At 46.0% G+C, this 141,207-nt stretch overlaps 8 protein-coding genes and 2 long non-coding RNA genes across 16 annotated transcripts in view; 3 read left to right on the top strand and 7 right to left on the bottom strand.

Moving 5' to 3' along the window:
* Positions 1-600, bottom strand: part of LOC112900064 (sec-independent protein translocase protein TATB, chloroplastic-like) — a 2,901-nt gene extending 2,301 nt beyond the window's left edge. Inside the window, exons 1-2 of the mRNA XM_025968792.1 lie at positions 363-600; positions 93-214 (exon numbers count right to left, since the gene is read on the bottom strand). Of these exons, the coding sequence (XP_025824577.1) occupies positions 93-214; positions 363-531 (291 nt within the window). The 5' untranslated portion in view covers positions 532-600. The remainder of the gene's footprint in view (positions 1-92; positions 215-362) is intronic.
* The window catches only part of LOC112900063, an 8,893-nt gene extending 4,112 nt beyond the window's left edge, over positions 1-4,781 (top strand). The window contains exon 3 of one of the 2 annotated variants that reach the window (XM_025968791.1): positions 3,616-4,781. In XM_025968791.1, coding sequence (XP_025824576.1) covers positions 3,616-4,625 — 1,010 coding nt within the window. In that variant the 3' untranslated portion in view covers positions 4,626-4,781. Of the gene's footprint in view, positions 1-3,513 lie in introns of both variants that reach the window. The other variant, XM_025968790.1, reaches the window with a different exon arrangement.
* Positions 4,782-6,382: 1,601 nt separating this feature from the next.
* LOC112900066 lies at positions 6,383-7,152 on the bottom strand. Its single transcript, XR_003230149.1, has 2 exons — positions 6,896-7,152; positions 6,383-6,785 (listed from the first exon to the last, which is right to left on the bottom strand). It is a non-coding gene; the product is annotated as an uncharacterized LOC112900066 (long non-coding RNA).
* A 44,543-nt stretch (positions 7,153-51,695) lies between these two features.
* LOC112900202 (uncharacterized protein At2g33490-like) lies at positions 51,696-57,932 on the bottom strand. The gene is made up of 11 exons (XM_025968979.1): positions 57,623-57,932; positions 56,463-56,535; positions 56,281-56,358; positions 55,775-55,836; positions 55,569-55,637; positions 55,351-55,379; positions 55,069-55,276; positions 54,746-54,976; positions 54,100-54,153; positions 52,551-53,511; positions 51,696-51,923 (listed from the first exon to the last, which is right to left on the bottom strand). Exons 1-11 carry the CDS (start codon positions 57,728-57,730, stop codon positions 51,913-51,915), a joined length of 1,884 nt encoding a protein of 627 aa, XP_025824764.1. The 5' UTR covers positions 57,731-57,932; the 3' UTR covers positions 51,696-51,912.
* Positions 57,933-61,781: 3,849 nt separating this feature from the next.
* On the top strand, positions 61,782-65,150 carry LOC112900237 (DNA-directed RNA polymerase III subunit RPC4-like). 2 transcript variants are annotated; one of them, XM_025969024.1, is made up of 11 exons: positions 61,782-61,960; positions 62,341-62,433; positions 62,510-62,571; positions 62,682-62,751; positions 62,848-62,890; positions 63,540-63,620; positions 63,834-63,871; positions 63,950-64,013; positions 64,094-64,182; positions 64,357-64,569; positions 64,653-65,150. In XM_025969024.1, the coding sequence occupies exons 2-11, from the start codon at positions 62,371-62,373 to the stop codon at positions 64,806-64,808; spliced, it is 879 nt and encodes a 292-aa protein (XP_025824809.1). In that variant the 5' UTR covers positions 61,782-61,960; positions 62,341-62,370; the 3' UTR covers positions 64,809-65,150. The 2 variants fall into 2 exon arrangements, with proteins under 2 accessions (XP_025824809.1, XP_025824808.1); XM_025969023.1 differs by having other exon boundaries at positions 63,834-64,013.
* Positions 65,151-67,378: 2,228 nt separating this feature from the next.
* LOC112899476 (zinc finger CCCH domain-containing protein 27) lies at positions 67,379-75,619 on the top strand. 3 transcript variants are annotated; one of them, XM_025967961.1, is made up of 6 exons: positions 67,379-67,572; positions 69,035-69,846; positions 70,451-71,602; positions 71,786-72,103; positions 72,742-73,273; positions 75,094-75,619. In XM_025967961.1, the coding sequence occupies exons 2-5, from the start codon at positions 69,070-69,072 to the stop codon at positions 73,270-73,272; spliced, it is 2,778 nt and encodes a 925-aa protein (XP_025823746.1). In that variant the 5' UTR covers positions 67,379-67,572; positions 69,035-69,069; the 3' UTR covers position 73,273; positions 75,094-75,619. The 3 variants fall into 3 exon arrangements, with proteins under 3 accessions (XP_025823746.1, XP_025823745.1, XP_025823744.1); XM_025967960.1 differs by having other exon boundaries at positions 67,380-67,572; positions 68,982-69,846; XM_025967959.1 differs by having other exon boundaries at positions 67,381-67,572; positions 68,965-69,846.
* A 588-nt stretch (positions 75,620-76,207) lies between these two features.
* On the bottom strand, positions 76,208-82,120 carry LOC112899756 (dihydrolipoyllysine-residue succinyltransferase component of 2-oxoglutarate dehydrogenase complex 1, mitochondrial-like). Of its 2 annotated transcripts, none has more exons than XM_025968354.1 (13): positions 81,886-82,120; positions 79,492-79,549; positions 79,378-79,417; positions 79,191-79,258; positions 79,027-79,101; positions 78,856-78,911; positions 78,725-78,769; positions 78,286-78,549; positions 78,115-78,209; positions 77,559-77,649; positions 77,301-77,411; positions 76,946-77,140; positions 76,208-76,853 (listed from the first exon to the last, which is right to left on the bottom strand). In XM_025968354.1, the coding sequence occupies exons 1-13, from the start codon at positions 81,931-81,933 to the stop codon at positions 76,662-76,664; spliced, it is 1,338 nt and encodes a 445-aa protein (XP_025824139.1). In that variant the 5' UTR covers positions 81,934-82,120; the 3' UTR covers positions 76,208-76,661. The 2 variants fall into 2 exon arrangements, with proteins under 2 accessions (XP_025824139.1, XP_025824140.1); XM_025968355.1 differs by having other exon boundaries at positions 79,191-79,255.
* A 27,927-nt stretch (positions 82,121-110,047) lies between these two features.
* LOC112898730 (glycerophosphodiester phosphodiesterase GDPD2-like) lies at positions 110,048-113,248 on the bottom strand. 2 transcript variants are annotated; one of them, XM_025967007.1, is made up of 7 exons: positions 112,277-113,119; positions 111,585-111,644; positions 111,389-111,469; positions 111,086-111,286; positions 110,901-110,996; positions 110,586-110,782; positions 110,048-110,484 (listed from the first exon to the last, which is right to left on the bottom strand). In XM_025967007.1, exons 1-7 carry the CDS (start codon positions 112,580-112,582, stop codon positions 110,241-110,243), a joined length of 1,185 nt encoding a protein of 394 aa, XP_025822792.1. In that variant the 5' UTR covers positions 112,583-113,119; the 3' UTR covers positions 110,048-110,240. The 2 variants fall into 2 exon arrangements, with proteins under 2 accessions (XP_025822792.1, XP_025822793.1); XM_025967008.1 differs by lacking the exon at positions 110,048-110,484 and having other exon boundaries at positions 110,582-110,782; positions 112,277-113,248.
* A 617-nt stretch (positions 113,249-113,865) lies between these two features.
* LOC112898732 lies at positions 113,866-114,539 on the bottom strand. The gene is made up of 2 exons (XR_003229922.1): positions 114,180-114,539; positions 113,866-114,069 (listed from the first exon to the last, which is right to left on the bottom strand). It is a non-coding gene; the product is annotated as an uncharacterized LOC112898732 (long non-coding RNA).
* Positions 114,540-128,123: 13,584 nt separating this feature from the next.
* On the bottom strand, positions 128,124-132,699 carry LOC112899930 (serine/threonine-protein kinase PBS1-like). Its single transcript, XM_025968589.1, has 5 exons — positions 132,265-132,699; positions 131,625-131,830; positions 131,043-131,232; positions 129,402-129,793; positions 128,124-128,868 (listed from the first exon to the last, which is right to left on the bottom strand). Exons 1-5 carry the CDS (start codon positions 132,434-132,436, stop codon positions 128,392-128,394), a joined length of 1,437 nt encoding a protein of 478 aa, XP_025824374.1. The 5' UTR covers positions 132,437-132,699; the 3' UTR covers positions 128,124-128,391.
* Between the last annotated feature and the right edge of the window lie 8,508 nt (positions 132,700-141,207).

Raw genomic sequence — 141,207 nt, 5'->3', positions numbered from 1 at the left:
GATTCTACGATAATTCTATGAAGTGATTCTCTGAAATGAACTAACGGGCTGAGAGCTGGAAAAAGTTGGCAAAGTCGTATACACAGATTTACCTCTGCTAGACCCTTGGGGCCGAACACCAACAAGGCGACCACTCCAATGACCAGTGCTTCGGGAGCTCCAACTCCAAACAGGGAAGCGCAGATAACGCTTCTGCGGCTCGATCTTCTGCTCCCTACATTTACACGCCAAAGAAAGATAAGATCGGCACGGCGCTCCGACAAGAGCAATGAAGGGGAGAAAGATTTGAAGCAGCAAAGAACGAAAGAACCCCACAACCAGAGCAATCCATTCAAAGGTAGGGTTTCCCCCCTTGCTCTTACCGACGAAAGAAGACAGCATCTGGGTCCGCACAGGCACAGAACCCCACTCCGCGCCGCTCCAGCAGAGGAGAGGCCGGCGGCGGCCGCGCGGGAGGAACTGGAGGCGGCGCACATCGGAGATGGAGACAAAGGGGGGAGCCGGGAGGAGGAGGCTCGCCGTCGGCGTCATTTGGTTGGGGTTCACAGGTTGGAGATAGGATTGCTGGCGGCGGCTTTCTCCGTTAGCTTAGCTGCAGCCGGCAGGGTGCTCTTAGCCCAGCTGATTCGTGGAATCCCAGACGTCCGTTCCGGATCCAACCGTCAAGCTGACGTGCAACCACTCACTGACTAACTGCAGCTGGTCCGTTTTCAGCGTACTGGTTGGCCTTTGGCCGGCTTTTTATAGCGGGGAAATTACTTTATAGCACCAAAAAAATCGCCAATTTTGAAAATAACATTGAAACATAATCGTTAAGAAAAATAACACCGAAAGCGGCGAATGTTCTATCATTGAATGATCAATCGTAAATATTTTATCTATCGTGTTAACTAAGTAAAAGATTTATGCAAAATTTGCCGAGGGATACTCGGACTTTGTGGCTATTGACCACACAGGAAAAGAAAAGAAAAGTTGTATTCACTATCGATTACGGTTGAGAAAGTGATTATTTGTTAGAAAAACCACCCTTGCTAAAATAATTATGACACTTTTCTATAGGTGCTGGCAATGAAATATAGCCAGAGTCCAATATATTTTTTAGAAATCTATCATACTGTATGTACTCTCTAGTTCTTATAATAGGGGCGGGCCTGATATGTATTCATGGACATTCAGTTGAATACTCAAAAAATTTTGGCAAAAAAATTATATACATAGTATATAACATGTATATGTATAAAAAAATAGAAAATAAAAGCATCTCTAAACGAATTCTTAAATACTGGTCTCTCTATATCCTTATGTAGAGGGTCATCCTAATTAAATATCACTTATCCTTGTATTCTCGTGTCCCCATGACAGTTCCCTTATACCAGATATCCTATTGTTTGAATCTTGACATGTTAGGAAACATGACCCACGAATATGAAGGATGAAGATCTAAGATCCGGGTCTAAAATGGCAAGTATTTGGGATAGGGTGTAGATTTTTATTCTCAGATCTGAGAAGGGAGAGAGATGATTTAGGATGTTACTACTAGTCCTGGGCATTCGGTTCTAACCGAACCGAACGGTTCGGTTCCTCGGTTCTTTTGAAAATTCGGTTCCCGGGAAATAGGAACCGATCGGTTCTTTTCAGATGCAGGAACCGATGAATTTTGGTTTTGGTTTGGTTCAGGTTTTAAATGAGGGAACCAAAATTTTCTAGGATGCAAAAAATAGACCATTCAATAGCAAATTTCTGGAGCATTTTAATTGAATTTGCATGTAGTCAACAGGGATAATTCAAACAACAATGGAGCATAAACAATAGTTCAACACATAGATGTATAGTTCTCTCAAATTCAAAGGAAAACAAGCTAATAATCACCAACAGTTAGGCAAGGAAGCAACATCCGTCAGTGTTTTACCGCCACGCTCACCGAGGGATACCTTCGAAGTGGTGAGTTTGTAGGTAGGGTGTCGCCGAGATCAGGAACTCGAAGGTGCAAGGAACACAAAGTTTAGACAGGTTCGGACCGCCGAGAGCGTAATACTCTACGTCCTGTGTGGTTTGTATTGCCTTAGGTGGTGATCGGGTGATCTGCTATTTGGAGGGCGTTCCTGTCCACCCTTATATAGTCTGGGGGGACAGGTTATATGGAGGTCCTAGTAAGATACGAGCCTTGAAATACTACCCGAGTACTTCTTGGGTAGTTTCCTACTGTCTCCGACTAGTTTTACTACTGTATGAGTAGTTCTACTACGCTACTTGTAGTTACAACTGGTGTAGGACGTGGGCCATATACCACCCCTTATCCTGTAAGATGTAGGTTATGTGCACAGTTCCGTAGGCCCGGGTCTGACACATGCAAATCCCCACATCTAAATTGATATAATATCATTCACAAAATACAGTCAGTTGTAGTCTCATAGATGAGTAGCACTTACACTTGATGACGCAAATTGATGTATCCGTTGTGGACAAGATGAGAAGGGGAGAAGGAGAAGTGGCCGTGGGCGCCTGTATCGGTCGGCTGCGCAGTAACCGTGCAGGGGCACGAGGCAGTCGAGGTCGCGGACTCAGGGGCGCTGGCCGCATGGCCGACCGTGCGGCGGCGACTGGCGGCCGGCGGGGTGGATGGCGCTGGCTCTTGGCGGGATGCTGACGGTAGGAGAGATAGGGGTGGCTGGGACTGGGAACGGTGGGATAGGGGCAGGGGTTGTGGCCCGTGTGGGTTCACCCTTAGGGTTTGGGCATGTGGCCAGTGCCCAGTTGGTCCGATGCTCTATTGGGTTTAGTGAGTTAATGGGCTGAATGTTTATTAACTGAATTAACTGTCCGGTGCTCCATTGTTCGGTTCTCTCCGTTAACCAAGAACCAACTGAATTAACTGAGTAAATTCGGTTCCTGATAAATAGGAACCGAACATGATCCGAATTTCTCAGTTCCGGTTCTCAGTCCTTTCAGTTCGATTCTCGGTTAAATTTGCCCAGCCCAAATTAGAATAGCCTTTAGGGTGTCTCTTGAAGATGATCTGACGTCACAAAACAGACTTCCCAATCTCATATTGCCTTTTGGGCTCAAATGGCCCACTTCCCCTCCTCTAGGTCCAGCCACGACGGCTCAGGCGCGACTCCCACTAGCACTGACCCCAGGTTCCTAGACCCATCCATTCCAATTCCACTTCCCTCTTCCTGCGTGGCCATGTCCTATCCGCTTCCGACCGGCGGTCTACGGCTCTAGGGACTGCGCAGCATATGGCGGCGGTCAAAATTTTTTTCTTCATCCTTTGGAAATGTTGAATACCCAGACCCCAAATTCTGGGCCCACCGCTGCAACTTGTAACTTAGTCCAAATATTATCTTTTTTTAAAATTTCGCATCATAATTACTTCCTAAAATTTGAAGGCTAATTCTGCTGCCCGAAGCCAAATGAACAGATTCAAACTGATGCACCACCTTTTTTTTATAGAAAATTTTCTTATGTTATCGAGAAAAATCATAATTCCTCATATATATACCATCGATGCAGGATGCATTTATAATGTGTGGGATCCACCACAGTCACTAACAGTGAGTTTGGGATTTGACTGGGCATGTCACGGATTCTCTTTTCTTCTGGTATCCCACGTAGTAGCACGTTATCCTTCCGACGGCGCGAGTTGCGCGGAACAGTGGGCGGTCGTGAATCTGACATCTGCAAGGAAACAAACAGCCGGGCATGCACGCGCTTCCGCAACAGAACTGATTCGGAGACGGAGCGGTGTGGCAACCGAACGGGGGTCTGCCTCTTTAAATCCATGGCCGCGTGCGGGCGCCAGGGCCCCGGCGCGCACCCGCGTCTCCCCCCTCATCTCTCCCTCCGCCGAGAGCCGAGCGCGCCGATCCGCGGCGAGCTCGATCTCGCCGAGAGATCGAGCGATGGCGGCGACCGAACGGGTGGACGACGAGGCCGACCGGCGGCGGCGCGCCAGGGAGCTGCTGGACGCCACCACCCCGGGCCGCAGCATCGCCGTGCGCCGGTGCACGCTGGCGCTCGAGACGTTCCGGGGCGGCGGCGGCGGCGGCGGAGGCCTGGCGGAGGCGCGTGCTCTCCTCCGCGACGCGCTCGACTGCAGCAACGTGCACCACCCCACCATCTACCGCGCCTGGATCTCCATGGAGGAGCAGGCCGGCAGCGACGCCGTCGGCATAAGGAAGCTCTTCGGGGGCTGGCACTGCTGGTATCGCAAGAAGCGCGAGGGCGGCGGGAGCCAGAACGAGGAAGAAACGCGAAGCCAGGACGAGGGCGGCTTCTGGTGCCACTACATCGACTTCGAGCTCCGCCGCGGGACCGCCGCGAGCGCGCGGGGCGTCGGGGAGCGCGCCGTGGCGGCGTGCCCGCGCGACCCAGCCGTGCACGCCAAGTACGCCAAGGCGGAGCTGCGCCTGGGGTGTCCCGACCGCGCCCGCGCCGTGCTCCTGAGCGCCCTCGACGCCTTCGCCGCGGACGCCGAGACACGGGAGCGGCTGGAGCGCGAGGTGACGGCGTACGGCGACACCATGCGCCGCGGGAGCTGGAGGAGGCTTCGCGGCTTCTTGCCCTTCTGCTCCCGCCGGTGGACTCGGCCGGCACAGGGCTACGATCTGCTAGCCGTAGCGTGATGCTAGGTGATTGCCATCCAGCAGTAGCCATGTCCTCCTATTAGCTAAAAATGTGTAGATTAGATGCATGTTGGAGCCATGTAGTATTGTGATGGATGTTGTCGTAATTTCCACGCACATCTTCTTCGATAATCTGCACGATTACAACGCAAGAAAGTTTGGTGTCACCACAATGACTCGCTGGAAAATGAAAACCATCATTCTGCTACATTTTTTCTGTTAATTAATTGGCATTCTTTATTACCACAAGTTGATAGTACGAGGCCATTGTGTTACTGTTAGTTAAGTAGAGATCAATTGGTGAATGATTATATCGTGATGCAAGTGATATGGTATATGCAATTAACTAAACATAACTATATGTATTATAATTTTTGCTATCAATTTTAATTTCGCGTACAAAGGTCTGAAATTATCTAGTCAAGTGTATGGATCGGACTATCAACGCTTATGACAGATTCTATGGCACTTCAACTATTATCAAAAGTAATACAAACTGTTCTTGAAATAATAACCACACGATCTTTACATGCACACAATCTAGTAAGATTTGGCTAATCATCCACCTCTAGTGATGATTTTCATGCATTCAAACGCACGGTTTATAATTTTTAAGGCAGATGTAGGCGCTGACCATCTTTTCTGCACATGGATGGTAAACCTTGCATATGGTCACCCGTCCGCTAATAACTTCTTTTTTAACCGTGTGTATTGACTTTCTTTTTTAACCGTGTGTATTGACTCTTTTTTATGACATACTCCAGTGTTGTGTGACTGCTTTGTCCCCCATTGGCAATGCAAAACCATCAAGAATGATAGAAGTTCTTCCCTTAAGAAAATGCATCCCATTAAGTGAGAGATGGGTTCTGTCAACCTTCCAAATATATGACAAATCACTTGCTTATGTTACACATAGTAGATGACCGTAAAACCTAAGGTTTCATGAATACTAGCATACTACTACCACTACTAATGTGTTATCCATATGCATCTTTATAACAGAATTGGGCATTCAATTCTGAGCTTTACCACCATGTTCTTCCAAAACAGGAGGGTATCTTATCACCGCTAGCAATAAGTTCTGATTAATTTGCTGACACTTTATTTCTCAGTATGTGTTATCAGAACACCTACACATCCAAGTTCTTATATATGCTTTTATATGTGGCAATGGCAAGGCCATCCAAGTTCGTATCACACTTACTCTTAATTAAGTGTTAATGTGTCGCACTTATTACCTGCTCGCCTCCTTCTCTTATTCCACTCATGGTTTGAGGAACCGGCTCATCCTGGTATAGTAAGCTGCTCCCATGAAAACTTTGATGGGATGACTCTATATATATCCCTCAGGTTTAAGTTAATCATGTCTGTATGAGACATGGGGAGTTGATTGATCAACTTATATTCATCAATTCTCTAAACAAAACAAAAATGTGAGGACTCAGAGTAAAGGTGATGTACCAGCAGAATAACTCCATTCATCAAACCAAATACCCTATAGGCTATAGCTGCCCTTGTGGCCGCAGTCCTATGCCCTTGTGCCCTTGTGTAATGTAGCTCCAGGCATGTAAATCTGTTGAGTTTATTAGCTGTACTTCCATGTGATTTGTGTGTGTTGTTCTTCATTTCTTCATCAGAGTGTGTCGTGCTCTTAGCTAGTACTACGTGTGTACGTGCATGCGGATCAGATTCGTCCATCCTTATTATCCATGTCGTCTGGCTGAGAATGCCTGCTGCCACAATTTGAGAGGAACAACGAATTGAAACTGGGAGATAATATATATACGTGTGGATATACATAACTTTGTAGTATATGATGCAAAACATGACATGGAGCTGTCCAATCCAAGTCAAGAACCCCATCAGTTATTAGCTAGGATTTGTCTAGCGAATATATATGGAGTCTCCTCTTTGGAAGACAAACACATCCCCAAAGCACAGTTCAGGGATTTGCAGGCATTGGCCTCGTTTCCTTGAATCCCTGTCATAGTTAGCTGCTTTCGCTATACACAAAGGAGGCACACGTACAGAGTTCCAAATCCTAAGGTCCACATGTACGTTGCAGTCTACTCCACAGCCGCTGATCAATGCTCATTTACAAGACTTGGAGATTCTATAGCTTTGCAAGTAATTAAATCCACACATGTATTTCTGAACAATCTGCAATCAGGCATACATAGCAGCAAATTTGAATATAGTAGTATTAACATTATTTACCCATTACATTATGTATGAATCAGAAACTCAGAATCGCCATTGAACTGCCATACCTGACAAAGCAAACATAATGAAGCACCTGGCAATATATATAATGAGTAACAGAGAAGAAGAGGCCTTCCATGAGAGGCAAAAGCCACTCAGACTAGCCAAGGTGACCGCCCAGAGACCTAGCTGAACCGGCTATTCAACCGGAACTAACAAGGCCATGTAGGCAAGTCATCCTTGGCTACCAGAGGCAGGCTCTGGCCCTCATGAAAGACCCCTCTTCTTCCTTCGTCCTACAACTGATCTGCAAGGTAGCCACTTTGATGGCTCGGTATTTATAGCAGGAAAGGGAATACATAGGATGAACCGGACCGCCCCACCGATGCTGACTCAATGCATATCGGTTCACCCCATCCACAGCTTTCCAGATACTGATCACCAATTGCTGATACCAATTATTCGTTGGTACTGGAATATATTCATCTACGGCGCCGACCGAGGTTTCGGCTTCAGGCCTTGCACATTTTTGAAAGAGATGAAAGGGCAATCAGTTGTAGAATAACACCAGTAGGCTTTCTGCATTTGCCATTATGAGAAAACAAAAAGGTCCTCCTGGTACAGCCACCCTCCATCTCCATATATGCAAACGATTCGCGCAATCCAAGGCAAATCTCCATATTCTCTTTGGATAGTATCACCGGAAGGGAAATCATCTCCCTGAGTCACTAAGTCTTTTGCGAGGAGTCAGTGTCATGCACCACCCTTTAAAGTTATTTGTTCCCTGCAATTTGAGTTTGACCTGCATTATTGATAATACTGGGTTAGGTTCTCTCACATGGTGGTGAACGGTAGGTCTAAGCATACAAGAATCACCTCTCACAAGAAAGTTACTTTGAATTAGAAAAACATCATTGCATCAATTTCTTTGCTAATGGATGATCGCACTGAAATGCAATTCACGTGTCATGGTAATAAGTATCAATTATGTTGATTTGTATTCTTCCTGACAAAGCTTCATTTGTGTTGTTCTTGGCTTCTTGCTACTGAAGATTTGTGACCATCCAGGTGTTAGCGCGTACTTCTCACTTCTCTGCAACCTTTTCCCTCCTTTTATAAGAGCATCTTGGCCTTATCAGCCTACTAAGGGTTAGTTGACTTTTTTTTATGACTTTCTGCTAGATTCACTACTTTTCTGTATGTCAATCCATAATGGAGAGTGTCCTATTTCTGCAGTAGGAAAGGAGACAGAAACCGAAGTCTTTGGAAGGGGAATCACTTAAACTTTTGATGATGGGAATGCATGGTTTAATTGAATACTTTACCTCCATGCTTAGAAAATGTGGACCATGTTTCTTCTGAAAATTTGCTAACATAATAAAGATTGGTTTTATAAATCTACCATGCGAGAACAACTTTGAAACTACTAAATCCTAAAATAAATGAATTGAAATGGTTGAGAATTTTGCTGAGTGTTAGTTCATCTATACTTACGATGTTCACCAGGAATGACGAAAATCAATGGCTATCACCATTTCAGCCCTGGAGTTTCTATTATGATGCAAAAGATATAGTGGTGGTCTGGATCTCAAACCCTTTATGATTAGTACCTATTTTCTTTCTGAAATGCTGTTGTAGGAACTTGGATTTGTTTTGAAGTTTCGGGTTCTATTTTTCTATTCCTGGATAGCTCCACTGAAGCTGTTGGGAATTGTATTGGTATTCAGCAAGTGTGCTGGATTATGAGGCACTAATTGGATGTGAGATATGGGCCATGGGAGCAATCAACAAAGTTAAAAGATTCTTGGAAAGGAAAATTGATTGTGATCTCATTTTGTGTGTTGGAAGCACAGCATCCAAAGAAAAAGAAAATGAGGTGGTTTATCTTTTTAAAAAAATACAATTTAGTGTGTTTTAGCCATATGAAGTTTAAGGGCCCTTTTGGAATGGAAGAAAAGTATGGGAATTTTGGAGGATTCAAATCCTATAGAAAATTTTCCTTTGGGAGCCTTTGGAACAGAGGATTGAATCCTATGAATTCCTTGGAAATTACTATGGAATGGACTCTTCCATGTGAGTTTTGGAGGAAAACAATCATGAAGTTCAACCTCATGTTTTCTTTCCTTTATGTCTTAGTAATCCAGTGTTCTTCCTGTGTAGGATCCAAACCCATGTTTTGAAAATTTCCTATGTTTTGGATTCCCATAGGATTTCAATTGCATATCCGTTTCAATCATGTGTTTTTCCTATTCCTATGTTTTACGAATCCTGCATTCCAAAGGGATCCTAAGTTGTTATTTTATTAGAATGCCATTGTGATACTATAGTTTTTCAAGATTTATGAATTTTTCCATAGAATTAATAATTTTATTGTTGGGAAAAAAAAGAAAAACTGATTTAAATTTATGAATTTTTTCTTGGATAGTCAAACATAGTTTTAGGTTAGTTAGGTTTTAAAACTAGTTTCATAAATCTAGTTTTGAAAACTCTAGATCCAAACAACCTGTTAATATGTGTTGTAGGCTGTTGCACTCTGGCACTAATACTATGCTTATTTTTAGTAATAACTAATAAACATATATTAAGTGGCAGATACTGATGTATACGAAAAGGTATTTTGATAGCACGACTACATTTTTGCAAGAACAATAAAAAACCATATGTTCCACTGAAATTTCAAAGGTAACCACTTTTTTTGTTTGGGCATGGTGACAAAGTTGAGAACATTCTAGTCCGCAACAATGAAAAGGGAAATTACTTGAACTAGTAAAGACCCCAATTACCAACTAAACAGGATAAAACCATAAACTAGCCTGTTGTGTATGTGTTTCATATTGGGAAAAAAAATCCGCGCTTGATGTGGTAGATGCATTTTGTTAGAGCTTTTAGACGATCATAGTTGACACGGCACAAAAAGAAGCTTGGAAACATACTTGAACTTCTAATGCAACCAAAGCTAAAGAAGCAGCAGATAAACCAAAAGTGGAAAAATGTCAAGTGAAAACCACACATTCGATAGAATGGTGGAAATCACCTTCATAAAATATGTGTCAAAGTTTTAAGAATTCTATGAAGAAAGGACATATGGAATAATTTTGAGATCGAACTTTCTTTCCTTTGTAACATATAAATCTGACACAGTTACCTTTTTTTAAAAAAAACTCAACCCCAACCAAGGATAGATCGTCCCAACGGTTCCTTGAGAGATTAAGAAAAGGTTGTGGAGGCTGACAGTAACCAAAGGCAGCCTTCCTAGCTGACCAATTGAGGGTGTATTTGGTTGGACCGTAGCTTTTGCAAAATCTATTGTGAGCTGTGGGCTATGGAAAAGCTGTTGTGAAAAAACTGCTGTAGAAAAAACAGAAAACCGTATGGTTAGAGCAGCTGTAAGTTGCGGAAAACTGTGTACTGTGGGTGAAATACCTGTAATATCCCTTAAGGTTTGTGGTACTGTTTATATATCAAAATACTCGTACAAACTTAATATGTTCACTATTTTGCATGTAAATATATATTTTGGAAAAAAAAAATTAAATTTTCTAAATTTTTCATCTATATGGTCCACATAAATAGAATTGTAGCAATTACACAAGATAAATGGCTCATAAAATTATGATATATATCAACATAAGCTTAGTGTTTGGCAATATTGATTATTTTCGGTCGATTCTCTAGGGTGAGTGGTAAGATGTCTGAAGTGCCCCCGAGACTGACAATATCCCATTTTTTTGACTAAATACAAGGATATGTCAAATTTCTTTTATTTTTTTTATCTTAAATAGATATGCAATACATTTACAAGAAATTAAAATAATAATTAGCAGCCAATCCATACATTAACTTTGCACTAATGGTCCATTAACATATCTAAAATCTAATGAATCTTCACCGCACCAATAAAATGCAATAATCGCATCATAATATTGCTTGTATTGTCTGTTCTGTTCAGGGAGAAGCAACCAAGATGTGTCGGTGTTCAGCGGATGAGCGGGCACAGCAAGGCTGGGAGAGAGCATCCGGGCGGGGCGGCGACGCTGGGGCAGGGCGGTGCCAAGGCGGGGCGGTGCGGGGCTGGCGGGGCGGCGCTGGGCAGGGTGGGTCCGCGACGGACCGGGGCGGGACGGGGCGGGGTGGCGTCGAGGCGGCGGGGCGACGCCGGGGCGGGGCGGGGCGACGCCGGGGCAGGGTGGTGCCTGGGCGGGGCGGAGCAGGGCCGCGCTGGGGCTGGCGGGGCGGGGCGGGGAGGCGACGGATCGGGGACGGGGCGGTGGGCGGGGTGGGGTGGAAGGAGCGGGTGGGATAGGGATGGGAGTCGGACGGGCGAGAGAATAGAAGCGAACCGGTTTTTTCATATAGGTGGGTAATTTTTTACCCCAAAAGCCACTGAAAGGGGAATGTGTTTTTATATTTGTACTACGGTAAAAGCTGCTTTTAGACAAAAGCACATAGAGTATTTAAATTGTTTGGTTGATTTTTTGCTTTTGCAAAAGTAAAAGCAGGTTGGAAAGCCCAACCAAAATATGCCCTAAGCCTTTTGCCTAGGATCAGCTTGCACCACAACTGGGTACCCAACCACTAAGCTATCAGTTGTTCATATCGTTGTTGTTTATCAATCTCATATTTTATAATAATTTGAGTTTGATCTTAATATCTTGCATAGTTCTAAATACCATCTCCCCCACACGTGACCTGTTTTAAGATTTTGAAACTTCTACACACGGTTTGTGTGGATAAGAATGGGTGATTTCCACCTGGTATTCGCCAAATGGGTGAGGCCACTTCGTTCGACTGTACAGTCATCATTAACCAGTGATTCAGGTCCAAATCAAACAGGATGAGTAGGGGGCTTCAAATTGGCCCTCCACATCTAGACGGAGTTGTGAAGTTTGTATAGATTATTGTGTAGACTATTTCATAAATATAGTCTCCAATTGAGGCAACGCAATCTTCAACTTGGAAGAAGGATTAATCGCATCCGCTTTGCAACTCTTCCAGATCAGGAACACCTTCTAGTCGTGTGAGGACGACATAAAGTATCTAGCTCCTAAGGCTCCGTTTGGCACATCTTCATTTCCAAGATTCTTAGGTATTCCTAGCTCCAAAAATGTCCATCGGAGTTGTTTGATTGAGTTATTTTCTTTCTAGTATAGACTAAAAATAGTGCCTCAAGGCTCTTGATTTCAACATACAAACTTCAAATCTGGGGTGGACCTTAAAAGCTCCAGATGTGCCAAGCGGGGCCTAACTTATGTTAGAGAAGAAGCAACAACAATGGTTAAAAAATCTTTGACCTGGCATTACCACAAAATGACTACACGATCAAAATGCTCTTCGATGGCAACTTTATGCATGTAACCAGTCATGTGCAGAGTTCGGTAAAAGAGTTACGATCTCCCGTTCATGAGGAAACTTTGGCCACTTCGTTTTTCTGTTTTTCACTCTAACAAAAGGGATTCAAAAGCTCAGTACGGACTATCGCGCCTTTCAGGTCAAGGAAATAATTGAGAATCCACACGGATCGTCAATGGTTGGACTACGCCTGCCGTTGTTACAATGCTTCTTTCAAGGGTCAACCCTATCGGTGTTTAACCTCCAAACCCACCGAGAGGTACCCCTAAGGTGGTAGATTGTAAATAGGGTGTCGCCAAAATTAGGAATTCAAAGGTGTAAAGAACACGAAACTTTAGACAGATTCAGACCGCCGAGAGTGTAATACCCTATTTCCTGTGCGGTGGTTTGTATTGCCTTAGACGATGTGATGTTTGGAGGGGGTTCCTGCCCGCCCTTATATAGTCTGGGGGATAGGGTTACATGGAAGTGCTAGCTAAATACAGAGCTTAGAAATCCTACCTGAGTAGATTAGTCCTATTCCTATATAAGTAGTTACAACTGGTATAGGGTGGGGTCATGTCCTATCCCTTATCCTAAAATATGTACGCTATATGTGCAGTCCCGTAGCTCCGGGTCTGACAAACCTCCGAGCTCTTTATAACCGAGTAGTGCAGACTTCCGAGTACTTCTGAAGGCGTCTTCGAGTTCTTCCGAACTTCGTTTTGAAGGTGTCTTCCGAATATTTTCTTGGCTGCATCGAGACTGTGAGGTGCTCATGCCTCGAATAGTTTTCAAGTCTTCTTTTATATAGGGTGCGATGAAACTCGCACTCCATATGGAGTAGCCCTCGAGCCTTAGGTTGAATCAAAGAATCAGGCTGAGAGTCAAATTAGTCTTAAATCTTCTGTCCTTATCTTTCAAAAATTTAAAAAATAAGCTGTCGATGACACGTGTTCCGTAGCCCTCGAGTCTTGAGTCCAAATTCTAAGGTTTGGAAAAAGGATCCAAAGAATTATGGCATGGGTTGTGTAAACTATTAAAAATTTAAATTGATGGTTAAAATGGGTAAGTTAGTTCAGAGATTCAAAAACCCCTTTTTTTGGGAATGGAATTTCTGAAAAATTGGTTAAGCAAATAACTTCCAAAATTTTTCCAAAATTACCGCTCAAAATAAATCTTATCCCGATATAAACTCTTCGCATTCCGCACAGTAAATTTGGGCCCGCCACTGGTTATTTAACCGCGCGGTGACCTAGGATTTTACTCACCCTTTCACTCATACCTTTTACTACTCGCCCCTTCGTCTTCCTCTGTCTTGCGGCCGCTACCACTTCCAAAATTATATCTAGTTCATTCTTAGTGTGAGAAGAAGTCGCACAATCCTTTATCCTCCCCAAGAACCTTGCTCCGCCGCGTCTCTCATTGCAGCCCCCGAGTGCATGCAAGTAAAGCATCTTGTGACCACAAGGATGGCCAGCAACGAGTGTGGGGCGTCCAAGGGGAAAGAGAAGGATAAGGTCGTCACCACAGCAAGAGACGGGTGGAAACCAAGTAAGTGCTCTGAAGCCGATCTTTAAGCGCTGGTTGACGAGGGTCTTCTTCAAGACAAAACCATCATCCAGTGGCGCGCTGCCACTGGGATAAGTGGCTGTATGAGGGGGCCGATGAATTGGTCCTTTTCCAATACTTTGTTGAGCGAGGGTTGGCCCTGCCGACCTCTAATTGTTTCCGTGGTCTTCTTTTCTACTATGGAATCTAACTCCATCATCTGAATCCTAACTCCATTCTCCATATTGCTATCTTGTACAGTTTTGTGAAGTCTTCTTAGGAATAGAGTCACATTTCGATCTCTTTTGCTATGTTTTCCACCTTAGAGCTTAGCCTAGTGAAAAAGACCTTTATGAAGTTGGAGGTGCTAGCCTCCTGCTGAGGCAGGGGATGGAAAATAAATACATCTCCTACAAGTTCGTGACTAGCTTGTCAAGATGGAGGGAGAGGTGGTTCTACATCGGAAACATGAACCTTTCCTACTTGAAAGAACCGCCGGGGCGCTTAAGATCACAACCGAGTGGAGCAAACCCTGCCGGGACCCAGCCTTGGAGTCTTAGACCCTTCTCGATTTTCTGCAGACCCCATTCGGAAATCTGATGCCATTCTAAGAGTAAGCCGAGTACTCTTGGGCGTTGAAACCATGCCATATGTTCCAAAGATGTACTCTTCCAAGGAGCCTCCAAAACATGTATGGATAAGTATCTGTATTCTTCTGTTGAAGCTTTTAAATTGAATAGTACTAACATGTCTTTCAATCTTGTCGCAGCAGGATGTGAATGTGTATAGGAGTATGCCACCAATGCCGGACATTGAACGTCCGCACCATCTTCTGTCGTCGGTGTTCTAGAAGCCGATCTCTCGCACTGACATCAACCCAACTTGCATAGAGGAGGATCAAGATAGCGATGACAGTCGCCCACTGGCCGAGTGATGTAGGGCAAGGGAAAGAAAACCATCCAGGAGAGTGCAAATTCTCTTCGTGGCGATCTTTTGCAGGACCACCCTCGGGGACCAAGAGCCGCCGCCCGGAAGAGCAAGGCCAGCGGCTCACCAGGCGAAGGTGATATTGGGACATCCAGGTGAGTGCCTCCCAGTGCATTCCGAGTACTTTTGACCGCTTTAGGTTGAAATCTACCCTTCCTCTTGATTCCTGTTTATCAGCTCCCCGAACCCTAAGCACGCTAAGGTTACGATTGAGGAGGAGGTCGGGGATGACACTACGAAGGGATAGAGTGAGCCCACCATTGCAGTTGACACGTCAAGTGGTACTGCTGAGGCCACGCGGGAACAATCTCCCTCGGCTGGCCAGAGTTCAATGGTAACCGTCGCAGTTGCCTCGCCGGGGCAGACTCCGCCCTCGACTGGCAAACTAGTGTCAGCAAGTGCTTTGGGTACTGTTCCAGAGCCCAAAGTACTTAAGAAGAAAAAACTGGCTATAAGAAAATCCGCGATGTAAGTAACCGAATGCTTCTTCCTTGTGGATTGTAGGTTCACATCTATTTGGCAACAACTCGTAAAGTTGTTCTTGTATGCAGACCGTCCTCTGCTCTGGGCTTGGAGCAGCCTGGCAATGCCACGGATGCCCCAGCCCCCGAGCCAGAGAAAGTAGTCGATGCAACGCCAACAACCGTGACGGTTGTTGAGCCGTTGGTACAACCTAAGACTCATGTCCCCTCGCCCACTAGAGCCAAAGATGCCAGTGTGAGGGATGTGCCGGTCGCTGAAGCAGAGCCAAAAAATGCAAAAGAGATCCCAGAAAACCCTATGGGTAAGTTAAGTTGATCACCCTTTCATACGAGTTCTTTACTTGCATGCCTACTTATGAAGTAACAACGTGGCAGAGAGCCCGCAACAGCAACATGCTTCTGTCGAGCACGGCGCTGCAGGTGGTTCAATAGTTGGAGTCCTGATGCAGCCACTGAGTTGGGAAAGTGACATCCTGCTGGAGCTGATTGACAACCTGATGCTGATATCGGAGCGCATGCAGGAGTTCCAAGATTTTTCAAGGACTTGTATCGATTCTCGACGGTTAGTACCTTGAACTTTCCACATTTGCTTTTGTTGAGTAGTCTTCTTTCTCAAACTTTTTCCCAATGTCGAGCAGACCATGGCCAATCGGTCACGCAACAAGTCTGAAAAATTGCGGGTCGTGAAGAATAAGCTCCAGTAGTTGCAGTCCAGGTAGCAAGAGGCTGAAATGCAAGCAGCAGAGAATGCTAAAGTAAGGTACAAACTAGATACCTTGAAGCTGGAGCACACCCGAGAGGTCTAGATGGTGACGAAGGAGATTGAAAATCTCAAAGACAAGAATAGACTGCAGGCAAAATCTCACCAAGGTAAATCTCTGTCGATTACTTTATCGTGTGTGCCATACATGGAAAGTAGTATCTTAACTAGCACAAGTACTTTGATGTCTCCTTTGCTTGCATAACTTAATAATATCATAAGAAATAAGAATGACGAGGTCACTGACTTGAAGAATCTTGTGTACCGTCATTCAGATGACGCGGAGAAGTTGATTAAGGCACTCCAAGATGCAGATTTACAACTCATAGACTGCATGATGCAAATCAAGGATATGGCCACTGAGTAGGAGTTGAAAAAGAAAGAACTTGAAGTGCTCAAGAATGCTGCCCAAGTAGTGGTCGACATGGTGGATCCACCAGAAGAAGGGGTGGTGAGCGATAAGATGTTGTTGGAGCAACTTCACGAAACTCCCCTAAAGATTACCAGCTACATCTCGGAAACCACCAGGATCTATGTGGAGCATGTCCTTGGACTTGTAAAGTCCTACTGGCCCAAAGCCAACCTAGAGCCACTGGCGAGTGGAATGTCTGCCAACTGCATAGAAGACAAGCTTAGAGAACTTGTTGAAGAGGTGAAGGCAGTGGCCCAGAAGCTAGTCGATAGCTTAGATCAGGAGTAGATCCGGATGTAGAAACATTGGAACACTCTGTCTTGACTATGCATATCTTGTAAAGATGCTTTTAGTTGTTTGCCTGTTGATGCGTTCGTGGTGCTGACTCGTAGGGATCGAAAATCGTAGGACTTAGAACAATGTATTGGGAATGCCCATGTAGAGCTACCCAGAGGGCAATGCCTCTGGAGGTAGTCGATGGTTGTGCGCTCAATAATTAGATCCAATCATGGATGCAGATGAACTAGGGTGAAATCACATCGTGCGATATCCTAGACTTTGTAGGCGTAGAAGCCTCTTCGATAGTATCGTAGTGACTTGGGTTGTTAGTTCTAGTGAACTGTGTAGGCTAGTACATGAGGTAGTCGGTATGTTTGCAAATACTCACTGCGGTGTGACCCGTGGGGCCATTGTGGAGTAGTCATGCAAAAAAGTACTCGTGGTGTAGCCTTCGAGCATATTTGAAGACTTAGCGTGGTTAGCGAATTGTTAGTACTCGTGGCCACAGCCCTCGAGTTCTTGCAATGTAGCTAAAACAAAAGTAGTCATTTGGAGACTAGATCAACTCTTTATTGATAACAGATGTTGTACTGCGGCTGACAACTTTGGATACAAGTTATCTAAGGATGGAAACGCCGTAAAAGTTCAATATTCCAGGAGTTTGGGACCTCCTGGCCATCAGGGTATAGTAGTCAATACAACTCTGGTCTTGTAACTTTGGCGATGATGAAGGATCCTTCCCACCTCGAGTTGAGCTTGTGAAGCCCAGTCTCGTCTTGGATGCGACGGAGGACTAAATCACCAGTGTTGAATGACCTCTCCTGTACATTGTGGTCCTGGTAGCGTCGGATGCCTTGTAATAGCGAGCTGACTGTAGCAGGGCATTGCATCTGACCTCTTTTGCTGAGTCAAGCTCAAGATATCTTGCCTGATTAGCTTTGCCTTCTTCATACATCTCCAGCCTTGGAGATTTCCACATGATGTCTGTACGGAAGATAGCTTCTGACCCATAGATGAGAAAGAACGGCAATTGGCCCGTGGCTTTGCTTGGTTGAGTGCAAAGCTCCCAGACAAGTGAAGAGAGCTCTTGAATCCACTTGCCCACCTTTTGTTATTCTCGTCATAGAGTTTTTTCTTCAGCCCATCGAGGATTAAGCTATTGGCATGCTCAACCTAGTCATTGGCCTGTAGGTGAGCAACCTACACATACTTTACCTCAGTGGAGCTTGGAAATTAGATCCTAGATTTGTGATGATAGTGTTGGGGAAGCCAAAGTGATGGAGGATGTCATAGATGAAGCTGACTACTCGATCCACGAAGATCTTTGTAATATGCTTGTAGTCGATCCACTTTGTAAACTTGTCGATGGCCACCAACACATGGGTAAATCCTCCTGGTGTTGTAGTCAAAGGCCCAATCATGTCCAGACCCCTATCGATGTTTTACCGCCAAGCCCACTGAGAGATACCCCCGAGATGGTGAGTCGTAGGTAGGGTGTCGCCGAGATCAGAAACTTGAAGGTGCAAGGAATATAAAGTTTAGACAGGTTCGGGCCGCTGATAGCGTAATACCCTACGTCTTGTGTGGTGGTTTGTATTGCATTAGATGTTGATCTGGTTGATCTTGGTTGGAGGGGATCCCTGCTCGCCCTTATATAGTTTGGGGGGGACAGGTTTACATGGAAATCCTAGCCAGATACGAGCTCAGGAGTCCTACACGAGTACTTTTTGGATAGTTTCCTTCTGTTCCGACTAGTTCTACTACGGTGTGAGTAGTTACAACTGATGCAGGGCATGGGCCATATCCCATCCCTTATCGTAGAATATGTACGCCATGTGCGCAGTCCCGTGGCCCCGGGTTTGACATCCCCAGCAAGCAAAAGGCTAGGATGGTGGTATGGTGATGAGGTTATGTGCCGGAACATGGGCGTGTCTGCTGAAGAACTAGCAATTAGTACATCGACGAACGAGGTCTTCGGCATCAGCCAAAGCTGTTGGCCAGTAATATTCAGACCTGAATACTTTCCCGACTAGCGTCCTTGACGCTGCATGATTGCCATAGACTCCTTCATGAATTTATTGTAGTATTTCTTTGCCTTCCTCGACTGGAACGCACTTCATAAGGATGCCTGATGCTGAACCACACGCTTGTTTAACTTGTTGCCAACCAGAACACAACCCTTGCCTCGCCTGATTATGCGTGTAGCCTCAACGCTTTTTGCGTCAACGCCTGGGGGTAGCTTCTGATCTTTATTGAAATCGATGAACGGTGTCCGCCAGTCAAACTCAATCATCATGACCTCTCAATCGGGCTTAGAAGAGCTCTGAACGATGGTGCTTTGATCTGATGCTTTCATGGATGGATGACATAACTCGTGAACGAATACTCCTAGTAGGACATTTGCTCGATCGGACCCCAGCTTCGAGAGCACATCTGCCCCAACGTTGTTGTCCCAAACCACATGATGGATCTCAAGTCTCAAGAACTTGTTCTCGAGCTTGCGTATTTTCGCGACATATGCGTCTATGGTGTCCTTGTTGATGTCCCACTCCTTGTTGCCTTGTTGGACCACCAGCAAGGAGTCACCGTAGAAAAGTAATCGCTTCATGCCAAGGGAGACAGCCAAGCATAGCCCGTGCAGTAACGCCTCGTACTCAGCTTCATTGTTGGAGACCTCAAATAATATCTAGAGCACATACTTGAGCTTTTCACCCTTAGATGAGATGAAAAAAACTCCTGCGCCACCGCCTCCGAGCTTGAGAGAACCGTCGAAATACATAACCCAATGTTCTGGCATATTGGCTAGAGCTCCGACTTGATTTTCTCACCACTCTGCCATGAAGTCATCTAGTGGTTATGACTTGATAGCGGTGTGCGGCTTGAAATCCATGCTGAGAGCCTCCAGTTCCATTGCCCTCTTGGAGATGCGTCCAGTGGCGTCCCGATTGTGGAGTATATCCGCCAATGGGAAATCAGTGACAACCGAGATCTTGTATTCATCGAAATGGTGATGAAGCTTCCTCGAAGTGATGAGTATAGCGAGAAAAGTTTCTGAATTGATGGGTAACGAACCTTAGATTCAGAGAGGACTTCACTGACAAAATACATCAGCCGTTGCACACCAAATGCATGGCCTTCCTCCGGACACTCCACCATGATGGTTGTGCTAATGACGTGAGTAGTCGTGGTGATGTAGAGGAGCAGGTTCTCGCCCGGCATTAGGGCGGTGAGGATAGTGGGTGACCGGAGATGAACGCTATCTTGGTCTGATCCTCTTCCTTGAGGGTGATCTAATGGTAGCCCGAGTAGCAGTCAAGGAAAGAGAGCAGGACGCAGCCAGCCATTGAGTCAATGACTTGGTCGATGCATGGGAGCATAAAAGGATCTTTCGGGCAGTGTCTGTTGAGACTAGTATAATCCACGCACACCCCACAAATGCAATGATTTAGGGGGAGCTGTTTTAATATGTGCAAATGGTATTTGAGGCCATTTTTTATTCTATCTTGAAAAATGCACATATTAAGGGAGAGTTCAACTATATGATTGAATTCAAAATGGTTTATGGTATTACTTGTGGGACTTAATTGTGTTATCATCAATCACCAAAAAGGAGGAGACTGAAAGTGCATTTAGCTCCCTAAGTGGGTTTTGGTGTTGATAACATGCATAATTAAGGAGCTAATGTGTTTACCAAGTTATGGACAAGTTAAAATTCAATGAAATGAAATATTTTCATTAAAAGACGCCAATCTACTTGATAGACGGTGATGGAGCTCAAAAGAAGATCTTTTTTATTTTCTATTTTGAATTTGAGTATAGGAAACACCGTATTATTAAGAGATATGCGAATGGATAGTTTGAAGATGTCAAAGTGCTTAATTGAGATGCTGTTGTCGGTCAAAACCCGCCGGCGGGCAACGACAGGCAACACGAGGAGCCGGGAGGCTTCCGAGGCGGCTGGCGGGCCCCGGTCCCTCGGTCAACGGCCCAGCGATCCGGCACACGCCCTGGCTTGGAGTCGCTAGGCGTGCCACCTGATCCTGCACCCGATCAGGAGGGTGTGATGTGTCAAACTCCTGCGTGCACAGACATGTGTAATGATTAATCCGAGCCGTGATCGGCTCATCACCTCCTCCCCGGTATCGGCTATAAGGAGCCGATTGCATCAATACCGGATCGGATCTTTGGAACGGGCAATATAGAAACATATGCATATATTTAAATAGAACTTGCTCCATAAATATCAATCTAATCCAATCTACGACGACCTAGCTCTCACTGCATGATCGGAACATCCTACACGTGATTGAGCCTAACAAATACGCGAAGGCATCGGAATAACAATCCAAACAGAGATCGAAGAAACAACCGAAAAGCCGATTCCTGAAACAACCTCTATTCAAGCGACAAGCCGATACACAGCATATCATCGGATCATTCAACTCGTTTGCAAGGCCTAATCATGCACATATCAAACCAAGCTTCTAAATAAATAAAAACCAGCCATAACAGATTGGATCTAATGACAACTACGAAACAAGACAAAACCATCATATCCATGAATGAACACGACGATCAAACATGCGAGAGCAACATATAAAGCATGATTAAAGCACAAAAGGAAAAGATTACTCTACGCATGCTAAGATAAATAACGCTACTCGCCATCTACAAGGCTTCAGCACGAGCAACGTGTGAACGAACGAGCAAGGATAGTGCTACCCCGATCACGCAGAACGTGATCGGGGTCGCATGGCACTTACTCGATGAGAAACCCTAGAACAGGGAAGGCGATGCGCCGAGAGTTGATGATGAACGATTCTGTCTTTCTTGTTTATTCGTGATACATATTTATAGTCCGTAGACTTGTTCTCTTTAACTAACCCTAGCCTAACACGACACGAATCTTAACTGCTTATTCCTAACTTACACGGCCTTACTGGCCTCCATTATTCGCACAGGGCCCAATTCGCAAGCTTGTCACGACTGCCTTCTAAGCCCATCTTGCTCCATGGCCCACTTCTGGCCCGGTCAAAATACGGCGATAACACATGCCCCCCTGGTTTCGGTAATGGTAATTCCGAAATCATCACCGCCTTGACCCTTCGTCTTCCGATCCGTACCACCATGCCCTTTCGACTTCCGACGGACGTGACTGCTCTGCGCCGGCTTCCTAGGGAATCGTTATGGTGCCGATTCATTTCACCCACTCGTTGGCTTTTATAAACTTGACTCCGGCACCTTCCTTAACCACTTCCCCTCACGACCATTGCCAACTCCTCCTCCCTCTTTTTACCATGGCCTCTTCCTCTTCTGCCTCTTCCGTCATCTCTTATGAATCTGAAACCACACGAGAACCAACTCCAGAATATGACCCAATCTCCGCTTATAAGGTCCGTGCTCCCCTGCATTGGGATGCAGAGGAGTGGGACTTCCATTACCAGTCGGAGGACGACGCATCTTTGACTGATGGTGAGGATCTCACACTCCTCCTCGGAGCCGAGCTGGAGGAAGAGGAAGACGATGCCCTTTGGGGAGAAGACCTTTCTCTCTCAGAGGAAGAATCAGATTCCATCTCCTCCGAGGAAGATCCGATGGCAGGTACCTTTCTTTTTGACAGGTCATCGGACGATACTTCCGACGGCCGCGAAGGAGCCGACGATGATGACAGCTTCACCAGCAGCAGTGGCGAGGACGACGATGATGGCCACAATGGTAGCAGCAGCAGTGGCACTAGCGTTGCTCCACCATCCAAGCGCCGCAAGACCTCTGATGTGTACTGGTGGTAGACCGTAGTATCCCTGCTAGGTCATCTTTAGGAGTAGTTAGCTCCTCTTTTGTTTTACTGCCTTGCTGTGAATGGAATTCGCTTTCGTATTAACTCCTCTTCTTGTGCACAATAATTTGTTCAAGAGCCGATGGCAACGCATCGGCCTTAGGATATACCAATACGGATCTGAAACTGCCCTTCAATTTACTTTACCTTCTGCCGGCCTTTCAATCCAGCGCAAATCTCTGAAGGTTAACTCCGATCTCCTTTTCGCTCACAAACCCTAGCCGCAAGATCCCCCTTAGTCCTTGAGACACCCGTCCGACCTTGCGCCGCCGAGCCTAAATCCACTCTCCAGGGTCTCGATTCAAGATTCCTGATGGCGGAATCCTCGCGTACCGCCGCCGCCGCCTTTGGTCTGAAGGTAAACTCCGACCCCCATTAATTTAATGCAGCATCCGCAAATTTTCACTGTGTAGTTAAATGACTTTTCCCTCGGCAATCTTGATTTCTTGGGGTTTTTCAGGCCTCCGATATCTTCTTGCCACATCCTTCTTCCCCCAATTCCTTCTGCCTTGGACCTCGTTCCTACGAGAAACCCGTAGATCTGATCTCGTGTGAGGCCAACCGGATCCCCTTTGTGAGCCAGGATGTAGACCTAGAATCTTGGTCGGATAGCCTCCACGCCTGGCCAAACCCCCCTGAAGGCTGGACAGTTTGGTACAACAGGGTAGCGAACACTTACCAGCCCTTATGGGAATCAATCGGGATAGCCGATGCTCTGTCTTTGTCCCTCTCACCCCTTGAAAAAGATGAGAACCTTCTAAAGACCATCGACTATTTCTGGTCTGACGCCTTGAATTGCTTCCTCTTCGGGCATGGCCCATTGGCACCAACATTGTTAGATGTTGTGATGATCACCGGCCTAAACATATCTTCAGCTTGCCCTTCCGCCTATAGCCTCCATGTAGTCCCTTACAAACTGTCTTCAAAAACTGAATGCACCAACTGGAGCACATACCTGAGCCAACACCAGAAAAGCAAGGGCCCTGTATCGGAAAAGGAGCACACGGCCTTTCTGAACCTATGGCTTGAACACTTCCTCTTCTGTGGTCCTTCCCTTGCCCCGACCAAAAACTACCTCTCCTTGGCTTATGAACTGGCCAGGGGTCAACCTGTTGGCCTCGGTAAACTATTTCTGGGGGAAATTTACAGATATCTCCATTTGATGACTTCCAGCCTTCTTACTCAGAAGAAAATCAGAACTGGTGGCCCATGGTGGTTCATCCAATTGTGGGCTCGCCTTTATTTCCACAATTCTGACCCTGATTTCCCCTCCTTAGTCGGCAATTCCTTCCCTGATCTGAGTGGGAGACAGATTAGATGCACTAGTTTCGGGCAGGCCCTATACAGTCTCCCTGGTGGGAAATTGAATCCTCCAGATGCTTCCCGTTGGTTCAAGATTTTCTATAAAGGCCTTGATAACCCAGACTTTCTTCCTTATGCCGATTCTGAACTCTTCGAGAACCCGGCTACCTTCCGTTTGGCTGATATTGCCTATGATGCTGACACTAGGCACCTTTACTCCCTTATGGTTCGGCCCTGCCTTCTCCCAGTCGGCATGAGCACCTCTAACCGGATTCTTAAGCCCGGTTATGAGTTTTACCAACCGGTCGTAGCAGCCCGGCAATTTGGCCTTGCGCAGGTGCCTCCCCACTTCCTTCTCCACCTGCTGACATCCAACAGGGTAGATCTTCCTGACGCTCTGACCGCCCAAAGATGCTACAGCTTGTTTACGGACCTTTCCTTATCCGTTCCTGCCAATTTCACTCTTACCTCTTCGGCTGTCGACTTTGAGGGATGGTGGACGATGTGGCAAACTCACGTTTTTCGAAGAGCTCTGGGTCCGATGCTACAGCAGATCCACCCCGAATATGACATCCCCGATGGAGAGGTACCAACTTTTGGATTAATGTTCCTTCTTTAAACTTTGCTAGATCCCTCCTGAATTCACCTTATTCCGGCAGCAAGAAGATGGCCCAGAGCCGATGAACGAGGATGGATCGCCTTTTTATTTCCGGGCGGTCGCTCCTGTAGTCCTTTTTGGCAGGAACGCACCCCCTCCATCAAAGAGTGTAATGCAAATTCAGCCGAGCATCGCCAAGTTGACCCCCAAGCGAAAACGGCTTTCTGAGGCTGCTGCCCCCCGGGCCCGCACTAAGACGAGGAAGACTCTCGTCAGGAAGGTCCGGAAGGAAGCCGCACCATCTTCCCCTAATCCTCCATCTCCAGTCACCAACAAGGTTTGGCCCCTCCTCCTGCTTTGCAATCGGGTTTTTGTTTATATCCCTTTTAATGATACTTTCTTTTCTTGTAGCCTGCCGTTGTAGAAGTCTCCAGCGGGGAGGAGCCCCCGTGCCAGAAAGGTTCGTCTTCGGAGGCGCCAGAGGACGTGGATGCCCCCATCAGGGCCTTGATCACTCTCCGTGATCCTGGTACAACAAACTTGAAAGGCCCTTCTGCATCGGCTGCTGTCCCAGCTGCTTCGCCAGGTCTGCAGGTCGTCGGCCCCTGTCTGGAAGGACCCTCTCCTGCCCCAGCTATTGCTGATTCCCCTGCGCGAGAGGTACGCTCAGCGGAGCCGATCGCTATTTCATCGGCTGTTGCCTCCGTGGAGCCGGTTGCTGCCCCATCGGCTGTCGCTTCTCCCTCTGGAGGGGCAATCCATATGGCCTCTGCCGCCACCGTTCATTCCTCAGAAGGAACGCACTCCCGGGAGCCGATCGCCCCTACGTTGGCCATCGCCGCTTCCTTCTCAAGACAGGTTCGTCTTTTCTTTGTAGCCTTTTTGGTCTTTTCCCGTAATGCCTGTCTCACCCTCTTTTCCTTCAGAACCTGGACCTTTCGGAGCTCCTTGCGTTTGACCCTGCTTCGATCGGGTCAACCATATTGGAGGCCGATGACTCCTCCTCAGGCCTAACCAGCGCTGCCGATCAACTTCTCCGCATGAAGGATCTTCTGTCGGGTTCCATCTCCGCCTTGATTCAGGATTCCAGTGCAATCAAGCAGATCCTCGACGAGGTTAACTCCCAGCTCCCTGTAAGCCTCCAGGTCAAGCTCTTGCCAGCAGGGTACCTTTCTTCCTTTCAAGCGAAAGTGGCAGAAGCTCACCGCAGGATCGAGACTCGGCGTTCCCAATCGCTCTTAAAGACCATTATCGCTGAGATGTGTCAGTCGATCAACAAGAAGAAGGCCGCACTCGACGCTAAGATCGACACATCTGCTTCTGCCCATCGGCTTCACCTCTTGGAGAAAGAACTGGAAGACCTTGAAGCTAAGGTCCAGGCCACCAAGCAGCGCATCCAGGAGGAGAAGAATCTCATCGCGGGTTCCAAGCAGGAGGCAGAAGTCTTGACCACCGAGCTGAAGACGGACTTGGCCGAGCTGGACAGCTTAAACAAACAGGTGGTGCCGGGGGCAGACGAAGAGGACGAAGCAGTGCTTGCTGAGGTTGACCGCATCCGTCTTGATGCTATCGCTGCTATCGACGCCTTCCTTCTGCAGTCCTGTCCAAGATAAACTTTGCGTTTGTGTGGTGAACCTATGGTGTTTTTATGTAGCGAACCTAGAGTCGATGGTGGCACATTCGGCTGTTTGATAACCTGTTATGCTTGATTGCCATAAGCACACCTCTAAAGTCGATGGCACCGCATCGGCTGTTCTAATCTGATCGAGCCGATCAATACTTATTTGTCTTTTTTGTTTCCTGTATTGCCAACGCCGATCGTTGTCGACTCAGCCTTTGCCCCCCTACTTAGCTTGCTGGTTGCATCGGCTTGTAGCCTGATGGGTATCATCGGCTTCATTGTTCATTAGCCCACATACTTGGGAAGTATTTCTTAAGGTGTTGGCCATTGACTGCTACCGGGAACTTAGCGCCGTCCAATTCTTCAAGCATGTATGCGTTCCCAGGTAGGACCTGGTCGACCCTGTACGGCCCGTGCCAATTTGGGGACCACTTGCCATATGCCGCGTCTTTAGTTCCCAATGGTAATACTGCTTCCCAAACCAAGTCTCCTTCTTGGAACTCCTTTGGCTTAACCTTTTTATTATATGCACGGGCCACTTTAGCCTTATTCTCCTTGATCTTCTCTAGTGACCATAGCCTGAGTTCTGTGAGGTCTTCCACATTATCGCTCATCAGAGTAGCATATTCTTCAGCGGATAAGTCATTCTGGAATTCCACGCGCCTTGACCCGGCCATAACCTCCCATGGTAACACGGCCTCCTGCCCATAGACCAAGTGGTAAGGAGAAGTTTTTGTCGCCCCGTGACATGATATGCGGTATGCCCAAAGTGCTTCTGACAAGACCTCGTGCCAACGTCTAGGGTACTCATCGATCTTCCTTTTGATCAACTTGATAAGACTCTGGTTGGACGCTTTGGCCTGTCCATTTGCCTGAGCATAATATGGGGACGATCTAATCAGCTTGATTCCCATATCGGCAGCAAACTTCTTGAATTCTTCTGAAATAAAAACCGAGCCACCATCTGTTGTAATAGTCTGTGGAATCCCGAATCTGTGAATGACGTGCTCCTTGACGAACTGAATAACGTCCCTGGATGCCACCGACTTCATCGGGACCGCTTCCACCCATTTGGTAAAATAATCTGTGATAGCTAGAATGAACTGATGACCCTTGCTAGATGGAGGATTAATTTTGCCGATCATGTCCATACCCCAGCCTCTGAACGGCCATGGTTTAATGATGGGGTTCATAACGGACGCTGGCACCATCTGGATCTTTCCGAACCTCTGACATGCTTGACACCCTTTGTAATACTTAAAACAATCTTCCAGCATGGCGGGCCAGTAGTATCCTGATCGCCTAATTAGCCACTTCATCTTGTGGGCCGACTGATGGGTCCCACACGTTCCTTCATGAACTTCATGCAGGAGCCGATTGGATTCAACTGGCCCCAAACACTTAAGCAGTAACCCCTCCAAGGTCCTGTAAAACATATCATCCCCTATGAGGACATATTTCATAGCTTTGTATCGTATCCTCTTGGGTGCCCCCCGAACCGAATCCTTCAAGTAATTGAAGATATCGGCTCTCCAATCTCTCTGGTCCAGGAAATATGCCTGATGATGTGACCCATCGGCTTTATACCCTGAAGCCAGTTGCGCTAGATCATTGGCTTCGGCATTCCGAGCTCTAGGTATCCAATAAAAATTAATGTACCTGAACTGAGCTATTAGCTCCTGGCATTGGACCCACATTGGGAACAGCAGCTCGCTTTCGCACCTGTATTCTTCTGTAAGCTGGGAAATCACTAATTTTGAATCCCCAAAAACTTCCACTGCTTCGGCTCCAGCCTCTAGAAGCAATTCCATACCTTTTCGTACCGCCTCATATTCCGCAAGATTGTTGGTACAGGCAACAGGTAATCTGATCGAGAAAGAATACGTTGCCCCCCGAGGCGATACCAGTAAGACGCCAATGCCGCATCCATCTCCACAAACTGATCCGTCGAAGTACATAGCCCAGGCTCGTATAGAAAGTGCTGCAATACTGGTGTTAACCCTCTCGGCAATGAGATCTGCTAACGCCTGCCCTTTAACCGCTTTTGCAGGTTGATATCGGATATCAAATTCTGACAACGCGAACATCCATTTCCCCAATCGGCCTTTCAAGACAGGAGCCGATAGCATGTGTTTTATGACATCCGACTTGCAGATGACGACCACTTCAGCCGATAGCAGGATATGGCGAAGCTTGGTGCATGTAAAAAATAAACATAAACAAAGTTTTTCCATATCGGGGTACCTTGTTTCTGCATCCAACAACCTTCTGCTGAGATAAAAGACCACCCTCTCTTTGCCATCATATAATTGTACCACTACTGAAGCAATAGAAGTGTTGCCCACTGATAAATATATATAGAATGGTCTATCTTGTTGTGGTGGCACCAGCACAGGCGGTTTTGACAAATATTCTTTGATTTCTTCGAATGCCCGTTGCTGTTCTGCCCCCCAGTGGAACTCGTCAGTGGTTCTAGTCTTGACTAACTCCATAAAAGGCTCAATTCGTCCAGATAAATTAGAGATAAACCTCCTGACAAAGTTAATCTTACCAATGAGCTGCTGGAGCCCCTTCTTGGTGGTGGGTGGCGCCATGGTGCGTACGGCTTCCTGACTTTTTAGGCCAATTTCTATTCCTCTTTCATGAACCAGAAATCGCAGGAACTGCCCAGCCGACACACCAAAAGCACACTTCTTTGGGTTCATCCTGAGCCCGAACTTTCTAGTTCGTTCCAGAACCCGCCGCAGGTCGTCTAGATGTCCCTCGACCGATGCTGACTTTACCACGACGTCGTCGATATAGATTTCTACTAGGCTGCCGATCAAATCATGGAAGATGTGGTTCATCGCCCGCTGATATGTAGCACCAGCATTCTTCAAGCCGAAAGTCATAACCACGTACTCGAACAAACCCACCGCTCCAGGCACTCTAAACGCAGTTTTGTGTATATCTTCAGGGGCCATGAAGATTTGATTATATCCTGCATTACCATCTATGAAACTCAAAATCTTGTGGCCGGCGGCAGCATTGATCAATGTCTCTGCAATGGGCATCGGGTATTCATCCTTTGGAGTGGCCCTATTAAGATCCCTAAAGTCCACGCACACTCTCCATCGGCCGTCTTTCTTTTGTACGGGCACGACGCTCGAAATCCATTCAGCGTACCTGCAAGTCCTGATAAATCCGGCTTCCAACATCTTTTCTACTTCTTTCTTTACTTCAACCAGGACTTCGGCTTTCATCTGCCGTGCCCGCTGTTGGAACGGTCGAAAACCACTCTTAAGGGGAAGCCGATGCTCGACTATACTCCTATCCAGTCCCGGCATCTCTGTGTAATCCCAGGCGAAGCAATCGGCATATCCCTTCAGCAAAGCTATCATCGGCTCTCGTAGTGACGGGTGTAACTTCCTACTTATGAAGGTTGGTCGTGGCTTATCCCCAGGACCGATGTCTATCTCCTCAAGTTCATCAGCCGATGTGAAACCATATCCTAACTTCCCTTCTTCCGTTAGATAAACATTGCAGATGAAGAAAGGACACAGCATAAAAAAACTCGGCCGATCGTTAAGGTCGGCCGTTCCACACATCCCATTATTTTCTAAGTTTTTGTAAAAAGAACAAGGCTGGCTGCCAATGCTGTCCAGCTCATAACAACCATGTAAAATACTTGTCTTTACAACTTCGACTTTTCGGGGCCGATTGCAAGAATCGGCCTCTATGGCTTTGCTACAACGTGTCGCCCCTGGCGGCTCTTTTATTCTGTGAGGCCGGTGGATAAGACCAGCCTTACTCCGTTTTTTGTAGCCTCGATGCGGTCACACCCTTCTAGGCTAATCCTTGAAATCGGCTCTTGGTCCTCTGCATCCCAAATACTCATGGCAGCATGTGAAATTTCGATCGAGTCATCCGCCTGGACCACTTCCACCTCATCTCCATCCCATTGGATCAAACATTGATGCATCGTGGAAGGGATGCAACAGTTGGTGTGGATCCAATCCCTACCAAGTAAAACATTGTAGGTGCTCTTGCTGTTGACAACGAAGAACGAAGTTGGGACGGTTTTGTTTCCAATGGTGAGATCCACACTGAGGACACCTTGGGCTTCTGAAGTCTGCCCATTAAAATCACTTAAGGTGACATTGGTCTTGATTAAATCCACAGTGGACCGTCCCAAACGGCGCAGGACTGAGTACGGCATAATGTTGACCGCCGCTCCCGTATCCACCAACATCTTATTCACGGGCTGACCATTAATAAACCCCTTAAGATATAAGGCCTTCAGGTGTTTGTAATTCGTAGCTTGCGGCTTCTCGAATATCACCGGCCGAGGTCCCAAATCAAGTTGAGCTACCGATGGCTCCCCCTGAGGCCGAGCATGGAACTCTGCAGGAAGTACAAAAACCATATGTGCATCAGCCGATACCTTCTTATCGGCTTTTGTTGACTTGGGCCGCCATTCCTTCCTGGGCGGGCGCGACTCCTTTTCCTGCACATAATGAACTTGTTCTGCCAAATCCGGTCGCGCCTTCCTTAAAGTCTCGATGTACTTGGCTTCGGCCTCCTCCAAGCTACGCAGCCGCTGAACCCTGCGCTTCTGGGAACGATTAAGTCCATCGGGGCACCAACGAGGACGATGATACCTATCTTCTTCTTCATCTTCCTTTCGTGGTGACCGAACCCGCACTTGCCGGATTGGGGCAGGTCCTATCCGCTGGAAAACCGAATCCCTTGCTTCTGGTCTCCTTGTTCCACACTCTGGGCAATCCCTGATTGTAGGCAATCGGCTCATACCTGAATCCCAACAGTATCTGAAAAACGGGCAATGCCAATGATCGCGGGCATCTTCGTGCTTCCTCAAGCGCTTCCCAGTGCGGCGCTCATACTCCTCTTCCTCAGATTCCCGATGGAGGCGCTGCTGGCACTGGTATTCGTACTTCCTGAGAAGATCAGAAGAAGTTGGCCGTTGATTCCTTACGTACCTTACTTGTCTTTCTGTAACATATTCATTCTTTTCTTTTTGGGGCTGATTGCTCGAATCAGCCTCTCCATCCTTGCTCTGATGGCGTGATGCCACCCCCGCCATGTTGATGCCCAGCGCAAAGTCCAGTTGTCGCCTTGCCGTCCGATCGTTACTTTCCACCATATTGACACCAGGGAACGGCTGAGTGTCAACTTTCATGGCGGTCTGACCCAAGATCAATCGGCTTTGCTCAATAGCCGATTGGATCTGCCGACGAAGCTCCTTACAATCGCTTGTGCTATGGGTGAAAGAATCATGCCATTTGCAATATGATCTTCCTTTCAACTCTTACGCCGTAGGGGGTTTGTAACCTTCTGGAAACTTCAACTGTTTTTCTTTTAACAATAAGTCAAAAATTTGCTCTGCTTTGCTCACATCAAAATCAAACCCCTTTGCCGGTCCTGTTTGCTTTACCCACTTGCACGATACGGGATTTGCACCACGAGCCCATTCTGCAACCGATACTTCCACTTCTTCCCCGGAGTCATCGGCTTCTTCAGTGTCAGCTAGCGCTACTTGGCGCTTGAACTTTTCCTGGTACAGCTCAGGGTGACGCTGCTCATGCATTGTCAACTTCTGGACGAGATGTGCCAGTGAAGTGAATTCCAATTGAAAAGCCAGATCTCTAATCGGCTTCAATAACCCTATAGACGCCAATTCCACAGCTTCCTTTTCTGGGATCCGTGTTGAATAACACCTATTCTTCATCTCCCTGAAGCGTCGAATAAATTCCGCCACAGTTTCTCCGCGCTTCTGTCGCATTTGCGCCAGATCAGCAATCCCTGCTTCTGCAGCTTCTGAATGATATTGAATATGAAATTGTTCTTCCAACTACTTCCATGTACGGATGGAGTCAGGACCCAATGACGTATACCACCTGAAGGCCGATCCCATAAGCGATTGTGAGAAGAACCTTACTCGTAGCGGATCCGATACAGAAATCATACCTAACTGTGCCAAATATCGGCTCACGTGTTCGATAGAACTAGAACCTTCTGCCCCACTGAATTTGGTAAACTCAGGGAGCCGATACTTGGGTGGCAATGGAATTAGGTCATAATCGCTTGGATACGGCTTTGTATAGCCGATCGCTCTCCTTTTTGGCAAAATGCCGAACTGATCCCTTAGGATGGCACCAATTTGCTCCGCCGTTTGTAACCCGGGGGCCGAGTGCATACTATCATGACTCGGCCCTGTGGCATAAGTTGCTAGCCAAGCTTGTTTATCCGCGTCAGCTCCAGAAACCCCTCCAGCTACTTTCTGTGAGAGATGCATTGGGTTATTGCTATCCGGAATGTATGCGCACATGTAACCATGTGGGATTTCCTTGGGCGGCTCATTGAAGAACTGGTGGTCTGTAGGATCACCTCCCACTTTATAAACCACGTAAGCTGGAGCACCATGTGATTCCGCCGCTGCAAGCGCATAAGGCAAAGGAGGTCTGGTCTGGAATGGCAACTCTCCCTTATGGCTTCCCAGAGCAGGCCCAGTCGGAGAATGTTGATGCTTCATAATTTTTTGGACCACCCGTAAAGCTACACGCTCAAAAGCATTAACCAAACTTTCAAAATGTCGGTGCAAAGAATGAGCCACTGCATAATTCACTTCCTGCCGCAGAGCTCTGGTACGATCCTCAGACGGGGTAGACAGATCTACTCCATCAAGAGCACCTTCAGGTGAAAACCCTCTCCACCTGATACCGTGGCTGCGAGTCCTTTCAAAAGAGCCGATGAGATCGGCTTCAAACTGAGTCTTGATTTCATCGTACCTCTGCTTGTGTTCAGCAGAGAGCTCCTCGTAAGTGATCGGATCATCCCTTGCCATCTCGCTGACCACCACTAACGGAGTCGACAAAGATAACGGAGTCGATGAAGATGATGATGATGATGATGACGAAGTCGATGAAGAGTGTCCCACCTAAGGATGGCAACGGGTATGAAATACCCGCGTACCCGCGGATACTAAACCCGGTGGGCGCGGGTACGGGTTTAGATTTGTGCCCGCGGGTACGGGCGCGGGTACAGATCTAAACCCGACGGATAGTTGGTAACGGATTTGAAAAATCAATACCCGAACCCGCAAACCCGCCAGACCCGCTGACATGTGGGCCCCGCATGACTATATATATATACACACACATTTTAGGGTTTCATCCGGCCATCCCCGATTCCCAGGCTCCCAGCCGCCAGCCGCCCCCGTCCTCCACTCCTCCCTGAGACCCCGACCTCCCAAAATCCCAATTCCCAGCCTCCCGCCGCCCCCGTCCACCCCGCCGCCGGCCGCCCGCCCGCCCGGCCCCATCCGCCCCGCCGCCGGCCGCCCGCCCGGCCCCGCCCGCCCCGCCGCCGCCCGCCCGCCCGGCCCCGCCCGCCCCGCCGCCCGCCCGCCGCCCGCCCACGTCCGCCCCGCCGCCGCCGCCCGCCCGCCCCCGTCCGCCCCGCCGCCGGCCGCCCGCTTCCTTTAGTTGAGTGAAATGATGACTTCGCCAACTTCTCTGCAAAATGGACTGAAAGCTGAAGCTCTGTTATTGTACTTCTGATTCAATTGCTTGGACAGTGATCTTTTCTTTTTTGTTGTCACTCTTATGGAAATCCAGAATTCCTGATCCATTCAATGCAAACGATTTCAAAAATCAAGTTAAGGTTTTATTTTTAAGAATGCAATGGGCGCTTGATGTTCCATACATTATTCTGATTGTCAATTAAGTTGCATAAAATAGCTGCTTGCTCTATATACACTAGATGATCTCCATGTTCCTTCAGTTAATAGATGGTTGCTGTACATGTATCTTATTCCCTATAGACCTTTTTGCTTTAGCTTAGTTGTACCAAGTGACTACAGATCCCTAGGTTAATTCCGTGGCATACGGGTACCACTCTGGAAAACGAATTCTGGCTTATGTATACATGTACTTGTGAATTTCAGGTAGCGCAAGCTCTTGTGAAATATATGGCTTGGCTTGCAAAGGTCCAATAGTCACCCAAAGAAAGGCACGGCATCATCACTTGCAGGTTGGATCTTAAAGGCTGAAATATATACTATTGTCATATTTTGTTACTTATGTATTTTGTTACTTATGTATTTTGTTACTTATGCAAGGAATGTGAAACTTCTGTAATGCTTCAAGGCTGAAACCATAGCTGTAAATTAACTGTAAAGAGCATCATTCAGAATTATCCCATCAAAATGAGATCTCAAAGTAATGCTTTAATTACTTCTGTAACTATAGCTGTAAACTACTTCTGTACTTGTGTAATGCTTCAAACCTGAAACTATAGCTATTACTTTTGTAATGCTTCAAACCTGAAACTTCTGTAATTACTTCTGTACTTGTGTCTTTATTCTCTAGCTATTTAATTTAAGATCATGTACCTTTATTCTCTAGCTATTTAACTTAAGAACATGTTAATTGTTCTACAGTTGCAATGGCTAGTGCTCCTAGTAGCTCCCAAGTTCCAGGTTCCCAAGCATCAGGTGCTGAAGTGGCTGCGGCTGATACAACAACAGAAGATAATGTTGTGCACATTTCGGATGGGGAGGAAGAAGCTATTGCTGCTCCTGGTAAAAGGAGGAAACTTTATTCTAAAGTGTGGAATGACTTCGTCCAAGTTTGTGTTGATGGAGAATGGAAGGCCAAATGCAATCATTGTGGCAAGAAACTTTCAGCCGTATCAAGGAATGGTACAACCCATCTGAAAACCCATCTGAAATCTTGTCCTTTAAATAATAAGAAGCCAGGAGATAAAATTCAAAGTAATTTGCGGTTTGGAACCACTGAAAAAGGGGCAATTACTGTAGAAAACTATATGTTTGATCAAGAAGTAGCTAGGAAAGCTCTTTATTCCATGATCATATTGCATGAGTACCCACTGTCCATTGTTGACCACCATGGTTTTCGTAAGTTTGTTACTGCCCTGCAACCTTTGTTTAAAATGGGTACTAGAAATACTATTAGAAGGGACATAATACATTTCTATGAGGGTGAGAAAAGGAAAGCTAGAATATTCTTGCAAAGGACCAATTGCCGTGTTGCTGTTACAACTGATCTTTGGACAGCTGATAATCAAAAAAGGGGCTATATGGCTGTGACTGGACATTTTATTGATGACTCGTGGACGCTTAAAAGCTGCATTTTGAGGTGATTATCTTGTTTTTCATAAATTGTTGCTTGCTGTTCAGCTTTCAAATTTCTATAAATTATGAACTTTATATATGAACTATTGCTTTGTTATATGTAGGTTTATGTATGTGCCGTGCCCTCATACCGCTGAAGTTATTTGTGATGCATTACACAAGTGCCTCCAGAGCTGGGATATTGATCGGAGGGTATCAACCGTGACTCTTGACAATTGCAGCACCAATGATAGTATGATTGGCTTAATGGAGACAAGACTTGGTGCAGCTAATATGCTTTTGAGAGGTAAATGGCTGCATATGCGGTGTTGCGCACATATTCTCAACCTCATCGTTAAAGATGGCATGGACATCATTGGAAGTGCCGTTTCAAACATCCGAGACAGTATTGCTTATTGGGTTGCTACACCAAAGAGGTATGAAAAGTTTGAGAAAACAGCTTTAGATGAAAATGTTGAATTGGTCAAGAAGTTGCAACTAGATTGCAAAACTAGATGGAACTCAACTTATATCATGCTTAGAATTGCTATACCCTATAGGAAGATTTTTGAACGCTTGGATGAGCTTGATAGGAACTATGTTTGTCCGCCACCAAATGATTGGATATTTGCTAGTATAGTTTGTCAGAAATTAGAATTATTCTATGACCTCACTGAATTGTTTTCTGGGACTAAATATGTGACAACCAACCTTTTTTTCCCTAAAGTATGTGAGATTAAACTTAAGATCAAATCTTGGGAGCATGATGAGTATGAAACAATTAGGGAAATGTCTGCTGCCATGATAGAAAAGTATGACAAGTATTGGACTGATATACATGGTCTTATGGCTGTTGCTGTCATTCTTGATCCACGTCTTAAGATGACAATGTTACATGCTTGCTATATTGCCCTTTTTGGTGAAGAACATGCTGAAATTTATGTGACAGAGGCCCATGAATTGCTATCTGATTTGATGAAACAATACCATGTTAAAGAACAAGACTTTGTTAGTACATCATCTAGTGGTGCTAGTTCTTCAGTTGATGCAGCTGGTGTGTTGTCTATTTTTAAAATTCTTGCTGCAAATAAGAAGACTACTAGCTTTGTTAGAAGTAAGAATGAGCTAGATCGCTATTTGGATGAAGAAACTCTCCCTCATGATGAGAATGAATATTTTGATATCCTTGGTTGGTGGAAGTTGAAGGGGACTCGGTATCCCACTTTGAGGCAAATTGCTCGTGATATCTTAGCTATTCCAATCACAACAGTAGCTTCTGAATCTGCTTTTAGCACTAGTGGAAGGGTTTTGAGTGAGCATCGCAGTCGTCTTACTCCTAAAATGTTGGAGGCTTTGATGTGTGGTCAAAGTTGGCTTCGTCATACTCTTAAAGGTAGTACTCTAGAATGTATTTTTGATACAAGATGTGCAAACTGTAGCTACTAATATATGTGAAACTTGTTTGTAGATGACGGTGATGGAAGGGTCAACAGCTTCTGGTCATGTCTTGAAGACATTCAAGAAGAAATGAAGGCAGATTCTTGCATCAGCACTGGTGATTCCGACTAATGATTTCTAATATTTGCTTGGCTCAATTGGACTTTTATGTAATAATAATTTTGAACACGGACTCTTGTATGGTTGTATGCGTTTGTATGCGTTTGTTTCGGTTAATGTGTGATGTATCTGTATTTATGTATGACACTATGAGACTAGTTTATTTATTTGCTCAGATTTATTTATCCCGTTAAATAAATGATGTTTACTTGCTGTTGAAATATAACGTGTGCTTGATTTTCTAAAATTTGCGGGTACACGGGCGTGCCCGCGGGTACGCGGGTATCCGCGGATAGCGGATACGGGCGTCGTTTTGTGCCCGTGGCGGGTTGCGGGCGCGGGCGCGGGTACGGATTTCGGTACGCGGATACGGATATACAAAGTTAATATCCGCGCGGATTTTACCCGTTGCCATCTATAGTCCCACCGGGCGTGCCAGAATGTGTTGTCGGTCAAAACCCGCCGGCGGGCAACGACAGGCAACACGAGGAGCCGGGAGGCTTCCGGGGCGGCTGGCGGGCCCCGGTCCCTCGGTCAACGGCACAGCGATCCGGCACACGCCCTGGCTTGGAGTCGCTAGGCGTGCCACCTGATCCTGCACCCGATCAGGAGGGTGTGACGAGTCAAACTCCTGCGTGCACAGACATGTATAAAGATTAATCTGAGCCGTGATCGGCTCATCACCTCCTCCCCGGTATCGGCTATAAGGAGCCGATTGCATCAATACCGGATCGGATCTTTGGAACGGGCAATATAGAAACATATGCATATATTTAAATAGAACTTGCTCCATAAATATCAATCTAATCCAATCTACGACGACCTAGCTCTCACTGCATGATCGGAACATCCTACACGTGATTGAGCCTAACAAATACGCGAAGGCATCGGAATAACAATCCAAACAGAGATCGAAGAAACAACCGAAAAGCCGATTCCTGAAACAACCTCTATTCAAGCGACAAGCCGATACACAGCATATCATCGGATCATTCAACTCGTTTGCAAGGCCTAATCATGCACATATCAAACCAAGCTTCTAAATAAATAGAAACCAGCCATAACAGATTGGATCTACTGACAACTACGAAACAAGATAAAACCATCGTATCCATGAACGAACACGACGATCAAACATGCGAGAGCAACATATAAAGCATGATTAAAGCACAAAAGGAAAAGATTACTCTACGCATGCTAAGATAAATAACGCTACTCGCCATCTACAAGGCTTCAGCACGAGCAACGTGTGAACGAACGAGCAAGGATAGTGCTACCCCGATCACGCAGAACGTGATCGGGGTCGCATGGCACTTACTCGATGAGAAACCCTAGAACAGGGAAGGCGATGCGCCGAGAGTTGATGATGAACGATTCTGTCTTTCTTGTTTATTCGTGATACATATTTATAGTCCGTAGACTTGTTCTCTTTAACTAACCCTAGTCTAACACGACACGAATCTTAACTGCTTATTCCTAACTTACACGGCCTTACTGGCCTCCATTATTCGCACAGGGCCCAATTCGCAAGCTTGTCACGACTGCCTTCTAAGCCCATCTTGCTCCATGGCCCACTTCTGGCCCGGTCAAAATACGGCGATAACAGATGCTAACTACCCAAGAGAGATATAAAATCACACACTTGTGTACTTAGTTTTCTTACTGACTCAGTGTGTGTCGGAAGTTACGATCCCTGCCGGAAGTTGCTTGATGGTTCCGACGAGAGGTCCTCGGCCAGCTGTTTTTAATAGGGTCGGAAGTTCCGACAATCACTTAACCAGCCCACTAACGGCTAGTTTTTGAGGCTCGGGTATTTATACCCCCTCAGCCCCTCCTTCATTTGTTGCTGATCACCACGCAAAGAACACCTCTAAGAACACTCACTCCACTTCCCAAATCCCTCCAAGAGCTAATCCGAGTTGATTTGAGCTAGGGCTTTGGTGAAAACAAGATTGAGGTGTGAGACTTGAGCTTTTGAGAAGGCGGCTAAGTTCATCTCAAGAGCACTTGAAGCATCTTCATCCATCGATTCACATTTGTTACTCTTGAAGCTTGCTTCTAGACAGTTTGATATTGCCCTGTTGAGCATCCTCTCGAGTGTGTGCGCCTCGGGAAGTTCGTATTACCAATCCTTTATGGATTTCATAGTAAGTGACTCAATCCTCCTTTGTGGTTGATTGAGTGAGGTAAAGGGTTAGTGGAAGACCTGGCTCTTTATGAGATTCTCAACGGAGACGTAGCTTCCTTAGTAGGAGTGAACTTCGGGAACAAATCTCTTGTGTCTTGCGCTTATTGCATTTATTTAGTTCTTGTTGACCTAGAATTTGTTTAGTCTCGATCTACGTACTCAAGTTGTTGTGCTTGCAAAGATCACTTGCAGAAGTCTCCCAGTATCATTGCCCAACCTTTGATTCAGCCAAGTTCTTCAGTTTCAAATTTATTTTTAAATTTCGTTTAAGAACTTTCCTGTTTGTCGGAAGTTTTGGTCCATCGAAACTTTCTACACATTATCGAAAGTTCGGACAAGTTTAACCGCTGCGAAGATTTTTCAGGAATTTTCAGATACTCCTATTCACCCCTCCCCCCTCCCCCCGCCCTCTAGGCATCACCAAGATCCTTTCAGCCGCGGAAGGTGAGGACCCTTGTCTTACCTGGCATCTTGAGGAGTAGGTAGATGCAATGGGGTATGGCCATGAATTTGGCTAGAGAAGGTCTGCCGAGGATGGCGTGGTACGAGGACTCGAAGTTTTCCACCACGAACTTGATGTACTCCGTACGATAGTTTTCTTTTAACCCAAAGGTAACTGGCAGTGTTACCAAGCTGATCGGTGTAGCCGCGTTTCCTGGAACAATGCCATAGAATGGAGCCTTGCTTGGGGTGAGTGTGGCAGAACCGCCTTAATTATTCCGGCTCAAGTGCGCTAATGATCGCTGTACAACTGTAATCAGCTTAATGCACTTCAAACGGAACAATCCCTTGGTCTGTCGGGTCTCCGCTCGATACAACCACGGTTCAACAGGATCGAAGCAGGTTTACCTTGCACGAAGGCGAGTTCACATCACAGGATAGCTCATCAACTTTTAATTTACAGACATTCATCCATTATTACAAACCGTGTTCAAACATAAGTAAATTTATACAAATAGTGTTCAAACTGACAAGCATAACAGCTTGTCCAAACTCACAGCGGAAAGAAAAGTTTACGTGACTACACACGTCGCGAAGGCGGACACCAAGCTTAGCCCAGGGCCTGGTGTCACTCCGGAGGGTCATTGCCGGCCGGGGACGGGTCCCACTCCACGGACCAGCCAAAAGGAACGGACGTTGGCCACACAGGGTTGTCCGTGGGATTCTCGAAGGTCATACCTGAAACAGATATTGGCAAGGCTGAGTATTCTAATACTCAGCAAGGCTTACCCGGGTTTGGGTATACTTTAGCCCATAACTAGACTCATGAAGGCATTGCAAGAGTTCTGGTTTATTTTTAGCTGAAAAGCAACTAAGAGTATAATCTACTTTCAAATTTTAGCTTTCAGATTCTAGCTTGATTAGTTATCTAGGTAAGCACCTAAACTAAACAAGCAAGGTAGAGATTAACATCAATCATGATTATTCCGTCCATCATTACACTTTTTACTCTATGTGGCAGAAGGAATAAGCAGTCTCAATCCTCGTGAGAGGCGGACGATTTGAATCGGATTTAACCTTGCAAGGTAAACCTAACACACACGCTTGGAATACCAACAGGGCGTTCCGAAGCAACCGTTTCCCTCATATTCCGGGTTATGGATCGGGGCCACCACAAGCGACTGCAGGACCGTACGCACACCAATTGTGCAGGACATACGTCTGTAGCGCGACTACAAAACCCGTATTCCTGTCTGCCATGCAGAACGTACTCCCACACGTCGGTGCGTGTAAACATAAAATAAAAGTCGAGTGGTGGAGACGCGTCCATTTGCCGGGCCAATCGGGTACTAGGCTTACCGCTTACCATATTTCGCGGTATGTGGCTAGTACTTTCAAACGCTTAGCCACCACTACCACATGCTGCGACCTTAACCACTTTTAACAAAATAGACAGGGTAAACCTTCAGATCACGATACAACACATGACCCTGTCCATCATCCTTATAGTGGTTACAGGAATGTAAACATTACAATTCCTATATCGCGCGAGTGACAGGAAATCACCCGACTTTTACCGCTCCTATTTAGCAGAGCATCTATCCGATAAGGACTCAGGAGCATCACACTGGATTCCTAGTATCCATGCATCTAGGGTTTCATTACAACTTCTAGACTTAATGCATAAGTATAGATAGATAGACATAGATTGCAGTGTAAATAAAGTAGTGGAATATGTCCGGGGCTTGCCTTCTTGAGTGGGGTTGGGGGCAGGAGTGTCAGAGGCTTCCGAACTTGGGTTCGGGGCTTCAGTTAGTCCCTCGACGACTTGCGCTGGGTCTTCTGAGAAGCCTTGGTCTTGTCCTAAGACCAACTCGTAGTCCCCGTCGTCGAGCGTCGTTGATTCTATATGAGATGCAATAAATTAAGTAAGGTAAAGTTTAAATTTAAGATCTTATATTTCAAATGTTATAACTCACCAAGTTATCACACAACTCATAAAATAAAGAGGGTTTAGGTTTGAAACACTAGTTATAAAGGAATCATAAAGATATTGCTGAATTTGTTGCAAACAAGAACTGAAATATTTAAATCTGAATTTGAATTTAAACCCAAACTTAATTTCAAAACTTTAAGTAAAAGATCATAAGGTTTTGGAAATAAGGCACTAAATATTAACACCTTAGGGAAAGACAAGAGATCTTAACTAAAAAGGTTTACACAACATTTTTAGCTAGCATTTCAAATTTGAAATGCTCAAATTAAAGAGATCAAGCTACCAAGCAAGGTTGGGTTTGAAAATTTAATCTAATGGTTACACATAGCTCATAGAAATTACATGCCAAAAATTCATAAGCAACCAAAGCAAGAAATGCAAGAGTTAAGCACAAACCACTCCTTGACCTTAGGTTTAAAATAGAGGTAAAGGTATTTTGTTTCAAACTAAACTTCATTAGCAAAAGTTATAGGGTTTGGAATCTAGTTTCTAACAAAACTAATTTTGCCATTTTTGGATTTTTCTGTGAATTGCTACGAATTTTGCAAGACAGGGAATACACCCACATGAAATAACAACCATTCCTATTACAAATCAGCCCTTAGTTTTAACAGATAACCCCCTGGAAAGAAAAGAGTTCACGCAATTGGGTCCAAGGCCATGGCCGGCGGTGAGGGGCTCGGGTCCGGCCAAATTCCGGCCACGGGGTTCGCCGGCGGTGAGGGGCAGGGGGGAGAGCATGAGGGGATCTCAGGCTACCCACCGGTGGTCTTGGGCGGGCTTGAGGTGGCCGGGGGAGGGTTGTCCACGGGAGCCCGAGACGGCGGCCGAAGGGAAGCTGCGGCGGCGGCGCTCCGGCGTCCGGGGGAAGGAGGGGCCGGGCTGGAGAGGTGCAGTGGGGGCCGGGGAAGGTAGGGGTGCTGCCAATTTGGGGAGGGAGAGGGCGGAGGAGGAAATCCCGCGGTGGACCGAGCTCGACGGTGCTAATGGAAGGGCGGCGGGGTACTGAGCGCGCGCGAGCAGGACCGGACAGCCTTTCATAGGCCACGGGACGGACGAGGGAAGCATGGGCGAGCTGAGTCTCGGTTTGAGCCGCTACGGGGGAGGAGAAGGACCAGAGAAGCTCGGCGGCGGCAGAGGCGCCGGCGGGCGGCGCTTGCAGGACCGTAGCGGCGTGGCACTCGGGCGAGGCGCCAGCAGAGGGGGCTAGGGCGGTGGAGGGACAGTGAGATGACGCTTGGGCGAGGGAGGAGCAGGAGGTGGACGACGGCGGCCAGGGGCGGTGCACTGCGCTGGCGGCAGGGGCGCCAGACGAGCAGCGGCGCAGAGCAGAGGAGCAGGAGCTCAGGGAGGAAGAAGGGGGAAGAAAGGAGCCGAGGACCGACTTGCAAATCCAAAGAAATATAGGGACTTCACTGTAAAGAGCTTATAACTTTTAAACTAGTGCTCAAATGGAGATGGTCCAAAAAGCAAAAGTGCATAGTTTTTCAAACTCTACAACTTCTATTTAAGGTTCATCTGCAGTTGAGCAATAGTTTTAAAGATACTATAAACTTAATAATATTTTCAAACTTTATGTAAATCCTATAGATAAAACTACTTTTACACATATATCCAAGGGTAATTTCTCATATTTTTGCCATTTAACCACAAGTTACCATCTTTTGCAAAACAACCCTCATGCTTTTGAACTTTTCCCTCCATACCTACCCATTTTGCACAAAAGGACCTCTAGTTAAAAGTAATTATATAAACAACACTTTTTCCTTAACATTGCACATATTAAACACACCTTTGTCATAGTTTACACATAAAAACATACCAAAACTCTAGGGTGTGACCAAGCTATTTACCTGAGTGTCACAGTGAGCATCTTGGAGATGTCTAGCCCCATCTTCTTCAAAGTACTCCCGAAGAGCAGGTTGAGGCTGCTCCCGCCGTTGACGAGTACTCGGGTGAGCTGTAAACCGGCCACTACAGGATCCAAAACAAGCGGGAACTTTCTCAGCTCGGAGAAGCTGGTCCACTGATCCTCTCAAGAGAAAGAAATTGGGACCTCGCTATATCTCAAGGGCTGTTGTATGGTAGGCTCGACAGATAAGATCTCATGTAGAATAAGCTTCTGCGCTTGGTTGGGAAGCCGCCGTCGCAGCCGAAGATAACATTGATGACATTCTTGCGATCTTGATATCCCTGGGCTCCTGACTTGTCTCCCTCCTCCTCGTCCTTCCCCTTATCGTCCTGATCAGGGAGAGGTGCGTTGAGAGACTTGTGGAGGCTGATGCACTGGAAGAGTGTGTGTTTGGACTTCAGGTGCATCGGGTATTGCTTGTGCAAGGTCTTCTCAAACTGATCCTGCTGGTTCCCTAACTTCTTGCCACGCGAGTTGCGCTCTACAGCTATGACTTCATGGTCTGGGTTGCGCTTTCAGGAGAGTTCTGAGTAGTTCCGCTAGCTTTTGTCGGAGCGGTTGTCGTTGTTGCGCTTGTCATTGTCGCGCTTGGGGAAGCGCTCGTTCTCCTCGTCCTCCTGGTTGGCCCATCGCTGCATCATGTCATGGAGCTTTACGACAGTCTTGGGGCAGTTGCGACCGAAGTCGCGGTAGATGTTCTTTGAGCCGAGGCCATTTTGAAAGCAGTGGATGATGTCGTTGTCAGTGATGTTGGCGATGGTGGCACGTATCTCGATGAAGTGCCTGGTGTAGGACCTCGGGGTCTCACTCTCCTCCTGCTTGACCTGTGACAAGTCATGGCGAGTACCTGCGTGGAGCATGGAGCCCTGGAAGTTGTTGATGAATGTTTTCTTCAGGTCCCCCCAGAAGTCGATGAAGTCATGGCTTGAGGTCTACCGCCATCAGGAAGTAGATGACCTTGGTCATGTTGGAGCCATCTAACACTTCAATGGCGGTAGAGTAGCAGCGAGTCCACTGCCGTGAGTCTTGTTCGCCATCGTACTTGGTGATGCCGACTGGCTTGAACTCCCTTGGGCAGTCACGGGAGGTGATGTTGTGAGTGAAGGCTGGGAAGCGATCACTATCGTCGACGTCGTGTGGGTCACCGCCGCGCTCGTGGCGCCTTAAGTTGATGACATCTCGAGCGTCGTGGCCTTCGTTGATCTTCTGCCTTAGGTCAACTATAGGCAAGTCGCGGAGGTTTCCACGGTGGTCGTGGCCTCCCGCAAAGTGACCACCGGCTTGAGGCCTTGCGACCTGACGGTTGCCCGACTGTCGTGGAGGCTGTTGGACTTCTTGGTCGGCGTGGCCACGTGCAGATTGCTGGACACGCTGGTGTCTGTGGCCACTCTGATTATCTTGGTTGTGGTGGCGGCTAACATTCCCTCAAGGGTTGGGTCCTCCTCCTAGGGTACAACTAACCTGGGGGATGGAGCTCTCGTGATGCTCCGATCTTGAGCGGGTGCGCTGCAGCGAGGGCATGGGGTCTCGCTGGTCCAGTTGAATGATGGCGCGCTTGAGTCAGTTGCAGCAGCTTATCGGTCTCCAGGTTTTGGAGTAACCACTAAATTAACAAAGCTGCTTCAGTGATGTTCCCGGTTGACGTGTTGTACTAGTGATCATCGACCACAGTGAAGGCACTGTTGAGGTTTCTGCAGTGAGGTGGGTTCCGTGCCCGGGCTTCTGCGTTCCGCCTACGCTTGGCATGTTTAGCATTCTTGATCCTCCGGATCCTTCTGTGCTCCTCACCTTTGTCTTGAGGAGCGTCTGCCGTGCGCTCGTCAGCGGAGATGTCCACGAGTACTTCATCATCGTACTCTCTTCCTGGTTCATCATCGTCGTCATGCTCACGGAGAGAGGCCATGTAGACGTGACGTTGCGAGGAAAACTCTCCGCTGGAGCTGTAGTCGACGAATACTGTCCTGCCCTCTTCCTCCTCGATGATGGGAGAAAGGGGCTTGCCTTCCTGAAAAGGCAGTTCTTGTGTGAAGGCCACAAGGCGGGAGTCGTATTCAAGTAGCTCGGAGGGCTCCATGCCCTTCCAGTACATGAGATGGTCCTGTGGCGTTGAGGTTATGGTCGGTCCCAGATGACAACCCGGAAAGATTTCAAGGTCGTCATCCGAGTCAGAGTACTTGTCGAAAATAGGGGCCTCCCGACAGGCGGTGGCTCCCACATCCCTGAGCTTGAGTAGATTATTCAAGTCCTCTTCCAATACGGAGAGGTACTCGGATTGAGTGAGCTCCTGGTAGACAGAAGCCGTATTGCGTAGCCCGAATAGGAGTTGGGTACGCTCTTCCTCAGGTCGGATTGAATCCGACCTGAGAAGTCCTGGTGCAGCACGAGTCGAAGTCGCATCGACAATGGAATCCTCCTCAATCTCCCTGGCTAGGTCAGGGAGCAGCGTCTCATCGAGGTTATCGATGAACTCGTCGAGATAGCTGCATTGAGCTGTTGCAGATGCCTCTGGCTTCATGTCATCGACGAGGTGCCGATGAAAGTTGCCCGCACCGTCAACGATGCAGACCTATGAGCTGAAGATGAAGGTTGTGCCCACATCGAGCACGGCACTGGTGAAGTTGAAAGATACCATCGAGTTCAACGGTGGATGCTCAATGAACACCCCTACCTGGCGCACCAGCTGTTGGTGTTTAACCTCCAAGCCCACCGAGGGGTACCTGTCGGTGTTTTACCGGCTGCCCACCGAAGGGTATAACCAAGGTGGTAAGTTTAGGTGAGGATACACCGAGATCAGAAACTCGAAGGTGCAAGGAACACAAGATTTAGACAGGTTCGGGCCGCAAGGTGAGTAATACCCTACGTCCTGTGTGGTGGTTTGTATTCCCTTGGGTGTTGATGTTGCCTTTTGACTGAAGGTGATGCTTTAGGTCCTGTAAGGCCCACTCGGCCTCCTCCGTCCATTGGAATTTGTCTTGGCGCTTCAGGAGCTTGAAGAAGGGTAGTCCTCTCTCCCCGAGCCGAGAGATGAACCTGTTCAGGGCTGCCATACAACCTGTGAGCATCTGCACATCTTTGACTGAGGCCGGAGCCCCCATATCGATGATGGCCGAAATCTTCACAGGATTGGCTTTGATTCCCCGGTTGCTGACGATGAACCCGAGCAATTTCCCTGATGGTACTCTGAAGACGCATTTAGTTGGGTTGAGCTTCCACCGAAACCTGCGTAGGCTGCTGAACATTTCTTCCAGTCTACAATCAGACCGTCAGGATTTCTGGTCTTGATGACCACGTCATCCACGTAGGCTTCAACGTTTCGATGTAGCTGATCGGCAAAGCACATTTGAATAGCACGCTGATAAGTTGCTCCTGCATTTTTTAAACCAAAAGACATAGTTTTGTAGGCGTAAGTCCCGAACGAGGTGATGAACACCGTCTTGATTTGATCCTCCTCCTTGAGCGTAATCTGGTGATATCCTGAATAACAATCAAGGAAACAAAGGAGTACACAACCCGCCGTCGAGTCAACGACTTGATCAATACGCGGTAGCCCGAAGTGATCTTTTGGGCAATGCTTGTTGAGATCGGTGTAGTCAACACACATTCTCTATTCATTATTCTTTTTCCTTACAAGTACAGGATTAGCTACCCACTCTGGATGAATCACTTCTTTAATGAAGCCAGCCGCGAGGAGTTTAGCTATTTCCCGTTTAATTGCCTCACGCTTGTCGTGAGCAAATCTTCGAAGGTGTTGCTTTTTGGGCACGGCCTTTGGGTGTACATTCAGACTATGTTCGATCAGTTCCCTAGGCACCCCTAGCATATTCACTGGTTTTCACGCGAATATGTCTCGGTTAGCCCGAAAGAAACTGACGAGCGCGAATTCCTATTTTTCATCTAAGCCCGCACCGATGACGGCGGTCTTAGATGAGTCACCCTCCTGGAGTTGGATCGACTTGAGGGCCACGTCACCAGTCAACTGGAAGCTTGACTTGCTGGCCTTTCTTGAAGGGATCTCCAGCACAGCTTGGGAGAGCTGCTGCGCGGCCGCGAGTACTTCCCCTAAAGCATCTGACACACGCGTAGTCGAAGCATATTGGATCGCCTCCTGGTTGCAATCATATGACTTCTACAAGTCGCCTCGGAGAGTGAGTACCCCACTTTTTCCTAGCATCTTAAGAAGCAAATAAACATAATGCGGCACTGCCATGAATTTAGCGAGTGCCGGACGACCCAGTATAGCATGATAAGAAGATTCGAAGTTAGCAACTTCGAATTTAATGAACTCAGTGCGGTAATTCTCCCTCATGCCGAAAGTAACTGGAAGAACCACCATGCCAAGTGGGTACGCCGCATTACCTGGGACAATACCGTAGAAAGGAGACTTGCTTGGAACCAGCATATCCGTGAAGTCCAAACCCATTTTCCTCAAAGTGCTGGCGAAGATGAGGTTGAGACCACTCCCACAATCAATGAGCACCTTGGTGAGCCTGACTTCTACCACCACTGGGTCCAGAACCAGGGGGAACTTATCGGGCTCTGAAAAGCTGGTCCACTGGTCGTCGCGGGAGAACGAGATGGGCACCTCCGATCAGCAGAGTGGTCGTGGTGCTGCCGGCTCGACGGACATAATCTCCCGGAGAAGCAGTTTTTGTTCCCACCTGGAACCGAAGTCTCCATCCCCCCCGAAGATGACGTTGACGGTCTTCGAAGCATCTTGGAACTTCGGGTTGCGCCCTTGGTCCCCTTGGTCGTTGTCTTCGGGTTTCTTGTCCATTGGCTTCTTGTTCTTCTTGCCACCGCCGGAATTGCTGAAAGTCCTCCGGAGGTGGTAACAATCAATTGCCGCATGATTGGCACCGGGATGCCATGGGCATTTCTTCTACAGGAGCGTCTCGAACTCCTCCTGTGTTGTCAACTTTTTGCCTCGCGAGGGATGATCCACAGCTGTGATGAGATCATTTGGCTTGCGCTTTCGGGGTGGACCCGGATAGTCCCGCTGGCTCTTGTCGTTGCGGTTGTCATGAGGACGCCTCAGATTGCCATCTTGGCGCCTCGAGAACCGCTCCCGCATCTTCTCCTCCTGCTCGGACCAGTCGTGCATCATGTCACGCAGCCCCACAACAGTCTTCGGTCTGTTCCGCCCGAAGTCTCTGTAGATGCCTGGATCGGTGATGTCGTTGTAGAAGCAGTCAATGATGTCCTCCTCTAAGATATTCGCGATGGTGGTGCGGACATCAAAGAAACGGCATGTGTAGGATCATAGGAGCTCGTTACGTTCCTGTTTACACTAAGCAAGATCGTGATGAGTACCTGCGCGAGCGATCGCCCCCTGGAAGTTGTCGATGAAGACCTTCTTGAGCCGCTCCCAGGAGTCGATCGAATTGTTGCTGAGGCTCTCCAACCACGTGAGCGGCGCGGGGTCCAAAGCCATCGGGAAGTAGACGACCTTGGTGATGTTGGAGCCCCCTGCTACTTCAATAGCGGTGGAGTAGCAACATAGCCATTGCTGAGGAGCTTGCTTACCATCATACTTGGTGATGCCGATCGGCTTGAAGCCCTCAGGGTATTTGTAGCTGCTGAATCATGCGGAGAAAGCTGGGAAATGGTCGCTGCAATCAGTACCTTCCGTCTCGACTACTTCGCGCACTTTGCGCCTGGAATCGATCACGGACCGCGCATCGCGGCCTTCATTGATATGCTGGCGCAGGTCTTCTGGAGGAGGCCGATGATTGGCCTATCGCGGGTTACCTCCTGGAAGTAGCTGTTGCCTCCCGCCAGGAGCCTAACTCCCATGAACGTTGTTGTTGTTGCTACGCTGAGGTCGAGGATGGCCGCCTGCCGTTCGGCTGTGAGCTTGGCTTCGGCTTTCGCCCACGTGTTCCTCCCTGAGGGTAGACTTCGGGTTTTGCTGATCAAGCTGAATCCAAGCCCTCTGCGCGTAATGAAGTGCTTGACGCATGTTCAGATTGCTACTGCGCTCGAGTATGGCCGTAACCCTGGCGATGTTGGCCATCGGAGTCCGGAAGCCCCGCTCGCTTACGGCAGCGAATTCGGCGTCAAGCTCGCGATGCATGGATCGCATGCACTCATTGACCCTCCTTCGGCGAGCTGCGCGAGCCCTATTCCGGGTCCTTCGTGCCTCACGACCGGCGTCATCTTCATCGCCGGCGTTGGTTGTGGCTTCATCTTCGAAAACTGCATCAAATTCATCAATGGGCAAGTTGCCATCGTCCTCGCCTTCTTCTGCCATCAGCACCTGGTGGGAGATGAGCTCCTCAGAGCTCTCGTCGACTAGTTCAGTCGACTCCTCCACCATGGTGGCTAACGGCCTGCCCTCCTGAAAAGGCAAAGGCTCGAGGTGGGCCACAAGTCGATCCTCAGCCTCGAGTAGATCAGAAGGTTTCATGCCTTTCCAATGCACGAAATGCCCCTCCGGGGTGGAGGTGATCATCAGACCGTTGGCACCAAAACCACCCGAAGCCGCCCGACATGCGGTGGCTTCGGGCTTTCCGAGTTGGAGTAGAGAGTCCAAGTCCTTCTCCAATGTGGAGAGGGACTCGGAGATGTTGGCCTCCTGAAGATCAGTGGCCAAATTGCGTAGACCGAGTCGTGATCGGCTACGCGAATCCTTAGATTGAAACGAGTCCAACCCAAGGAAGGTTGCCGCAGCGCCGGATGAAGTCACACCGGAAGCAGACTCCACCTCGATTCTCGCGGCGGATGCATGGATTGACAAGTCGTCGAGATCATCAACGAACGTGTCAAGGTCGCTGCGAAGACCCACCCCGGGAGTTTTTGGCTTCATGTCGACGAGAAATCGATGGAAACTGCCTGCACCATCTGCGATGCAGACCCACGAGCCAAAAACAATATCGTGCCCTGAGAAGGAACTGACTTGGTGAATTGGAAAGATGGCATCGAGTTCGCCGGTGGATCTTCAATGCGCTCCCCTACCTGGCGCGCCAGCTGTCGGTGTTTTACCGGTTGCCCACCGAAGGGTATACCCAAGGTGGTAAGTTTAGGTGAGGAGACGCCGAGATCAGGAACTCGAAGGTGCAAGGAACACAAGATTTAGATAGGTTCGGGCCACAAGGTGCGTAATACCCTACGTCCTGTGTGGTGGTTTGTATTCCCTTGGGTGTTGATGTTGCCTTTTGAATGGGTTCCTGCCCCCCCTTATATATCCGGGAGGTCAGGGTTACAAGAATCCTAGTCCAATATTAGATAAGGAATCGTAACCGAATACAACTCGAGTAAATTCCTTCAGTACCGACTAGCTTTATCTCCTATTCATACGGGATAAATAAGAGATAAATGAGATAAATAAGAGATAAGACAGGCTTTATCTCTTAAGCCTATTTAAACTACGTTATGTACACAGTCCCATAGCCCCGTGTCTGATAGTACCCCCGAGGTGGTAGATTATAGGTAGGGTGTCGCCGAGATCAGGAACTCGAAGATGCAAGGAACACGAAACTTTAGACAGGTTCGGACCGCCGAGAGCGTAATAATCTACGTCATGTCTGGTGGTTTGTATTGCCTTAGATGATGTGATATTTGGAGGGGGTCTCTGTCCACCCTTATATAGTTTTGGAGGACAGGGTTACATGGAAGTGCTAGCCAAATACGAGTTTAGGAGTCCTACCCGAGTACTACTCGGTTAGTTTTCTTCTGTTCCGACTGGTCCTACTCCTATACGAGTAGTTATAACTGGTGTAGGATGTAGGGCATATTCCATCCCTTATCCTAAAATATGTACACCATATGCACAGTCCCGTGGTTTCAGATCTGACAAACCCGACAATGCCCCTCCCCCAAGGATTCAAATCTCCCCTGCTTGTGACCAAAATGCCCTCGGTCACTGCTTGTTCACGCCAAGGCCTAATTTGCAGAAAACCCAACTCAACTAGAAGCCCCAGATTTGATCCTAGGAGCTGAATTGCACAATAGCGCCTTCCTTTCCGACAACAGCAGTCATTGCAAGCATCCTCAACAAGGATCATATGATACTACAGTACATGAGATGGGAAGATCAAACACTACTCATCAGGTGAACATTTCTTGAGGTAAATACACTACCGACAGATAGCTCAGATAAGAGTTCACCTGTTAGTGATGGTAGATGAATACGCTACTGTTATGTGGGGCAAGACCTATCATCGCAGGCGTAAGCGTAACGGGGCTCCTACGGCGGCAACAGAAACAAACTAACGTGGCTAGGAAGTTGGGATATTCAGTTAGTTAAGAGAGAGTTTGGTTAGGTTAGGAGATTTGGTTTGTTAAGATAGCAGTTTGGTTTAATTAAGAGATTAGAGTTGTTACGAATAGGGGTTTGATTAGCCGGGTTTGTTTAGGAGTTGCAGGCTCGCGGAAGAAGAACGTGTAATCATAAGGCCATCGATTGTACCTGGGAAAGGAATGCAAGAGCGTATAGCAGTCGAGGCTTGACCTCGGTCCTCTGCTATCCAGTATATGGCCAAGAACCTTTAGCCATACTAACTATATTTTGGACGGAGGGAGTACATCCAAGAAATAGTTCAGACAAGCGTACAAAAGTAATAAAGGATATTAAACCATGCTATTTTTATTTACATTTTTTCTTCACAGTAAGAAACATAAAATATTATAGAGGGAATCCTATAATCCACAACTACTTACATTCAAAATTTCCTAAGATGATTAACAGGTTGTCTTGTAAACTCTCACAAGGATTCTGCAAGGACAGGAGAGAAAATAAGTCAGATATCAAATAAGAAATCATTTGTTACATTTATACAATCAATGTTGAATATGCATGAATGTTGGAAGCTTCTCATAATAAAGAGAGAATTGGATTCTATTCAAGTGCTTACAGAAATGTTTGAGAAATAGTCAATAATGGAATGAAGATGTTGAGAAGCACTGATATTTCAAAGAATACATGTGAAATTATTCATCAGAAATTCCCAGAATAAAGTATATAATCACTCAGATATTTTAATTTAGTTTGATTGTTTTGACTAATAAATAATCATGGAATTACTTAGTATTGAGCAGATACTGACTCTCGCAGCCAGAGTGATTGTAAATTCTACATAATTACTACAAGCATTATTTTTAGCCAACAAAACTTAAAGGGTCATCATTTCTCCAAGTAAATAACACATTGAGATACCAAGCCTATAATCATTATTAAACTTAAAGTTAATCATCAAAACCTTTGTATATAATTGATCATTCATTGTTTCAGGAGAAGTCTGTCATTATCAAAATGGGAAGACTACATGATGGAATTGTGGACATGATCATGTTTATAGACACATTTGTGATTACAATCAATTACACAGTAGTAAAAACTTACCCTTCGTCCTTTTGTTGTCTACAGTTATTTCTGCTGTTGATCTGCGGGAAACATCTGCCAGTGATATAGGTGTTAGTGGGGGCGAGGATACTTCACTGCTCTCCCTGCTATGCCTAGACTCCAACAATTTATTCACAGTAATAATAGGAGTCCGTTGACTATTTGAAGGTATCGAATAACTGCGGGTCATGGCAGCAGGTGGCCGTGGAAGTGGTGATGCTTTATGTGATGGCGGTGAGACACGGGTTGGTGCATTAGGCATCTGCCGCCTTGAAACCAAAGGACCAGAATATCCAACCAAACCAGGACGGATGCTGCCTACATTCGCCGGAGGCCTGGGCAGCTCATGCAGCTCACTTATTTTGGGTGTTGTTGTTGGGAGTGAAGTGACCCTAGGAGTAACTTTTGGAGGCAAAGATGACTGCCAACCTGGGCCATGTGATTTTGTTGACAACACACGAGAAGGATAATTCATTGACTGTCTGCGATCAGTTGCAGAAAACAAGGGATTGCTCGATCCTGTTTTGCTCAGAATTGGACCAGAAAAGGTTTCCCTGGTTTCCCTCTTCATTTTCTTAAAATCTGAAGTGGAGTAGGAATAAACTAGTGGTGCTGATATCCCCTCATTATTCAATGGCACCTTAACAGGTCCACTGTATATGGAACTCGGCTTAAAATCTTTCACCAGTGGAGAGGAGTGCCACAAATTTCCTGTCACATAAGATTTACTTGCAGGTGGATCTGAATGAGGTGATGTGTTGGTGACTACAGAAGCGGGGTTCTTTTCATCGGCCGGTGTCGGGAGTTTGTAGGAATGAACAATTCTTTTTGACAGGTCCATTTTCCGAAACCTCATAGATGGATCAGGCACATTCTCGGCAAAAATGGGTGCCGATTGGGTAACAATATCAGGCTTCACATGAGGAACCATGAAAATCGCCTTTATTTCTTCAGCATTTTCCTGTACAAACATTTGTTAGCTCAAAGAATTATATGACTCAAGATGCAGTGCCATCCAGATATAAATGATAGAAGAACTGAGGCATGAAATATCAACAAGGACTCAAAGAACTGAGGCATGAAATATCAACAAGGACTCAACCTATAAGGTGCGGACATTTAAATTTCTAGTTATAATTATCACATGTTATTTAAAACTAACACAGCAAGGATTTTTATATTAATGTGCTCCATCAGAAATGATATTATGCCAAAGAAAGTATGGACATTTTCAGTTGATTTCATTAGGCTAATCTGATTCTGTTTTATTTGACATTTAAATCTGCGACCTATGATTTAGACGACACTAAGTGTGACCTTAGTGACTGAATTTTAGTTCAACAAAAGTTTGAAGCCCAAACACATCTATATCTTATTAACCAAAAAGGCATTAGAAGACACATTAGAGAGTAGAGCACAACATAAATTCAGTCATTAGTTTGATACTCTCACCCTAGAGGATTCATGTCACTATGAACAAGAATAAACTCATTTATCAAGAACAATACCAGGAAAATGTACAGCACATAATTTGTGAGCTGAAGATTACCTGCTCTTGTTCCTTCATAGGTCTTGGGGAACTCGTCGGTTGAGCTTGATCCAACTATAACCAGAAACAAACAAATGTACCAAAGTTTTAGGAGGGTAAGAAAAGAAGGAGATAAACAAGCACTTTCAACAACAACAAAAAACAATAAAGCCTTTATTTCCAAGCAAGTTTAGGCAGGCTAGAGATGAAGCCGCGAACAGTAGCGGAAAAAAATTAAAAGGCAGGCATTTTCACATGCTTGAATTGAGACATTAAATTGAAAATTCCAGCTGAAACACAGTCACCTCATCCAAAACCCAGAGTTAGTGCATTTGGTACAAGGACAGTCACCTCACCCAAAACCCAGAGTTAGTGCATTTGGTACAAGGACTATCTACCCGGTACAAGGACTATCTACCCTCTGAACTTTCTGCATGGGTGTTCTCCTAACCACTACCTAACCAAACCAAGTTTTTCTTTGAACTGAAGAAAGCTAACTGACCACAAAAGATTGAAAACAAAAGTAATTATTACAAGGTTCTTGTATACTGAGATGCTGAGGAAATGATCTAACACAGTAAGATTAAGAACAGATAAAAGACATAGGTTAAAAAATGAAACATAGCTACATAAATCGATTGAATTGATCAATTGGATTAAAACTTACATCCATTGGACTTGTGGAGGAGGGAAGGTCTTTGTCCCTATCATTTATCTCGTAATCAAAACTTAACTCACTGCCGTCACTATGGTTATCCTGGTAAGAGCTGTAATCATCAATATCACTGTCATCGTCCAGTCCACTGAAGTGGTAGTCAATATGCTGCTTCTCAGCAACTGCTTTGACATAAGGCTCTAGAGCCTCTAGATGCTTAAGCCCTCTCCTGAAAAAACTGATCTGAAAGTCCAACCAATGGTAAGATAGTTGTAGTATTGCCACTTCATGTGCATCATCGTTAGTTGTAATTCTATGAAGACAAGTTAACCTACCTGAGCAGCATGATGGCGAGCAGCCTGTGTTAAAATGCTTAGAAATTGACCTTGCTTTAGCGACTTCAAACGAAATATAAACAATGCTGCCTCCTCTTGGTACTCAAGAAATGAAGCTTGCAGTTGTTCGGTTGAGAATGATTCGGATTTGGAGTGCCTTGATCGCCCTTTATCTTTATAGGCTGCTCGCATACCTTCATATTCCACTCTAAGGGGAAAAAACATTAGGAGGAAAAGTAAATGCCATCAAATGAATAAGATGACATTCAAGTAAATTTGTACCTTTTCTCATCACATTGATCTTTCATTTCCTGCATCAGTACGAAAGAAATGTAAGGACTATATGTGACATGATCACGTAAAGTATAAGGAACTAAGTCTGTCTTTTATTGGAAATGATGAGAAATGCACTATGGACAATAATTAACAAGATCGCAATATTTGAAGGTGAAAATTTACAATTGAATGAAGTTGACAGAAGCATATCAAGGAGATCCAACCTCTACAACTTGTAGTTCCTTCAGAAGTGACTCCGATGGGTTTGTGATTGTATTTATAATATTTGTACGCTATTAAAAAATGGAAAAACACTAGTTAGAATGTCTGCCAAAACAGAGTCAAAAGAATAAAAAATATATTAAACAGTATGATGAATTTGAAAAGGTATGTTGTGATACAATTTTACAATGATGTCAAAAGAATTTACATAGCTATCCACAAACTTCTGCAATTCAAACTGGGCCTTCCCTAGCATCATCAGCACTCTGCCTGCAGGCAAAAATAAATGAATAAAGAAAAGAAGACCAAACACTTTGAAATAAAGAACTTGCTCAGTCGAAAAAAACACAAAATTTTGTTTTCTATGTTCACTTAAAGCTAGAAGAAAAGTAGCATAATAGCAAGAGTTTTCAATGAAGGATTTGATAATTCTCCTAGCAACTAACAAGCGATAGTGTGAACTCTAGGATGGCAAAACCAGTACAGGGACAAGATGACCCATTTTAGAACTTGTGGAGGTTCAGAGGAGAAAAAATTATACTTTAGAGGGATAGACAAACACAATATTTTGGGGCGATAAACTGGACATTTTGAGAAATAGCACAGTGGGCTCTGAAGTACAAAATTGATTTTCTAAAAGGCACTTCCAAGAATAATCTCTGACCACAAAAGTGTATGTACAATACATGTCTAAATATTTAGACAACTACTCACCACTTTCGTCATCATCATAATTCAATGCAGCTTTTTCAAGCAAGCAAGTTCCCATTTCCTCCATGGCTTCTGCAAACTCTGCATAAATGGATCACATGTAATTATAAGAACAGTATGCAAACAATATACCTGGCTGTAGAAATTGAGGCGGTGTTGTTTCATTCAAAGTTAAAACATCATACCATATACACTATTTGTTGTTGCAGCTGCAGCTGAAAGCAAGCTATCATAGCAGTTCCTCATTTCACCCATTTCCTGCAAAGTTGCACTAAAGGTGGGTTACAAAATTCTTACTTGCACTAAAGGGTAGTTGTTGCACAGCCCGCAGTGAGGGCTTTATGCTTTTATATTAAAAGGGGTGGTTGTAGCGAAAATTGGAATGAATAAAACCAAACCCTCATATTATGTCATATGAAAGGGTGGTTATGCTTGTCTCTTTTTTTATTATCATTCGCATGAAAGTGACTGGCTTGTGATTTCGTCCAAACTTTCATCATATATGGTGTACAACTCTAACCATGAACCAAATCCTCAACCAGTAGTCGGTTCAAACTTTTATCATATATGGTCTCGAAAACTTAAATCACTTCCTCTAAATCAGCCTGACGCCTATAACTGAACAGCTTTGACCATCATGTCTTCAATAAGATGCACATAGCATCAGGCCATCAGCAGGGCAGGAACTGTAAACATTGTCTATGAGATGGAATATGCTGATATGACTGAGCTGTCTTGGAATTCAAAAACGTGTTTCGTCACCGATGTGAATATATGAACGCCCAGCAGCCAACGCCAGGTTAAACAAAGAATCTGTTACTGTCATAACGACTTTGAATTGCTGACTGCGAGACCAGTTCTAATAGCACCAAGCTTCGAGACGTAGACTTTGACCAGCACGAAACAAGGCACGAAATACCAAATGCTTCTGAACTCTAATGACCACAACATAACACATTAAAGCAATCGAACCCAGACATTTCACAGATTATATACAAATTACGGATCAACAATTACATACACATAAAAGCATAAACGGTTAAAAAATCCCCCAATGGAAAAGGAAAATGACAGAATAACAAATAAATAAGAAAAGGTATTCCCTAGCTCTCCTCATCGCTCAGCACAACGGTACGGCGTATCAGAGAGGAGCAGAGATCATTCGGTTCCAGACAATCGCTGCGACCCAGGAACAAAGTCACCGCGTTCCACACGGGCCGCGGAACCCGCGAACGCGGCAGAGTCGCGGCTCCCCGACGAGGACACGCGATCCGTTTTTGGCGCGCAATCGCGCCCCGGCCGAGGGGAGGATCAGGAGGAAGGAAAATCGGGCGGAGGCCGATACCTGGGCGGCGTGGACGAGCTCGTCGAGCTTGGCGGGCGGCGGGGCGTGGTCCTTCCGCTCCCTGTGGTGGTGGCCGAAGCCCCGGAACCTGCGCAATGGCGATTTCATCCCGTCCCTCCTCGAAGCCGAGCCCCCAGGCCGGAATCGCGGGCTCCGATCGGCGAGCGGCACCAGGAACGCGGGTGGGGAAGAGGGGCGAGGAGGGCGAGGCTTGGCTTGGCTTGGCTTTCTTCGTCGCTGCTGCTCAGGCTCTGGAATTTTGGGGACCAAAAATGGAGGGGGGAGAGAATAGTCGGTCGTCGGAGACGCAACAGCGGGAGGAGGGACGAGGCTTTATGGCGTGGTCTTTTTCGGAGAGATGCATTTTGGTCTATGTTTGACCAAACAAAATAAGCGTGACCCTAGAAAGGGCGAGAAATGGGCAAATTGCATAAACTAAGGGAGATTTATGGATAAACAATTTTTCAAACTTACATAATTAGATTCTTGAATATATCACACTGATTAAAGGTTGACTACTTTATTTTTTCCGTAATTAAATTGTTTTAAGCAACATATATTTAGAAATGGAGAGAGTGCCGTACTGGATGGTGTGACCATTATCTCCACTCGAAAAATGGATTCCGTTCAAGAATGCATGCGGTCTTGACACATTAACCATTTCTGTATACAACCTTGATTGTGTTTGTTGGGAAAAAAGAATTGAAACTAGATATCAACAACAACTCTTTAATGTTAAAGAAATCAAAAATATATACAATGCACAAATTGGTCTCATGGCTTTTTTTCGCACTTCATTGTTTCAATTTTAGCGAATGGATGGCACTCTCACGAGGCATGACCATTTTGGCAAAGCAAGCAACGTTTTTGAAAAATTTTCACTAAGCAGTGGCTTTAGTGAAACTAGTCAAAATGATGTGGCGCTGATGAAGGGTACTACCTCCACTGTTTAATATGTACGAAGAGGGAGTACAATATAAAATCAGAGATAACAAATAATCATGTCATGACAATAATTTTGGTAACATATGCTAAAAATCAGTACTATCAAAATATGGGCATTTGGAATTATATTAGTACCACCCTTGCCAAAGTGAGTCAAACTTTGAAGGGCAACATAACTCAAATTAATGGTTCAAATCGTTTGTTAGGTAAGTAACCCAGATTATCAGCTTGAATATATAAATCATACTATATATCAAGTAGTCGTATTAGCACAATGATGTAGAAATGCATTATAAGCAAACGAGCATCACAGAATTTTTATTAATTCGAGATAGGATTACAATCAGCGGCCACTAATCCCATTAGCCACTCAGGATATAGTCTAACCAAAACTCGGAGCATTCAGTGTCCGATCCCATACAAGCATAATTATGGGCAACTAAGTTTGCATCCGCGTCCAAACGATTTTAAAACCGCTAAAACTCCTGCCTAACTCTGTGATATCAAAGCAAAGACCGCTGATTGACGATCTCATCCCATCGCTTGATTGAGCAACTCCTTCAGCTCGCTGCAGTCCACTTCAAGGACAGCTCGACCGAGGCCACATTCAATCGCCAACTCCAGACCTTCTCTTGCCGCCAATGCCTCTGCTGTTAGCACATCCAGCACCGTGCCAAGCCATCTAGTCGTAGCTGCCAGCACCAGTCCGTCATGATCCCTTATCATCACACCAGCACTGTCTGTACTCATGGCGGGGTCGAAGGCTGCATCTATGTTCACTTTCACCCAGTCTTCATCTGGCCATCGCCATGCCGCTGAGGTACTCGGCCTGTTTGGCTTGAGCGCCACTTTCAGGGAGCCAGATCCTGCAGCAATGAAGAGATATATAGCGCACCGTAGCGCCTGGTCCCCATACCTTCCTGCCATGGCGCTGCGCGTTCCTCCCTGTCCACAATGACCAGGCACCACACACCACCATTGCCGTTGTGCTGGTGCATTTTTGGCAACTTGGTCCCGTGCCACCTTTTTTTCATTAGTTTCCCTTTCAGTTTTAGCAAATGGACGGCATGTTTTTTTTCTTTTTGAACAGTTTGTCACTGTTGAGAGAGAAATATAATCACTATGTAGAGAGAGAAATATAATCCAAGCTATCATAACACACCACTATGTAGAGCATATCATAGTTACAGAAAATATCTTTAGTTTTTAACATTTATATCAAAATGCTGGGGCACCGGTGAAAAGGATACTTAAAATTGTTGAGAGAGAAATATAATCCAAGCTATCATAACACACCACTATGTAGAGCATATCATAGTTACAGAAAATATCTTTAGTTTTTAACATTTGTCTCGGCCGTTGTTGGGCCCGAGACAAATGATGGTATTAGTCCCGGGTCTAACAGCAAGGGGTCGGAAGGGACCCTCCAATGGGAACTAAAGGTCCATCTTTAGTCCCGGTTAGTGTAGAGGTTAGTGTAGAGTTTACAGTCACTATTTAGTCATAGTTGATAGCACAGACTAAAGGGATTCTGCATATCGTTTTAAAAGAAAAGAATCTAAGTACAGTCACCACATATACTGTGTAGGTAGAGTGGTAAGGAAGTTATACGTGAGGCAAGAGATCTCAAGTTTGAGTCCTGAGTACGGAATAATTTTTTTGCCTTGCACATGCCTTTTAGTCCCGAGCGTGGGAATCAAAACTAATGATCATTTAACACAAGATACTCTATATGGACGTCCTTGTAATGGCATAAAGACCCCGGTACCTAAGTACCAACTTTTAGTGTATCTCTGGATATTACATTTTCAAGTACCGTTAGAAAAATTTATACAAATAATGAGTTTCCATTCTCCAAGATCGTTTCGGTGTAATTATCATCATAGTTAACGATGGTCATAGCTTTGTCAGTCTGTTATCTGAGTATTTTTTTAGAACGGTGTCTGTTATCTGAGTATTATCAAGTTAATCTTGATTCTGCTGATTTCATATCTTTACACCTGTTTAGCCGATGATATATAGGTTTAATACATGTACAAAGTAGTCGAATGCAACGAAAGCTTTCTTCACAATCAACTTCATACACTCAGGACTTGCATACACGGCTCGTTCACAATCCTTTTGTGGTGACCAAACTATGCACCGGAAAAATTCATGTAAGACCGAAGCGCACATTCCCATTCTCGTCAAGTGTCGTGTCGTGTCGTGGGGCATCGCATCTCGATCGTGAGAGATCATACCAGATCACACGATCAGCGCACGTAACTAATCCATTTGAGGACGATGCTGTTGTTTTCCCCGGCACTCCATCCTAACCACACCATCATCGTCGACTCGATCATCACGGTGCGCATTATACGTGGCAGCCACGATCAGGATTCAGGGGGAAGATGAGGTGCACGCGTTGCAATGGGTTGAGTTAGTGGATGTCTGGGTCTGGCTGCTGATGCGTTGGTCAAAGCATACCGCGTGGGTCAACGCCACCCGATGCGATTGTTGATAAAAAAAAAACCCCACAAGAAGTAGTGACCTTCACATTAGCATCGCCTTTTTCTAGCTTTTTAAATAATAAATGGCATTTTCTAGCTTTTGTTTTTATAAGTGCCTTTCTCTAGCTTGGGTGGCCCCTGGCCTAAACGTGCACGTACGTCCGGTCCGTTGCTAGGTGTGATCTGCACTCTGCAGGCTTATACCCGCCGTCTCTCTTTAGCTGCTTGTGTGGGCCTTAATCACTCTTTCTTGTGGGCTGTGTGAGCCCAGCCTACAACGGTGCAGCCCATCTGAGACTCCCGTAAGTTTTGTTTTTTAAACGTTGTTCTATCAGTTGAGACTTGAGCATCATCAACTCATCTAAAACAAAATGATGAGCACCATTCCGATGTTGCGGATTCCAATTCTTTCTTTCTTTCTTTTTTTCCACAAACAAGTGAGCAGATCTGCAGATCTGCCTCGGTTTGAGTTGTTTAGATGCACCTTCGTTTTTTTGTTTCTTCCACAAATCGAAATGCGTTTCCTCCCGGGGAAACGGAATGCAGGCTACCCTATGGCTGGTCTCGTGCTCTGAAAAAAAAAATAGGGCTGTCATGTTCATGATTCATAAAACGTCAGTCTTGCAACCATCCATAATTATAAAAGTATTCTTGTACTTTTTTGGAAAAAATACAATTGCTAAATGAAACCTAATCAGACTCGTTGCGCCCCACTGGTGCGCCGCCCTCGCGCTCCCTCTCCCCGAACCCTTGCTTACGCGCCGCCCTCCCAACCTTCTGTTGTCTGCGCCGCACCGCCCTCGCTCCCTCCCTCCGCTGCTTGCGCCGCCGCCGCCGCCCTCTTCTCTCGGCGCAGTAGCGCACCGCCGGTCCGCCACCCGCCCTCCGTCCCTCGCTCCCTCTGGTACTGCGATTTCAAAGTGTGCACTGCAATTTCTTGTGGTTTGTATGGTTAGACATGTAGTGTTCTCATGATCGTGCCCAGGCGTTTCAGCACTAAGCGCCACCTGGTCCTCTTCCTCTGGATGCCACTAGAATCGAGAGCATTTGGTTCCTCTTCCTCTTAACACCTTTTTCTTCTGATCAAGGGAAACAAGTTCCCTGACGTTAAAAACCGTCTGTTTATCTTGGTCAATGGATTGGGAGCGTTAATGTTTTCACTGTATGTCGTGGTTTTGACATCTAGAATAGAAGTTGACAAGCAATTTCGAGTTTCTAATTGTTGTGCAAATTGTAGTCAACTTCAATGCTGATATGTTGTAAGCTTAACACACCGGTTTTCAGTTCCACTCTTGTAGGTTTTGTGATTTTGTTATGGACGACAAGAGTAAAGTCAAGAAGGAAGTAAATGCCCCCCTTGGACCTCCTCCTCCAAAGGTTGATATTTCCTTGGCTGTTCACAATGTCGGTTTCTTCCAGTTTAGTGCCTAATATTGTTGTTTCTCAATGTAAGAGAGGACTAAAATTTGCACCCAAAGTACCCGTGAAGAAAGCCGCTAAGCTTGTCCCGAAAAAGTATGTGCTTGGGTCCACATTTACTTTCCTATAACTTTGATAGTTTCCATTTGAATTTTGCAAGATCGGCAATTTCGGTATGTGGAATGTGATTTACTGTAACTTGACAGGGAACCAGTTGAGGATAGCAAGGATGAAACCATCAATAAGGAATTGTTGATGAAACTTAAGGCATCACAGGTACTAATTGTTGTATTTGGTTCTTCATTTGTTGTATCTGCACGCTTCTCCCTCGATGCTTTGTTCATTTATACAGTTTTTTGTTTCATTTTGCAGATTACAGATCCCTTTGCAAGAAGAATTAAAACTGAGGAAAAACGTAAGGGTACTTATTTATGTTCATTCCATGCTTTATAGTCTAAATCTCATCAGTAGCTAGTAAATTTGTTATTCCTATCTATAAAAAAAGGTGTTATTCCTACAAGCTGAGTGTGCTTACAGCTACTTCCGTCAATGGCTATTGATATTCAGTTTGCTTTGTTGGCAGCCTAAAATATATATAGGTACAAATCTCTGAGGCTATTAATTAAACATGCTCGAATAGTTTCTTACCACTTTACAACATTTGCAGATAAAACTGCTACTTGTGCCTTGCACTTTTATGAACAGTCTCTGTTTACTAAGTTATGTGTATCTATTTCTTTACTTCATTTGAAAAGCATTGTTCTGCAAATAATTGTAAAAAATATATATGTTGCATCGTGTTGAATTGTCTTAGAAAATGCATTGTGTTGGGCATGCACCGAACTCTTTCTTTCCATGTCTTGAATTAGGTCCTAAAAATTAGTACATGTAATACAAGGTGACCAAGGATTGTTATAGAGAAAGTAATATATTCAATTATTACAATTATCAAACTAGTAGCTCATGAATGCTGATAAATATACATTTTTTTAGTATTGGTGTAGATTATTTATTTTTATTTCTGCTGCACATCTAGCTAATGATGTACTGTTCTGTTTGCATAGCAAAAAGCCGAACACAAGTTGCATTTGGACAAGGAAATTCTTCTTATGCAAGATCTTTTCTTATACCAAAAAGTTCTTCAGGTATGCATGGAAGATATTTATCTTCATTGTTCATAATATTATGAACCGTTCGCTATGCATTGTTGTTCTGAAAAATTGTATTAGTCTGCTGGCTGGGCTACATTTTTTTCCTTCTCTCTTTTAAAAGAACATAGAATATATGTAATACTTGTTTATGCGTACATATTGCTGTATTTAGACCTTAACTCCTCTTTGTTTCCATTTGATATTCAGATGAAGCAAAGTTACCAAAAGAATATGCAGAGCCTTGGGTGAGGAAAGATCAGATTACTAATGAGGATTGTTTCCTATTCAGATCTTATCCATTGGTTTCCTTTTTTTTATTACAGGACTATACCCATACTGATTATCCTGTTTCTCTCCCACTGAGGAGGCCCTACTCTGGAAATCCTGGTATGCTGTTGTCTTTCTAGTTGAAATTGCAAGAGCTTTTCTTCAACTGGCCTTACACCATTCCTACATCCCAAATGCAGAAATTCTTGACGAGGAAGAATTTGGAGAATCTTCTGCCAGCAGAGCTCAAGATGCTGAATTAACCGCAGCAGAAGAGCTTGGGTTAATGGTATATATCGTTGCAGATTCCAAAACTGTTTTAGTTCTGGTCATATGCATCAAAGCAAAATCACTTTGTGAGCTCCATTGTATACACTAAGAAATACCACTGAACTGCCTAAAACGCATATGGTTATACAGGCAATTGCCATTACTGTTCTCTTATACATTTCTTTGTTCACAGGATCGGTCAGATGAATCACAGTTGCTTTTGGTCCAGTTGCCATGCTCTCTCCCTTTACCAATGCAGCCACAATCAGTTTCTGAGCCTAATAAAGGCTCTAAGGAGACACGTGAGGGCATGAAACTCAAGGAGCTTCCTGCAGGTTATATGGGGAAGATACTTGTATATAGGAGTGGTAAAGTGAAAATGAAGATCGGGGACATACTCTTTGATGTGAGTTTCAAAACTGGAAGTATTTGTGTTTTCTGTATAGGTTTCGCATGCAGTACTCAGATCACAATCAACAAATTGTGCAGGTTTCTTCTGGCTCAGATTGCAAGTTTGTCCAGGAAGTTGCAGCAATTAACACCAGAGAAAAGCATTGCTGCACGGTGGGGGAGATCAGCAAGCGCGCTGTTATCACCCCCAATATTGGATGTCTGTTGGGTTCTGCTAACAAGATGGAAGAGTAGTTCATTCATTTCTTTTGCGATAACCATGGCCATATCCCGTATGCCACATCGCAAGGGAGTTTTGTTTCTTCAAGATAACAACTTGAGAGTTTACCATCCAGAGTTTAGATCTAGGAGAAAAGAGTCTCAGGAGATAACAATTTTGATGTTAAACAAAAAAAAATTGAAAAAACAATAAGGAGCCAGATACGAGGTCTCAGAACAAAGGAGCCAGTCGCAAATACAGTGCTGAGCTGAGGGGTAAGAAACTTTTATGGATCAAAGGTATCTGCCCGGCTTTATTGAAAGCGTATGCATGACCTCAAGTTGGGGACCCCAGCTGACATAAGCGCTTTCTGTCTACTCCCTCATTTCCTAAAAGAGTGTTCTTTTCGATTTACCATAAGTCAAACTATAGTATTATGATTATTAAGTTTTTGTGTCATATGAAATATACGTCATTCCCTAAAATAGATATACTATGAAAATATACGTCATATGAATCAAATGATATTTATTTTTGCACCATTAGTATTGATATTTTTTTGTAAATTTGGTTAAACTTAAAATAATTTGGTTTAGGACAAATCTTAAAGAACACTTATTTTAGGATGGGACAGAGAGAATATGAGATGTTGAGCTAAAAGGAAAAAAATAATATTATTATGATTATTAAGTTTTTGCTCTCCTGTTCCTTTACACAATTTTCGAAATGAAGTGAAGATTAATGTATTTGCATTTTGCAATAGTGTGTTTCTCGTTACATTTTTGTGCCGCATGTGGAAAGATGTAAGCTTGATGGTTGCGTGTATCGCGGAACGTGTTAATATTTGCTTGACAGTTCATATACAGGGTTCTGTAGGGGGTTTGAGATTTGAGACTGGTGGTTTGATCCCAGTTTTCTGATGACCGACGAACTCTTGTTTTGCAAGTATTTCCTTTGACGCTATTTCTATTCCTTTAAAGTAAAAAAAACACACACTTGTTTTTCCAGATCAGAGGCGTAGCGTAACACCTACAAGAAGATCATCACTGTTGTGAATTGCTGCTAATTGTTGATTTAGTGCTGTCCCAAAGGATGGCCCAATGAGCATCGTGGCAGGCGTAAAATTGCAATCATGCTCGAATGTTGTGTTTCTGTCCTGGTTTGGTGGGATGAAGTGGGTTGAATGCACTTCTTCTCCCATTTAGGTCCGGAGACATGATGCGTGGATGAATATGTCCATAAGAAACTCTTGAGATTTTGATGGAAAAATATTCTCCAACAGCTTCTCTAAGTGGTTATCCAAATATAACCATCATCCATTCCGCATTTATCGCTAGCCAAGAATAGATAACGAAAATACCTTTCTCGAGCGTACACAAGATATAGAAAAGCTGTTGGAAAGTGAAAATATATAGAAAGTGATTTTTATACAGAAGGCTCTCCAAATGATACCAAATGATAATTTAGAGAGTGAAATTTAGAAAGATGCTTTAAAAAATGAATGGATGAGTCAAAGTGAATGGATGAGCCATTCTGTGTGATACGTCAGTATGATGCGTGTGGGTTGTGGCCAAGCTATACTCGCATCGAAGCTTCGCACAAACATGATGATGCACTTCAGGGCAGGCGGACTCGAGTTGCTCATGTGGGTGAGATCCTTCGACACAGTGGGAGCAGCTTTGGCACTGGCAAGGTCCTCTAGCTCGAGCTGCTCTGGCATGTTAGGGTCATGGAGGAGGGGGCGGCATCAGGGCAGCGGGCGACGGTTGGCTACCCAAATGCAGGCGTCGCGAAGCATGAACGGGAAGATATGCACAAAGTTGATGTGTGGGGCTCGGATGGTGGCTAATAGCGTGGAAAACGACCGTGCATCGTATCTGGCTTAATTCCTTCTTAAAAAAATTATTACTCTCAACCCAACACGAAGTGGGACATCACATCCCATCCCCAAAATTACTGATTTTGGAACTAATTTATGTACACATGAAATTTAAAGTTCAAAACTCATTCAATTCCCACATCCGCAGACAAATTGCTTGAAAAGGATACCGAGGAAAAAAAACACAAAAGTTACTGTTCACATCAAATCTATTCATTTCCTTTTTTATTATGCTAGCTACGAATTTTCACTACAAATGTAAAAGGATGATATAAAATATTATTAATTCCATAACCACTTATCTCAAGAGTTTTTGCTGGGCCTACGTAATTTATGCATACATGCAATGATAATATTGATATGGATAATAAGTATGCATTTCCTTTTATAAAATTGTTGGCATGCCTGCAATAAAAAAATTAAGAATTAAAATAAATGCTAATGGGGCAGGGCAGCTACAACCATACACGCACATACTACAATTTAGGAATTCAAGTCTACATGTAGAAATAATTAAAAAAATGGAGCTTATTTTACCCTTTAATTAATATAAAAAACGTACCAAGGTGAACCTAGCCAATTACACATGACGAATGATTACTTCTCGGCCAATGAATTAGCCTGATGGATGAGAATTTTTTTGCGGGTACTCATGGAAGAATTGAAGCTTGAGATTCAGCGGCGTCGGCACGACAGCAGGCAGACCAGACCAGAGAAGGGAGGGCAAGAAAACAAGAGAGCAAGAACCCTAGCCTTGCTTCCCAATACGGCAGCCCAGGACAGAATTACCGAAGTGCCCCTCGCCATTTAACCATCTCATCTCCTCACCTCCCCGACGGCGACTCCCCTCGAGCTCGCCCTCCTCCCCCGCCTCGCTGCCGTCGCCTGCTCCTCTCCGGCCGGCGATCCCGATTCAACTGGTAAGCCCCCGATTCCGTGGCGCCCCTTGGTTCCCTTGCCCAGCAGCCCGCGCGGCCCTGGGTCTGCTGCTGAATCGGCGAGTCGTAGGAGCGAGGGTGGGAGGCGGCCGGCTTGCCGTGTGTGGTGTACTGCAGTACTGGTGCGATTGCCGCGGCGCTGCCTCGCGGTTTGTTCCTGGTTTAGGTTTTTGGGTCTGTATTGGTGATTGCTGTTGGCTGGGAGGCCCCGGATTGCAGTCCGTCGCAGGGGCCGTCGGGGCACGGGTGTGGGCAGCACAAAATCGCCCCCTGACTCGAGGACGAGCTCCATTTCGGTGTTGTCGAGCGGTCTGATTGGCGAAATTCTGTCATGAGAGGAGTGGACTTTTGAGGTCAATACTGACTATTATTTCTTTCAGAGGGGTATAGGGTTGTAAATCATTTTATTGTTTCCTATGATAGAGAGCTGTCGAGCAGGGCAAATTGGTAGATGCTTGATTTTAGCGTGCTAAATTTTACATTGGTCTTTAGTCTTTCTGACATTTGCTCGTCGCCATTTTATGGATAATGTGTACATGCTGCTCTCTATTTCTCCCTATCTGTTTGTGTTTATCTGGCATGCAACTGCTGTCTAGTCCAAACAAGTATCACTTTACGCATGATGTCTGCCAGCTTATATGCATATTGTTTGCTCTGATCAACATGAAATTGGATTGTATTGGGATTTGGGAATGGGTTAATCTGCATGAGAGGTCCAAGGAATATCAAGGTTTTTGTCCAATAGTTCAGATGCGGTATGTCTTTTTAATTGCAGTTTGTATTGGTGATTTTGCTGATATCCACTATCCGTCAACAATTCAGTGGTATTTTACTTATTGAAATTGCTAGGGAGTAACCTCAACCAGTATTTCTGCCCCCCATATTTTGAATGTTTCTAGGAGCTAAATAGCATTACTGGAGGGCAGAGAAATCTCTCACTATTTTCTTGTGCCAACTATTTGCATGTATGATGTTGGTCAAAATTAGGAAAGCTAACAGCATGCACCCTACTGTTACATTTCTTTACGTTGCTGGAAGCAGCATGAGAAAATCTATTAATATTGTTGATTTGAGTAACTGACTTGATATGTATGTTTCACCTTGACCCTTAACCGTAGACTGGGTTTTCTGTTCGCATAATCCCAATCCCACTAATAGTTCAAGTATGGTTTGGAAAGCTGAGTTAAACTGCCATCTGTGCATTTCCTGTTTTAAAAAGGAAAAGAGTTATATATGGCCTTCCCACTTTGCTGTAGTTCTGGACCTATTCAGTTTGTTGTTACTATGGTATTTTACAACCTACTTGTTACCATGATCATTCATCAGCTTCGTGTTCGATCACTCATTGCTGTTTCTGTGTTGTGCCTCATGTAGTGATATATTGACTATAGGACTAAATCGCTTCTTGGAGTTGAATATGATCAAGACAATGAATACATTGTAGATGTGAAGTTTGCTGCTAGCTTGGTAATCTTGAAGATGCTTGAAGAGTCATCATCTCCAGCATTGGATGCTGACAGGATAGAAGCTCCTTCGCCAAAGGAAGAAAATAATTCGACAAATTCTGAAGCTGCTACAGATACTGAAGACATTGAAATCAGTGATGATGATGATGATGACCGCAACCACAAGCACCGAAGACGGGAGGCTAGACCACAATCTGATGAGAATACAGAGGAGCAACATCCAGGGATATCTCTCAAAAAAAGGAGCAGGGTTTCTGGTAATGAGCAACCTTTCGACGGAGCTGGTTCTCAAGGAGAAGCACAGAAGGATTTTGTGCCAAAATTCAAGAGGTTTCCTGGAGCAGGAGCTCACAGTCGAGCGCCTAGAGTGAGCCAATCCTTCCGATCCGATTCATCAGCTTCTGGTGCTGCTCGCCCTCCTATGACACGAGGAAGAGGACGAAATGGTGCACCCTGGGCTCAGCATGATCCCAGATTTAACAACCTTGATATGATGGATTTTGCATCCCAGATGGCTTCACAAGGACCACCCGCACACCCTAGCTTATTTATGGGCACTGCATTGCCAAGTGGTCCATATGGATTTATGCCTGGAATGCCTCATGGGATTTTGGACCCAATCCACCCCCTTGGAATGCAAGGTCCTATTCAGCCTGCAGTATCTCCTTTGATTGATCTTGGCATGCCTCGTCAACGCTGTAGAGACTTTGAGGAACGTGGATTTTGCCTGAGAGGGGATATGTGCCCCATGGAGCATGGTGTAAATAGAATTGTTGTTGATGATATGCAGGTATGACTATTTCACACTTTTTTTAGAGCATCTAATTCACACTCTTTATAAATCATAATCTTCTGCATAGTATCCTTTAATCTTTTGCTTATCTGATGTGTTCCACCCTAACTTCCTAGGATATTCTTGTTAGATGTACATATTTTATGGATCCAGATTAGTTCCTTATATAGTTTTTTTTGGGTCAGTGTGATGGCTATGTTCTGCCAACATAACTGTAGCCTTGAAAGGCATGCCCTGAGCTCTGTTATCAGTTATCACTAGCCTGAGTTGTGACTCCTGTGATCAACGTTACTCACAAATGTCACAATACCCTATCCAAAATCCAAACTGAGAAATCCTGTTGAATTTTATACCATATCCAAAATCCAAACTGAGAATTGCTTTTAAGTTTTATATCTTACCACAATTAACTTTGGCATGCCTTAGATTTTTTCCTTCACTTTAGCATTTTACCTTCTGATTTTGCTTGAGTTAGTTTTTGTTTTAAAATATAAAAGATTAAACTTGTTATGGGTGACAAAGTTAGGCTGAAGTACTACTAGATAATCTTCTGTCCTGAGGTAAAGACATTGAATTTGATATAATCTTTATCACTTTGCAGAGTCTCTCGCAGTTCAATCTTCCAGTATCAGTTCCAAATGCTCAAGGACTGGGAATCCAAAATGAGGGAGGAAGTGGTTCTGTTAACTTATCAAGTCTTGGAGGCAGTAAAAGTGTTCCTGCAAAAGATGTCAAAGCTGGTGTGGCAAGTGATGCAGTAAAACCAAATGGAAGCACCAGTTCAGTTGTTGCTGATGCTGATGTATATGATCCTGATCAGCCTCTATGGAACAATGAACACCCAGAAGCATCATGTGCTGGTTTTGTACATAATGATGCTGGAATGTGGAATCCTGAATCCTCAGGCTATGAAATGCGGCAGGAGCATTCGAACCATGCTGTTGCTACTGATGGTTCACAGAGTTTGAAGTCTTCTGTTTGGGGCCGGATAGCATCAAAGAGAAAATCAGGGGGCAGTAACACAGCTAAAATTACACCAACAAGTAACACAGGAAACCAAAAAGGTGATTATGATGAGATGGCTCCCAGCACGGCCCAAGTAAAGTCTGCTGCTGCTAAGGATACTAATGGTCAATCCAATTCGAGAATATGTGCAGATGTGGGCCGGCAAAGTAATCGAGCTGCTCACAAAGCATCCCGTACACTTTATGTACATGGAATTCCCCAAGAAAGCAACAGATGGGAGGCCCTTCTCTCGCATTTTCAGAAGTTTGGTCAAGTAATAGATATTTATATTCCATCTAACAGTGAAAAAGCTTTTGTCCAGTTCTCAAAAAGAGAAGAAGCTGAAGCTGCCTTGAAAGCTCCAGATGCTGTTATGGGCAACCGCTTTATAAGGCTATGGTGGGCCAATAGAGATAGGATTCCTGATGAGGTAGAGGGTAGGATCCCTGCAAAATCTTCCCAATCATCTACTACGCTGGCCAATTCTGCCCCTCAGCCATCTTATCCCAACAGAGTCAAGGAAAATGCTCAATCTACAACTCCAAGGCCTAGTTCTGGATCTTCTGCTGAACCATTGAGTTCTGGTACAGGTTCTAAAATGCTGTCAGCAAGCAGTATAAAACCAATACCTCATGCTCCCAAAAGGCATGAAAGTCTAGAACTATTGGAAGAACTTCGCAAAAAACAGGAGATCTTAGCTCAGAAGCGTGATGAGTTCCGCCGCCAATTAGAGAAACTTGCAAAACAAGTACTTACTTTCCCCCTATCCTGGCTTGAACTTATATTGTTTACTCTGTAATTGTTTTTTGTTAGATGAATAGACTTTTCTTTATTAGGAACAGGCTGAGTGTTTATGCTAAACTTGTCCTATTAGTTGCCCTTTTAGCTGTCTCTGCTGCCGATTTCTAATAAGTAAACAACTATATTGCAGAAAGGTTCAGCTAATTCGGTTAAGCATGCAGAGGCCAGTGGAAAAGAAGGGTCTTCTAATGATGCATCAAAAGTAAAGGATGCAAGGTCCATCAGCGTGAGGGCTGAAGGGTCACAGGAGGTTTCTGGTTCATCGGAAAAGAAAAGTTCTGGAGAGTTGGCTTCATGCTCACAAAAATCTACTGCAATATCCACACAGAAATCAGCAGTGGTTACGAAGCAGACTACTCTGTTAGCACTTCCACAGAATAGGTTTAAGCTTGACAATCGAACCACATCATTCAGAATTCTTCCACCTTTGCCTTCTGATATTGCAAATGTAAGTTCAGCATCCAACCAAAAACTATTCCTCGACATTCTGAAAGTGTTAAGAATATGGTGCTTTTTTGTGAGAGTTTTGTCTGTGGAGCTCAACGTTTTCCTGTCAATATTGAAGATAAGCATATACTTCAACTTATGGGGATAGATGAGCACATACTATTTAAACTCCTTAGCTGAATTTTTGGCTAGGTATTAAAAGTTTTAAACTGCTGATAGTTGGTTTGAGTGGATGTAAGTACGCAATACGTTGGACCATGTATCTACTGCTATATGTATTATCTAGAATTCTCTAATGGTATTTGCTTCTTATTCTTAGGCTATAGGATTTGCATGCCTTGTGCAACTGCTTTACTGTTACATCTTTTGTTATGGATAATGACTAAGACTTTAACAATAGTTATGTACTACTGCCGTATGTGGTGAGCTGGAAGTTACAGTCTTGTATCTACATTTAGTGGCAAGAGGAGCTTATAAAAATCAGTCTTCCATCTGTGTTCAACTGATGGCAACAAATTCTTTTATTTTCAGAAAAGAACTCACCTTTCCCTTGATTTCTCATGATGCATTTTGTGTTGATGTGTTTGATTACAAGCTGTTCATTTTATTTCTGATATCTTTTACTATTTTTATTTACAGGAATCCATCTTGGCAGACCATTTCTCATCGTTTGGGGAGCTTTCATCTGTTGTTCTGGAAGATACTGAAGCCCATAACCCTGATGCAACTTTAAAACCATCTCTGAGTTGTTCAGCCTGTGTGACTTACACAACACGACAATCAGCTGAGAAGGCATTTATTGGTGGTAAATCTTGTAAAGGGCATGCACTACGATTTATGTGGTTAACAGCATCTCCTGGCTCAAATAATCATTCTAGACCTCAGAATACTTCAGTTCCTACCAGGGCCTCCAGTATTTCTGGCCATACGCAAAGCATGTCTTCTGAGTCCCCCAGCCCTGTTGGGAAAATCTCATCTACTGCCACATCTTATACGGCAGCCATTCCTCATAATAAAAAATCAACTTCAACTGCCGAAAGTGGAAAGACTTCTCCAGTTGGAATTTCCAAAGCTTCAGGTTCTAGTTCCTCTCTATCGTCAAATGATGAGTGTCCTCCTCAACATGGATCAACAAGGAATGTTATCTCAGATTCTGCGCTTCCACAATGAGGTACATTGCACCTGATCATGGAATTATCCTACAGTTCTTGAAATGGTTAGATTTGAATTTGTTGCTAATTACACAATAAGTGTTGTTTTTGAACATTGGCACGACCCCGAAACACAACTTCTTTACTAACATGAATATATCCTGAATTATGTTTCATGGTGTCCACTATTTTTCATGAATTCAATCAAAATATTCATGAAGATACCGATACCAATGTTTAAATACAGACTACACTTGTTCCAAAACTTTAGTTTTTATTGGAGGGAGTATGTTCTAGGTCATTGGCACTTTGTTACGTGCATGATTTCAGGATTGGTTTTTTCACTTGTCTACCTGCCAAATAATAGTTCATGCAAAGGGATTCACTGATGCTGGCAAAGTATGCCATAATGGCGTAGTGTTATGAGTATAACAGTCTGGTCGTATGCAGTGTTTTAAACATTATCTGATCTAGCCTGCTCCCTCCAGCTGCATATGCATGGAGCCCAGCAGTAGCACAGCAACTAGAGTAATTCAAATTTTAACCACCCACCCACCCCCGGTGACCCCCTTGTTTACAGGGAGCTCAATAAGTAGGTATGCTTATCTCAGATAGGTTGGCTGTGATATTTTCATAGTATGACAAGGAATGTTATATATTAAATCATATGCAGTTGAGACGGTAGTTGCTTCTTGTTCTTAATAATTAATTCCAGTAGCCTTATATTACTTTCATTGGTTCAGAATCCAGAATATATGTATGTGAAGCTTGCCAGAGGGGGCGTAACAGGCTTCATAAAGCATTATGCTTGGCTTGTCCAGTTTCCAATACCTCTGTCGTTCACCCAAGTTTTACCATGTTAGAAACTACACCGAGTCTATGATCTTCCCTTGTATCAGCATTGTTGTATGCATCTTCTATAGTTGTCTAGAATGGGGCTTAGTTATTTAAGCCCCAATGGTTAGTACACAGTGAGAAATTCTCTGAAGCAACTCGATTAAAACCTGTCTGCCTTCGCCTAGACTTTGATTGACACACAGCAACATTGGTTGCTGATTGCCCTTTTACTTTTTTGTGTGTTTTTACACATTTGTCTTCTATCATGTCGCACTTTGTTTTGCCTCCCTATTTTACTGCAAGCTGTTTCATGAAATATATTCCTTAGTTATTGCGGATTATTCCTCCTGCTGGTGTGTTGAATCATGTTACCTCCAATGCATAATGCAATAAATTATTGTATTATTTATTTATTTTTATGTACATGATAAGATCATCTGTGAGCTACTGAGCTTAGCCTACAACTGCCAAAATTTATTTGAGACACATTTTCCTATCCACTTTGGCGTATCAAAGAACTGCTAGTGTGCAAGACTCGCATAAAACCTGGTTGCATCCAACTTCCACATCTCCTCTAGTTCACAAGCAGTGAGACGCCTCAGCTGCTGACAGGTTGGCAAGGGGCATTATACATGTTTGCACTAATCTTGGCGGCTGAGGATCCCCATTGAACGTGTCTCGCTGCATGTTCCAGCCAAGACAACAGATAACAGAAGTTGGATGGAACCAGTTTTCTTTTGTGCATGATACTTTTTGTTGTTTGATACACTTGTGCACAATACTTTTTGTTCTTTTTTTTTGTTTGATACATGGCAGATGGCACATTGGCACAAGACTTGTAGTTTGTGCAATCCACTAAACCTCTTTGTTATTGACATGATTGTTTGCGTGTACCGATCCTAAAAAACCACCGTCTCTTCTTTAGTTTTTCTGTTTTCATTTGTTAGCATGTTAGTTTTCCCTCTCTAAAACAACTGGCATGCTAATGTGCTTTTTCCCACAGGTTGATGGTATTCAGACGACTTGGACGACTTGGTGTTCCGAAGCTTGGATTGGCTTGGTTGCTACATAAATCTTCATCTAGCCAAATTCCCGTGCACATTTGAAGTTATTGGGAGATCTTCTGAAGACCTTGGTATTAATTTTGGGGCAGCATGGGTAAAGACCCACAAAAGGGAAAATGGATGGTTAAGGATAGGAATTCAAATGTACACTGGGGCCTTTTACCCACACATCGGGAGTCACTGTTCAATCTTATCGTTCTCCATGAGAAATTATGGGGTGTGCTAGATCATCTGTGCACCTCATTTTGGGGTAGCATTATGCTGAAAGCAGTTGATATTATGCTAGTTCTGTAGTTTGTAGCTCCTTGCTGAAAGCAGCTCCGTGTGGATTCTGTTATGAGCTCATTGAACACTAAACTCGTAACTCCATCTAGGCCCGCATGTCCAAAACTTCTGTTGTGCATAGCAAACTAATAGGGCATACGTAACTGACCCATTCAATGCAAATTTTGTGTTTACCTAAAATCATCTGTGGTATTTAAGGATTCTTTAAAATAATCGATGCCGTTGCCCTTGTGGCCCCGTTCTTTCTCTGATTTCAAATTTAAAAGATTGCAGCTTACGGACATGCCAGTATCAGTATGCCACTGAAATAGTGACTGTTCTCTCATGCACTCGCTGTTTCGAAGTATAAAATGTTCAGTCCAAATCAAACTTCTCTGATGTTGACTTGGGTAAGTCGGGTTAAAGCAAAATATGATACTCCCTTCGTCCCATTAGAAATACAATTCTAATCTTTTTTTAGACAGATTAGTGGTGGCGTAAAAAAAACGCTTATACCTTCATTTGTTTGCCACATATTTGTAGAATTTTTTTTTCAAATACAGGATTGCACACTTCAGAGACGGAGGGAGTATATTTTAAAATAAAATCATAGATTTTGGAACCGGGTGTTTTTTTAGAGTAAAACGGCGGGGGGGGGGGGGGGGGGGGGGGAGGGGGGGAGTATTTAGGTGCTGCGCGCCGGCCCGGCTGCACCTGTTCCGACAATCTAACGAATGCACATATCATAACCGTAATATTTTGTCTTACAAAATTCAGCTTCCACGAGTGGATTAGAATCATCTTGGCAAGCATATTGAAGATAATAAAAATGTATTACATCCCGACAATTATTCGGCAGACCCATCGAGAACGATTGGAGCACCGATTTAACATCAACTGTATACAGTACGGTAATACAACCGCTGACCTCGAGTTGCAGACTATGGCGAGAATGTAAACCCAAAAAAATGCAGTAGCCTCTATTGCTTTTGCATGTGGTAAACAAACGACTGTTCGGGGAACTACATCCCGAAACAGAACATCTTCGATAGAATAAGTAAACAAGATCTCAGCGTTGAGTTTGTTGCTCTCTTCTACAATTATAGGAAAAAACCTCGCCATATCCTCGGCTCAGATTCTGCCTTTCGGTGGAAGCAATTCGTTTTCATTCAGTCAAAAAATTTGCATGGTATTATTTCCAGATAAGCACAAAACAGTTGACAGAGCAGTGCCAGGCCTCAACTTAAATGTCAAGCAGCAACCTCCTGGGGTCCTCGACCACATCCTTGATGCGGCGCAGGAAGAAGACAGCCTCTCTGCCATCGATCAGCCTGTGGTCGTATGTCAGGGCAAGGTACATCATCGGCCTTGCGAGGATGTCACCGTTCACAACAACAGGGCGTTGCACAATGGAATGCATCCCAAGAATCGCTGACTGCATTTCGGTGAGATCACATATCAGATGACTGTACAGAGCATGCTACAGAATGTGTTGAAGAAAACTTCAGATAGAAGAAGAGCAGTTACCTGTGGGGGGTTGATGATAGGTGTGCTAATAAGGCTTCCATAGACACCACCATTGGAGATGGTGAATGTTCCTCCTGCCATGTCATCAATTGACAGTGCCCCCTCATTTGCCTTCTTTGCAAGGTTGTTTATCCCTTTCTCTATGTCAGCAAAGTTCATGGTATCAGCATCTCGGATAACAGGCACCACAAGGCCCTGAAAAAGATTTAGATGACAGTGAGATAAATCAAAAATAAGAAGGAAACAGGCACAAGGCCCTGAAAAAGTTTAGATCGCAATGAGATACATCGTAAACAGAAAGGAAACAGGCACAAGTCCCTGAAAAAGATCTACGATCATCTGATAATGGTGGTACCTTGGAAGTGCCAACAGCAACACTGACGTCAACATAGTCTCGGTATATGATGTCATCACCATCAATGACGGCATTGACAATGGGTTGGTTTTGAAGTGCAGAAACAGCAGCCTGCCAAAATAAAATGAAATTAGCACAACTATGTAAATGTGTCATGCAAAAGCTTGGCAACACATAAGACTGGCAGGTTTTTTTTCCCACCATGGGCAGATCCCGAATTTCATTACTCAACAAACAAAACATAAGACTGGCAGGTACCTTGACAAAGCAAGACATAAGACCCAATTTGACACCATGCTTTGTGACGAATTCATCTTTATAATCAGAACGAAGCTTCATCAAATTGGTCCTGCATTATACATCGTTTTGGTGATGAGATAAACACAACACCTAGCCAGACTTCAAGATTTTTATTTTTCTTTTTTAAAAGAACAGACATCAGAAATGATAATGGTAAAACAAAGAAGGTGAACAGCATAGTGATACGCGAATTATTTGCAGTCTTGCACAACAAATGACTTGATTATTTTGGTCAGTGCTCCTCAAAGAAATTAATTTCTATCAGCATTCATACGTATTCGATAATCAGATAATGCAATACTTTCATAAGTGGAAGATGGGGAGCAGCAATCATATATTGCAGTGCACTCCGACAGACTACATTCTTTATTGCTTGGAAAGCCACATCTTTTAACAATTGGGATGATGATAGGAGAAGCGCAAAGATAAAATGATTAGATAGAAACCTACCGCAATAATTATTATGTGCATTACTGTTATTATGTAAGAAAAGGAAGGCTAAATTAACACTTACATGTCAACTTCATTAAATGTGGTCAGCATTGCAAAGGTGTTCTGAGAATCCTTCAAACGGTTTGCAATACGCTTTCTGAGCCTTGGCATCGGCACCTGCAACATCATGGTAAAATATGTGCATGTCCCTCAAATAAAATCTGGAACTATCATTGGTTAATATAGGCCATACCCGCCGCTCTCGTTCTTTTGGAGGTAGCTGTGGTTCTGAAGGGGATGTTTTTGATGGTGCAGTAGGCTTAGGTGCTTGTGTCTTCGGAGGTTCTACCTTTGGTGCTTTCTCTACTTTTGGTTTCTCTTCAACTTTTGGTGGAGAGGATTCTTTTGGAGTTGATTCCTCAGATGGAGCAACATGCGTTTCAGCAGGTTGAGCAGACTTTGATATGATTGCAACTTTGGTGCCTGGAGTAACTGTATCACCTTCACTAGCAATCAACTGGAACACAACAGCAGTCCGAAATAGCAATAATTAGTATCTGAGTAGCTGCTGATCTATAACATTAATAGATATAACCACTGATCTGCAACGTTAATGGATATTATGTATCCAGTACAGGTAAAGTATGGCCAAGAAAGCAGATTGGAAGCTAAAAAGGAGCAAATTCATTCACCTTTTCAATAACACCAGCTTCAGGACTAGCAACATCTATAGTAACCTGAAACAGAGGAAGGAAAAGCGATCTTTTTATGACTGTTCATAAATGTGGCACTCTACAAATATATAAACAGAAGGCACCAATACCTTATCAGTTTCAATCTGTGCTATGGGCTCATCAGCCTCGACTCTGTCACCGGGTTCTGTTTCAAAGAAGTGTTAGTGACAAAATAGAACCTCGTGTAGAAACGAGGGAGGGAGGGAGGGAGGGGCATAATCTTCAAAATGTTGAGAGAGAGAGAGAAAGAGAGAGCATACTCTTCAAAAAGTTGGCAAGAGTTCCATCAGTTACAGATTCACCCATGAAGGGCACAACAGCCTCAACCTTGTCTCCTATAGAAGGAAAAACAAGACTCCATAAGCACATAATGGGGAATGCATTTATGAACACTATTTCACCTCAAAAGGCTACTGTGGTTTACCATTATCTGAAGCAAATGACCGACTCCAAACTTGGTACGGAGAGGCATTCGGCATGTAATAACGTCTTCTCAAAAAGATTACAAGAATGTAAAAATTGCATTAATGGAAAAAATGTAAGAAAATTAAATGTGAGCTCATGAATAAGACAACCATATCCATAACTAATGCATGTAGTCTAATAATTACCTTGCCAGCTTCGAGCACTGGGACGTAGCTGGAATCAAAGCTGGAGAAAACAGACATGTATTATAGTCAATTTTTAAGATCGGTACTAAAAACAGGGCTAGTAAAACCAATTACCTGAAAGTGGGCTGCTGTAGTTTCTGACATGTGTATAACTCCTTAGGAGGCCTAGTGTCTGCAAGTAAATCAAAACAGTGAGAAAGAGAAAAATTAACTGTAAAGGAGTAACGTAACAATAGATGCAAACATATATATCTGTGCATCAGCACTGCTACAAATGTGAATATGCAAAATGGCAGAAAAATTGTAAGACCACTATAACCAAGAAAGATTGGTACACTACTTCCAAATGAAATGTAAATCAGCAGAGCAATTTACATAGGATAGGCGTAGTGGAAGAATCACAATTTTCACACTTTTCGAGCTTGTATAAAGGAATGTCTTGAAGGTTGTTCTAACTACACTTTGCTAGAATTTCATAAAGGCACCATTCAACTTAACATTGTCATATAAATGATTTCCACCAATGCTGACGCAGCTGCCATACTTTACAGCTGACTCAGAGGGCATGTTCTATTTCTTATTTACAAAAATATGGTCTGCAGTAACATAAAGCTTCAGGATATAAGGGCATTCCCAACCCTCCATGTAGGATGGTGTCCATAACATTAATTGCACTGCCACATAGGACTATTAGCTTATGTGGCACTGTAATAAATGAGAGAGAGAAGAGAGAGGGAAGAAACCAGGCCTCATGCAAGACTTGGTTTCAACACGAAATCCAATACACTAGACACTGTTAAGTTTGCATTGGGAGAAAATAGTGTCTTCGTGATAGATAGAGAACAAATACGATAGCTGGAGAGGAGAGAGAATAAATTCATTAGAGCCCACAATAAGAAAGCATGGGTTGTAGAGTGTAGTTTCCAAAGGAGATGTCTTGCTTATGTGGTAGCATAGACATCATCTATGAACACTACGTGTTGGGATTGCCCTAAAGTCATCCGCCGTCACAATCATGCAATGCATTCCTTTCCACCCCACACTCTTACTGCCTGCCACACCCCGGAACCAGCCAGCAGGCATCAAATCCCACTCCCTCTCCATTAACCATGAATCTATCATTTCTCACGGTGGAAGCAGATTTTTTGTGCGTGTGTTGTGGTGGTGGGGGGGGGGGGGGGGGGCTTGGACTACGCATACAACCTTCTCAGTTTTATTGATAGACAACATTCAAAAGTTCAACAGCAATAAAGAATACCATGGGTTGATCAAATAATCTCCAAAAGCTTCATATTTGAAGCAGTAGGTTTAGGAAGATCGATTGATCTGGGTGTGTTTGACCGACCTCCTTTTCCATTAAACATGACATATCTGGGTTTCAAATGGTGAACTGCGAGCTTTATCAATTTGTTGATTACCATGTATGCCACAACATTTTACACACTACTATGCATAAAACTGTATTCTTAGGTTGACATATCACACAGAAGGTCACATACCACACGAGCACGAGTATCAATATTGAGACCACTGCAACTGAGGGTCTATGTATTGTTAAATGCATGCCAAAATATGCTCAGCTAAGATTGTAATAGCTTATAGTGGTATATACAAATGGACGCATTCTTGGTTTAGTACAGAGCATAAAACTTCTATCAAGACAATCTACTCAATAAATATGGTCCCAAAAGTTTCATCAGAAGTCATAGCATGTAACCATGAACCAACAATGATCACAAGCAACATCAATCTACTCCTTAATTGATGGTATTTTTCAGTTGTATGCTAAACAGATTGTACTACACAATACCAAGAGGTTCCTCTTTGCAGGTAACAGCTAGACGTAAGGAAAATATCATAGCACAATCATTCAAGGCCCATTATTCTCTTTCTTAGATTCTTCTTGGTGACCAAGAGATCAGATAAACCACAGAAAAGGTAGCAAGGAAATCAATTGACTAGACTGCTTCAAACGTATGTAATCCCAGCGAGCACAAAACCTCATAAGGTGGGAAATTACAAGCTACATGCTTCCTCTGCATCCATTTGTTGCTCCTACATCATATTTCTTGGCCACTAGAAAGTTCCTGAGCTATGCAGAACAGTTAACGACAAGGTTAACCCATGGAATGGCCGGAAATAGCACGTTTGCAACCCTAATCTGTGTGACGCGCTCCCAAGTCATCACCACAGGGTCCTCGGACATGGGTAAAAGCGTAGGAAGCAGCAAGTAACGTCCCTCAATCATCAGCGCCCACCTGCAGCAGGCCCGGGGCGTCCCAGAAGCGTCAGCTTCAGCGCCACCCGATGCGCTCCCAAACCCAACCCGGGACCCGAATCCGAAGAGGAAAAAACACACGCATCGGACGGAGGCCGCCCACATCAGACCCCCACGCGAACCCTAAATCCGTCGGGTTCCCAACCCACAAAGGGGAACAAAAGCTAGCCGCCACGGAGACCGCGCGCGCACGAGGTAGGAGAGAGGGGGACCGGGGGGGGGGGCATTACCGCGCCGGCGCGGCGGCGGAGGAGGCCCGAGGCGACGCGGGACGCCATTCGCCGGAGTCCTCACGGCGGCGGCGGCGGCGGCGTGCGGGGGGAGGAAGGGGAGGGGCACCAGGGATTTGATTCGGGTCGGTCCCTTTCTATTCCCCCTCGGGAGATGCAAATCTCTCGTCTCGCCTCTCTGACTTGCGCGAGGGGGGTGGCCGCGTGCAATAATGAGATCTGGAAGCAGGAGATGGGGGAGAGCGGGCACCCCCTCTGGTCGCTTCGGGCCGCTCCTGGCCCCACCTGCCAGTGGCGGCCGCACCCTTTCTATGATTCCGTCCCTTTTTGTTTCGCTCGGCGACTTCATTTCGGTCGATGCCAGGTGTCTACTTTTCTTCTCATTTTTTTCTTCTTGTTCTGTAGCTGTAGCTGCCACGATGGTTCAACCTCTTTGACCATTGAATTCTCTTTCTTGACTGGTTGAAAAAGTAATTTGGGTACCGAGCTGATGATATTTTAGTCATGTTCGGATACCAGTACTACTTCTATTTTAAATTGTACATCGTTTTAATTTTTACCTAGCATTTGCTGTGCACCTAACTTTACATTATGTTTAGATCCATAATAAAAAATATATATTTTATGATGATCTACTATTTAGAGAGAATAGATTATAAAAGTTGTATTCCAAAAGCTGAGATGGGTGGAACTTTTTGGATTCCTAAATTGTATGCTCTACGGCATCAAATATCTATAAAACCCTTGCAATCCACGAGCTGAACATGGTGCAGCTGAAAAGATAAAGGGCATTATTGTCATTTCTAATCTACAAGCCGAATGAAGTATGTTTTCACCGGCTAATTACGAGATTTTACAATCCGGAGTAGTTCGATTATTGTGCAATCAAAAGTTCAGTCTAGCCAGATTCCACCGTCCAATAGGATACAAACAGGCTCTTAGTACCATGCATGATGTTTCATTTAGAAAAGGAAGGTATGATCTCATTAGTTGCACGACGGCGATACCATGGAATGATCGAGAGATAAAACACACGCGTCTCTCGTCACGCGCCTATATATATATATATATATATATATATATATATATATATATATATATATATATATATATATATATTACTCCATCCGATCCAGCACACGAGGTTTATTCCCAAAGGCAACGTGCATGTATAGGGTGCTATTATGCCATAAGTATGATGTGAGATGTTGAGGTGTCATATTAACAATAGCAAATAATAAAAATATAAATGAAAATAAAAGTGAAAAACAAGACAAAATAATTTTTATTGTGAGCAGCAGAACAGGCGCATGCAAATGGCAGCGCTTCTGTTACTAGCAAAAATAATTGTCAAAATACTGAACTAAATTTACTAAATTATTAAACAATGTTCAGTAATAGCTCGCCGGTCACTAAACTACTGAAAAATTGTTTTGTAATTCTGCCCAATTTGGCTATTGGTGTAGAATAAACTGTTACACCTAACGTGTAGAGTAGTACATGGGTGTGCGTGTGTATATATATATGACAAGACTAAAATGCAACAAGGTGCATTCTCTGTATAAAATGCACCTACCATACAGTTGCAACCGAGAGACTACATCGATTGCAACTGGACGGAGGTGATTGTAACTGGACGCGAACCAATTGCAACTCAAACCGATCCGGTTGCAGCTGGACACAATCCAATTGCAACTGAGATGGTGGGTGCATTCTCTATACAAAATGCATCCAGATGCATCACAATATATATATATATAGGGTGTGGAATATATGTCATAAGTATGATGTGGTATTGAGTGTTGACCTTCATTGTACTTGTTTTTAGGAAAGACATCGCAAGGGTTTTCTTTCTTCCACCGGCAGCAATGTCGACAGTTATATGGACCAACAAGTAGTGGTTATTGTCGTGGTATAGAAGAAAACACCCTCTACGCGCAGACACCCGGTGCTCCCTCTAGAGCTTCCGAGGAATGGGACGCTAGGACACGAGCCAAGTGCTTTCGATCCGGATCGCACGTGACTTGTATGCCCGTGAGACCGTTGTGCCGGTTCGCACGAGAGCTAGACGCTGCAGCTGGCATGGATAAGAAATTCTGCGGCGGTGACCGGCCGGCTAGCTGCCGCCGGCCTTCCGTCTTAACTTTAAAAATTGCCAAATTGGAGAACCACTAGCCTTCATTCTTCGCTTCTCAGAAGAAAAAGAAATCTAGTGTGTGTGTGTGTGTGTCTGGATTGGAATAGCATGGCCCTTAAAAATCGAGCGCGACGATGGACCCTCGAACGTGCGTGCGTGGTCGTCGTTACTTGGCGCGCATCCACCCAGCCGTCCTGGAGACCTGGACTAGCCGCCATAGCCAGCCGGGTCGTCACTCCCAAGTCCACGCCGGCCCGGCCGGTATCACTTGTCTCATCTCAGTTCACCGTACGTGGATCCATGGCAAAGGAGTAAGCTAGATCAGGACGGCGTGAATTGATCAATTGAAGGATGATGGCCTCCCCTCACATGATGCGGCTGTTCCTCATCGCAGCTCTACTAGCAGCCCTGCGGCCAACGAGCTCGTCATGGTCGTCGTCCGGCACCTCGCCGGAGCCTGTCCTGACCTTCTGCTCCGGACAGCCCCTTGACTCCAACTCCTCCCCCGCCGTCACGAGCGGGGGCGAGTTCACCAGCTTCCTCGACGCCGTGTGTGCGGGCGCCTACGGCGTCGCGCACATGTCCCACAACATGTCCTGGTACGCCGCCGGAACGAACCGGACGGGGTCGCGCAGTGCCGCCCCGACGTCCCCGTCTCCGACTACGCCGTCTGCCTCGCCGCGGCGTCCTCCCGTCTCATCGCCATCGGGAGGACGACGTGCGCCGCGTCCGCCGTCTGGCACGACGCCTGCTCCTCCGCTACTCCGACCGCGGCCCAAGCTTGTTCCGCGAGGACGAGTACACGGCGACCATGTTCAACGCGACCCGCGCACCACTGCCATACCGGGGCGGCAAGGCGGCGGTGAGGTGCCTTCTCGTCGCCGCCGGGAGCAGCACGACGAGCAGCCACATGTGCCGCGGCGGCGGCCTAATGTACGGGCTCACGCGGTGCACCGCTGGGACGTCGTGTGATGACTGACGTCGCCACTATCGCCGTGGTGTGGCTCCCGCGTGCGATGTTTCTTCCAGGCAACGAGAGCAGCCTGCAAGAGATCATAGATCTGGCGTTTTCACCCTGTGTTGCAGCGGCACTTCGACGATGGATCCCGCATGTCGGTGGCCTTTGCAGTCTGTTTTTCTCTAGGGTCCCTATTGATGTGGGGTCACGGCGGGAGATTTCGGCGGCAGCTCTATGAGAAGTGTGAACGCTAGTGGGCGCCGCGTTTAGACTTGGATCTTGCTACCGTTGTTAAGTGGATTGGCGTTGTCATGTGGAGTGGTACGGCCGTGTTGATATCTCAATCCAACCGGTTGGCGGTTTTTCAGAGTTAAGTTGGCGTGGGGCGGTGCGAGTTGGGGTTGTCGGTATTTTACCGGGTGCCCAACGAAGGGTATACCCAAGGTGGTAAATTTAGGTGAGGAGACGCCGAGATCAGGAACTCGAAGGTGCAAGAAACACAAGATTTAGACAGGTTCGGGCCGCTAGGTGCGTAATACCCTACGTCCTGTATGGTGGTTTGTATTGCCTTGGGTGTTGATGTTGTGTTTTGAATGGGTCCCTGCCCCCTTTATATATCCAGGAGGTCAGGGTTACATGAATCCTAGCCAATACTAGCCAAGGAATCGTACCCGGGTATAACTCGAGTAGTTTCCTTCTGTACCGACTAGCTTTATCTTCTACTCATACGAGTAGAGAACAACATAAATAAGAGATAAGACAGGCTTTATCTCTTAATCTTGTTTAAACTACGTTATGTACACAGCCCCGTAGCCTCGGGTCTGACAAGCCCCCGAGCTCTTCGTAACTAAGTACTGCAGGCTTCTCGAGTACTTTCGAAGTAGTCTTCGGCTTCATTTGAAGCTCCGCCTTAAAGTTCTTCTTCGAGTACTTTCTTGGCTGCATCGAAGCTATGAGGTGCTCATGCACCGAATTACTTCTTTGGTATGGTGTGAGATTGGAAAATCGCACTCCATATGGAGTAGCCCCCGAGCCTTAGGTTCAATCGGAGAATCAGACTGAGAGTCACATTAGTCTCGAATCTTCCTTACTTACTTTTCAAATAAATTCGAAAAAATAAGTAGTCGATGCCACGTATCCCGCAGCCCCCGAGCGTTGAATCCAAATCTCTCAGGTTTGGAAATAAGGATCCAAAAGTCGTGGCATGCAGTTAGAAAATGTTCCTATGGTGAATAACTGGTGTGATGGTAGAATGATGGAAGTTAGATCTGGAATTCGAAAAACCCCTTTTTTCAGGACAATTAACCCTGAAAAAAATGATTAATCGAATATTTTATCTAAACAATCCACCAAATGACCCCTCATCTTTCGAATATTCCCTGAAACGACTCTTCAACTTCGAAACAGTAAAACTGTACCTGGCCGCTGGTTATTTTACCCCGCGGTAACACCGAGTAAAATCTGTGCTTCTAATCTACAATCCGCCAAGAACTTTCCAAATCCCTCAAACAGAGCCGCACTCCACCTTCACCCTCTTGGAGAGCCCCAATCCAACCAAATCTCTCCGCCCCTTCCCCGCAGCCCCCGAGCAACTCGTGGTGAGCGGATCCAGAAATGGCGCCCAAGAGTTTTGAGAAGGATGGGAAGAAGAAGGAGGCGCAGTCGCCGTCTGGGGAGTGGACTCACAGTAAGTGCTCCAACAACGACCTCAAAAAACTTATTTTCGAGGGACTGCTCCAAGACAAGAGTCTTATCAACTGGCGCCCCTCTTTTCGTGAACCTTTTCCCATGGAAAATGTAGACGAAATCGTCACATTTTACCATTTTGCCGAACGGGGTCTGTCCCTCCTGTTATCGCCGTAATCTGGACAGGCCGAAAGTGGGCCATGGAGCAAGATGGGCTTGGAGGATAGTTATAATCGGCTTGCGAATCGGACCTTGTGTGGATGATCTGGGGCCAAAGAGACCGTGTAAATATAGATATAGGTAGTTAAGATTCGTGTCGTGATTGGTTAGGGTTGGTTAAGAAAGACAATTCTACGGACTATAAATATGTACCATGAATAAAATAAGAGGCAGAATCATTCATCGACAACTCTTGGCGCATCACCTCCCCTGTTCTAGGGTTTTTCTCGGGTAAGTGCCATGCGGCCCCGATCACGCTCTGCGTGATCGGGGTAGCATCGTCCTTGCCTGTTCGTTTATGTGCTACTCGTTCTGAAGCCTTGTAGATGGCGAGTAGCGCTGGTTATCTTAACACGCATAGAGTAACATTATCTTCTTCGTATTCCGATCATGCTTTGTTTGTTGCTCATGAGTGTTTGGTGGTCATCGCGTCCGATCCTGGATGCGATGGTCACGTCTTGCTTTGTCCTTATCAGTAGATCCAATCTGTTATGACTAGTTTCTATTTATTAGAGATTTAGCTCAATACGTGCATGATTAGGCCTTGCAAACGAGTTGAACGTTCCGGCAATATGATTAATATCGAATCGCGGCTCGAAAAGAGATTGCCTCAGGAATCGGCTCTTCGGCTGGTTTTTGGATTTCTGTTTAGGTTGATTGTTCCGATGCTTTTGGGTATTTGTTAGGCTCAATCACGTGTAGGACGTTCCGATCGTGCAGTGAGGGCTTAGTTGTCGTAGATTGGATTAGATTGATATTTATGAAGCAAGATTTATTTTGCTATCAGGTATATATATATTGCATGTTCCAAAGATCCGATCCGGTATTGATGCAATCGGCTCTTCATAGCCGATACCGGGGAGGAGTGATGAGCCGATCACGGCTCGGACTAACCTTTACATGTGTCTGTGCATACAGGAATTTAATACATCACAACTTCCTGATCAGGTGCAGGATCAGGTGGCATGCCTAGCGACTCCAAGCCAGGGTGTGCGCCAGATTACTGGGCCGTTGACCGAGGGACCGGGGCCCACGAGCAGTCCCGGAAGCCTCCCGGCTCCTCGTGTTGCCTGTCATTGCTCGCCGGCGAGTTTTGACCGACAACATATTCTGGCACGCCTAGTGGGACCATCTTCATCACCATCGTCATCACCATCCTCGTCATCTTTGTCATCTTCATCAACTTTGTCAGTTGCGGTCAACGGGATGGTAAGGGACGATCCGATCACCTACGAGGAGCTCTCTACTGAGCACAAGCAGAGATATGATGAAACCAAGGCTCAATTCAAAGCCGATTTCATCGGCTCTTTTGAAAGGACTCGCAACCACGGTGTCAGGTGGAAAGGGTTTTTCACTCGAAGGTGCTCTCGACGGAGTAGATCTGTCTGTCCCATCTGAAGACTGTACCAGAGCTCTGCGGCAGGAAGTAAATTATGCGGTGGCTCACTCATTGCACCGACATGCTGAGAGTTTGGTCAACGCTTTCGAGCGTGTGGCTTTGCGTGTGGTCCAAGAAATTATGAAGCATCAGCACTCTCCAACTGGGCCTACCTTGGGGAGTCATAAAGGAGAATTGCCATTCCAAACTAGGCCACCATTGCCTTATGTGCTCGCGGCTGCGGAGTCACATGGTTCTCCAGCTTATGTGGTTTATAAAGTGGGAGGTGACCCCATGGATCGCCAGTTCTTCAGCGAGCCACCCAAGGAGATCCCACATGGCTATGTGTGTGCGTATATACCGGACGGCAATAACCCGGTACATTCGGCACAGAAGACAATTGGAGGGGTTTCCGGAGTAGATGCAGACAAGCAAGCATGGTTAGCAACTTATGCTACCGGGCCGAGCTACGACAGTACGCACTCGGCCCCTAGATTACAAACAGTAGAGCAAATCAGCGCCATTCTAAGGGATCAGTTTGGCATATTACCAAAGAGGAGAGAGATCGGCTATACCAAGCCGTATCCAAGTGATTACGATCTAATCCCACTGCCGCCCAAGTATCGGCTTCCTGAGTTTACCAAATTCAGTGGGGCAGAAGGTTCTAGTTCTATTGAACACGTGAGCCGATACTTGGCGCAGTTGGGTATGATCTCCGTATCAGATCCGTTGCGAGTAAGATTTTTCTCGCAATCGCTCACAGGACCAGCCTTCGGATGGTATACGTCATTAGGTCCTGACTCTATCCGTACATGGAAGCAGCTGGAAGAACAATTCCACATTCAGTATCATTCAGAAGCTGTAGAAGTAGGAATTGCCGATTTAGCACAGGTACGACAGAAGTGTGGAGAGACCGTGGCGGAATTCATTCGACGCTTTAGGGAGGTGAAGAACAGATGCTACTCAACACGGATTTCAGAGAAAGAAGCAGTCGAATTGGCATCATTGGGATTATTGAAGCCGATCAGGGATCTGGCTTTTCAATTGGAATTCACCTCTTTGGCGCATCTGGTCCAGAAGCTGACGACGCATGAGCAGTATCATCCTGAGCTGTACCAAGAAAAATTCAAGCGTGTGGCGGTGGTTGATACAGAGGAGGCCGAAGACTCCGGGGAAGAGCTAGAAGTATCAGTCGCAGAATGGACTCGCGGCGCAAATCCTGTGCCCTGCAAGTGGGTGAAGCAAACTGGGCCTGCAAAGGGGTTTGACTTTGACGTGAGTAAAGTCGAACAAATTTTTGACCTATTGTTAAAAGAAAAATAGTTAAAGTTTTCAGAAGGATACAAGCCTCCTACGGCACAGGAGTTGAAGGGAAGATCGTATTGTAAGTGGCACGACTCCTTTACCCACAGCACAAGCGACTGCAAGGAGCTCCGTCGGCAAATCCAATCGGCTATTGAGCAGGGCTGATTGATCTTAGGCCAGACCGCCATGAAGGTCGACACTCAGCCTTTCCCTGGTGTAAACATGGTGGAAAGTTACGACCGCTCGGCAAGGCGGCAGCTAGATTTTGCGCTCGGCATTAACATGGCGGGGGTAACGTCACGCCACCAAGTCAAGAACAGAGAGGCTAATCCCAGCGATCGGCACCAAAAAGGAGGGAAAGGATATGTCACAGGAGAACAAGTAAGGTATGTAAGGAATCAACGACCAACTTCTTCTGATCTTCTCAGGAAGTATGAATACCAGTACCAGCAGCATCTTCAGCTGGAATCTGAGGAAGAAGAATATGAGCGTCGCACTGGGAAGTGCTTGAGGAAGCATGAAAACGCCCATGATCATTGGTACTGCCCGTTTTTCAGGTACTGTTGGGATTCCGGTATGAGTCGACTCCCTACTACTAGGGATTGCCCAGAATGCAGACCTGTGAAGCCAGACGCAGAAGGGGTCTCGGTTTTCCGACGATTAGGACCTGTTTCAACCCGACAAGAGTGGGTTCGGTCACCACGAAGGGAAGAGAACTTTGTTGAAGAAGAAGACAGATATCATCGTCCACGATGGTGCCCTGATGGACTCAATCGTTCTTAGAAGCGCAGGATCCAGCGGCTGCGGAGCTTGGAGGAAGCTGAGGCTAAGTACATAGAGTCATTAAGAAAAGCGCGACCGGATCTGGCAGAACAGGTTCATTATGTGCAGAAAAAAGAGTCATGCCCTTCCAGAAAGGAATGGTGGCCCAAGTTGGCAAGAGCCGATAAGAAGGTATCGGCTGATACACATATGGTCCTTGTACTCCCTGCAGAATTCCATGCTCGGACCCGCGAAGAGCCATCGGTAGCCCAGCTTGATTTGGGGTCACGGCCGGTGATATTCGAAAAGCCACAAGACAAGAATTACAAGCACCTGAAGGCTTTATATCTTAAAGCGTATATAAACAGTCAGCCCATTAACAAGATGCTGGTGGATATAGGAGCAGCAGTTAATATCATGCCATACTCGGTTCTGCGCCGTTTGGGGTGGTCCACCGGAGACCTGATCAAGACTAATGTCATGCTAAGTGACTTTAATGGGCAGACTTTAGAAGCTCAGGGCATCCTCAGTGTAGATCTCACCATCGGAAACAAGACTGTCCCGGCCTCCTTTTTCGTCGTCAGTAGCAAAAGCACCTACAATGTTCTACTTGGCAGGGATTGGATTCATACTAATTGTTGCATTCCTTCCACGATGCATCAGTGTTTAATCTAGTGGGACGGAGATGAGGTGGAAGTGGTCCAAGCAGATGATTCAATTGAAATTTCGCATGCTGCCATGAGCATCTGGGATGCGGAAGACCAAGAGCCGATTTCAGGGATGAGTCTAGAAGGGTGTGATCGCATCGAGGCTACAAAAAGTGGAGTGAGGCTGGTCTTATCCACTGGCCTTACAGAATAGAAGAGTTGCATGAAATAAGTTATCACAGCGCACCTATGGAGGCCGATTCCTGTAATCGGCCCCAAAAAATTAAATTTTTGATGTCAAGTGTTTTACATAGTCATTATGGGATGGCCTGCGCTGACAGCCGGCCTTATTCTTTTTGTAAAGACTTGAAAGATAATGGGATACATGGAGTGGCCGATCTCAACGATCGGCCGAAATTCTTTTTATCATCTTCTTTTCCAATCTACAGCATTGATTTAACGGAGGACGGGAAATTAGGATATGGTTTCATGTCGGCTAACGAACTCGAAGAAATAGATATTGGTCCTGGGGATAAGCCACGACCAACGTTCGTAAGTAAGAAATTGCATCCATCCCTGCGAGAGCCGATGATAACTTTATTAAAGGAATATGCCGATTGCTTCGCCTGGGATTATACAAAGATGCCAGGGCTGGATAGGAGTATAGTTGAGCATCGGCTCCCTCTTAAAAGTGGATTTCGTCCGTTCCAACAACGAGCACGCCAAATGAAAGCCGATGTCCTGATTGAAGTGAAAAAAAATGGAGAAAATGTTAGAAGCTGGATTCATCAGGACCTGCAGGTATGCCGAATGGATCTCAAGTGTTGTACCCGTACAGAAAAAGGATGGCCGATGGCGAGTTTGCATAGATTTTAGAGATCTCAATAGGGCCACTCTGAAGGATGAATACCTAATGCCTGTTGCAGAGACATTAATCAATGCGGCTGCCGGTCATAAAATTTTGAGTTTTATGGATGGTAATGCTGGTTACAATCAAATTTTCATGGCCCCTGAAGATATACACAAAACTGCATTCAGAGTTTCTGGAGCGGTGGGCCTATTCGAGTACATGGTTGTGACCTTCGGTCTGAAAAATGCTGGTGCTACGTATCAGCGTGCCATGAACCACATCTTCCATGATCTGATTGGCAATTTGGTGGAAATTTACATCGATGATATCATGGTGAAGTCAACATCGGTTGAAGGACATCTGGGTGATTTACGACAGGTTCTGGAACGAACTAGAAAGTTTGGGCTCAGGATGACCCAAAGAAGTGCGCTTTTGGCGTGTCAGCTGGGCAGTTTTTGGGTTTTCTGGTTCATGAAAGAGGAATCGAGATTGGCTTAAAAAGTCAGGAAGCCATGCGCACTATGGTGCCACCCACTACCAAGAAGGAGCTTCAGCAACTTATTGGCAAGATTAACTTCGTCCGGAGGTTTATTTCTAATCTGTCTGGGCGGATTGAACCTTTTATGGAGTTAGTGGAAATCAAAACCAATGAAGAATTCCGCTGGGGGGCAGAACAGCAACGGGCATTCGAAGAAATTAAAGAATATTTATCGAGACCGCCTGTGTTGGTTCCTCCACAACAAGATAGGCCATTTTATATATATTTGTCAGTCGGTGACACCTCTATTTGTGGGTGCAATGCCAGGAACTAATAGCCCAGTTCAGATACATAAATTTTTATTGGATACCTAGGACTCGGAATACAGAGGCCAATGATTTGGCACAACTGGCTTCGGGGTACAAAACCGATGGATCTAATCACCAGGTACACCTACTGGACCAGGGGGATTGGAGAGCCGATATCTTCAATTACTTGAAGCATTCGGCTCGGGGAGCACCCAAGAGGATACGATATAAAGCTATGAGGTATGTCCTGATAGGGGATGACATGTTTTATAGGACCTTGGAGGGGTTGTTGCTTAAATGCTTGGGGCCGATGGAGTCCAACCGGCTCTTACACGAAGTCCATGAAGGAACGTGCGGGACTCATCAATTGGCTCACAAAATGAAATGGCTGATTAGGCGGTCAGGGTACTATTGGCCCACCATGCTTGAGGATTGTTTTAAGTATTATAAAGGGTGTCAAGCATGTCAGAGGTTCGGGAAGATCCAGATGGTACCAGCATCCGTGATGAACCCCATTATTAAACCATGGCTGTTCAGAGGCTAGGGCATGGATATGATCAGCAAAATTAATCCTCCATCTAGCAAAGGTCATCAGTTCATTTTAGCTATCACAGATTATTTCACCAAATGGGTAGAAGCGGTTCCAATGAAATCGGTGGCATCTAGAGATGTTATTCAGTTCGTCAAGGAACACGTCATTCATAGATTCGGGATCTCTCAGACCATTACAACAGATGGTGGTTTGGTTTTTATTTCAGAGGAATTCAAGAAGTTTGCCGCCGATATGGGTATCAAGCTGATCAGATCATCTCCATATTATGCTCAGGCAAATGGATAAGCCGAAGCGTCCAATAAGAGCCTTATCAAGTTGATTAAGAGGAAGATTGATGAATACCCTAGACGCTGGCATGAGGTCTTGTTAGAGGCATTGTGGGCATACCGTATATCTTGTCATGGGGCGATGAAAACTTCCCCTCATCACTTGGTCTATGGGCAAGAAGCTGTGTTACCATGGGAAATTACGGCCGGGTCAAGGCGCGTAGAGTTCCAGAATGATTTAACAACTGAAGAATATGCTACTCTGATGAGCGACAATGTTGAGGACCTCACAGAACTCAGGCTTTGGTCACTAGAGAGGATCAAGGAAAATAAAGCCAAAGTGGCCCGTGCGTATAATAAGAAGGTCAAACCGAAGGAATTTCAAGTAGGAGACCTGGTCTGGGAAGCAGTATTACCGTTGGGAACTAAGGATGCGGTATATGGCAAGTGGTCCCCAAATTGGCATGGGCCGTACAGGGTTGACCAAGTTCTACCTGGGAATGCATACATGCTTGAAGAATTGGATGGCGTCAAGTTTCCAGTGGCAGTCAACGGTCAACATCTTAAGAGATACTTCCCAAGCATATGGGCCGACGAGCAGTAAAGCCGATGTCACCCATCAGGCTATAAGCCGATATGACCAGTGAGCTCAAACAAGGCGACGCTGGAGTTGTGCGCAAGGATGCGAACCAATGGAACTCGGTGACCCAAGTTTGCAAAGCCGATGATGTTTTGGCAAGACAAGAATGGAAAAGGAGGCCGATGCGCGTGATCGGCCCATACGTTAAAAATCATAAGTCATTAGAATAGCCGATGTAAAACCATCGACTTTAGAGTTTTAGAGCAAATAAACACGATGGGTTACTAAACAGCCGATGTATGACCATCGACTTTAGGGTCGCAACATGTAAATACAAAGTCAATCTTGAACAGGTTTTTTGGAGGAAATCATCAATGGCAGCAATGGCGTCGAGACGGACGCAATCAACTTCAGCAATCACCGCTTCATCTTCTTCGTCCACCCCTGGCATTACTTGTTTGCTCAGGCCACTCAGCTCGGCCAAGTCCACCTTCAGTTCGGCAGTCAAGACCGCTACCTCCTGCTTGGAGCCCACGATAATATCCTTTTCTTCTTGAATGCGCTGCTTGGCGGCCCGGACTTTAGCCTCGAGATCTTCTAGTTCTTTTTCCAGGAGATGAAGCCGCCGGGCGGAGGCAGACGTGTCAGCCTTGGCGTCGAGTGTAGCTTTCTTCTTGTTAACTGACTGGCACCTTTCGGCAATGATAGTCCTCAGGAGCGATTGAGAGCGCCGGGTCTCAATCCTATGGCGAGCCTCTGCCACCTTGGCCCGAAAGGAAGGGAGGTGCCCGGCCGGCAAAAGCTTGACCTGAAGACTCACGGGGAGCTGGGAGTTGATCTCGTCGAGGATCTATTTCACCGTGTTGGAATCATGGATCAAGACATCAGTCGGACCCAACAGAAGGCTCTTCATGTGGAGAAGTCGACTGGCAGTACTAGTCGAGTCCGGTTGAGGGTCATCGGCTTCTAGTATGGCTGACCCAATTGATGCAGGATCGAACGCAAGGAGTTCTGATAGATTCAGATTCTAGAGGAAAAGCGAGTGAGTAAGGCAGTGCAAAAGAAAGACTAAAGTAATTAGAAAATAAAGCATACCTGTCTTGAGAGGGAGGTGGCAATAGCCGATGAGGAAGCAGTCGGCTCCTGAGGGCGCGTCCCTTCTGAAAGTTGAACGTTGACAGTGGGAGAAAAGTCCGGAGGAGCCACTTCTTCAGAAGAGGGGGCAACAGCCGATGAGACAACGGTCAGCTCTGGTAGGTGCGCCTCTTGTACAGAAAGGTCGGCAGTGGCTAAGGCGATGGATGGTCCTGCCAGAGGGGAGTTGACAATCGACGCGGTCGCGACTGGCTCCTGCGAACCTGGCGAAGTAACCGGGACATCAACCAGTGCAGAGGAGCCCTCCAGGACTGTCGCATCAGGATCACGGAGAGTGATCTGAGCTCTAATGGGCGCGTCCACATCCTCTGGCGCTTCCGAAGCTAAGTCCTTTTGGCGTGAGGGTTCTTCCCCACTGGAGACATCCACGACGACAGGCTGCAGGGGAAAGAGCATAATTAAAGAAAATGGCCATGAACGGAAGGCTGATTATAAAAGAAGGAAGGTGATCCAAACTTGGTTAACGACTGGAACTTCTGGATTAGGAGAAGATGGCGCGACTTCCTTCCGGACCTTCCTGACAAGGACTTTCCTCATCTTAGCACGAGCTCGGGGGGCAACAGCCTCAAAAGATCGGTTTCGCTTGGGGGTCTGCTTCACAGTACTGGGCTGGATTTGCATGATGCTCTTCGAAGGAGGAGAAGCGTTTTTGCCGAAAAGAACCACAGGGGCAATTGGCAAGAAACAGAAGGGCGACCCATCATCATTCATCCCCTTCAGTAAAGTCAAAAGAGAAACACTAGTTAAGAAGCAATACTTCTCCGTCAGGGATTTCATATTCAGAGTAGATCTGCTGCAGCATTGGCCCCAGAGCTCTTCGAAAAACATGAGTTTTCCATATCGACCACCACCCCTCAAAGTCAACATTCGAAGAAGTAAAGACAAGATCGGCAGGGACAGATATGGGGAGGTCTGAAAATAGACTGTAACACCTTTGGGTGGTCACAGCATCAGGGAGATCCACCCTATTTGATGTCAGGAAGTGAAGAAGGAAATGAGGGGGCACCTGCCCAAGACCAAGCTGCCGGGCTGGTAAAACTCATACCCTGGCTTGATGATCCAATTGAAAGTACTCATGCCAACTGGAAGAAGACAGGGCCGAACCATAATGGAGTACAAGCACCTGGTATCGGCGTCATAGGCAAAATCGGCTAGCCGAAACGTGGCTGGGTTCTCAAAGAGCTCAGAATCGACATATGGGAGAAAGTTTGGGCTGTCTAGACCTCGGTAAAAAATCCTAAACCAACGTAAGGCGTATGGAGGATTTCGCTTCCCACCAGGAAGACTATATAAGGCCTGCCCGAAGCTAGTACACCTAATCTGCCTCCCACTCAGGTCTGGAAAAGAGTTGCCGACTAGAGAAGGGAAATTGGGGATGGAGCTTTGGAAATAAAGGTGAGCCCATAACTGGATGAACCACCAGGGACCGCCAGTTCTGAATTTTTTCTGTGAAAGAAGGCTCGAGGTCATCAGATGAAGGTACCTATAAATTTCCCCAAGGAATAATTTACCAAGGCCAATAGTGTTACCTTTGGCCAGCTCATAAGCCAGAGGGAGGTAATTTTTGGTTGGAGCGAGTGAAGGGCCACAGAAGAGAAAGTGTTCTAGCCATAAATTCAGGAAGGCCATGTGTTCTTTTTCTGTCACAGGACCCTTTGTTTTCTGATGCTGGCTTAGGTATGTGCTCCAGTTAGTGCACTCTGCTTAGGAGGATAGTTTGAAGGGTACTACAGAAAGCCTATAAGCAGAAGGACAAGTCGACGAGATATCTAAGCCAGTAATCATCATAACATCCATGAGAGTTGGGGTCATCGGACCATGCCCGAAAAGGAAGCAGTTCAAGGCATCGGACCAGAAGTAGCCGATGGTCTTCAGAAGGTTTTCATCCTTTTCAAGAGGAGAAAGGGATAAAGGCAGAGCATCGGCTATCCCGATAGATTCCCATAAAGGTTGATAAGCGTCTGCCATTCTGTTATACCAAATTATCCAACCCTCAGGAGGATTTGGCCAAGCGCGAAGGCTATCTGACCAAGACTCTAGATCTATATCCTGGCTCACGAAGGGGATTCGATTAGCTTCGGATGAAATTAGATCTATAGGCTTCTCGTAAGAACAAGGCCCGAGGCAGAAAGAATTGGGGGAAGAGGGGTGCGGTAAGAAGATGTCGGAAGCCTGAAAAAACCCCAAGGAAACAAAATAGTCGAAGAAGGAGTCATTTAACAACGCAGTAAATTTTGCGGCTACATCATTAAATTAACTGGGGTCAAAGTTTTACCTTCAAACCAAAGATGGCGGCGGCGGTATTCGAAGATTCCGCCATCGGGAGTCTCGAGTCGAGAACTTGGAGAACAGATCTAGGGTTGGCGGTGCAGGATCGAATGTGTGTTTCAAGGTTCGAAGGAAGATTCCACGGCTAGGGTTTATGAGCAAAGAGGTTTATGGAGTTAACCTGGATTTCCAGAACCTCCAGAGATCTATCTTGGATTTAAGGTCCGACGGAGAGTAAAACAAATTGGAAAGTTATTTTGGATCCGGATCAGTATATTCTAAGACCAATGCGTTGCCATCGGCTCTTGAGCAGGTTGCTGTGTGCAAAAAATCCATTGATGCAAAAGGGGATTTCATTCACAATAAGGAGGTGAGTACAAAAGAGAAGCCGATTGCTCCTAGAGCCGACCTAACAGCAGTACTACGATCTACCACCAGTATGCGCCAGAAATCTTGCGACGCTTGATCGGCGGGGCAATGCTAGCACCGCTATCACTGCTACTGCCATTGCTGCTGTCGTCGCTCCCGCTGCTGTTGCTGGTGAAGCCACCATCGTCTTCGGCTTCTTCGGTGTCATCGGAAGCTTCGTCTGATGACCTGCCAAAGAGGAAGTCACCTGCCATCGAATCTTCTTCGGAGGAAAAGGAATCGACTCTTTCCTCCGAGGAGGAGAAGTCTTCCCCCCAAGATGCATCATCTTCGTCGTCTTCCTCCAGCTCGGCTCCAAGAAGGTGTGTGAGATCCTCATCATCAGTTAGGGATTCATCATCCTCTGACTGAGATTGGAAGTCCCACTCCTCTGCATCCCAATGTAGGGGGGCACGGACCTCATAAGCAGCTATCGGATCGTACTCTAGAGTGGGCTCTCAGGAAGATTTGGATGCAAAAGAAATAACAGAAGAAGTAGAGGAAGAGGAAGCCATTGCAAAAGAAAGAAAGGGTGGTTCAGACGCGATTGCCAATGGCTATGAGAAAAAGACGATTGGGGGAGATACCGGGGGTAAGTTTATAAAGGTAAAGGGAGAAGTGAAGTGAATCGGCACCGTAACGGTTCCCTAGGAGACTGATGCAGAGCAGTCATATCCCTTGGAAGTTGAAGAGGCGTGACCATATAGATCGGAAGTCGAAGGGTCAAGGCGATTTTAAAAGGGTTGATTTCGGAATTATCATTGCCGAAACCAGGGAGGCATGTGTTATCGCCGTAATCTGGACAGGCCGAAAGTGGGCCATGGAGCAAGATGGGCTTGGAGGATAGTTATAATCGGCTTGCGAATCGGACCTTGTGTGGATGATCTGGGGCCAAAGAGACCGTGTAAATATAGATATAGGTAGTTAAGATTCGTGTCGTGATTGGTTAGGGTTGGTTAAGAAAGACAATTCTACGGACTATAAATATGTACCATGAATAAAATAAGAGGCAGAATCATTCATCGACAACTCTTGGCGCATCACCTCCCCTGTTCTAGGGTTTTTCTCGGGTAAGTGCCATGCGGCCCCGATCATGCTCTGCGTGATCGGGGTAGCATCGTCATTGCCTGTTCGTTTATGTGCTACTCGTTCTGAAGCCTTGTAGATGGCGAGTAGCGCTGGTTATCTTAACACGCATAGAGTAACATTATCTTCTTCGTATTCCGATCATGCTTTGTCTGTTGCTCATGAGTGTTTGGTGGTCATCACGTCCGATCCTGGATGCGATGGTCACGTCTTGCTTTGTCCTTATCAGTAGATCCAATCTGTTATGACTAGTTTCTATTTATTAGAGATTTAGCTCAATACGTGCATGATTAGTCCTTGCAAACGAGTTGAACGTTCCGACAATATGATTAATATCGAATCGCGGCTCGAAAAGAGATTGCCTCAGGAATCGGCTCTTCGGCTGGTTTTTGGATTTCTGTTTAGGTTGATTGTTCCGATGCTTTTGGGTATTTGTTAGGCTCAATCACGTGTAGGACGTTCCGATCGTGCAGTGAGGGCTTAGTTGTCATAGATTGGATTAGATTGATATTTATGAAGCAAGATTTATTTTGCTGTCAAGTATATATATATATATATTGTTTGTTCCAAAGAACCGATCCGGTATTGATGTAATCGGCTCTTCATAGCCGATACCGGGGAGGAGTGATAAGCCGATCACGTTTCGGACTAACCTTTCCATGTGTCTGTGCATACAGGAATTTAATACATCACACCTTCCTGATCAGGTGCAGGATCAGGTGGCACGCCTAGCGACTCCAGACCAGGGTGTGCGCCAGATTACTGGGCCGTTGACGGAGGGACCGGGGTCCACCAGTAGTCCCGGAAGCCTCCCGGATCCTCGAGTTGCCTGACATTGCTCGCCGGCAAGTTTTGACCGACAACACCTCCCCACTTGCTCTTTTTTCTATTGCCTTCTTTATTTCTACGGGCTTCAGCTCCATCATCTCAACCCGAATTCCATTTGCTATATTGTAATCTTCATCCATTTCTGTGAAGCTTTCCTCGGAATCGAATCCCATTGGAATCTTTTCCACTTCCTTTTCTGGGTAAAACCACAACCCACAGCCAAAAACCTATCCGTTGTAGCGGGCGCCGGCATCCAGCTTAGACAGCAAGCCGGCGATAGGTACCTTTCCTATAAATTCCCCTCCAACATTCCAGGATGGAAGAACCACTGGTTCTACATCGAAAACCATGCCCCCCAGCTTCCTGAAAAATCCGGCAAACCCCCTGTCGTGAGGCCAGAGTGGAACACCAAGCTCTACAGAGTAGAGCAGATCTGGACCAAGTCGATGAGTTGCTAGCCATCATAGCAGCTCATAAAGAAATAGGGGTGACCGGAGCATCCATAATGTTTTCTTTCTTCAAACACTAGATCCAGCAAATCCAACAACGCCACACTTTAGGCTTTGAGTACATAGGCACTGAAGATCCCTCTCGGATGTGCGCAGAAGAATTGACTGACGATGCCGTACTCATCCGGGTCAGGCGAGTGCTGCTGGACGTGGACGCCGTTCCCTACGTCCTGCAGTTGTTTTCTGCGCAAAATCCTCCGAAACCAGTAAGTATTCAACTACTTCTTTTTAGAACAAGTTATGCTGTTCTGCCACTGCTAACTGAAAATCTTCTGCAGGGACACATAGAGTTGTACTGGAGCTATCCTCCACAACCCGACATCCCTCGACCGGACTACCTTCTCCGCAGCGCCGCAGCCGAAGCGAAGAGAGCTCAAGCAACCGTGGCTCTGCTCGGCAGCGAAACCATGGAAAGCGGGAGCCCTCTGGCAGAAAGGGAAACCGAGGGGGAGGCGAGAAGGAACAACTCCCCCGAACCATCCGTGGAGTTGACCGAAGCTCTGCCTTCGGTCCCACAGGGTCATCGGTTATGTGCAAACGGAAAGCGCAAGTAGTCGAGTCCTCCAGGTATGAATTTCCTGCCTTGTTGAATTGTCAAATATCGGTATTGTTGCATGCTAACACTGTCCTTTTGCAGTCCATCTGCTTCTCCTCTCGACCCCAAGCGCCAAGAGGTGGTTACGGACCCATCGACTACCACGACAGGAGCGGTTACCATTACCGTGGCGGGCACCGCGCCACCAGCTGGTGTGACCCCGCCACCAGCAACAAGTACCGTGGTTGAAACACCACGGGCTCTAAGAGTAAAGAAAGTTATCATGAAGAAGTCTTCACTGTAAGTATAAATCTTTTCTTGCATAATAAACATCCTGTTCTTCTCGACTTGTGTAATAATATAACTGATTCTGCTTCATTAGGTCTGCAAGCGACACGAGGCACAAGCCGAAGCCTGCCGCAGTTACCCCAGCCCCCGAGCCACCAACCCCAGAGGAGCCCGCACCTAAGGAACCAGCCCTCGAGGCGGACACAATATTGCCCGACCTGCCACCCCCCGAGCCCCAGCAAGCCGAAGCTAGAGCTGGTGGTGAGAAACAAGTCGAGGCCCCTGATGCCGCTCCTGCAGATGATACAGGTAAGTGTCTGACCGCCCACGGCTAGCTACTTAGACCACAGACATTATGTACTGAATGCATCTTGACTTGCAGGTGCCCGACAACCATCTTCTGAAGAAGCCGCAGGGACCTCAAGGAGCCCTGGAGATCTGCTGGTGTCGGGGTGCGGATACCAAAATATCATCACCACAGATCTAGTAGATGATCCAATCCTGATGGACAACAATATCTGATACTTCAAGAAGATCTCCAAAGAGAGGTACAACTTTACCCTGGTAAGGAATGACTACTCTTCTGCCAGTATACGTTGTGGAGTTGCCTATTTTAATCTTCCCCCTTATGCAGGATATGATCAAGCACTCATAGAAGAAGACCGAAAAACTGAAAGCAGTCGTGAGTGGCCACCAGGAGCTCACTACCAAGGAAAAACGCATATCTGAAGAGCTGACGAAGAACATTTATCTTCAAAGAGAACTTGACAAACTGAAGCTGGAGCGGACGCGAGAGACGTGGCTCCTCAAGAACGATCTGCGGAATCTCGAGAAGGCCAACTCCGAGCTCCAGGAACAACTCAAGGAACAAAAGAAGGCGCACCAAGGCAAGCCCTTTCTTCCCTCGAGTACTTTCACTTAACACTTTATCTTGGATTCTGAAAATATCTTCACCGCAGAGCTTAGGAAAATCTTAATATATAAAGAAGAGCTGCTTACTGACGTGAATAATATGTTGTATCGCCGTACAGATGACGTCGAGAAGCTGCAGAAGGTAATCCCCGACACTAAACAACAATTCGCCGATTACCTTCAGCAGATCAAGACGCTGGGCGAGGAGAAGGAGCAGCGGCAAAAGGAGCTGGAGGACCTCAGGGGGGCCGCCAAGAAGCTTGTGGATATGGTGGACCCACAAGAAGATGGCGAAGCAGGCGAGCGGCCCTTGCTGGAGCGACTTCTCGAAACGCCGCAGAAGGTCGTCAGTTTCCTTACTGAAGCCCCGGTCGCATGTGTTAGCCACACTCTTTTCTTTGTAAAATCCTTTTGGCCGGAGGCTCGACTAGAGGCATTTGCGCAGGGTGTGGCTGCGGAGTGCTCTGAAGAAAAATTCAACAAATACGTCCAAGAAGCCCAACATGTAGCAGAACAGATAGTAAAGAGTGTACTGCAGGATTGAGATGTAAAAATAAGTACTCGTTTCCTTGTATATATATTTTTATTTGATGTCTCCACTTGTATGTGACTTAACTGAATTGTCATCCAAGTTTAAAGGCTAAGTAGTAGACACTACCCCGGATGTAGCGACCCTGGAAGTAGTCGTAGTAGCTCCGAGTAGGAACCCATCCAACAAGTTAGACATAACCCGATCGAACGGATCTAACAAGTTAGGAAAGAATGCGAGCATCATCGCGAGACTGCCGTGCTTATGGCAAGAAAATCGAAACTACCCCCAGTGCAACGACTCTGGGCGTAGTCGAAATTGCTCCTCATGTGAGCCTGTCCAACAAGTTAGGTATAAACCAATCGAATGGATTGAACTTGTTGGGAAAAATGCGATCATCATCGCAAACGACCATCAAAGGTCATGGCGAAAGTCGATTCATATAAAGCATGAACGTGGCCGTAGCCTCCGTCAATACTTATAACAAGAAGTCGATAAAACATGAACGTGGCCGTAGCCTCCGTCAAAACTCATGACAAGAAGTCGATTTATATAAAATATGAACGTGGCCGCAGCCACCGTCTATTAACAAAAAAATTTACATTTCGAATTTTGTAACACGTAGCCTCCAAATTGATTCGGAAGAAAAAGGCCGCCAAGGCGTCCGGAGAACACCTATCCCCGCACGCTTCCTCATGGGTAGAACTTGTGCAGGTTCGGAATGTTCCAAGAATTCAGGACATCTTGGCCCTCGGGGTATTGTTGTCGATATGACCTCGGTCTTGTAACCTGCTTAACGACGAACGGACCTTCCCACCTTGAGTTGAGCTTGTGTAAGCTGGACTCATCTTGGATGCGGCGTAGGACCAGATCACCTATACTGAATGACTGTTCCCTCATGTTGCGATCGTGATACCGCCGAATCCCTTGCAAGTATCGTGCTGACTGAATAAGAGCGGTGCAGCGAGCCTCTTCGACAGAGTCGAGCTCTAACTACCTTGCTTCGTCCACCTCGCCTTCATTATACATTTCAACCCTTGGGGATTTCCACATGATGTCGGCCGGTAAGATAGCTTCAGACCGTAGACAAGGAAGAACAGTGTTTGTCCTGTGGCTTTGGATGGCTGAGTCCTAAGCCCCCAGACGATATGTGGCAACTGGTGTATCCACTTTTCTCCTTTCTTGCTGTTTTCATTATAAAGTCTCTTCTTGAGACGATCAATTATCATGCTGTTCACCCTCTCGATTTGACCATTGGCCCTTGGGTGTGCAACAAAGACTTATTTGACCTCAATGCACGTATTTTCACAGAACTCACAGAACTGGTTGGCCATGAAGTTTGATCCCAGGTCCGTGATGATGGAATTCGGGAAGCCGAAGCGATGCAAGATATCAGAGATGAAATCGACAACTTGATCTGGTGTGAGCTTGGTATCGGTTTGTACTCGATCCACTTGGTAAACTTGTCGATAGCCACCAACACATGGGTGAAATTGCCTGGCGCTGTTGTGAAGGCCCAATCATATCAAGGCTCCAGCAAGCAAACGGCCAGGATGGCGGTATGGTGATGAGACTGTGAGCTAGGATGTGAGATTGCTTGCCAAAGAATTGGCAGTTTTGGCATCTCCGTACAAGGTCCTCAGCATCAGATACTGCGGTGGGCCACCAGAAACCAGCTTTGTATGCTTTCCCCACCAGCATTTTTAAAACTGCATGGTTGCCGTATGTCGTAGCCGTCTTCTTTCGTGACGCACTTGATGAGCACATCTGATCGTGCGCCACGCCGGTAGAGCTTACTGTCGACTAGGATGAACCCCTTACTTCTGCGCATGACACGAGCTGCATCTGCGCTTCTTGCATCCATCCCCGCTGGTAGTCTTTGATCCTGGATGAAATTGATATAAGCCTCTCTCCAGTCCTTTCCAAGCATCATAACCTCCCGATCAGGTTGTTGAAGACCCGTATAAGTGGTTACCTGAGGTGAGGACTTGATGGATGGCTGCTTTAACTACTGGATGAAGACTCCTGCTGGAACCTGTGCACGAGTAGACCCCAGCTTGGACAGTATATCTGCGCCAACATTATGCTCCCGTACAACATGATAAACCTCCAGACCAGAAAACTTGTTTTCCAGCTTGTGCACTTCTTGTACATAAGCATCCATCGTCTCTTTGTTGCAGTCCCACTCTTTGTTAACTTGCTGGATGACTAGAAGTGAAGCACCATATATAAGAAGTCGCTTGATATCTAGTGATATCGCCAAACGTAGCCTGTGAAGGAGTGCTTCATACTCGGCTTCATTATTGGATACCTCCCAAAGGATCTGGAGGACATAGTTCACTTGTTCGCCTCTTGGAGAAATAAATAGGACTCTAGCACCGCTGCCATCGAGCTTAAGAGACCCATCGAAGTATATGGTCCAGTGCTCTGGCTTGTTGACTGGAGTTGGAATTTGATTCTCTCTCCACTCAGCCATAAAATCGACTAGAGTTTGAGACTTGATTGCAGTGCGTGGCTTGAAGTCGATAGACAAAGCCCCCATTTCCATTGCCCACTTTGATATATGCCCCGTGGTATCTTGATTATGGAGAATATCCGCCAACGGAAAATCCGTAATCACAATAATCTTGTACTCGTCGAAGTAATGGCGCAACTTTCTCGATGTAGTCAGAATTGCATATAAGAGTTTCTGAACTGATAGGTATCGTACCTTGGATTCGGAGATTACCTCGCTAACAAAGTACACATGCCTCTGCACTCCAAACGCATGGCCTTCCTCGCTGTGCTCGACTACAATAGCACTGCTGACAATATAAGTTGTTGCCGCAATATAGAGTAGTAGATCTTCTCCCGGCAATGGTGCTGTAAGGACCGGAGGAGACTGAAGGTGATGTTTCAGATCTTGTAAGGCTTGCTCGGCCTCCTCCGTCCACTGGAATTTGTCTGGGTGTTTCAGGAGTTTGAAGAAGGGTAATCCTCTCTCCCCGAGCCGGGAGATGAACCTGTTCAGGGCTGCCATACATCCTGTTAGCTTCTGCACATTTTTTATTGTGGCCGGAGCCCCCATATCAGTGATGGCCGAAATCTTCACAGGGTTGGCTTCAATTCCCCGGTTGCTGACGATGAACCTGAGCAATTTCCCTGATGGTGCTCCAAAAACGCATTAAGTTGGGTAGAGCTTCCACCGAAACCTGCGTAGGCTGCTGAATGTCTCTTCCAAGTCTGCAATCAGGCCATCGGGATTCCTGGTCTTGATGACCATATCATCCACGTAGGCTTCAACGTTCTGATGCAGCTGATCAGCAAAGCACATCTGAATCGCGCGCTGATAGGTTGCTCCTGCATTTTTCAACCTGAAAGACATAGTTTTGTAAGCGTACGTCCCAAACGGGGTGATGAACGCGGTTTTGATTTGATCTTTCTCCTTGAGTGCAATCTGGTGACATCCTGAATAACAATCAAGGAAATAGAAGAGTACACAACCCGCCGTCGAGTCGACGGCTTGATCAATGCGCGGTAGCCCGAAGTGATCCTTTGGGCAATGCTTGTTGAGATCGGTGTAATCAACGCACATTCTCCATTCATTATTCTTTTTCCTTACAAGGACGGGATTAGCTACCCACTCTGAATGAATCACTTTTTTAGTGAAGCCAGCCGCGAGGAGTTTAGCTATTTTCCGTTTAATTGCTTCACGCTTGTCGTGAGCAAATCTTCGAAGGTGTTGCTTTTTGGGCGCAGCCTGTGGGTGTACATTCAAACTATGCTCGATCAGTTCCCTGGGCACCCCTGGCATATCCGCTGGTTTCCACGCGAATATGTTTCGGTTAGCCCAGAGGAAACTGACGAGCGCGAGTTCCTATTTCTCATCTAAACCCGCGCCGATGACGGCGGTCTTGGATGAGTCACCCTTCTGGAGCTGGATCGACTTGAGGGCCACGTCGCCAGTCGACTAGATGCTCGACTTGCTAACCTTTCTGAAGGGATCTCCAGTCCGGCTTGGGAGAGCTGCTGCGCAGCCACGAGTACTTCCCCTGAAGTATCTGGCACACGCGTACTCACCTCGGAGAGTTAGTACTCCACTTTTTCCTGGCATCTTGAAAAGCAGATGAACATAATACGGCACTGCCATGAATTTGGCGAGTGCCGGCCAGCCCAGTATGGCATGATAAGAAGATTCGAAGTTAGCAACTTTGAATTTAATGAACTCGGTGCGGTAGTTCTCCCTCGTGCCGAAGGTGACTGAAAGAACAACCGTGCCAAGTGGATGAGCCGCATTACTTGGGACAATACCGTAGAAAGGAGACTTGCTTTGAACCAGCATGTCCGTGAAGTCCAGACCCATCTTTCTCAAAGTGCTGGCGAAGATGAGGTTGAGTCCACTCCCACCGTCAATGAGCACCTTGGTGAGCCTGACTTCTGCCACCACCGGATCTAGGACCAGGGGGAACTTGGCAGGCTCCGAAAAGCTTGTCCACTGATCATCGCGGGAGAACGAGATGGACACCTCTGACCAGCGGAGTGGTCGCGGTGCCGCCAGCTCGACGAACATGATCTCCCGGAGAAGCAGTTTTTGTTCCCTCCTGGAATCGAAGTCACCATCTCCCCCAAAAATGACGTTGACGGTCTTTGAAGCATACTTGAACTTCGCGTTGTGCGCTTGGTCCCCTTGGTCGTCGTCTTCGAGTTCTTTGTCCACTGGCTTCTTGTTCTTCTTGCCACCACCGGAATTGCCGAATATCCTCCGGAGGTGGTAGCAATCGATTGCTACATGACTGGCATCTGGATGCTATGGGCATTTCTTCTGCAGGAGCTTCTCGATCTCTTCCTGCGTCGTTGACTTCTTGCCTCGTGAGGGACGATACACAGCCGCGATGAGATCATCTGGCTTGCGTTTTCGGGATGGACCCGAATAGTCCCACTGGCTCTTGTCGTTGCAGTTGTCATTTGGATGCCTCAGGTTGCTATCATTGCACCTCGGGAACCACTCCCGCATCTTCTCGTCCTGCTCGGACCAGTCGTGCATCATGTCACGAAGCCCGCAATAGTTTTCCGTCTGTTCCGCCCGAAGTCTCTGTAGATGCCTGGATCGGTGATACCGTTGTAGAAGCAGTCGATGATGTCTTCCTCCGAGATATTCGCAATGGTAGCGCGGACATCGAAGAAACGGCGTGTATAGGACCGTAGGAGCTCAGTACGTTCCTGTTTACATTGAGCAAGATCGTGACGAGTATCTGCGCGAGTGATCGCCCCCTGGAAGTTGTCGATGAAGACCTTCTTGAGCCGCTCGCAGGAGTCGATCGAGTTGTTGCTGAGGCTCTCCAACCACGTGAGCGGCGTAGGGTCCAAAGTCATCGGGAAGTAGATGATCTTGGTGATGTTGGAGCCCCCTACGACTTCAATGGCAGTGGAGTAGCAACGTAGCCATTGCTGAGGAGCTTGTTTGCCATCATACTTGGTTTTACCGATTGGCTTGAAGCCCTCAGGGTACTTGTAACTGTTAAACCGTGCAGAGAAAGCTGAGAAACGGTCGCTGTAGTCAGTGCCCTCTGTCTCGACTACTTCGCGCTCTTTGCGCCTGGAATCGATTACGAACCGCGCATCGCGTCCTTTATTGATTCGTCGCGCGCATCGCATCCTTTATTGATTCGTTGGCGCAGGTCTTCTGGAAGAGGCCGATGATTGGCCTGTCACGGGTTACCCCCTGGAGGTGGCTGCTGCCTCCCGCCAAGGGCCTGACTCCCGCGAGCATTGTCGTTGTTGTTGCTGCGCTGAGGTCGAGGACGGCTGCCTGCCGTTCGACTGTGAGCCTGGCTTTGGCTTTCGCCCACGCGCTCCTCCCTGAGGGTAGAAGCCGGGTTTTGCTGATCAAGCTGAATCCAAGCCCTCTGTGCGTAACGAAGTGCTTGACGCACGTTTGGATCGTTACTGCGCTTGAGTATGGCCGTAACCCTGGCGATGTTGGCCACTGGAGTCCTGAAGCCCCGCTCGCTTACGGCTGCGAATTCGGCGTCAAGCTCGCGATGCATGGATCGCATGCGCTCATTAACCCTCCTTCGGCGGGTTGCGCGAGCTCTGTTCCTGGTCCTCCGTGCCTCACGATCGGCGTCATTCTTATCGCCGGCGTTGGCTATGGCCTCATCTTCGGATACCGCATCAAATTCGACGATAGGCAAGTCGCCATCGTCCTCGCCTTCTTCCGCCATCAGCACCTAGCATGAGATGAGCTCATCAAAGCTCACGTCGACTAGCTCGGTCGACTCTTCCGCCATGTTGGCTAATGGCCTGCCCTCCTGAAAAGGCAAAGGCTTGAGGTGTGCCACAAGTCGGTCTTCGGCCTCGAGTAGATCAAAAAGTTTCATGCCCTTCCAATGCACAAAACACCCCCTCGAAGTGGAGGTGATCATCAGACTGTTGGCACCAAAACCACCCGAAGCCCCCCGATGTGCGGTGGCTTCGGGCTTTCCGAGTTGGAGTAGAGAGTCCAAGTCCTTCTCCAATGTGGAGAGGGACTCAGAGATGTTGGCTTCCTGAAGATCAGTGACCAAATTGCGTAGATCGAGTCGTGATCGGCTACGCGAATCCTTAGATTGGAACGAGTCCAACCCAAGGAAGGTTGTTGCAGCGCTGAACGAAGTCGCGCCGGAAGCATACTCCTCCTTGGTCCTCGTAGCGGATCCATGGATTGACAAGTCATCGAGATCATCAACAAACTTGTCGAGGTCGCTATGAGAACCCGCCGCGGGAATTTTCGGCTTCATGTCGATGAGGAATCGACGGAAACTGCCCGCGCCATCTGCGACGCAGACCCACGAGCCAACAACAAACGTCGTACCTTGAGAAGGTACTGACCTGGTGAACTGGAAAGATGCCATCGAGTTCGCTGGTGGATCTTCGATGCGCTCCCCTACCTGGCACGCCAGCTGTCGGTGTTTTACCGGCTGCCCACCGAAGGGTATACCCAAGGTGGTAAATTTAGGTGAGGAGACGCCGAGATCAGGAACTCGAAGGTGCAAGGAACACAAGATTTAGACAGGTTTGGGCTGCGAGGTGCGTAATACCCTACGTCCTGTATGGTGGTTTGTATTGCCTTGGGTGTTGATGTTGTGTTTTGAATGGGTCCCTGCCCCGCTTATATATCCGGGAGGTCAGGGTTACATAAATCCTAGCCAATACTAGTCAAGAAATTATATCCGGGTATAACTCAAGTAGTTTCCTTCTGTACCGACTAGATTTATCTCCTACTCATACGAGTAGAGAACAACGTAAATAAGAGATAAGACAGGCTTTATCTCTTAATCCTGTTTAAACACAGCCCCGTAGCCCCAGATCTGACAGGAATCCCAATCCAACCGGTCGGTGTATTATTTTTTATTGTTTGTCCAGTTTAACCGGTCGGTGTATTATTTTTTATTATTTGTCCAGTCTGAACTTATTTTCTTTTTATTATAATCAGTTATATAAACAGCAGCTCTTCTACCTGGTTCGTTTAAAAAAAATTTATCACAGCATAAAACCGCTAGTGCCCAGTCTTCTAAATCATGTAAAGATCGAGGGATTACAAATACAAACAGCCCAAGCGTCTGTCAATTCAGAATTCACAGACATGCCTGAACATCTGCCCCTTTAATTTGGGGCTGACTTCAGTTCCAAGCAGTCAACGAGTAATTAGTCTACAGCGAGTCAGAAAATTCACCCGGCCAGAGAGACGCCCTACTGCACTAGCTCGGGGATGAGCCTGAGCAGGAACGACATCTCCCGCGGGGAGAAGCTCGGCGTCCCCGCCGCCGTGGCCGCCGCCTCCATCCTCTCGCACCTGCCGCCGCCTTCGGAGGAGCCCGGCTCCCGCGCGGCGGCCGGGAACGCCGACACGGCCTCAGCTATCTCCCGCACCAGGTCGACGATCACGCCGTCCACCCCCATCAGGTGCTGCACGTACACCACCTCCGGCACGTTGCTGCAAGAGGCACAGAAACACGACAGCGACCACGCGTTCAGCTAGCCCCTAGGCAAAAATAGGCAAGAACTCTTGGGTGGACGAAAGGATCGGTCGCTCACTTGAGCTGGCCGTAGGTCATGAGCGAGAGCTTGGCCTCCTTGATCTCGGCCACCGCCGACGGCCGCCGGAGGATCGCCCGGACCTCCGACACTATCCCCTGCAGGCCGGAGGCGACGCACAGACTGACGGCCTCCTCCAGCGAGTTCCGCCTCGGGTCGGCGTAGATCTGCGTCCCGCCGTTCGTCAGGAAGTACACCTGGTCGATCGATCACACGTCGCAACAATTGAGCGGGTTCAGACATCAGCCACTGTTCATGGTCCGAAAACCTGTGTGCTCAAGCAACCACATGGTACGTGGTGGCTGCGAGGCTTACAGGGTACTTGTCCTGCAGCTTCCGGATGAGCTGCGCGGCGTCGGGCTGGAAGCTGGAGAAGATGATTGGCCGGCCGTCGGCGTGCTCAAAGACAACCTGCAGCGGAGCCGTCAGTTCTTCTGAAAATGTTACAGAAATACCAACCAACAGAGCAAATGGTTTGGTTCCGGCGCCCGCACACGTGCCTTGAGGACGGCTTGCAGGACGGCGGTGAGCGCCGCCTCCGTGTAGACGAGGTCGTCGTCGAACTTGAGCTCGACGTTGAAGCCGACGCGGCGGTCGACGCCCTCGAACGCCTCGCGCAGCGTGCACAGCGCGTCCTCCGACCGCACCTCCCACCTGAGGATCCTCCCGTCCTTGAGCTTCCGGAGCAGCGGCTTCCCAGCCTAATGAGAACAATTCGGCAAAGCCAATGCAGCACGGAGGTGAGCTCGAATGAACATTGCTGAATTTTGGCAACGCGTTTCGCGGCTCGTGGTGAACAGTACCTTGTCCTGGTTCCTCTGGGGCCCGTAGGAGAGGAACTCGTGCAGGTCGAGGTCGGTGACGCGCTTCCCTGAGATCTCGCCCTGAAATTTTTCAGTTTTGTCATGAGATCTTCGAGAGATGCTTAGATTGTGGTCGGCTTCGGCTTGGTAGACAATTGGAGTGCCGGATGCAGAACGCAAGCGGCACTGTACTTACGTTTTCTTCGGTGTAGATGAAGTTGTCGTGGAAGATGACAGGGCAACCGTCCTTGGTCACCTGCAAAAGTCACTGTCACGTTTAGCAACCACTACCAGCGTGCTTCATTCTCTGTTGCAGAGGAGGAAATTAGGACCATATATAGAACGTTAAGTTCTTCAGTTTGGTTTCCCAAGATAACAAGTTCCTACATTTTTTTCGTGTTCTTTTTTTTAAAAGTTTGTTATCAATGTAGATGCGATTCTTCTCTGGAATGATCGGATTGAATGAATTTTCTCTGTATATTTAGGGTTCTTCTTAGAATTTTTTGCAAGTTTCTGACCGAGGTGCAGAAGTTTTGATCATGGATGGAGGGGAAAATGGGGAATCACGGGAGGAGCTCAAGAACTCGAGAGCCGGACGGATCTTTCTAGACCGACGACACGACCGCTGTTCCCCGTCCCCCTACTGGTCATGCCCGGCCCAGCAGCATGGGCCGGACCCAACCGCCCGCACACGTGTCAACACCCCGGCCCGCCAAGGACCAGCACACGCGGCGCCCCGTCGCCCCGGTCGGTTGCCGTGGAGAGTGGACAAACCAAACCCACCGTTGGTTAAAAAAAAAAGGCGTGGTCAACGGCGGACGTTGACGGCCGCGGCGAGCGCGACGCGGGCGGGAACGGAATGGGGGCGGTCGATTCCCGGTCGCGTACCTGGACGTCGAACTCGACGTATGCGACGGCGGGGTGGCCGGCGGCGGCGGCGTCGTTGAAGGAGCGGAGCGTGTTCTCCCTGACGTCGCCCCGCGTCCGCGGGTCCGGCGACGCCAGCGCGTTCATCCCCTTGCCGCGGTGCCCGACCACCACCAGCGGCGGCCTCCCCTCGGCGGCGCCCGCGGTGCCGCGGGTAGGCGACGACGAAGAACGGGCTGCTAGGGCGTCGAGCTCCGCGGCGATGTCCGGCTCCGGCATCGCGGGCGCGACGACGTCGGCGGCGCGCGCGGCCTTGGGCTGAGCCATCGTCCGGACGTACGTCGCCGGCTACCGGCGGCGGTGCGCGGTTGACCCTGGTGACCTGGTCAGAGCAGACGAGCCGGTGAAGACAAGGATTAGCGCTAGCTAGATATACCGGCCAAAAATGCCCAAATTGTGTAGGGAGTATCGAGCTGTAATGCGCGGGCGTTGTTGCTAATTTGTGGAGGGCGAGGGCGCTGCTATTTATACACAGGACCTCTCTCTGTCTCTGTATATGGGATTCCGAAATCAGGTGTATCGAGTGTAAGAAAAAAAAAATGCGCGGGGAAAACGAGAAAGAAATCAACGGCGACTAAGGTTAGGACGGAGACAGGCGGCGGAGCAGCAGGCGGCGCGGGGAGCTCGGAAGGGGAAGACGGAAGAGGATTCGGCTGGAGAAGGAATATTCGCTGCGTCCCCGGCATATCCATTTATCCACCCGGTCCAAAGGTCCAGCGTCGCGGCTGGCGCCGCCGGGTGGGCGCGCCTCGCATCAGCTACCTTAGCTAGCTTCCAAGGAAGATCGATCGATCAGGAACCTTCCTCTTCCTCCTCCGAAAAATTGCCTTTTCTGATGTTCCAGAACCATACGGAGATGGGATATTCCTCGTGACCGATGCGACGGCGACTGCTGTCAGCCGGCGGCGGGCACGCGAGGTCCGGCGATTGGCTGCCGTAGCTTCAACTTCAAAAGTCGCCATTGCTTCATCGGCCACACCGATCAAAACGAGCAGGATACGAGCACGTACGCAGGGTCTCCGTCGAAGGCCACATTTCGATCGATACTACTCCAAGATATTTGGGCAGGCACTTATCTGTTCGGCCGATACGGATTCGCGGCTGGCCAGGGTGGAAGATTACAGCCTTCGGCATCTCTGGGACGGCTCCGCCCACTTTAGCGATGAAAAAACGGCTACGACTTCCTGCTACATTTGCTTGGGCAGCGGAAGGTGCAGCCAGAGCTGCGTTTCGTGGCTCCTCTGGCTCCACGCTATAGGGCGCTACAGGGCTGGAGCCGGAGCCGGAGCCGGAGCCGGAAGGAGCTATGCTAAACGGGCCAAAAGATTACTCTCCTAACTACGGATCTTATGCCGTCATCTGTTTTCTGCTCTCTATTTGTAGCCATACATATATTCTCTTTCTATTAAGTCATTTGTGTGCTTCGCCACGACCATAAGAGGCAGCAACCAGCCGCCAACTCGGATAATACATGCATTTTTACGATACAATACTTATATATTATTATGGAATAAAAATATACAGTACTACTGAATGCTAAATGCGTACGCTTGTGTACTGAACCAACCTTAGAACTAATCAGGGCAACAGGGGGTAAATCCTCGATGAGGCAAGCAGGATTCGACCCCAGGGACCGAACCCGCGAGCGGCTGCTCCCACAACCAGAAGCCAACCAACCGAGCTAGTGCTCGGTCCTCAGTACGGGTAGGTTATTGGGCTCTTCGTTGACAAAGCAAAGCAAGCAGTTTTAGACCCTGTTCGTTTAGAAAGACTAAACGTCATTAATACAGCTGTATAAAGATCATGTTACCCACTACCCCCTGTCCTTACTTTACTCACGTTACCCCGCCCTTGCTCTACTCACCTGAGCCCTTGTTCTTCATGACGACGCTATGCTCACCCTGTTCCCTTCGCCTCCTCAGCCCGGGGCGTCTCCGGCCGCTGTACCGCCACCCATGTGCCCGCAACCCGACGGTGGTGACCCAGCGGTGGATCCAGGTGTCGCCGGGCGCTAGGTTGAGAGGGAGGAGGGAGGGGGACGGACGGATGGGAGACGCTGGATGGCCGAGAGATGGAGTTGCCGATGGCGGCGCGCAGGAAGAAGAGAGAGGGTATAGGATAGGGCTGATGGGGAGGAGTATGGGTGGAAAAGTGAATTTTTAGTCTCTTTTAGCCATCCTTAGAGACTAATGGACTAAAACCTTTAGTCCCTGTGTTTGGCTTCCTAGGGACTGAAAATGGACTAAAATGAAGATACTAAACAGAGCCTTAATATAGCGGAATAGCGGAATAGTAATGGGCTAATGGTCCTACTGAAATAAATATGGGTCGAAATCGCCTCAGACGCGGATGCAGTTTTGACTTTTGAGGGCACAAAGCTTTATAAGTTTTGTACCTGTCATCCACACAGATCGATCGAGATCGTGCACTCCAAGACGAGTGACGTCATCCCGTGAGACTGAGAAACATTAGCCATCCAACCATCATTAATTCTTAAGCACTGCAACACTTAGTTGCTGAAACATCAGCACACATAGGATCACATTGTCAGGTGTATATATTGCTGCTCCTACGCTAATGCAGATTACAACATATATATGCTGAGGCGCCTGCAGAAGCCGCATTCTTAGCATAATTACCGAAATATACAGAGGCACTAGCAGTGGGTTAAGGCGAGGCAGCAGCTAACAGTAACAAGGCAAAAGTTACTGCCACCCACCAACTGTACAAAATGATCTAATTAAGCGCTACCGTCAGTCTTCTCTCCGAGAGTTGAGAATGAACGTCGTCTTCATCCGGACAACAGGCGAGAGGACACTCTCATGTTGCTGCGGGCACATCTACTGTAGTATTTCTTTGCTAGCCAGTTCACGGAACTTGTCCGGAAGTTTCCCCTCGTTACCGGAGAGCTTCATCGCGTCATATAGCAAGTACGCTGCTGCTCGCCCAACTGTTTCCTGATACAAAATAAAGCAATGCTTGTACTCGCTCCATCCTAAAAATATGCAACTCTCACTTCTTCCGAGGAGTCAACTAATTTTAAGTTGAACCAAATTTATATAAATAGTATTAACCTTTATGCTATAAAATAAGTATCATTAGATTAATCATATAATATATTTTATCTTAAATTTATTTGGAAATATAAATATTAGTAACTTTTTATATAAATTTGATCAAACTTGAAATCGTTTGACTTCTCGGAAAACGAGAGTTGCATTCTTTTTGGGATGGAGGGAGCAGCTAATAACAGTGGGTTCAGCGGAATCGTGTGTGATACGGCGTGGCATGGCATGGCAATGGAAAGGATGGATCATAAAGAGAAGAGCTTGTTTGCGTTGGTCTCACTCTCACCATGGTCAGCCCGGGGGTGATGCTCGATCCATTGAAGCATCTGCAGAAATGGGCCACAAATACACCCGAGCGGTTCCTGCGAAAACAGGGAGCGCATGAAGCTGCATGGCGTTGTTCGGTCAATTGTCTCACTCACAAAGACAGACAGATTATTAAGTAGTACCAGGGACCTACTTAGGAGATGGATCACCATACATACGAAGCTCCGGATCGGACCAAGATCGCGTAATGATGCGACATGCGACGCGGGGGCAAGTGAAGAAGACCGTACGTGGTCGATGTCGCCTGGCGAAGCAGGACAAAACTAAAGGGGCAAGTAATTTAGTTATGTTATTAATGGAAAATATCATTCTGAAAAAAATGATTTGCTGGAGATTCAGGAGCCAAGTACTCCCTCTATTTTTCTTTAGATGTCATACTTCATTTTTGTAAATAGTCGGAAAAGGATGTCGTCTGAGTGTCCGCATGCACAGTGTGCCTCGATTGCGCAGAGATACAATTTGCCATGCACGGTGGAGTAGTACTAGTTACTGCAGGGGCTGAGACTTAGTCTGCATGCAGGGTGTTACTAGCTACTGCAGAGCCCACAGACTTGCATGCTGTGGAGAATCGATGCAGGATTAACTCATGGGGGAGAAGAAGTACATACTTTTTACCATTTTCATGGTCTGTGTACCAAAGCAGAATGCATCGAATCCCGCATGGATTCAGCATCGCCACAGCGAACACCAGTTTGACCTCTCATCGATTTTGTCCATTTGAGCCGCTTTGGTTCCATCCATGGCGCAGTGGCGGCTCATGGCTTGAAAAGCTTCTGTTGTTCTCCCTATTCGCCCTTTGCTTTGGGCTAGTATTTTTCCTTCTCACAGTGGCTGCAAATCAATCCCTCTCTTTGCTGTTCGCTCGAGCTTTTCATGCAGATTTCTTTGAGATTTCTTCGTGCGGGTGGAGGGTGGGGGGGGGGGGGGTTGGGAGAGGAGTGCTCCCCTAGATCATCTTCCTCTTGTATAAAGAGTTTAGCATCAGGATCTTACTCGGGAGTCTCATCAGGAAAGACGGCTAACACATCTTCCATTGGCTCTTTTGGGGATAGCTTCGGCCAAAGAGTTCTTTGACGGATCGATTGGTACGGTGTAGGTCCTACCCCCAAGAGCTACGTTGAAGGTCCCTAGTATAGAGACATCTAGGAATATTTTCTCAACGGGATGCCCTATTAAAACGTCGAAGTCATGGACTTCAAAAACGTGAAAATCCAAGGCGATCTCGGCTTTTTCCGTACCAAACTAGTATGTCGTGCATGACCCCGGTCCCTTCTACGATGGAACGTGGTCCAGTTCTGAGTGTTCCAGTGGGCAAGGGGTACTCGCTTAAGTGGCTAAGCGCAAAGGATGAGGAAACGATGTTTGCTCCAACCGTGGGGTTATAGAGGGCTTAGACTGCAGTTTCCTGGACAAAGCATGGAATGGTTAAAGAGGGAGTTTGGATCTGAATTGTTTCGGATGAAAGTTCTCCTTCTTGTACCCGTTCGCTGCTCATAATAGAAGTTAACCCTTTGATAATATTTTTAAGGGAACCCTTATCTAGAGGGTTAGTTGGGTTTAGCGGAACTGGAGGTCTCTTTTCATGTGTATAATTCGAGGTGTTCTTATAATCTTTGAACAAATTCTCCTCGAATTCAAAGGGGAAATCCGGAGGTTGAATTTCTTCTTCCTCCGTGATTTTTGGTTCGAGGAAAGGCTCGGAAGATGAGTCTGGATAAGTTAGCAATAAAGGTGGACACTCAACTAACAGGACTTCCTCATGGGTTGACGGCTCATCAGCTGGAAGGGGTTCGGTGAAGGAGGTTGTCAGAGAAAATCTCCAGCCGGGTGGCGGAATGCACCCACCTAATCCTGGTTTAGGAAGAGTTTGGGGAAGACCTAGGAACGCTCGATCAAAGGGTAGATGAATACGAAAAAAGCACAGGGATTTTGAGTGGTTCGGGCAGCCGGAGCGTAATACCCTATGTCCACTTATATGTTGTATTGCTTGAGAAATCTTGGAAAATTGTTGGGCCTTGTGATCCTTATGGACTTGTTAACTTGTGTTCTAACGAGCGCACTCTCCCTTTTATAGACTAAGGGAGGTGCATAAACTGAGCGGGACCCCGACAGGTGGGCCCGGCGATTGGAGCCCGTAATATGAGAGATATGTGAACTTCTTCTCCAGCTCCTTCCTGTAGTCCTCTCGATAGGGAAGTTGACGTGCGTATCTACAGCTAGGATATGGTCATGTGCCGCTTTACCGGCAGTACCTGCTGTCAGTGTTCGCATAGTGGAAGACGTGCTGTCACTGTTGGGTCAGTACCCTCTAACAGGCGAAGGGGCAGCACTGACCCACCGCGCCATCGCCTCCGCGCACGCTGCCTCGACTCTTCTGTAACAGATCATCATCACTCCTTGCTCACGCGCGCGACGCTGTGAGTTGACTGTGCGGCGCCTGCCCGCGCACAGTGCACAGTGATGCGACACGCCGCCTTGAAAACAGGCAGGCTTACCGTGGCGTCAGCACACTTGCCCAGTGTGACAGTGGACAGGCCATGCCCTGTCTTGGGCGCGCGCAGCCCACCAACCCGTATTTAATGAGGTAGCTGGGCTGGCGTCCCACGGAAGACCTTCTGCCACAGGCACGTGGCAGGGTTGGTCCCGCAGTCGCCTCCTTGGCCGCTCGAGGTGGCACGTGGTGGCACCGGACCCCTTTCCTGGGGGGAAGGGAGGCCCAGGCCCCCGAGGCCAGTCCGGATGAACAGGCTCATGGGGGTTTGGCTCTCACGTGTGACGGCGCCGGACCCCGCGGGGGGGTCCAGGTCAGTGGAGGTCAGACCCGAGCACCCTGCCCTTGTGGGTACGTGGAGGCGCCGGACCTATAAGAGCACGGGGGAAGATCCGGAGACCATGATCCCAGCTGTCAGGTCCGGATCATACGCCTCTTCTCCCAAAGGGCAAGGGCGTGGTCACGGATAACCTTGCGCCCATCAGGTTGGGCACTCTGTCAGATGACTTACTGACAGACGTGATCCGCGGAGAGGTAGATCTCCTCACAGCGGACCACTACGACCTTCTGATCGTTGAGCAGCTCCTCAGCGATGATCGAGGAAAGGCGGCCGAGCATGTGGTGGCGCGCGTCCACCACGATGCGCTTGGCTCACACGCCGGAGCCAGACACCATCGCGCCCTTACCAGTGAGGCGGCAGCGGCTCTCTGAGGGTTTGGAGGTGATGGAGGCGGATCACGCGTCCACCACGATACGCTTGGCGTACACGCTAGGGCTGGACACCCTAGCAGGAGGTACCCCTGTCCGTATATACCGATAGAGGTGTTCTACAATACGGTCTAAAAGGGCTACTCCTTTAGCCGTGGTTTTGTGCGTGAAGGATCCTCCGGCTGTAATGTCAAGGTGTAGGGCAGATCCCTTGCTAAACCAAAAGTGTAAAACGGATAAGAGCAGCCGTGGTGAGTGAGGGGCAAAGATTTCCTTTGGATCCAAGTGGATGCTTTTTTTTGTCAAATGCACATGACTCACCCCCTTTCCTCTGGAATGGAAATTGATTTCATTTGTTCCAAACGCACTCAAGCAATTCCTTACCAGAGGAACCGCAAATCGTGAAATTCATGCAAAATTCCTTCAATCCAAACAGGCTTAAAAAATCGAAGGGAGTAGCTAGTATGGGGTCAATCTTGCTAGTATCTTACTATTACTAATTGGAGGTTTCTTTTGAAACCTCCACGTGGAGCCACCTAGGATCTTAGGTGGACACTTAAAAAATAGAGAATAAAGAGATCCTAGAAATTCTTATAAAAAATAGAAACATCCGACAATGAATCTAACAACTCTAATCATAATAGTCATTGAATATGTTATTTTTTTAAATAAATTACCTATTTATGCTATTATAAAAATAGGCTAAAGTAACCCCTAAACATGTATCTAAATTCCCCACATCTGCCATTATAAAAAATAATCTAAAGTGATCCCCTAATCTTCATGCGAATTACCCACATGCCATTATAAAAATAATATCAAATAACCCTCTAAGTTTGTATATAAATTATCTAATTATATCATTATGAAAATTTAAAGTAACTCCTAAATCTGAATCTAAGTTATGTAATTATATCAAAATCTTAAAGTGCACCAATATAAAATTCTAAATTACTATGTCTATCATTATTAATATATTATTTATATTATTGCTTATATAAAAATACTATGCATGGTGCATGTCATGTATGGGAAAGATATAAGAATACCAATTTTAATTTTATGTTGTTGACATAGCTTAACCATATGGTTCAGTTAAATACATATCAAAGACATATATATGGAGGTGTGATACAAAGTGAAAAATATTGTTACTAACTAAACGTATTACAACTAGATAATGATGAGTATGTATCTTTAGAGTATTGTATGATAGAATATTTAATAGATGAAAGAGAATATGAGATAGATAGTTATAATTATTGGCTACAAGTTTTATTTTTATATTAATTCTAATTAGCCCGTGGAGGAGTACGGGTTGATAAGCTAGTCTTGTCTAATAAGAAAGTTATACACCTTTGCATTTTTTAAGATGGAACTTTGAAACGGATGATACAATAACATTTCTATATCAATATATGGAGATAATATTGCGTTAATAACCTGGATGTATAAATTTGTAACTCTACTCTCTTTTATGATAAAACAGTGGTTATTCTTCCACTTTTTGTGATGCCTGTTTAAAGACTGATGGAATTTTTACATTATTCTGAACTCCTAAAACACCAAACCTTGTACAGCCTGATTGCTTTAATTTTGTGTCGTAATTTGTTAGGTTTATCGTTGGACAAGAAGATGCAGTAACAGTGATGGAAATCGATAATGTCAAGGAGGAGCCACAGTTAAGTACGAGAAAAGGAAGAGCCATGATTAAAGAGGTGAGATAACTCGATGACTTACAAAATGGAAGTGGCGTTTTGTCCACTAACATGAAAACAACAGAGTAAGAATTGAGGGTTTTTTAAACATACTTACACAGAAGAGAGGGTTAAGTGAACTTGGGTTTGTAATCACGGAAGATCCAAATCAAGAGGACTCTCAATTTTAGCTTAACGTGAGTGCCCTCCTGATTCTAGAATAGCCTTTTTTTAGAACATCACACCATCATTCACATCGTCAGCCTATCGAAGACAAGACTTATTGTGGAGCTTAGAGCAGTGGCGGACCCAGCATCTTTTTAGAGTATGGAGCAACTTATTGACTCTACCATGTCTACCTATTGGGCTGCAGCATTTTGTGTTGGGCTGCCAACGGCCCATGACATTTTTTCACTGGGCTGGAGATAAGGGAGCCTGGGCCGGTGCCCAGGCTCGCCGGGTCTTGGGCCCGCCCCTGGCAATAATGTACCCGCTCATCCCACGACGACTGAACTGTTTCAAAAAACCCGTCAAGTTTGGGCCAGAACTCTCAAAATGAAACCTCTTTTTTCCCAGAATACCTTCCTTGAGACCTAAAACCAAGGGGCAATGATCTGGCATTTGTGTGGCATGGGTCTGCAGCACACTTTCAGTGTATATCATATTGTCATTGTAAATCCTTTCATGTACAATGACTATTACAGGAAGGACCATTTCACCTTATCATAGGTCATTTTCAGAATCAAGTTTAAGGATGATACCATCTTTTTCTCTATGCATTTTATATATGTAGGTTTGTTGAGTATGACCACTCCTTCCATAATGTACTGACCTGACCTGAATGCAGTTTGTGTAGGTCTCATTACATTATTTTGCAACTTTTGGTTAACCTATTGCAACCGACCTTTGAAAAGATTTTAGAACTGATATTTCAAATAGCATATTGGCCGGAATTGATTAATATGTTTGGCTTCTTTTTCTTTGGGTGGAAGGGTGATAATACCAAAGTTAGGCTAAAGAGAGGAAAAGTTCCTTTACGAAATTCTTCAAGTAGTGGCATAACGTCCTCTTTAATAATTTCCCAAAAAGAAATTGTCAAATTCTCCTAGTAAACCATTTGGGATGACCAAGTGATTTATTATGTTCCATCTGAAAAATTGATTCTTTCACCTATTTTTTCGGCAAAGGGTTCTCCTATAAGCATTTGATTCTCTGCATCTTTTCAACCATAGCTATATGATTTTCCTCTGGTTTTCTAGACATCCCTTTACATATAATAGTAAGTAATGTCAGACTTTAGTGACTCATCACCCATAAAAGTTTGATCAACCTAGTTCAAATCTGAACACTTGCTGGTTATCACCATGAGTGGTATGCCCCTGTATTCAATAAAAGAGGACTTTGGTGACAGATTTCTGTAATAAGAACTTGTACAATTGTACAAAGAAATTTGAACTCTCAGCCCATCCTGACTAGGATTCCGTCGAGTTTCTCATATGTTGGTTCTTGACTAAGTATTCTTCTGAAGCGATCACTATTAGATATTCAACGAGATGTTAATTGCACAAGTTATTGTCTTGCAGGTAGTGCGAATACTCGCAGGCTCCCGCAACCAACTTGACGCCAGACCACAGGAACTCCTTTTTCCACTCCAGCCCAACAAGTCCAGTCGATGCATACTGAAGCTAAGTAACATCACAGGTGATGACGTAGTATGGAGGCTAGTGGAGGGGAGCAACGAGTCCTCGGAGTTCTTCCCATCTCTGCCAGAGTGCGGCGTCCTGCAGGCTAGAGACACCTGCTATCTGGTGGAAACGAGACAGCAAAAGGAGCGTCCAGAACAAACGGAGTTTGATCTGATCCTGCAGAGCACTATGCTTGCGGATGAGCAGCACGCGGCCGCGATGAAACACCAGTCTACTGGCGCGATGCTTTTTGACCAGCTTGAAATGACAGAGAGGAACGCTCCGCAGGAGATTCAACTGAAAGCTGTTATCACTTGGCAAGGCGAGACAACGCCTGCGGTGGGGTGGACCACGTGCTTGGCGGGATGGTTCAACGGCTGCTTCGGCTGCCTCTCTGAGCTTTTCGTTTGAGATGGTTTAACGGGTGCTTCGGTTAACTCACCGATTTTTTTTCTCTTAAAACAGTTGTTTTTTGTCATATTTCTTGGTGAGAAGTTATTTCAAAACAATTTTTTATGTAATAATGACGTACTGTACAGGATATATAAGTACATTTTGTGGTGTATTATAAGTTGACCTAATTAGACACTCAAATTGAGGCGTGTTTGAAAAGATAACATGGAATGCGCACTGATCCTTTTGGTGATTGGGAAAAGATCCATTTTACTTCCCCACCAATTCACTTTATCCGCTTAACCCTCTAGCAAAATTATACTCAATTTACTCTCCCGAACAATTCCAATTGCTCCAATCAACCCCCTAATAATATTTCTCTTTTTTATTTCTCCAAGTGCAAGTGAAATTTTAACTTCAAATTTTGCAAAATAACTTAAAATATGATGCTCTATGCTAAAAAATACATTATAATTTTTTTATAAATACTTTTCATGCAGAATTGTATCTGTGATCAATTTTGTATTATATTTTTCTAACCTACAAAAATAACCATAAAACATTCCTAATATATTTTTTAACATAATTCATCATGTTCTCTATCAACTCACAAAATTTGAACTTAAAATTCAATTTATACATAGTGAACCAAAAAAAAGAAATATCAATAGGGGTAGATTGGACCAATTGGAATTGTTCAGTGGAGTAAATTGAGCCTAAAATTTGCTCAGAAGGTTATGTCGACAAAGTGAATTTGTAAGGGAGAGTAAAATGAACTTTTTCCAAGAAGATTATATATGTCCCTTTCTGACTTAAAATATAGAAGCGAATTGAATTCCGATAAAAATGACGTAAACTAAACTGTTCGAGTGCAATCCACTGCACCAAACACTACTAAAAGATAATTTTTAGAGGCGGTTGAAACTGCATTTGCAGGGGCGGGGCGGGTGTGGTACCCGCTACTAATTTTCACAGCTACAACTAGCTATTTGCAGGAGCGGATAACGTGCCCGTCCCTATAAATGCATTTCTAAGGGCGGATCACGTCGTCACCCACATCTGAAAATACATTTTTAGGGACGGATGAACCCATCAACTGCCCGTAAAAATCAATTTTTAGAGGCAGATTAGACCATGACCTGCCCCTACCAATCAATTTCCAGAAAATGAAAAAATAGAAAAAAAAATCGAAAACAGAAAAATGAAAAAGAAAAAAATATCTTGGTCAACCAGCCACCACCACAAGCCCCTCTACCGCAGAGGTAGAATTTTTTGATGAAATATGAACATTTGCATTAACCGGAGTTCGAACCCTTACCTCAAGCCTCGTACATACCCTACTATCCACCACACTATGCAATAACTTATGACTCTATGATGTGTGTCATTCTTTTATATTAACTCTGAAATCGATTTGTAGGATCGGGGGACGCCATCATCTATCTCTGAAAATGAATTTTAGGGGACGGGAAGCCCATCACCCGCCCCTACAAATGGGTTTGTAGGGACGGGTTAGGACATAACCCGTCCCAACAAATCAATTTCCATAAAATAAAAAATAGAAAAATATCAAAAAGAAAATAAAAAGAAAAAATATCCCAGTCAACCGGCCACCACCACAAGCCCCTCCACTGTAGAGGAACAATTTTTTTAACGAAATATGCACACTTGCGTTAACCGAGGTTCGAACCCGCTTACCTCGAGTCTCGCACGTACCCTTCTCTCCACCATACTATACGGTCACTTGTATATCATTCTTTTCTATTAACTTTGAAATCGATTTGTAGGAGTGGATAACACCATCACCTGTTCCTGATATCATTTTTAGGAGCGGGTGATGCCATGACACCTACAGTTATTTATTTATTTTTATTATCTTTTTGAAAAATAAAAATATAAACATATATCTGTATATACTCACAGAAGATATATGTCACATATCTCAATGTTTTTTTCAAATGGTCAAAATATCACAATTGCAATACATTTATAATTAGATCTATTATAAAATATATTTTCATATTTTACTCTTTTAGAGTTACAGGGCCTCATCCCATCTTAATATCAAGATAACTAAATATTCAAGATACATAATAGCACCGATGTCAAAGGTATGAGCGAAATTGGTAAGGTAGTAAGTAATATATCTTGTGTCATAAAGATGAGACCATTTAGCATTTGTTTTTCCGAGTGCCATCTAGCTCGTATGGTTTGGATCGTCACACATGCGTTTTGTGGTATTCCGCAGCCTAGTAGTGTGTTAAATCTCACAGTGTATTAAATATGTTTGGACAGAGATAGATGGGGATTGAACCTTTAATTCTACTTGGAGCAACGGCTACATGTTGATCTTTGTGGATATGTTGTAATACTTTGATATCTGAAAATATTTTATGCAGGTTATTTTCATAATTTCACACTGGCTTCATGCATAGGCTGTCCTCCAGAAACCTACCACTTAAGATTTAGTTGTAGCAGCATTTCAGCAATTGGTGCTAATGGTTGTGGTCTTTTTTTATCTAGATGCATGGGTGGCGATCTAGTCTACGAATGTATAATTACAAGAGTGTGCTTGCTTGTCTTTTCATGAGTTAGGTTGCATATGTTTCGGTAGAGACCAGGAATCTTTCAAGTATGATTATATCACCATGATATAAAATTACTTGAAATTAATAAAATATTCATTTTCGGAAAAAACCTATTACACTGAGCCCAAAACAACACAGGATGCTCCAGACTATAGATGGATCGGAAGGCTCTTAGTTTACTTCTTTGGTATATGTTAATTTGCTTTTCTATATAAATTTGGTCATACTTAATTAAAGTAGTTCGATTTAGAATAAAGTTATGCTGTTAGGATCTCTTATATTTTATATTTTAGGATGGAGGAAATAGTCACTAGTCAATGATAATTGTGTTAACAATAATGCACCCTCACGATAAGAAAAATGAAGTAGGTTTCGGGCAACCATTGAAGTGCAAAAAAATTAGTTTAGTGCAGTCCGCAAGCGCAAGTGTTGCCATCACCTCTGATGAAGACGGGCCATGCATGCCGAGATGCACAAACGGGGGCCAGCCCAACCGCATGAAGTGCTGGGTTGTTTTCTTCGCAGCCAAACGGGCAATTCCCTGTTAATCTCTGCAAGCACAGGAAATTGCAAAAGACCACCAAACCCAATAGACTTCCCGCTCCTGCTTCGTGGACATTATCTACTCCACATGGTCGAGGCATGTAGGCCTCGCACCATCTCCTTTGCACTGAGCTGCTTCAAGGCCTCGAAGTGAAGGTGCCGGAAGCGCTCGTGCCACTGCCACGCCTCGTCTTCCCGAGAGCAGCGAGGCAGAGGGGTTGTGCCACCTGCATATTAAGGATGTAGAGTCGATTTGCACCTCTGGTTACCTTGGCAAGAAGGTGACGATGGCGATCCCAAATCCTTAGAACTCTATCCTTGATCTCCACACGTAAGCTGATGATAGAGTTCCTCAACACGGGGATGTAGTAGATTCCAGTGAGCAGCCTGTGCTCAACAGACTTGGCGGTGAAGATGACAGAGCTAACGCCCTTGATCTCCACGCCGGAGACGTCCTCAAACTTGACGGAGCGTCGGTAAAGGTCGGACGCTGAAGTCAAGCTCGGTGAAGAACTCCCGCCGACCGGTCATGTGATGGGTGGCACCCGTGTCGAGGCACCACCCGTCAGTCTTGTCGTTGTTGGAGGCATCGCTAAGAAAGGCGTGTGCCCTCGGCTTATCAACGAGACTAGAAGGGGCTTGCACAACAGAGAAATAGAATCCTGGATCACCTCATATATATCGACCCGAATCCCAACCCAGCAAACCCGCAGCGCAGCGGCATCCCTCTTGCTTCCACTAAACAAATAGATGACGGCTTGGCGTGCGTCCGCTAGACCTCGGCGCAGTTGGTGCCGTACCATAAGAGAAGCATTCTCACCTCCATATGTGGCAGCCGGAGTTGGCCGCCGCCGGCGCTCCGCTCTCACAGCCTCGTCGTAGCACGCCCGCAGGCCGCAGCGGCCAGCCCGCGATCGCCGGCGAAAACCCTCCCTCCCCAGTCCGCACTTCTCTCCGGCGCCGACTTCTCTCCCCTTCCGTGACTCGTGAGTGCGACCGGCGCCAGGAGAGACTGACCGGATTTGAACACGTGGCAATTGTTCAGCAGAGGTTGATTGACAGATGTCCACTACCGGCCTGGTAGCAAGTATGCGATCATGGTCATGGTGGCCCGGCCCGTTTGAACGGTCTTTTCCTCGCTGGCCCATCTGTCTGACCCGACCGAGCTCGGACAAGCCCACCAGCGCATTCTGTTGCTCGCTGGCCCATCAATCTGGAGCCCGCGTCTCCGAGCCGAGTACGGACAAGCACGAGAGTCCGACACGGCGAGAGGACGAGGTCGCGGCACGTAAATACTCCCCAAGCACACTGGGTTTTGGCGTCGCGATCGCGAGTCCCCGACCCCCGAAAGGTGAAGCCGCGTCCAGCTGAGCGGAAGCCGAGCGGATTCGAGAGTTCGAGAGCAGCAGCTAGCTCCGGCCACCGGCACACCCATCACCAGGAATCCAGCATGGCCGGGGCCTCAACGGCGGCGGAGGCGGTTGAGGAGCGCGCGCGGCAGCGAACGGCGAGCCGCGGTGGCCTCCTGGGGTGCATCGCCCGAGCCCTGGGCTTCGTTGCCGAGGCCGGCGACGCGGACGCCAGGGAGCGCAGCCGACGGACGTGCTGCCGCGCCCAGGGGTTCTGAATCTTTCGTCTGACTGACGACCACGGCACGGTGGATCACAACACACCAAATTGCTGTGGTATTACATTGTATAGGCACTCAATTCTGTTCAGTGAATAACAATGACAGTGTGTATGCTGTTTGTAAGTTGCATTGTGCTGGAATTACATATGATTATAGCGCATTGTGGTGTCTGCGATTAAAGAAAAATAGGTCCCTAAAACAACTTCCACGAACCCCAGGCACAGAACGAGTATTTTAGATAAACACGATGAGAACATGACGAGCCATCCCAGCATCCAAGAACGGAAAACAGTGTCCTTGAAGAAAAGAAAACACACTCCACGAATTCTCTCAATGAAAAAAAAAGGTCAGCTGTGAGCAAAAAGGCACTTTAGGATCAAAGTGATGCGTTTTTGGGAAAAAAGGATCATAGTGATGCGAAGCTGTCCCACTTTGATCATAGCGGGCTGTGCTTAGGGGTGGTACCAGATCATGGTGCTCTTTTCTTAGTCCTTATATAAATTTAGCTTAGAACCTGAATAAGATTAATGTAAATTTAGCTTAGAGCCCGAATAAGATTAGAGCCCAGCCCTTAGATTATTTAGATTAAAATTTAGGGCACTTTACCACCCCTAGCTGTGCCTACCAAAACTTTTCCAACAGAATCACAGAAACCACTGTGCGCATACAGTAGTAAGATGCGACAGAATGAGGTTCAAACTTGTCCTCCAAAGTTGCAAAATTTTCTGAATTTACAGGCACGACTCGACCACATGCAGAGCAAATCACCCAATGCTTCCCTGCTCCGCTTTTTAAATCACGTTTTTGTTTTGTTTTAACCCTACGAATGTACATCTAACAACACCGGAAACCCAATTCTGTCTTCTTCATACCCAACCAAACAAAGGCTAAAACACAGTCTGAGACAGAGACCACGCACAGGCAAAACAGCCCTTGGTGAGTGACGTTACCCACCTCCTTTCGGAGAATCCAGGCTACCCTGAGCGGCGCGCTGCTTCTCCCGCCAGTTCTCGCCCCACATCTTCGCCTCGGCCACCATCCGCTCCCTTTCCAGGCCCTTGTTCGCGGTCCCCGTGGCATGCTCCCTGGGGGAGTCGTCCCTGTCCTTGCTCGGCGACCTATGGCCAGAGCTGCCTGTGCCGTCGTTCCTGGAAACCGCCCTTTCGCTGTCGCCGACCCTGCTCCTTTGGTCACCGCCGCCCTTCTTGGTGATGTTGACTGGACTAGGATCATAAATCTGGTTCGCAAGATAGGAAAGAGCGGTCACAACGTCGGCAATGAGCGGGCGAGACGCAGCCTCAGACTGGATGCACATTGATGCCACCGCAAGTGCCTGGTAAAGTCCACGCGTAGGGAATCGCCCCTCTAGCCCTGGGTCAGCCATCTTTGGGAGCTTCCGCCTGTCATTGAAAAGAGGCCGTGCCTGCCAATGAACAAATAGTTAGCTTCATTACATGCAATTAATTAAACCAAATAAGCATATGGAAGATAACCATTGATCATTGTAGAATGATATGAAATGCTCATTCTCTTCATTGATGTACTATATACTTGTATGCATATACTTATCTAAGCATCCTAGCATGCACATTGCATCTGTATGTGTGCAATTTTTGAAAGAAAAAAAAACTGAAGAAGAATCTGACATAGTTTCTGTCACAATCAGATCCAACACTTCAAAATATCAATGAAGAGCATTATCACAGTCAAAGAACTATCATAATTTCTGCCTAAACATACAAACCAACTGAGTATTCTTATAACCCCCTAGATTCAGTCCCAGTTTCCCATCAAAATTAGATATCCATTTGTCAACCAAATCCTTAGAAGACACTGAGATATCAATATCAACAAAATACTGGTTACTCACTATCTTGACATTCAGAAAGTTCAGACACTGGATATCCTGGCCGAAAATATTGACAAATGGTTTATGAACAAATTGAACAAACTTACCCATGACACAAGGTTTTGCTCTGAGGCTGGTCTGGTGCTGTCAATGGCCTTCCGGCCAGTAATCAACTCAAGCAAGACAACTCCAAAGCTATAAACATCTGACTTAACTGTAAGTTGTCCTGTCATAGCATATTCTGGAGCACAATAACCATATGTTCCCATAACACGTGTTGAAACATGAGACTTATCACCAACAGGGCCCAACTTGGCAAGACCAAAGTCGGATAGCTTTGCATGGAAACCCTCTCCCAATAGAATATTTGATGACTTAAAGTCCCTGTATATAACTGGTGGCTGTGCCTTGTCATGAAGGTACTCCAGCCCTTTAGCAGCACCTGCCGCAATTTTCATCCTAGTGTTCCAATCCAAGGGCTCCTTGCCAGGAGGGAGATCTGCATTAAGTGCTAAGTTAATTCAGAAATGGAAAATATGCACTGCTGTCTGCTGATAGTATTAATATTGCTAGACGTTCACACTTATTTGATTGGAGTAAAGACAAACAAGTGTATATAATATGAATGAATTTCTCAGCAAATTATCTGCAAATTGCAAATTTGCACTTGTAATACTTAGAACATTGGAAGATCATTGGTTCCTGTTCCCTATATTGATCGACAAAGACATAAAGAAAAGTTAAAATGCTCCAAAGAAAATGTTCTTAGTGCAAAGTTGTATCACTCTACTATGTCACGTGATATAGTTCAAATGCCCTTTGAGGGAACAAAATTGCCAGAGCATAGCAAGTTCAGGAGAAATATTAAATTGGGATACTACTCGTGTCAGCAGTCTGCTTCTTAGCTAGGTTCCAATCACTGCTATGACTGACTAGGTGGAAATGGTTACTCTTTTGTCACATAAGGCACATTCTATTTGTCAACTCAGTAACATACATGATCCTTTTATTCGAATAATTAAATTAATTATAACATAATTGTTACATAACAGTATTTGCATTCCAATGCAAGGAATTATAAAGTGGGGAAATTAAATAGGCTATACCTTAGCAACAAAAATGAACCTAAACTAAGATCATTTTCTTTTCAGTCACACAAACAATAAGGATGTGCCACCAATACTATAATCACATAAGTGAACAACTAAAGTTTCGTCTCCAAATCTGTACAGAAATTCGAAAAAAATAGATATAGCTGAATTATTTACTCTGTAGAGAGATTTCGCCAGAGTAGTAGTACAATAAAGTCATATGTCTGGTTGATGTAAATTAGACTTAATTGTACTTCACCCAGAATAAAGATGTAAATATGAAAAGTCCATCCTACTTTAATTAGGCAACACTGGGAAATAGAAAGGCAGAACCGTGATTGACTATTGGAAAAAACCTATAAGCTACTGTGCACATATGTACTGCTGCATGGACAAAAGGACATGGATGAGAAAAATGTCTCACAATCATGGAAATATGCATTAATGCACATGGACAAAATGAAACGCATTGGCAGATAGATGGGGGCAGACAGCATGGCAGATCGACAGCATGTACTCCAACAAGCATGTGAAAAGCCAAGTACTGTCATGCACTATTGCACTGAGCGCCACAGTACCAGCAAATAAACATCAACAGGAAACTTAACAGGCACTAAAATGCAGAGACAAATATACAAAAGTAAAGAACAGTCTTACCGTGCAGATGGTCTTCCAATGATCCAAGTGGCATGTATTCATACACGAGAAGGCGTTGATCTCCATCAGCACAATAACCAACCAAACTGACAAGGTTTTGATGATGAAGCAAACTGAGCATGAGAACTTCCACTAGAAATTCTTTGTTTCCTTGATTACCATCCCTATTAAGCTGTTTGATAGCAACAACCTGTAACAGATGCATCAGCATTTCAGCAAAATACAAATGTTGTTGCCTCATCTCAAAGATCAAGGTTTCGAGTAGTTGCATGCAAAGCAAGTGGCATGTATCACTTGTTTGTTTGTCTGTTTCATATCATTCATCTTGTGAATTAAAAGGGGACCTACAGAACAGTCCATACTGCCCTCAATTATCAGGCCAGTGTAAGTTGGATCAGCTGCAAGTGAACATGGATTTTTTGTGTCTGTGGGCATCCACCACTCATGTGCAAACACTGCTTTTTTCTTGAATGTCCTAGACAGATCAATGGCGCCATTGGTACAGCTGAGCCACTTTTGTACTAGACCAACAGCAAGAAACGAAGAAAAGTCGAACCCTGCTTTGCCAACAAAGTGCATTACCTGGCCAGTGGTGTCCAGACGGCCCTTGTAAACGCGCCCGAACCCTCCCTCCCCAATGAAGCATTCATCCCTGAAGTTCTTCGTCGCGGCTGCGAGCTGGCGGAATGTGAAGGTCTGCGCAGAGATGACATTGCCGTTGGCGTCCTTGAGAACCGCAAGCTCCTTCTTCGAGCCGGCATTGCCTTTGGCGCGCGACTTGTCCACCCCTGCGCGTACATTGTTCGACATGGTCAAGCGGATCAAGATACGGTCATGCACAAGCAAGCTGCTATACCAATCATCACGGAAAAAAAAATAGCCCTGCTACTAATCAATGGGGTCATCATCAGGTAGAGTTTCTGAATTTGGCGATACAATAGAAGCCGATACCCTTCCCCCCCACTTCTAATACTGGAAGATCCCAAGGATACGCCGCCTCGCACATCGCTCCCATCATTTCCCTCGATCGCACCCACGCCCGCTGCCCGCAAGGATCGGCCAGTCCGTTCGTACCAACCGAGCGACCGACCCAACCACCACACACGAGGAGACTAGCCCGAGCACCAAAAGCCCCGCAGCACGGATCCGATTCCGATCCCACCAACAAACCAAGCGACCAATCCGGGAGGGGGAGAAGGGGCCGCGCGGGCGCGGCACGCACCTGCGGGGATCCTCTCGGCGCGCGGCGGCACCTCCACGGCCGCCTCCGCGCCTCCGCCGCCAGCAGCGGCGGCGGACGAGGACGCGGCCGCCCACCCGGCCGCACCCCCATTGCCGCCGTAGTACTCGAGCTCCTCCTCGCGCCCCGGGCCGAAGCACGGGAAGCAGCCCATCACCGCCTCGGCGCGCGACCACCACTACCACTGAATCGATCAATCAATCAGTCAATCGCGGCGCGAGGAACCCGCATTCCCGCACCGACCGGCCGCCGGGCTCCGGGTCGGCAAGGGCGGCGCGGATCGGGGAGGCGGCAGGAGGGGGACGGGGAGGGGGCGGGGGGCGGTGGCGTCGGCTGGTTGCGCTCGGCTGCGGCTGCTGCCGCTGCTGTTGCTTATAGCAGGCGGGCTGCGGGGTCGGCTCGCTGGTCCGGGGGGGTTGGTAGGACGGAAACGGGAAGGCGTGGGACGGGAACGGGAGGTTAGGAGCGACTTCACTGTCATTTTGGGGGGATTTTCCGGGGGATTGTCGTGTGATCTCGGTTGCCCCCGGTTCGAGAAAAATATCTCCGCCCCCTCCGATAGTTTATCCCGCGCGCACGTGCTTCGCGCATCGCCGTGAAAATATTTACTTTTTTTCACGCGGCGAAGTTAATAGTAATATTATTATAAGCTAATAACTTTTCCCAGTGGTGAATATCTTTTACTCGCGTATAAACTACGCGTTCGACGTTATTAAATTTGTATCTTTGAACCGTGAAGGTGAAAAAAAATGAAAAGAATGATCTACCTCGGAGGAAGGGAAAAAAGATATGCTCCAGTAAATAAAATACTGGCACTTGATGGGTTCAGCAGCAAGTTGCTGATGGAGCAGCCATGTCCAAGTCAGATGTCGGCTCATTCACGCACACGTACTGCTACTGATTTTGTGCCGATTAATTTAATTGCCCGGTTGACTGGTATAAGCAGCTGATTAGCTCGTAAAGAATGACTGGCTGACGGCGAGCCGTCGCACCGTGTGAGTCAAGATCAAGTCGCCTTCCAGAGGTCATGCTGGAGGAATAAGATCCTCTGTCACCTGCTCATCAGCCTTTAAACGCCAGTTGCTTGAGCCTTTCCAGTGATCCAGTTTCACATGGTGGTTTTTTTTTCTTTTCTGAGACCATCTCACCTGGTGGTTTAAAAGAGTTCCAAACAGATATTCAAAGGTCCATTAGTAACAAGAATCAATCATGCATATGTTCAGTTTTGAATGGAGGAGTTTGACAGGAAATCGTTCCTATTTCCCACATGACTCCGTAAAAACAATTCATATATGGCTATGTTTCGATGCAAGGGCAAATGGCAAAAGGGCAAATGGTAAAATTTTTGCTCCTGTCACATCAGATGTTTGGATGCTAATTAGAAGTATTAAATATAGTTTAATTAAAAAACTAATTACATAGATGAGGACTAAATGACGAGACGAATCTATTAAGCCTAATTAATCCATAATTAGCAAAATTACGGTAGCATTTGCCCTTTTGCACTTTGGGGTGTTTGGATCCAAAAATGCAAAAAAAGTGCAAAAGAGCAAAAGTTTTGCTCTTTCTCTTTCCATTGGATCCAAACAGGCCCTATGTTCCGAGCGGGATCGTCCTTGTGGTTATTCGAACCTTGCAAATACACCAAATGAGTATTTAAGCAGTAGACTTGCAGATACATTAACTTGACAAACAAAGACCTGTGATATATCATTTTTCATATTCGCTCAGCATTCCCTGTTAGTCAATTCGTTGGGTTTGTTGAGCAGGGAAAAGATGGTCCAGGAGATCTATGGTAGGGTGGCTTGAAAGGGTCACACCTCACAATCATCTGGAAACACAAACAAAGGTGAAGGGAACATAAAAGTAACCTCCTGCTAATCATGTCTGAGAGAACCACTAATGTTATTTGACAGTAAGGATGCTTTAACTCTTTTTAAAAAAAATTATCGCATAGTTCACAATCATCTAGAAAAGCTAGGTGAAAGGAACTTAAAAGTAAACTATTACTAATCATGTCCAGGGAGACCACTGATAGATATATTCTTACAGTGGTAAAGGATAGAGCTAAACCTTTATTCTTGGAAAAAGAGAAAAATACCAGCCTTTTACAGATAAGAAAGCTCAGTTGCCTAATGGCTAGGTTCTTTGCAGTTGAACCTAACTCGGCATTGGGTGCTACTCTTCTTTTAACAGTAGTCGACGTCGATAGGCACATGTGTTTCGGCAAAACATGAAAAACACTATTCCACTTGAAACTATAAGACCTATTTCGTTTTGTTAGGATAAGACTTTGATCAAGAACCACTCTATGATAAATAACTTTTATGATACAAAACATACGTTATAATTATACCTTTTCTATCGCATACATATAAAAGAATTCTTGGTTAAAGTTTTGTCCTAACCCAATAAAATACGTCTTGCAATTTCGAACGGGAGTGTAGTTGCGTAATCATGTTCTTTCACTTAACACTATATATCCGTATATTAATCAGCCGGAGAGAATGCATTGGCCACGCGTAGGCACGGATTTTTTAAAAAAAAAACATTGCGGGGACATCTCAAGAGGATATTCTCCCTACTATTTGTTTTTTCTTTCATAGAGTCTGAGCGAGTGATGATTCCTATTATACAAAAAAATGATCCTTGCTCAAAAACATCATCCTTTTTCCCAAAAGTGTAGCCACCCAAGCGAAAGTAACAACTAACACATAGCACGTAGTGTTAGAAACTTAGGCAATTTCAGTAGCAATTTAATCTAGAAAAAGATAATCAACAGGTCCGTGACATCAGATATGTGCAAGTGTGATCTAAGCGTGATGAATATACAGATGATACTACTTATCATGAATTTGATCCAACACATGTAAGAAATATAACCAGCGGTAGAGCCGGATACACTAGTCGACATAGTGCCTCTTGATGTAGTCGTCCCGCTCGATGCATTGCAGAAAGAAAGCAGTGCTGATCACCAGAAACTCCGGGAAGAAGATGATCACCGCACCACCAGGAAGAAGAAGACAATGCGAGTAATCGTGCCGCCAGCGGATACTCCCTAAAAAAATGATTACCAGCCTTTACCCGAGCAGGTAAACTCAAGGACAACTCAAGGACAGCATGATTCCGGAGGCCTACTCTTTCCAGTACTTGTGCGCGTAAGCACCGGAACGGAGACGCAGAGGAGCAGCAATAGCAGTGAAAAGATGTGTTGTTCATGCGCGTGAAAGAAGAGAGGAAGGCTGTATATGTTGGCACTAGGAGACCTTTGGGCGTCAAGGTTCATTGTGGCCATTAACCAGCGTCAATTACCAGTAACCCTCCGCAATGATAGCCTTCATTTCCTGGTCATTGGTGGTCAGCCATCACTCTTCAGTTACCGGTCACAATTGACATCAAGTAGCATCAGTTACTAGTCATCAACCAGAGTTCAAAACTGCAAAACACGCCCAAGCCCAGCCCAGCCTGTCGCGCTCGGCTCGGCTCGGCACGCCTCGGCGAGGCGAGGCGAGCGAGCGCGCGCGCATGGCACCCTCCCTATTCCGACCTTCTCAATTTTCAAGGTGGTTTAACCACTAGTGTAACTACTACCATTTTCTATAGGCCTTAGAATTATATGTTTAATTGATTTAATAGGCCCTTGGCCCAATTAATCCAACAATCCTCGCCAAATTCCAAGGCATAGATTCGAAATTCTCATTGCCACTATTATTTTGATATACCAGTGTTTCGATGGAGACCTGTTTATGGTTGAACATCCACCTAAAACATAATTTTCACTTGTTATGCTTGTCCACAACTGAACAATAGACTATGCCTTGAATTGACAGTTTTGTGCGAACAGATTTCACTTAAGCCCTTGACCGATACAAGGCTGCGAATGCATCCCCTCTTTTTTCGAGCATATAAGTTGTACTCCTATGCATTTCATGAGTCTCTAGAGATTACCCGATCTCATAAATTATGACTAGCAGTCGAACCTATGTAGGTGTGTTCCTTCTGGATGTTCTGTAAGACAGCATCCCTGCTTAAAAAAGCCACTCGGATCATATTAAATTAATCATCCTGCCATACGGCTTAGGAGAAACGTGCATCTCAAACGATGTGGACCTTACCAAAGGGGGTCTCTCCATCAGTCAACCACTAGTTTGTGACACCATTCTACTTCACAGGATCTTCGATCGCATAGAACAAGTTACCACTATGGAATGACTTCTCAAGTGGGTCTCAAGCCCAATTCCCTCGATGCACCTTCTATCACATTACGTGACAGGCCCTTTGTAAACTGATCTGCCAGATTCTTAGATGTATGGACATAATCCAACGCTATTACTCCGGAGTTTCTCAGTTTTCTGATAGATTTTAACCGCCTTTTCACATGCCTAGTAGACTTCATGTTATTTTTAAAACTGTTCACCTTGATTGTCCGTATGATTACCACAGTTCATAGAAATAGTTGGTATAGGTTTCTCAACTACTGGTAAATTCATAAGGAGTTCATGAAGCTACTCAGCCTCAACTGTGGTGGTATCCAATGCTGTGAGTTCTGCTTTCATTGTTGACCTTGTTAAGATGGTCCGCTTACAAGACTTCCATGAAACAGCGCCACCTCCAAGTGAAACACATATCCACTTGTGGCGTAAATCTCATCAGCATCAGATATCCAGTTTGCATCACAGTAACCCTGTAGTACCCTCGGGTATCCGGCACAGTGAATGCCATAGCTCATAGTGCCTTTTAGATAGCGCAATACCCTTCCAAGAGCATGCCAGTGATCATCTCCCGGATTTGACACGAATCGGCTGAGTTTGCTCACTGCAAACTAGATGTCCGGCCTCGTTGCGCTAGCCAAATACATAAGAGAGACAATAATTTATGAATATCTCAATTGATTTCGTGCTATTTTCTGATTTGTCCTCAATAGCACGCTCCGATCATAAGGAGTTGAAGCAGATATGCAATCACTGTATCCAAAGTGATTCAGCATCTTTTCAACATAGTGGGATTGCACAAGAGTAACCCCACCATTTCCTTCTCTCAATAGCTTTATGTTAAGAATAATATCAGCCTCTCCCGTATCTTTCATTTCAAAGTTACTAGGCAAAAAGTCTTTCACTTCCTTGATCATATTAATATTATTTTCAAAGATTAGTATATCATCCACATATAAACATAAGATCACACCTTCTCCCCCACCATACTGATAATAAACACATTTATCAGCTTCATTCATAACAAAGCCAGTTGATGTCAAAGTCTTATCGAACTTCTCATGCCACTGCTTAGGTGCTTGCTTCAGGCCATACAAAGATCTCAATAACTTACACACTTTTCCCTCTTGACCATTTGCTACAAAATCATCTAGCTGATCCATATAGATCTCTTCCTCAAGCTCTCCATTCAAGAAAGTTGTCTTAACGTCCATCTAATGAACGAGAAGACCATGTGAGGCAGCCAAGGAAAGTAACACTTATATGGTCGTCAAACGGGAAACTGGTGAATAAGTATCAAAATAATGTTCGCCTTCTTTCTGGGTATAACCCTTGGCCACAAGCCTTGCCTTGTACTTTTCAATAGTACCATCAGGCCTAAGATTTTTTCTGAACACCCATTTCCATCCCACAGGTTTGCATTCGAAAGGACGATCAACAATCTCCCAATTCCATTAGACATAATTGAATCCATCTCACTTCACACCGCTTTCTTCCAATAGTCAGCATTAGGAGAGGAGTATGCATCTTCAATGGTTCTTGGAGTATCATCCTCAAGGTACACAATAAAATCATCACCAAAAGACTTTGCAATTTTTTTCCTCTTGCTCCTTCTGGTACCTTCATTTCCATGCTCCTCTGGATATTCCCCATGGGTTTCAGTTTTAGCGTGTTTTATCAGAAATAAAATAGATTCATGACTAGAAGTGCTAGGTGTATTTTTCATAGTAAACTCGGTCTCAAAAGTTGTCCTAACATATATGTCAGATACTCCTGATTTTATTATCAAAAATCTATACCCAACACTATGGATAGCATAGCCTAGAAAGATGCAATCAACTGTTTTCGGTCTGAGTTTGCGTTTCTTAGCAATTGGCACGTTCACCTTTGCTAAACAACCTCAAGTACGCAAATATGAGAGTGTCAATCTTCTATTTTCTCATTCCTCGAATGGCATTTTCTCTTTGTTTTACATAGAAACTATGTTAAGAGTATGGCAAGCTGTCAAAATAGCTTCACCCCACCATTCCTAGGAAAGTCCCGCTGTATCTAACGTGACGTTAACCATCTCAGTTAGAGTGCGGTTCTTCCTTTCAGCCACTCCATATTCTCTCATGAACAATGCTATGTTCATCACAAAATAAATTAAACTCATTTAAAAAATACTCTTCACCTCGATCCGATCTAACATGTTTTATCTTTCTCTCAAGTTGATTTTCAACCTTGGCTTTATAGACTTTAAAATAATACTCTTCATCTTTTGATTTTAACAAGTACACGTAGCAAAATCTAGTGCAGTCATCTATTAACGTCATAAAATATCTTTTGCCACATTTAGTCAATTCACCATTCATTTCACATAAATCAGAATAGATTAGTTCTAGTGGTGCCAAGTCCCTCACTGCAGCAGCCTTGTGAGGCTTGCGAGGTTGCTTCGATTACACATACACATGGCATTTAGAACCTTTGACCAAATCAAATTTCGGGATTAAATTCATACCAGCTAAGTGAGTCATACAACCAAAATTTATACATAAATATTGTCGGTACGTACAGACAGGAGTACCTCCTGCTAGTGTGTCCAACCCGAGGGGCGCGAGATTATCCGTAACCTCGCGCTAAGCCTTTGGGTGATGGGGCGTACGGCCCGGGCCTGATAGCTAGGGTCACGGTCTCCGGACCTCCCCCCGTGCTCTAGCAGGTCCGGCGCCTCCACGTGCCCACGAGGACAAGACCCACAGGAACAGCTACCGCCGGCCCGGTCCACTGCGGGGTGGTCCGGGCCCCTACGAGTGGAAGCCGGACCCCCAGGAGGCCTGCGCGCCTGTGCCAGCCTTGGCGACCCGGACCTCCCTTCCCACCGTGGAAGAGGTCCGGTGCCGCCGCGTGCCCCTGGGGAAGCGGCTGCTAAGCCAGCCATGCCATGTGTTCAGTGGCAGCCAGCCTTCAGCGGGACGCCAGCCCAACTACCGCGTTAAATGTGGGTAGGTGGGGTGCGCGTGCCCAAGATAGGGCATGGGCTGCCCACTAGCACGTTGGGTAGGTATGCTGACACCACGATAAGCCCGCCTGTTACCAAGGCGGAGCGTCGCATCGCCACACTGTGTACGCAGGCGGGTGGCGTGTAGTCACATCACAGCACCGCGCGCGTGAGCAAAGGGTAATTATGATCTACTGCAGGAGGGCCGCGGCGTGCGCTGCTACAGTGCGCGCAGAGGCTACAGCACGGCAGGTCAACATAACCCTTTCGCGTGTCAGCGGGAACTGTGACCCAACAGTAACAGCACGTCTCCACTGTGCGTGTCACTGGCAGCAGACCCTATGCAGGCGAGACGGCACAAGACCAAATCCAGACGGAGGATACGCACGGGAGCCGGAGAGGAAGATTTCCGAATCTGTAGCATTTCAGGCTCCAATGTGTACGTTGTTTAATATATCGTTGGGTCCATTGTCGGGACCCTGTTCAGTGTACACGCTTCCCTTGAGTCTATAAAAGGGAGAGCGCACACGTTAGAACACAAGGCACTCTCATGTTCCAAAAAGGCTCACTCAAGCTTAGGCATACCCGCACGGACTTACTAAAGGGCACTCACAAGTTCTCTCAAGCCTTACGGTCACTCACAAGCTTCCACAAGCTCTCAGAAGTAATACAACATACAGTGGACGTAGGGTTTTACGCTCCGGCGGCCTGAACCATTCTAAATCTCTTGTGTGCTTTCTGTGTTCATACGCCTCTTGATCTAGCGTTCCTTGACTTCCCCAAACTCATCCTAAACTAGGATTAGGCAGGTGAATTCCGCCACCCGGCTGGAGATTTCCTCCGACAAACCTGAATGCCAAATATTTGTCTCAATGTCATGGCTCACATGGTTCATGAAATTAAAACAAGCATCCGATAAAGACAAGTGGAACGAGTCTCCGCTCTCATAGCCTTTACCGATACAAGTTCCATGCTTAGACAGGATATATTTATTTAACTCAAACACAAGTTTATAGTCATCTCGATACAGCAAAGAACCACTAATTAAATTCTTCCTTATTGAGGGGACATGCTGCACGTTCTTAAGCTGCACGGTCTTTCCCCATGTTAGTTTCAGATCGACCGTACCAACACCATGAACAGCCGTACGTGCTCCATTTCCCATCAACAAGGAGGAAGTCCTCTCGACTTGATAAGAAGAAAATAAAGAAATATCAGCATACACATGAATATTAGCACCAGTATCAATCTACCAATCAAGTGTATGACAAACTGAAAGAACTGTAGGCAATGAGTTATCTTACCCCGATGTTCCTCCATCAGCCTCAATCATGTTTGCTGATTTCTTGGGCCTATACATGCTCTTCTCGCATTTTTTGGCTTAGTGTCCCTCAACACCACAAGTATAGCACTTGCCCTTTCCTTTGGTCTGTTGATTATTCTTCTTCTTAAAAGGAGTAGTGTTCTTTTGTTTGAGCTCCTGCTTGAATTTCTTCTTGTCGGAATTTTGAGGACCTTTCTGTACCACATGAGCACTAGAATTTGCCTCAACAACTTTCTTGTCACGGATATTTTTAGCTCTCGCCTTCTCTTCAACATCCAAAGAGCCAATCAGATAGGCAATGCCAAACTGTTATCTCTTATGTTTCAAATAAGTAGCAAAATCAGTCCAAGTTTGTGGCCGCTTGGCAATGTTGCAGCTCGCCACAAACTTCTGCAATAGCTCACAACCAA

The sequence above is a fragment of the Panicum hallii genome, chromosome 7 (genome assembly GCF_002211085.1).
Source record: "Panicum hallii strain FIL2 chromosome 7, PHallii_v3.1, whole genome shotgun sequence".
Classification (NCBI taxonomy): Eukaryota; Viridiplantae; Streptophyta; class Magnoliopsida; order Poales; family Poaceae; genus Panicum; species Panicum hallii.
This window is presented reverse-complemented; position numbering and strand designations above follow the sequence as displayed.

What these genes read in the sequence shown, in the direction of transcription:
- LOC112900202 (XM_025968979.1), bottom strand. Translation starts at nt 57,730, where the DNA reads ATGAAATCGCCATTGCGCAGGTTCCGGGGCTTCGGCCACCACCACAGG. An exon ending in AACAACAAATAGTGTATATG is followed by an intron (nt 56,359 to 56,462) that starts GTATGATGTTTT and finishes CCATTTATGCAG; the next exon opens with AGTTTGCAGAAGCCATGGAG. An exon ending in AGAAGTTTGTGGATAGCTAT is followed by an intron (nt 55,638 to 55,774) that starts GTAAATTCTTTT and finishes ATTTTTTAATAG; the next exon opens with CGTACAAATATTATAAATAC.
- LOC112900237 (XM_025969023.1), top strand. Translation starts at nt 62,371, where the DNA reads ATGGACGACAAGAGTAAAGTCAAGAAGGAAGTAAATGCCCCCCTTGGA. An exon ending in TATACCAAAAAGTTCTTCAG is followed by an intron (nt 63,621 to 63,833) that starts GTATGCATGGAA and finishes TTTGATATTCAG; the next exon opens with ATGAAGCAAAGTTACCAAAA. An exon ending in GCCCTACTCTGGAAATCCTG is followed by an intron (nt 64,014 to 64,093) that starts GTATGCTGTTGT and finishes TCCCAAATGCAG; the next exon opens with AAATTCTTGACGAGGAAGAA.
- LOC112899476 (XM_025967961.1), top strand. Translation starts at nt 69,070, where the DNA reads ATGCTTGAAGAGTCATCATCTCCAGCATTGGATGCTGACAGGATAGAA. An exon ending in TTGTTGTTGATGATATGCAG is followed by an intron (nt 69,847 to 70,450) that starts GTATGACTATTT and finishes ATCACTTTGCAG; the next exon opens with AGTCTCTCGCAGTTCAATCT. An exon ending in TGCCTTCTGATATTGCAAAT is followed by an intron (nt 72,104 to 72,741) that starts GTAAGTTCAGCA and finishes TTTTATTTACAG; the next exon opens with GAATCCATCTTGGCAGACCA.
- LOC112899756 (XM_025968354.1), bottom strand. Translation starts at nt 81,933, where the DNA reads ATGGCGTCCCGCGTCGCCTCGGGCCTCCTCCGCCGCCGCGCCGGCGCG. An exon ending in CAGTGCTCGAAGCTGGCAAG is followed by an intron (nt 79,259 to 79,377) that starts GTAATTATTAGA and finishes AATCTTTTTGAG; the next exon opens with AAGACGTTATTACATGCCGA. An exon ending in GTCATTTGCTTCAGATAATG is followed by an intron (nt 79,102 to 79,190) that starts GTAAACCACAGT and finishes TTCCTTCTATAG; the next exon opens with GAGACAAGGTTGAGGCTGTT.
- LOC112898730 (XM_025967007.1), bottom strand. Translation starts at nt 112,582, where the DNA reads ATGGCTCAGCCCAAGGCCGCGCGCGCCGCCGACGTCGTCGCGCCCGCG. An exon ending in ACGTCGAGTTCGACGTCCAG is followed by an intron (nt 111,645 to 112,276) that starts GTACGCGACCGG and finishes TGACTTTTGCAG; the next exon opens with GTGACCAAGGACGGTTGCCC. An exon ending in TCCTGCAAGCCGTCCTCAAG is followed by an intron (nt 110,997 to 111,085) that starts GCACGTGTGCGG and finishes GCTCCGCTGCAG; the next exon opens with GTTGTCTTTGAGCACGCCGA.
- LOC112899930 (XM_025968589.1), bottom strand. Translation starts at nt 132,436, where the DNA reads ATGGGCTGCTTCCCGTGCTTCGGCCCGGGGCGCGAGGAGGAGCTCGAG. An exon ending in GTCTGGACACCACTGGCCAG is followed by an intron (nt 131,233 to 131,624) that starts GTAATGCACTTT and finishes CATCTGTTACAG; the next exon opens with GTTGTTGCTATCAAACAGCT. An exon ending in ATTGGAAGACCATCTGCACG is followed by an intron (nt 129,794 to 131,042) that starts GTAAGACTGTTC and finishes CACTTAATGCAG; the next exon opens with ATCTCCCTCCTGGCAAGGAG.